The following is a 144,179-nucleotide window of genomic DNA, read 5'->3' as shown; positions in this document are numbered from 1 at the left end:
TTTCCGCGTGATCTCTGATTTTTAAGAAAATCTAGAAATTCCGGCAACTACCGTGAAACGAATTGCGAGATACTGGCAACAAAATCCAGCCAGCGCGTTTCGCGATGCTCTTATCCCGTTACGAAAGAAAAAAGGGAAGAAAGCGCTAGTAGATACGCAAGATCGGATTAGCTTTAAAGATCGACGAAAAGACGAAAGACGATTCAATTTTGTCGAATTCGACTCTCGGTACATCGGATTCTAGATATATATATATATATTTCGCTCTTAACCTTCCCTTTTTACGAAAGCTACTTTACCCTCCAGTATACCCTGAATCGAAACTTCCCTAATTTTCGTTCTCGAGGGTCGATGGCTAAGGATCGTTACGACGGACTAAAGGGTCATTAAATCAAGGTGGATGTGCGCGATGCAAATTAAATACATTATTACACTCGATCAATCGCGAATCGCTGCAAGATATTTTTAAAACTTGAATCACACTCGGATACTTAATCTCTTAGGTACGACGCGCCACTATAGTGGTTCGCTCTACCGACTCGTTCGCTCACCGTTTGAACCCAACGATCTATTTCATTTGTCTTTGTCACGCTTTCTTTGTCCTCGCAATGTTTTGTATCAGCGTTAACAATATACAGGCAGAATATATAGTCTTTGTTTTTCATACACCAGTGTCAGATATCAATTGTTGCTTTCCGTTAAAATATTTAAATGTACCATTATTAGATGCTCCTTTTAACATGCCGATCCGTATCCTTATAATTTTTTAGAATCCTCGACCCGAAAATGTCGCTAGAAAATAGAAAACGAAGAGCAATTTGAGAAACACTATCGCGCTGGAAATTGGAAATTGTGACGCGGGTCTGTGTGTCGTGCCGTGCTTTGAAATATATCACACTCAATTGTATTATTAATTATTAAATTATTAAAGTTCAAGCATATGCGTTGTATCTTCAAGAAAAATTACAATTTAATTATCAGAAATTTCGTTTCAATGTGCTCGCGTAGAGAACATCATTATCCGTCGCATATCGCGACGCTTATTATCGTTTACGCGTAATTCGCGTCAAACTCTGCCCCGCACAAAATTCAATCTAAGATGTTAAAAAGCTTCAGTCGTTACTCGCAGATCAGTTTTCATCGTATTTGAAATCACACTTACACTTGGTTCGAGTTTAAGCTTTGGTTAAGCCAGTTTCGAGAAAACAACGCCACGATAATCGTGTCGTTCCGTAACTGTAATTATACTGTTAATATAGGTGTTGCAATGGTTTCGTCGACGCACGAGACGAAGCAACGATAAACTTTCAAGGGAGCGAAACACGTAACAGGGTATTAAGTAGCAGGATAGTAGCAGATCCGCCTACACGTCTTACCATGCCAACGATCTCCAAAATTGTTGCGGCGTACAAACGAGATATTACGTGTTCGCTGATTGCTACCGTACTCGGTACGCGACTTCCGCCAAAGTACCGACATAGTTGAAACTCTGCATTCACGATCCGTGAAATTTTCTTTCGATAAATAGACACGGATGCACTCCAGATAAAATATACGCAAAGATATCCGACGTACGAACTTTTTCGCTATTCTGAAAATATTTAGATGCGTATGTGTTCGTTACTTCGCCAATGAATTTAAACATCCTCAAACCTGCTATTTTCCGAAAAAGAATTTTTTTCCAAAAATCAGGCGAATTGAGTTGTCTCCACACCGTTCAAACTAGAGCGTATAGTATCGATATTTCTCTTTTTTAATGTTGTAGGTGTTAAACCCAGGAAGATAGAGATCTATCGATCACTCACAGGATAAGAGGCGATAAATGTTCCATTTTACAAATGTAAAAAACGAGCAGAAAGAAGGGAATGTTTAATTTTGCAATTTTTAAATGTCGAATTAATTTTCATGTCGTCGATGAGATCGCGTTGATAAGACTTTTGATAGCAGGCGCACGTAGTCGAAGAAGTTCCGTTACAACAGTTTCTCCGCGGCTGTCGCACAGCGCACAACGCATTGTCAAAGCGTTAGCGAACATGCTTTGACCGGCGAAGCATGTAGCGCGAGTTCAACCATGTTGTACTCGGGTGCTTAGCCACGTGTTGACACGCGTGTTTCCATATCTGCTTGCGGATGACGTTGAGGGATGGTCGTTAATGTACGACGACGTATATTCCTAAATGTTTGATCATGGATTACCGCATGTGTTCGCGTGTATTTAGCGCGTGATAACTCGCGTGCGCGCGCTTCTGCGTCCGATAGCCATCTACGCGTTTGCATAGGAATTCTTACGCGATATTCTTTATATATTTACCGCGTGTCATTTTACCGTGTTACACACACGCATATTTCGTAATAATTCGATTATTTCCAAATTTGTCTAACAGGTTTCGCGTGTGTTTGCTTGTATGTGTGTACGTTCACTTACGTAATATCGCGTGAATTTTCTCTCACGCGATTTCGATGAAATTTTTCAACTATGCACGATCGAATTTTCGTATTATCGAACATCGCGTAGCGATGCACGTACGATAGCGTTCGTGTGGACAGGCCAAGTTTTAACATGGATTTAATCGTTTGCAAAATCGTTGCGAAATATTTGGTACCATTGTGAGATGTATATCCAGGGTGTATTTTGTATCCGTTAGTAACAACTCGAATAAGTATATTACCAACATAATGGAAGATTTTGCGCAGCCACCTCGCCTCGGGGAGAGACCTGGTGATCGTTATCGTGCTCCGGAGGATATTCTTCCGAATGTGATTCCGGGTTAAGTACGCCATCAATTTTTCGGTATAGAATCCGTGACTTATATTAACTGCTACCAAGTATTTAGATTTATCGGTGTCTTCTATTCGTAAAAAGTTATTTTCCGATATTTTGTGACAGGAAATATCAGCTATCAAACACGTCCCATCTTCTTCCGATATCTTGTCCACGAAAACCCGAATATGCCGATGAATTTTTCAACTCGATAAATCGCGAAGCTCGCGTTGCTGTATCTTTAAGATTCACCCCGTGAGACGTTTTATCTTCGATTCGTTTCCAACGATGAAATATACCTGCTTCCTCTAGATCAATTTCTTTCTCTAGTTTTAGCCACCTTCAACGTTTTATAGATAGAATGGCGCGTCATTCGTCTTTGCTAACGTTTACGGTTGAACTAAGAGATAGCGGATCACGTTTCCTATTGTTAAATATCGTCCTGTTCCCCTTCGTTCACCGCTCGAAATATACGCTCGATAATTAAGATTTATAGTCCTTGTTATCGAGTCCGATTCGAGCTTTCCTCGTCTCTTCCATTAGATAGCGTTAATAATCGCAATTATACAAACGTTGGATCTGTTGTTAATTTGTCGGCTAGTTAAGCTTCCGACTTGGTCAAAATTTAATTCGATTCGTTTACGCCTCGATCTCTTTCTCTTTTCTTCTTACCCTTTAATTAGAATATTTCTTCTATTTTAGAGTATATCACCTCGCTGATAACAAACATTGAGAAATTACAAATTCACTCTTCTCCTTTTCTTATTAAACGTTTAATAGTCTCAACAAAAATTGTATCGCTCGATCGATTAATCGATTAATTAATTAATTACCGTACAATTTCCTATTTTTAGGAACTAATATCGTTCGAGTAGAATTGGGACGAGCACGGTAATTAACCTTTCTAAAACTGTAGACAAGTCAAAAATAGTTCCTTCAACCCGTTGTTTCGATTACGAACGAACACAATCAGCGGCACATAGGGGTGGGCTAACGTGGGTGTAGCGATGCTGACGTCACTGCTGCTTCTGTAAATCGTTTACCCCTAATGGAATATGCATGAACCCTTGTTTAAATCCACGTGGCGTGTGAGAAAGTTTGGAAAATTTCACGAGTACAGGAATCGGCTATCTGCGAAATATGTACATACGATTCGCTAAACATTCGATTATCGTTGTTTCGAATCATAAAGCGATCTTCGACGTTCCAAAGTCGTCTAATCCCAATTTGCCGATTAATCTTTTTGCAATTTTTGAAAGCTGATTAGGAGCACAAATTTTACTCTCTTTTCTCTTTCGAATTCTAATTACGAGAAAGTAAAGTATTCGTAGAAAACAAATTTTATACATATGCTAATTCTAATGTAAATCAACGAACGCGATATCGATTCGCACTAACGACGATGGAAATCGTTGTTTCGAATTATAAAGCGATCTTCGACGTTCCAAAGTCGTCTAATCCCAATTTGCCGATTAATCTTTTTGCAATTTTTGAAAGCTGATTAGGAGCACAAATTTTACCCTCCTTTCTCTTTCGAATTCTAATTACGTGAAAGTAAAATATTCATAGAAAACAAATTTTATAAATATGCTGATTCTAATGTAAATCAGCGAACGCGATATCGATCCGCACTAACGACAATGGAAATGGTTGTTTCGAATTATAAAGCGATCTTCGACGTTCCGAAGTCGTCTAATCCCAATTTTCCGATTAATCTTTTTGCAATTTTTGAAAGCTGATTAGGAGCACAAATTTTACTCTCTTTTCTCTTTCGAATTCTAATTACGCGAAAGTAAAATATTCGTAGAAAACAAATTTTATAGATATGCTGATTCTAATGTAAATCAACGAACGCGATATCGATCCGCACTAACGACAATGGAAATGGTTGTTTCGAATTATAAAGCGATCTTCGACGTTCCGAAGTCGTCTAATCCCAATTTGTCGATTAATCCTTTTGCAATTTTTGAAAGCTGATTAGGAGCACAAATTTTACTCTCTTTTCTCTTTCGAATTCTAATTACGTGAAAGTAAAATATTCGTAGAAAACAAACTTTATACATATGCTAATTCTAATGTAAATCAACGAACGCGATATCGATCCGCACTAACGACGATGGAAATCGTTGTTTCGAATTATAAAGCGATCTTCGACGTTCCGAAGTCGTCTAATCCCAATTTGCCGATTAATCCTTTTGCAATGTTTGAAAACTGATTAGGACAAATTTTACTCTCTTTCTCTTTCGAATTCTAATTACGAGAAAGTAAAATATTCGTAGAAAACAAATTTTATAAATATGCTGATTCTAATGTAAATTAACGAACGCGATATCGATCCGCACTAACGATGGTGGAAATCGTTGTTTCGAATTATAAAGCGATCTTCGACGTTCCAAAGTCGTCTAATCCCAATTTTCCGATTAATCTTTTTGCAATGTTTGAAAACTGATTAGGACAAATTTTACTCTCTTTTCTCTTTCGAATTCTAATTACGTGAAAGTAAAATATTCGTAGAAAACAAATTTTATAAATATGCTGATTCTAATGTAAATCAACGAACGCGATATCGATCCGCACTAACGACAATGGAAATCGTTGCTCTCTCAAGCTGTTTCGCGAGGTGCGCCGCGACAATCTACGTTTAAGTAGACTCCTTTGCGACGTTTGTGGCCGCACGTGGCCGAGAAAGACAACTTTCCAGGGTATTCGTTTCGGTTCACGTTTGTCATCCGTTTCACCCTTCCAGTATTCCATCGCCCGGTTCACCCGTTTTATATTCCAAACGCATCGTCACAGGAAACACGATATTTAACTTCTTGCTCTCATTTTTTCCCGTCCGAAGGAACCAACAATTTTCGGCAAACGCGATGAAATTTAAATATCTTGGGGAGAAAGGTCGAAGAATTCATTAGAACGACCTAATAGGAGATGAAAGAGGAAAAGAAAGAACTACCGCGATAAATTATCACGGAACTTGTTATTAGATCGATTTGACGGGGGAAAGCGAGGGAAAGGAAAAAAGATCGAACAAATAGAAAAATCTAATTTCACTACGTAATCCTCGATTGAAAACGTAAAGTCGTTGTAAATCACTGTTTGCGTGCCACCTGCGAGCGGTTCTTGTTGTCGATGGATCGCATTCTTTATTAAAAATTTCCCCGGACGTTAATTACATTCGTTTAATTTTTTGCCTACACCAACGTACTTGATCAAGAAATCGCGATCGCGATAAAATACACGACGAATCGCGCTTTAGCGTACAATACGCGCAACTTATCTTTCAATTACTCGATGATAAGAACGTCGTATTTTTTTTTTTATTCTCACGCTATCTTCCGTAAAAGAGATATATTTGTAGGAATTTTTATGAATTATGACGACGATTAATCATCCCCTATCGTGACATATACGACGTACCATTTTCCAAGAGGCAAAAGTAAATCTGTCCCCTTTCTATTTGTTCACGAAATCGTATAAAGCTGACTTATCCGTGGGTTCGTCGATCGTATTAAAATCGGGACTTCAGTTTCCGAATAAATTGTACCTCTTATCTACGAACTTTCCTTCTATCGCTTCTTCTCCTAAATTGAAAATGAAAAACGATTTCGTTGTATGCGAATCGAAAGCGAGGAGGAACCTTGTCCGATCTTTCCTTCTGTTCGATAACGTTTCGCCGTTTCGAAGTCGTTATTCGAGTATATAATAATAGCCTTCGTAAAATTTGTCTAGAAAATTTCCTAGCAAATAGATGAACGTCGTGAGTGCTCAACGGTATAAATAGTTAAAGAGGAAGGAAGACACGAAGTTAGAGGAAACCTCGCTCAACGTACGAGTTAGAGATTACCTTTAAGAGAGAAATTTCCTTAGGTGACGGAAGAACTTGGGAGAAAAACCGCGATGGAACCGAGAAAAGAAGAGAAAAATACGCTCACGCCGACGAGTTTCCGTCCTTTTTCCATAGCGCGGGCTACGTTCTCGAGGGAACAAAGTACTCCGGTTAAGAGCAATTGCCCGCTTGAAAATCTTTTGTCATCATAAATAAAATATGACTCGAGATATCTCCGTGCGATCCACTGATTTTCGCACAAAGATGTCTACGATGTGTGTAATTTTGTCTGTGGACCAACTGGAACAACGTCGAAGTGCTTCAACCGTGTGCTCTTTTTCTCTGCTCGAGAGATGGAGTCGAGAATGCACGGCTTTATCTTTTAACTTAATCGCGTCAAAGCGACGGTTGTTCGCAATTTTCGATGTAGCTTAAACTTCGTTCCGTACAAGCGACCTCGACGAGTTAATAGGTTTTACCGGTAATTGCAGATGATTAAAACTTCTGTATCTCGATATACGTATTCGGCTAATTCTTCTAATACCACTAACGTAACACGCAAACGAAGATCGATATTTTCGCTACGACCGCCTCTCTCCAATCACGTTGAGTCGATTCTTATTTAAATTAAGACGCAACATCGTTCGAGGAAAAAATATCAATATCGTAATGGATTCGCTTATTGGCATTCGTCCCGTTCGTTTTTATGTGCCGCGAAATTTCCATTTACCGTACTCTTGATCAAGATATCGCGTGAATCTTTTACCTTTCCCTCGATACGATCCCCTCTTTATAAAAGTAACCCTCGGCAGATTCGTGAGAGAATCGAAGATCGTAAAAGGAAGAGCAGTCTAGATGGAAAATAATAAATTCATGTAGTGCTATGAACAAACCTCAATAACAACCATCGTAGAAATTCCATTACGTTATAAATATAATCGTAGCAAAGTACGTTTATTCCTGAGAGTACTTCGCGTCATGAAATAACAATTTCCAAGCATGCTCCGTACCGAAAAACTCGCAGAATTTACGATAGCCAACGCTGGATCAGCAAACTAATTGCGTTTAATGAAAAACTGAATGGCGAAGCTTGCGCGTAAGAATACGTAATAAAAATTGAGTTATAACGCGAACTGCTTAACATTTACTCCGATCTAAGTGTCGTGAGCCGACGCAAATCCGACGACATGCCGATTTTCTTCGACGATACAAGAATTCTCAAGCATCGATCGAACAAAAGCTAAATTTTAATTAATCGAAATACCATTGACTGGGGTACAGCCAATCTTGTGTTTTACACGAGTTCGCTTCTCGTGTATAGCAGCAAACTTTCTCCGGTTAGTCTACATTCTTCCAATAACTGGCCAACTTTTGCAATAAGCATAGAATCGCGTTGTTCCAAATTGCTCGAAAGATCACGATCGTCCAAACTTTCGACATCGTTGATAATCTTCGTGTCTGCTTGCAGCATCTTCCATCGACTAATCATAATCCCTCATATACTAACGCGTCGTACGAAACACAGGTCGAATAATGGAATCACTCGATCGGCTTTACAAATAGATCGATCCGTTATTTCAATTAAATATCACTAATAGTTAATTTCATGGCCAATAAAAGCGGGTTCTTCCGCAAATAGTAATAAATAACTGAAAGAATATTCGACGACCCCGTATCGCTACGATATAAAATCGACCAATTGTCCGACGACCAAGAAACGTAGAAAGGATGTTAAAAGGAAGTTTCGTCGATCAAATTTGAAGATATACCCGAGTAATCTGTAGCAATTTGTTCCACTCGTTCCACTTCTCGTTGGATATCTTTTCTTTCGACGATCGATCGCGAATCGTCCGAAACAACTGTTGTTCTCGTTCAATCTCGCGGACATTCGTAGAAAACTTGGAAATTAAAGAAATATTCTAGTTTAATTCGTGGGAGTGAAAGTTCGTGAGCGCGTACTGTCGACATCGTTTCAACGACTTGTCATTGAACGAAGTATCGCGAAGATCTATAAATCAGTCAGGTATTCTCAACGAGTTCGATGATCCACGAAATGTCTCGCGTCGATAGACGAAACTCACTATCACCGTTTTGTTTCCGATCAAGGAGAAAAGGTGGTCAAGACGAGGAAAATAAACAGCCATGCATGTTTCATGAGGGATAGAACGTTTGAAACTCATGGAGTATTAAGCTTCTGGGTCGGCGTGTACATTACCCTTGTTCTCTTCGAAATTCTTCGTTCAACGGTCTGATCGGAAAAATATGCGAAGCTTGGAATAACAAATTCTTTCGCTCATACGTTGATATTACGATGAATTTCTTTCGATACAGAAAGTCTTGCAGGGCGATAATCGTGGCAGGGAAACGATTTATATCGCCGAAGAAGTTCTCTATCTCTTAGAATATTCACCGATGCGCTATCCATTAATTTTAAGCAAATCTTCCAAAGTAGGTCTCAGAGAGATTTTAAGGCGGTCCATCTTCGTCTCCCAAAACAAATTCGTTCGCGAATCAGTTGCGAAATATAACTCGTAGTTGAAGATTGGTCGCAAATTCAGCGAAGGAAAAAGCGTTTCCGTCTCGTTTCTATTTTCGCTAAAAGGATAACGCTACTTTGTCGATTATTTCTAAATTACCAGAGAAAACAATCTTAGAAGCAGGATAAAATACGATAGTTACGAAAATGTTTTCGAAGAACTATTTAATCGAACAAAAAGGCATTCATCGATGCGAAGAAATCTCGGTCCCTGAGATAATAAATAAATAAATGTAGTTTTGAAACGTTACAGAAAGAATGGACGAGCGATGGGAAAACGATCGAAGAGACTTTCCTCTTCCACCGTTCCAGACATATTGTTAGTAACAAAAAAAGGTCGCGTAACAATACTCACGCACAAGAGGAACGTAAAAAGCAGTCGTGAAAAATCTCTGCAACAATCACGATGACGGCGAAAATCTGAAACTGCTGTCAAGTCCCACGAGTTCTTTCCATAACAAAGGATAAAGGTTCTCTGGAACGCGAGTAAATCCGATTTCCACTTTTTGGAGAAAAAAATACACGCGCAGCTAGTATAGTATTTAGAGAAATTCGGTAGACGGCGGAATAACGTTTGTGTTTTTCGAAAGAGCAACGTACGAATACGTAAACAGCCGAAATCTGGCACGAAGCGATTTACAACGTTAGGTTAACACCGGCACGCAATAAGAGAAATATCGGTGTTTATTTAAATTACATCGCACGCTCGCGAGACAACTTCTTTTCTTAATTCCTCTTCTCAATTTGCACGCTAAAAAGGTCAGCGAATTTAGCGAAGTAAGAAACGAGAATTTAAGATTCCGCGATGATAAAAGTTGCGATGTAAAATTTTCCAGAGGAAAAAAATTTCATTTTCGGTGAAATTAAATCGAACCTCCTCGGTTAAAAAAAATCTTCCCTTTCTATAAAATTCTAACGCAGATGGAAATTGTTTTAGATGGTAAAGTTTCAATAAACTGGTAGGGTGATAACGTTCGTATCGAAAGCGTCTTTGCGTGTATTCGTACCAGCGAATTCATTGAATTTCCGCAGTGTAAGCTTCAAATAATCCGATAATAGAATACCGATATAAATGCACTTCATTGCACATCTCTCAGTGTCTATTGCCTATCGTATTGGCGAAACAATTGTATATTCAAAGGTAGAAAATTGTTTAACAGCGGTAAATCGTTTGGCGCGATATTCGCCTAACATAAAAGTGCGAATGCTTTTGTGCGGCCCATGGTCGTAAAGAAAGTTCCAGGGTTTAAGCGCGTGTATTGCCCGCATGGCCTGCGAAACGACGTTCGAGGCCAGGACATCGTGAAAGAATAAATCCTGGGACTTACAAAAATAAGCAAGGGCCTTCGACAAGAAAAAATCGAAAAACCTATATAAAGGGAAACGAGAAAAAACGAGAGACACAGTTAGAGACAGTCACACCCAGAGTAGCATGTCGCGAGTAATCAACAAAGTCGAGTCGACGGGGAACACGCGAAGAACGGAACAAGTACGACCCAGGTAGCGCGTGCTAACAAGACTGCCAGGTCGTCATCGTACTCGCTCCTGTTAAGGTTATTGCATGTATTTGGATACAAAGAAACGCGTGGATAAATTGTAAGGTAGAAAATATATATATATTGAATATTAAAGTACAAAGCGTGGAATACAATGTGAGCTGGTCCAGATCCGCACGCTGGCAGTGTTACCCTAAGACTAAAAAACCCCGAAGCCAACGTTGCACGTGTACCTCTTATGGTTTGTCTTCGACGCAGTCTTTCGTCTATACGCTGTCGATGGCTCCGGTGCTTGAGAAAACTGAAGACCGGATGTAGAGTTCTCTTAGAAGTGGCGGCCACTTCAACAGCTCCTGTTCGCGGGTCCGTGTAATCTGTTGCGCGGGCACACGCATAGGTCGGTGCCAGTGTCCACGAGGAAGGAAATCCTTGAACTGCTGCCGATCGCGAATATACGGCGGAATACGAAGCCGTCGAAGCTCGCGTTTCCCTGGTTCCAACGACAAGGGAAAGGAATTTCGCGATACCACGTAGAATGCATTTTACCGATATTTAGCTGTGATATCGAGACGGCGATTTTCGGTATTTTGAAAGGAATTTTTTTCATGAAATCACGTAAAAGGATACGATTAAAGAAAACGTCGGCAAGCATCAAACGTTATTTATCGATTCTTATAACTTTAACGTCCTTTATTTCTTTTTTTTTCTTTCTCGAAAAGAAGGAGGGGAAAATGCTATTACGCATACCCAGTAACTGAGTATGTGGGACTCGGCGGATGGAGTCGCCATACCCACTAAATAAAAACCTCTCCTCTATCCGCTCCTCTTATGATACAGGAACCAACCCCGGAACCGTAAAACGTCCTTTATCCCTATCTACCAGTTAACCAAAAAGGAGTCGATATAATAAATTTAAATAAAATCGATAAATTGATTTCGTCTTTCTTATCTTATCGAATATTCTTATCTTATCGAATCAGCAAGAGACAGAGATCGTAATAAGTTTAGTGTTTTATACAAGAGCAATAGAAAGCCGAATGCAGCGGGACGAGTAGGCGAGATTTCATCGGATTGGAAAATTGGTCTGCGCGATTTCGTGATAAGACTAAAAGAGAAACTGATGAATAGCAAACGGTATCCGTGTGTACGCTAATTTTCCGCTAACTTTTGTTCAAGTGGATTGTGTCCTCGTAAAGGCGTAGTTATCGTAGTCGTTTCGCAGCATTCTCCACTGTCTGCAACGTATATCGCTTCTTCTTTCTTACGATAAGCACGAATAACGTTATATAGCGAGCAATAGCAACGTAAACATACAAGGATTTTCATGAAACGAAAACACACTTTGTGTAAAGAGCTTGCCCATTATCGAATGTTGCGAAGGCGGCTTAAAGATGAGTCAAGTCCCTTTCGCGAATCTAAAGCGTATTCTCGAGATAGTTCGACAACGTTCGTTAAATCCTGGAGATACGTACGTAGAAAACGATGTAGTCTCACCAATGCGACGCATTAGTTGAAAAACGAACGACCAAATTGCGTGCGACGTTTTAAATAAAAGGAAACATGCGCGACAATGGACATGAAATAGTTACGAAACAGGCCAACGACGGGAAATATTCTCTCCTTTCATCCCTCCTGCATGTCCCAGAATCCTCGTGTCCCGGTAACCTGAAATTCCCGCGTCTTCCTTCTTCTTTTACAAGGACTCCTTTTTTCCTTATTTACAGGCATTCGATAGAATTTCATACTCGCGATTCGGTCCGTACATTCGATAAAATTCGCAAATTTACGTATCGAAAAATCAAGCGAGCTTATTATTCGCATTATTTCTTGAAAATACCATTTGCTTTCGTTAAATATTCCTGGTGCTCGGTACAGTGGCTTCGTGAAATTTAAAATGTAATCGTAATAAACTTTGTTTTTGTACCGCGCGGACCACCTTAATTACACGTGTCGATTATCAAATAAGCACAGTGCTGGATATATACATATATATAATAAATTATTGTATTCCTGTAGTTGAAAACGTAACGACGAATCGCCAGGAACGCGTTTCCGTTTTATCAGTTTCCTCTCTTTACATTCGCGAACAATAACTTGTAATTAACAATTTATATTTAATAAAATGCTTTTATTCGCGAGACGCGTAATTCAGCGCACGAAGAGAATTTTAAAATTGGTACGGTCTAATTTTATTGCTACGTACACGATAGTCGACAAATTACGAGTCATTATGCTTTCAAACTGCAATTGAAAAAACGCCTTCGCTAAATATAAATGACGTACAACGAAATGAAAATATGACTTTTAAATATTATATTTGGAAAACTTTGGAAAAGACAACTGAGTGCACGTAATAAATACTAAGTATGTATGTATGCACTCCCTTTGAAGCCGCACCGAGGCAAATGTCACGTACAACAGAGTATTTGAATTTCCACAAGCCTAGAGTTATAGCGCTTGTTTCGCGCAGTGAAACGTATAAAGAAATGAAACTATGTAACGTAATGATTAAAATTACATTGAAACTGACGTTGAAATTTATTTAGAAAGAATGAAACGAAGAAGCGTAAAGGTGCGAAAGATATATGAACGTTATTTTTAAACCTGGCAGTACGAGGATTCGAATAATTTCTAGAAATATTTATCGTGATAAATTTCATTATTAAAATTCCATTATTTACCAGGCAAATATCATAACTGAAACGAAACGAGAAAATAATTTGAATTTATGAAAATGAAGTTGTTATGCACGAAAAGCAGACGTTTGTAATACTATTAGGGATATAAAGCTGCCACAGTTTCCTTTCAGGAACGGTTCCATAAGAAATGAAAATAGTCAGAAACTTTTCCTCCGCTCCTCCCAAGATTCTTACGCTCCCTGTTTTGACCTAGCTTTTAAGAAAGTCGGAACAAACGTTCCACTATACACAGAATCCTAATTACGCGACAAGAAATGGAGTTTTTTTAAACTGAACAGAGTTGTTACGTGTAAAATATGTAATTCAAAATGCACGAGCCGTCAACTTTTCTACTAGAATTGAAAATAATTGCAACGAGAAACAAGATACGACGAAACAATCGGGCGAAATAAAAGATCCAAGAACGGATTATGATCGAAGAGAAGGTGAGAAAATCGATGGAAGAATTTACCGCAACGAGAAACGTGGGACGATAGACAGACCGGAGCCACAAGTACCGCAGGATTTCTATTTTTTGTCGTTTCGCGTTGAAAACAATCGGTCGATCTATCTCGCTGATTCAGCGATGCACGCGATGTAATCGTCGTAGATTTTCCCACACGAAGCGCAACGGAAGAAAAATATCCGGTGCAATTTTCGAATTTTTAAAGAACGTTAATGCCAATTTATAAAGCCGAGATTCTCTGGAAACTCTGCTATCTCTCGCTGCTAATCGCGTTTACATAGGCACTTAGGCAGTCGATCGCGCGTAGTATCTTGCATCTTAAACTTCCATGTCGCGTCAACTCGAAACCAAACTCGTCTCTTCGAGAATCATAGCGAACCGGTGACTTGTTTTCGAGTAAAAGAAAACTCCGTTTAATTCAAGCCCGACCCTATTGCGCAAACGTCTCTCGCCTCGGCTTAATTGAATCGTGCTCATCGTAAAGGGTTGCATTCGTGCGATGCATCCAGACGAGTAATTTAAAACCGAGCTATTTCATCGAGCTACGACTCTCGAGAAACATTCCGTACAAGTGTCTCGTGAATAATAAAGTATTCGCGGCGCCTTCGGCGGTTAGTGGCACAACCGCTTCATTGTATCTGTACACAATAATTCCCCGCGCTATTCAACCAAGATGAGTTTCCCTCGAGAAGATTTCACGATTTCCATCGTCGCTTGTTCGAGATGCCTTTACAGAGATATAAAATCAGCGAAACTTTATTCTTTCGTAACAAACTGGGTATTACGCTTTATCGCAAACAACGAAACAATTATATCGTTCAGGATTGATTTATCAGTTAGTTGGTAGAACGATGTACAAATTTATCTGCACAACATTGACAAAAGGTAAATAAACGAACGTTAATTTACATTTACCTTTATATAAACTGCAATGCAATTTAATTAACCGCTTGCATAATCTAAGTAAGTAATCTGAATATCTGAATACCTTGAAACGAATATTTCGCATGATGCAACCTAACGTACTACGAGACTCTAGGAAGAGCTTTTGTTAGCCGTGTAATAACCACAATTTCGCGCGGGCCAAATTACTTTTCACGTCCTTCCCATGAGTGCTTAAACCAAGCAAACCAAGAAACAAAGAGGGCAATAGTACGGGGAAGATGAAAAGCATCGGAGATCTATGCGCGCCGAACAAATTAATTATCGAGTTGCACCGAAGCGAGATTAAAAAGTACTACGAGATCGTACCATCGACATCGTCGAATCCTTGTTTCGTTTTCATTTTTCGTCGTCGGTCGACGCTAATCGATTCTACGATATCAGGAGTTTTATCATCGCTCGATCGAATGGCAGTGAACGAGAGTTCAGTGTCGATGTCGTTCCTGGTTGGCGGAAGAATTCTCGATCCTTAAGAAAACCGTAGTAAATGAACGGCGACGAAGGAGAAACTCTTGGCGAGCTAACTCCGTTTACAGGCATTTTCGTTCGTTACGTAGCTTTCAACAATCGTAAGATTCGCTATTCACGAACGAGACAATGGAATTATCTCGACAACTGCTGCGTTGTCTCCTTAGAAATTCTACGGAGATGATTAAATATTGGGAATAAAATTACACCGTAGTGATGACAATTTTGTACTTTCCTCTACGAAAGCCACGTAATAATCGACGACACGACGAGGAAAATGCGATTCTTCCGAGTTTCTCGAATCGCGCGGGCAGCATGCCAATGGGGTTAAAAGCTGTAAAGGGAATAACGCGCCTGCGAATGACGTAATATCACTGTAACGTCGACTTTACTCTTTCACCGGAGGTATCCTCCAATGCAGTATTCCCAAATGTATTTTTACCCCTATATAGTTGCTTGGAATACGAAACGAAAATTTACCGGTGGAATAGTAATTTTACGCGTAACTTGTTCCCCTTGCTATTATATTAGTTACGATAAAATAAAATCTTTTCAATCTCTGTCTGCAACATCTTCGTTTCAGATTCGCGAAAACGAATCCTCAGGCAGACTACAAACGCGTATAAACGCGTCAAAATCCAATCGAACCAAAGTACGAGCGATCGAATAACTTCGACGAATAAACGAGCCTGGGGTGATCGATGAAAGAGATTGGACTGCGAGTTTTGCGAGCTCTCACGACCACTTAATGGACCTTGAAAATTCTCAAGAGCTCGCGTCGGCATCGCGCCGCAAGAAGGACACCCGCCCGACCATCTCTCACGTGCACGTACCAACTTTAACGTATTAGCTAACGATAAACTTTTACAGATCGATCGTAATATCGCTTTATCATGTCTCTAGAATCTCGACTCGAACGTTCGTTTCCCATCGAATAAGATTTACGGACGGATCTCGTCCTAAAAGATGATACAGCGAAAACCTCTTTTCACGAGCTGCGTTATTATTAATCGATCGTCGTTCCAACCGGATTTATTAACGGATCGACGGGTCACTTGGAATTTCTCGAGGGCCGGATATCGCGAATCTTTCCATGATCAATGATCGTGCGGAGTTATTTCCTTTTATCGCCAATGATATATTTAATACGATAAAAATCTAAAGAAACTCGTTTGAACGAATTCGATCGCCGAATACAAACTGGAACGGACAAACTAGATCGAATACAAACTAGATGCGACAATGGTGACAACCGATTTACTTTCCTAAACGCAGCTTCGCCTAATTCCAGTGTACCTGCCAGCAAGCCGGACTCGTCCTTGATCTATTTCACTGCATTTCAACACGGATCCAGAAAGCTATTCGATTACCAACGTTCGAAAGACCGTTTAAAATGTTTACGAACGAGTATGAAACAACGGAAACAACGGAACTCGATTGACAATTTGGAAACTTCGTTACGATACTATCTGTAAATTTGCGTTGTCGTCCTGTGAATCACTGGTAAAGCCAATATCGATAGAAGAGTTAAAGCAAATGTACGTGCTGAGGCACTCCTGATCTTTCAAGACTGCAGGCTTTATACAGATTTTGGGATCCGGATGTGTTGTTACGATTCTCGTCACGTATCGAAACACATCTTCCATATAGGGGATTGCATTTTGCATTCGGAAGCGGTAAGCGTTTCTTTAAATACCGTAACAACTGTGTATGCATATCGGCAAATCGATTTCTAATACAAAAATATTTGCACACGTTCTGCTCATATTACGCGTACTTCGTTATCGATAACCGATATTTGCATGAACAAAAACCTATGCGAAACTCGTTGCAAGAGGTATAAAGCAAAAAGCCATTGTAACAAGCATCGAATATCGCGTAAATGCACAAAAATTTTCGTAACGGTTGTCAATGGAGAAATTACAATAAAGCCCAGTTACTGACTTTTTTTTCAATCTCGCTACGCGATTTATGGAGAAAAACGACAAGGATGATATTTTGCGATGGAATTACCAACGAAGCGAACTACGATTTAACCAGCGTTCATCGAATACTAACCGCAGTTAACTAAACCAATCGGAGAATTCAATCGCGTATCGATCACGAATTTCTTCCATTTATGCAAAAATAATAGAATCGAACAGAAACGTGAAAAAAGACCTCGTACCGTACGAATGTTATTCGACGACTGTATATAACACGAGTTAATTAAATAGGATTCCTTGGGCTTTACCGTGTTACGGTTTAATTAAAGCCTAATACAACTTCGTTAATTATTATCGAACCGGCACAACATACTGCTGTCGTAGTAAGAACTTGCTTATTCCGTTTCCTCATTGGATTCCATTTCAGTAAAATCCTTTTCGCGAACTGTCAGTGGCAAGTGTTGCCATAGTTTGTCCTCGAATCTCACGTTACACGCAAACTATGGCGTTGATGTATCTCTCGCGTATAACTTTCTCTATAGCCTCGATCGTTTCTGCTTTGTTAACAATTGTTTACTCGCTTTGCCACCATGATATACGAAATATTTCGCGGACTCGTATTCGCAAGAATTTACGAACAAACAGTTTCCTATTAGCCGAGTACGTTCTAATAAAATAATTTTAATAGCTGTCGTTTTATTGCAATTTATTGGCGCTCGATGTCAATGTCCGCTGCAATATTTCTTCGAATCGTGCGAAAATAGAACTTACCCTGATATAAGTTACACGTAAAATGGCATATTTTTTAATTAAATAAAATTTAAAAATTTTAGAAATTTAGAAATATATTAAAAAAATATATATAAGATCCTGATATTTGTATAAGTATCACTTCCAGTCTATTGCACTCAAATTTTCCCTTTTTGCAGAGATTGCAAATATCGGGCGATTCAAACACGTGTTCGCGACGCGCGTCTTTACGGGCGTATAAATTTGAAACGCAAAGATCGTAACGTAATTCTCCGCAATTACGCGTTTGCCTACAAATGGACGTTTCGCGTTAATGCTACCGTCTAACGCCGAATTACAGGTACGTAAGTTCTAATTTAAACAAAGTAGACGACATTAATGGAGAGACCGCTGTTTGAACGCAGTGGCGAACAAAGGTTGAATTCGAAACTAAATCGGAGACAAAAGCCAATAAAGTTAGTCACGGAATAAAAGGAGCTGCGATTACTTATCCAGACTTAACGTCTTCCATAGCCATCGCGATAGTTAATTCCATCTTGGTTTCTAGGTTGAGGACTAATGCAAACTTAAGCCAACGATCGATGGCTGCTCTCGGGCAGATCAATGTTGCAAAGATCCATTCGCGAGACCATCGGACGTTGTCGAGATCGTGCTATTGGGACTTAAGGTTGCTCGAAGATCGTGAAAAGTGCAGAAATCACGCGGTTGGCACTCGATGTTGCTCTAATTTTAAGCACAATTACGCGATTCCATGTATCACGTTCAAAATATTGTTTATGTCAGTAAATGTTCAAAATATACCGTGTACAGAATCAAAAAGCGCATAGGACAAGCGTATGCTGAACAAATTTCGATGCAAAGTCGTAGCGTATTGAATATCGCGAGTAGATCGGCTTCCTATTCCAAGCTCGTCATATTTTTTGCTGGCAATTTCAATATCCCGACCCACGTAGTTCGCCGCACTCGGCCAAATCGACTCGTCTTTTTACCGTGACAGCGTAATATCGGGATATACTACTGTCACGACTCCTGCGTTACTCTACTTTCACGGAACGACCGAATCTACATCGATCTGAAAGTAAAATCAGATTTATTCGCGCTGTCCGCTAGGGAATGATACAGATTCGATAGCCGGAAGGAAGTTCGTGACCCGAGATCCATTGCAATATCGAATCGTAATTGATACCACTTCGCAGCGAACGTAACGCGACTGTTAAACTATCTTTTACTTGCTGCCGTTCGATTCGCTAATGGCAACAACTTCGATTTCATATCTATTCGTCGCGTTTCCCTCCAACGTGCTGTTACGTCCTATCCGCGTGATAATCATCGACAGGTGTAACGTTCGAAGCACTTTCATTCTCTTATACGGGTACTTTTCTCGCTTTCCATGATAATCAATCGTTACACGAAAGACGAGTAGATGCTTTCGTATCTATTATCGTTAGTGGAACATAAAGAGAGGATATCGACGGTAATAAAGAGATAGGAATCTACAAAATGTTGCGTGGGTGAACACCGAGAAACTTCGTGGAAGACATAAAAGGAAAAGGCCACTCCTTTCTTTCGAGGTTAGCGAGAGCGTACGATAACCCGTAGTACTTCGAAAGGACAGGAGCAGGACGAGAAAGACAAGGAGGAAATTTCACGAGCTCGATTTTCTGCATAGTACCGATTCACGCTGCTTCGACGACAGTGTCAGTACTAACTATGCGATAACTTAAAATACCAAGCGCCTTATCACGCGTGACCGTCCGGGTAGCATTCGATCACTCTAGCCGTTCTTAGAAATATATGACGAATACAACCAAAGGGCTCCTCTCACTCCAACGAATAAAGAATATAAATACTCCCTTCAAAATCATCCATGTCAATCTGAATAAATCCGTACTAGCCTGAATATTAAAAAGTCTATTGTATAAATTGAGTGAAAATAAAGAACTCGATCTCCTGTTCGGAAATCGACAAGTTTTTTTTATTTTGTAATCGATCGTTGAATTTTTTACGCGACAATAGCGACGATGCGACCAAAGACGTACTCTGTCGTTTAACGAGACCGAAGGGAAGCTACTAATAAACTTAGTACTTAACGCAAGTCGTAATGTAAGCACGTACACAGAAACAGGATTCACCACTTTTCAAGTAGAAGCTGCAACTTCCATCAGGTTCGAGCAAAGACCGATATCTATCCTTGGATAGGAAATTGAAACGCGACAAAATTATTTAGAATTATTTCAGAGATAAGACGTCGCAAAGCGTTGTTCGAATCTTTTGTAACGTATAGCAAAGCTAATGCCGCTTCCACTCTTTTATCAATTTTCCTCTGCCTTTCAGTCGCGGAAAGCGTAAAACCGTGAGACAGCGTACGGAAAGCGTAAAAAAAAAAAAAGAAATGTGAATGATCATCTAAACTTTAAACTTCCGAGAGACATAAAATACGATGGTTACAAGGTGTTCGCAAACATTTTACGACTACGCAACAATTTTCTCGCGGCTCGCAACAGAGTCGCGAATAGTTCTGGAAATTTACAATCGTATTTTATATATCTACTTCCTTTATCCGGAAGAATCTTGACGTACACGCTACCGAGAATTGTCTACACGCACGTTAAAGAGTAATAGAAGGGTTGCGCCCGTAGATTGAAAAAAAAAAGAAAATGAAAGAAATAAAATAGGAACATCTCATAAGCTTTAGATAAAATTGGAGTGGCAAAAATTAATTTCCAGTGGTTTTGTCTGTCTGTTTACATCCACATCGATATTATCTATTATTATATATATATAACTAATAAACGAATTTTGATGAAGTTTTCTCTGTTGTATAGCTCAGTGCCCAAGATAGAAGATAGGATATTTGTAGAAGCTGAGAAACAACCTGGCATCTAGCAAGTTGTATATGCTTGATCGTTCCCATGTTCGATAGACAAAACAAGCAACGATGGTTATTGTTTACGCGGTGTTCCGAAATCGAACCCTCTGATAATTTCATATTTTTTCAACTTTATTACGGAGAATAACTCGATTGTTAGTATAAAAACATATGTAGGAATTCCACTCGCGAAGAATCATCTGCTTAAAAATTGTTCCGCATATCGGTAGTAGTCGAGGCGAACCAAGTCTACGACCGAACCGCGACGACCTGCGAACGAGAAGTTAGCGTTTCGTAAATAGCGAACAGCGGCATGCAAATAGATAACAAACAGACAACAACAAACTACACGCCAACACCAACGAGGAAGCATCTTAATGGTTGCGGGCTGTTTGATTTGCATTCGAACTTTATTCGTGCGAACGTGAGTCATATACGAATGCCACGAAGAAACGCGAAAGCCACAGGTGATTTACACGGTACGACGAGCTTTTCTATACTGGGTACGCTCCAGCGAAACTCCATTTTGTTGTTCAGTCGTATATCTATTTAAGTCACCGCGATATCGTAGTAATCCTCAAATTTAATACCTTTGGAGTTTATCCCATCGATCTCTTTGTCAGTTGGGTGAACTCGTTGGCGAAATTACGGGAACAGCAGCGAGTTCAGTGTCATGCGAGCAACATAAATCGGAAAAGCACGATCTTGAAGCGATTGGTGTGCTTTGATGGTCGAGCGGGACAGCAGGAGCGATCGACTCCTTTGTAACTATGTATGTTGCACGCCGATGCATACAGAGTTAATGACGATACATCACGGCGAACAGTTATGCTCAGACGCTAACGATATTACGATCGATGCAATTAGAACGGTCTGACCGTGGAAAAGCCACGAGTGTCGATGGACTTCGAAAACCAAACCACAGGGAAAAACGCGACGCGCCAACGAAATTAACTTTCGCTGTTCCAATCTCGTTCCAATTCGTCGCACTATCCGCCGTTGATCGATTGTCCATCGAACAAAAAGCAAGTACGGAGCGGAGGTTGATAGTCCGCACACCCGATAATCATGGAATTATTTTCACCGCAAAATTACCTACGCGTCGCTTGGATTTTTATATAAAAGAATTCCGCGTGATATAGAATATTTTAGAACGAATACAGATTAAAACGAGAAAACCTCGGGAAATGTAAAAAACTGTGACGTCCAGAGTACTGTGCGTAAAGGGTAACGCGCGTCATTCGTTTTCCGCTTCTCCGTTACTTCTTATTACTCCCGCTGGAATACGTAAAGCTTGACGCTAATTCAACCGATGTTATTTATCTGTGCGCCAATTAACACGAACGATGACTCGTTCGTCGACAAAGCGTTGCAGTGTCACGGCACGATTACCTTCAATTTTCTGTTTTTATCGAACAAGTTGGATAACGCGAGTCATCGCACGAATGTGGAATACATTGACGAATGGGAAACGAACGACACAGAGAAGCCGATGGCTTCGTTAGACTCGAAGAAAGATAACAGAGATTCTCTTAAAATGAAACTACTTAACGGAGAACGACGAAACGTCGGTTGGCTCGTGGGCTTTGCGATAAAACGAAAGACAAATATCAAGTTCTTAATACGCATATTAAATTCGTAAGAAGTTTCGCGAATGGAAACGCTTATTTACTGAACGGAAAAGACACGAAACGTTATACAGACGTGAAACTTCCTACGAAACGTTAATACTAATAATAATTAACGTACATGTAAAACTGTTAACGTTTCCTCTGTAAGATTCGCAATCACGATAATCGCGATATTTCATCGAACAAATAACCTTTGCCCGAAATAGATCCGAAATTGCTACGAACACGCGACTTCTTCGTAATAGTTGAATCCTCGAATGCGAGCAACGAGCTTTTGTCGTTAGCACGATTCTTAAAATCGTTAGTTTTCGGAAGAATGTGCGTCATGACTCGCGCGTTCCGAGAAGAAGCTCCACGTTGTCGTTCACGAAACGAGTATTAGACGTCTCGAGTTCACCTAACGCCATCCAATGCCCAGTTTGTATCGTCTAGAGTCTAGAGAGCGGTCTAAAAATACGTGTCACGTTTAATTCCGGTAATTGGGTCGTACGATCTTGGGTCGGCGGTTCGAAACGGTTTTTACGTGCAAGCGAAAGATGGTCGAGCGGCTAGGACGGATGCGAAACATTATTTTAACAACGCTCGACGATATGAACGCTGTCCTTTAAACGGTCCGGACGAAGATGTAAATACATCGAGTGTCGGTGGTACGCGGTTGATCGCCGGCTCAGAGATCGTAAATCACGCGTTGCCCGTGACAGATATCCCTGTGATCTACGGCAAGACCTGCCCGCTCCGCGTCTCCGATGACGATTATAGAATACTGCAAATTGTTCCTCGGTCGGCCAACTCTTTGTCGTCGATAGAAACCAACGAAACCGACGTGTTCGACAAGCCGCTGCTTGTTCAAGCGTTTTCTTGCTTTTTTCTTGAAATGAAATTCCTTCTTCGAGCGGAAATCCCCGAGGGAAGTTAATCGACCCGTACGTGATCCGGATTGCACGAGTACACGAGGAAACGCGATAAGCGTTACAACGTAAGAGTGCAAGGCAAATATCGAAGATAACACAAGTGGAATCGATGAACGATATACCTAACGATAGCTGTCCTTGTTCCTGTCGCTTACGTCGCTAGATAAGACGACATTCAGTTACCTGTTCATTCTCGTCGGTGCGACCTTCGAATACATCCGAGCGTAAGTCGTCCGTTTTATCCGGAAAAATCGTTTTATAAGACTTTTCGTTTTCGGCTATCCACCGCTCGGAGATCTCCCGAGACTTTTTCTTCGGACGATTCTTCCATGGATTCCAGGGGATACGATTCGCTGCTCGAAATCCCGCGGGGAAGACAACTTTCAACGAGCAATTTCTCGCGATAAACGGTTATCTTCGTAGCGAAATTTTGGAACATTGGCAACTTTCGACCAACTCTTCTCTATCTGTCATCGACAGCGCGACCATCATAGATCGAACGAGTTGCTCGGAATCTCGCTGAAACCAAGATCGTGTTTTTGTTATATATTTGAAACGACCGACAGGATTTCTTCGAAACGAAATTCCTGACTGTCCAAACCAAACCAAAATCCAAACGTGAAACGAGTTGAGCTCAGCGATCGTGATTGCCCGTGATACTGTAATTAATCGAGTCGGTTACGCGGTAAAATGCTGCTCGATCGAGGAATCTCCGGTCGTTCGTCTTTGCTCGTATTTCCCGAATGCAACGTAGTCTCGGTAGACGAATATTTATGCAGATCGTGCGGTCGAAAGACGAAAGTCGTTGCGGTCGAGGAAACGCTTACGCTACTACTACGTATTAACGAAAAGAGAAGATTAAGGCGGCAGGGAGGAAAGATCGCGCTTATCGTACGTACCGAGTACTACCTGGATTTCAAGAGACAAAAATAAAAGAGTAGTCTCGGGATAGAAGCAGTCTCGTAATAAGCTTTGCATACTAATCGCTGTATCTTGGCCGCGCGAGCACGCTTTCCACGATGAAATCGGAAGGATCGAAAGGCGGAACGTACAAGATCGGACGAGAGGTAGGATTAACGATCGAAGAACGAATGCCGGTAGGTGAAGCACCGCGTAGATCGATCTTTCGAGCCGGCTCTGACGTCGCGTCGCGATATGAATGAAAGTAAAGATAGAGAAGGACGGACGTGGAACGAGAACGAGACGAATCGAAGTAAAGGGGTGAGAGAGGAAAGGCGGAGAAACGCGCGGCCGAGAGAGTGGGTGGCGAGAAAACAGAGCCAAGAACTAGAAACGAAATCGGAGAGGGGGAGAAGTGGGAGACTGGCAGATCGAACGAGATTAAAGGAAGGAAGAACAGCGAGACAGAGGGTTGATCCTCGTGGGGGGAAAGACGTCGTAAAAAGAGACGACAGAAGGGAAAGGCGAAAAATAAAAAACAGAAGACAATAGGAAAGAATGGAAACGACGCGTAAAAATGAAGCGTCGAAAGAAACAAAGGGTAAAAACAAGGGACGAGGAAGAAGCCGAGGAAAGATGGAAACGAAAAACTATGATGATAGCGAGAAGAACAAAGACGGAGTGACGTAATGTTGGTAGGGGAAAGAGAGAGAGGGAGGAGAAACCGCGCAGGCGGCGTCCACTGCCAGGGTCACTCGTCGTGCGTTCGCGAATGCTCTTGTGCTCGGATCATTCTCTTAGCGGAGCACTCAGTGCGCTGCAAGCGCTCCGAGACTGCGTGTCGACTTTACCACCTCGAATGAAGAAACGAGGGGTTCGCGAAAATTCATCTTTTCAATTACAAGCTACAAATGTGAAAATGAATTTTTCAACGCGGGACCGCTGTACAGAGACTCGAAACGGATCGTAAGAAATTTTCCAGCGAATCGGAAGTCCGCTTCGGGCTGGCGGGATCGAATTTGCGCGATTCACCCGGCTAAAAAAAGAAAACAAACGAGATAGCGGCACTCGAGTAAAATTCTGAACGAAGATTCGGGGCAAAGTGATATATCGACGGGCGTGCGACGATAATTTTAGAACGAAACCTTTCGTCCGGTTCCAGGTGCCAACAAAACGACAGAGAGACGTACGAACGAACGAGTAAGGTGTAAGAGTGATTAAAAATTGCATCGCGTCGAGGAAACGAGGGACACGAAGCGTCTCTCGAATCACCGGTGAACAACAGCGCTTGAAGAATGTCGCAAAGTTCGGAAGTGTAGCCTGTGTTTGAAGATATCGCTGCTGGTGGAACGACGAACCGATATACACGGGATATCAGGAAGAAACTTTTCCGAAGGTGCGATGACAATTTTTACGCAAATAAAATGACACACGGATACGCGGCTGTTTTAAAATGTCAGATCGTCGCGATATCACCACCGCTTTTCCAATCAAAATTTCCTCACGATTAACATTACGCTTAACTATTCCCACGTTCCTACACCCACAGTCATTTCTATTAATCTTCGCTCCCTCCGGCGATGCTATTCGCGATGTGTTTAAGTAGGTATAAGCAGACCCACTGTCGTCGTTCAGGTATCGAGTATCCAAGTATTAAAGCCGTTGGTCCGAAAAGGCGTTTTCCCTCGTTACGCATAGCCGACCCTTTTGGTTCTCCGAATGCTAGCTCGATTATCGAGTCTGCTCGCTATCTAGATCGAAATCGCAGTAGGAATTAATTACCAGCGTCGATGTTTCTCGATATCGTTCCGCTTGACCATCTTTTTCTGCCAGTATTCATTCCGTTAGAATTCGCTAGATTTCATACGATTCCTTCGCTTCTTCGTTCGGACTTTGTTTTGCGATTATGGCGAGTGTAATTTCGGTCGATCGCATAAAAATCGCCGGGTCCCGTAAAAAGTCAATGTTTCTCTCACGGAGACGTTTTAATCGTGGTGGGGTAGCTTATCGAGCCGAATGACAAACTAGCGAGATACCAAGTGTCACTTTTCGAAGAGCTGTGCTATGGAGAAAGAATTGCTTGCAACCACCGGAAGGAAGAAACCGTGTGTTTCCATACGGTATAGCACCGACACGTTAATTACAGTTTTATGAATTTTGTTGGCGACTCGATCTCGGAAACAGGACGGATCCGGATCGGTGATTAATAGAAAAATCGATTTCCGTTGAGGCAACACAATGGCCGAGCAAAGTTTGTTTCAACGAAGGGGCGAATCAAATGTAAATTGCACGGCACTGCGCGACGCGGAACTATTTCACCAGCGAACACGAAATTACATTTTAACGAGAATCATCGTCATCGAAGCTGTACTTTCTCGTTCGTCTCGCCTTTTGGAACGACCGATAAACCGCGAGACAGATACTTCTGACTGATTTTTTCGAATTCTCGAAGAAGTTGATAATTTCGACGTGTCGCGTCGAATTTCAACGAACCCGGGATTGCCATATAGCAGAAGCGTTCGATGAACGAAGAACGAATTCGTGCAAAGTCTGGCGAAATCACGGAAGTAAGCGACAAAGTCGAGGCGTCGGGATGCAAAGAAGAACGATAAAAGGAATTCGGTAATACCGTGATCCCTATGGCGAGTAGTAATCGCAGAGGGATAAACTCGATTATCTCGGCTTCCCGAACAGCGATCATTCTCACGATTTCACACGGAAAAGACAGAAAAAGAGATCGTAGCCTCGAGGACGAATCGATCGCGTTAACGCGAAACGACCGTCGAAAAGAAACTGCTTCGATACCACGATATTGCGATAAGGGACGAACGGACGGCGACCATCTACCCCTTTGGGCTTGCCACTTTTTCTCAAGAGGCAAGCGGAAGAACCCGAGAAAGTCCGGGTTCAACGGGAAAGATCGTAATCGACTTTCGGAACAAGCGATTTCAGATCCCTTAGACGTCGATCGCCAGGGGAATCGCGTTACGCCTATCGAAAGAAATTAAACCTACGATTATCTACGTGGACGAAGAGCGCGTACATCCAACGAAGATTAACCCTCTGCAAAGGGCCAGCGATGATAATTCGTCGCGTGAACAGACGCAACGTGAACGAAGAGTAAGAGTGAAAGGTCCGAGATAGCGGTGATTTTAATTAACGAAGCTAACAAAGTGGAACGATGCAGTTATCAAATACTCGATAGAAACATTGTTTCAGCGATTTCAACGTAAACCGGTAGATCTCCTTTAAGTACGAGATATAGAGAAGCAAAGTTTGCAAGAACTTTTGTACAGAACGGTGTGCAAGTTCTCGTTCGAGCGAACGATTTAACGTACCGTTTTGTTTGTTCCATTGTGATCGAAAGAACTCGACTTGTCCCGTATTGGTTAAGCTTAACAGCAGCACTTTCCCACTAACAAATTTTAATCGCTCTCGTACAGCGAATTGAAATTCGCGGGTCTTGGCACGTCGGAAGCCAGAAGGAAACGCGATGTATGTATCTATACACCGCAAAAATCGATGAAGGGAAGGACACGCTGCAGCATCTGACGATAATCTCCGAGACGCGCGTGATCGCGGACAAGCATCGACTCGCGACTCTCGTTCCTTTTACGTACATTCCCGCGATTCGTACTATGATTCGCTCTCACGCGCGATAGCGACGATTGTTAGTCACCGCGAGAGTCGATTAATTATGTCACGGTTTCACGATATGCAAATAAGCGCATCTGGAAGCGCGGGCTGATACGTCGCCATTCACCCAGGTGAGCACGTCGAATTACCATTAACGATATTGTGCCTATCTTTAAACGTAATCGAGAAATTGCACGATAGATTTAAATGTTAACGAAATGTTCGATGTAATTGAAAGGACGAACGTACTAATTTGTCGTGGCATACTTAACCGTCGAAACATGCGAAAGGGAATTAATATTAATACATACGTTTATTGAGCGCGGCAGATAATTAACCCCGTAGATTAATCCAGCGAAAATAGACAAGTATTTCGGAGATTTCGTAACATTCGGAATTAATTTTGATAAACTGGAATGCGGGTTTTTTCGTATCTACAGGAAATTTGAAAGTGTAAAATTGCACAGGATACGCGTAGTATCGTAAAAATATACAAAGTGTTCAAAGCATGGCGCTTTCTACGATACTCTATACTTGATAGATAACACTACTTCCACTTTCTTCGTTATATTCTGAAAAGCATGAATTTGCGTAAAAATCCGCAGTCTACTAATAACATATTCGATGAACTGTTTCGTGACAGCGCAATAATTAACGGGAATTCGGTGATGGAAACAGGGGGTGCGTTCCGTCGCCCGAATCTATTCGATAGCTGTATCGTCAAACAACGAGAAATACGTTACACCAATATGCATATCGATGCATACCAACGCTGATTAAATATTTTCTGTGATTTCGAATTTCAGCGTGTCCAGCGTATCTATCGTAGAAAATTAATCGACCTTTGGTCCTTCGATATTTCGCCTTCTACCATTTCGATAAATATCCGTCGTAAAGCTTTTTCTTGTCTTTCCCGAGTGTTTCGGCAGCGCTAAAGCCAAGAACATGACAGTTTGATTTGTGGAAACAGTGACGCGTGAGAACACGATGGTCGTCTACGTAATATAAACGAAACACGTAAAGCGGAAGCAACGTCGATCGAAGAATATTTTTTTCGCAGTTTCAAACACACTTCGGTAGTCGTAACAGTAACCAGACCGAGAGACCATTTCGATAACGTGGTGGCAAATAAAACGCGATGTAGGTGGTCCCACGTCGAGGCGAACATGACCGCAACGCTCCTAAATTCGCGATTTACGACTGAGATTTCGGTGTCAATCGGTTTCACTCGGCGAAGTCGACTAGTCCATTAGGGGAAAGATTAAACGTTGATACAGACAGAGGGTACGCGAGGCTGACATTTTCTTTTAACAGGATTTCCTTCTTCAACGACGATCTATTCGTGAAAAGAAGTCTAATTTTTTACATAGCCTTGATACATGTAACTCTGGTCGAAAACAATTTTCACATCTAGGTACGAAAAACGAGCCAAGTATTTCGGTCGGACAAATGCGAATAATTTCTTTGCGTCACAGAGTTTCGGAAAGACTGATAAATCTTGTCAGAAGCGAAAGCTTCGACAAGAGAATAAATCGCATCAGTCTGCGATTAATCATCTTTAGCTCAATCGTACTTCGATATTACGCGTATTAATCGAATTAATTTATCATTTATCACGAAGCAAGCAGCAACGAATAATACGAAACGGCAAACGCAAAAGTGTTTCATTGTGATTTCGGCGTTTAACGGAGCGAAAAATCGCTCTGATTCAATTATATCGAAAGACTGGGAATTAAGACAATTCGTTGGAACGATGAAAATTTAGCTGTGTTTTGTCACAAAATTCGTTAATGCTTATACGCCCGTAATCGACTTGCTTCTCCAAACGAGTATCTTCCACGAAGGGTTGAAACAACCTCTTTGATTAAAGTCCTCGGATACCGTGCAAGTTCCATCAATGATTATCCACAGAGTACATCGAAGAAACGATGAAAGAAGAATCGATATGGTAAAATTCACCTTAAAGGAGAACTACTTTGTTCAAAGTTTTAGCAGCTTAACGATCCTCGTAAAGGGCAATAGGAAGAAAAAATGGCTATCAAACGCAATTTACGTCAGTATGGATATTACGCTTGCATTCTAAAATTTTATTCGCATCGTTCGCATCGTTTCATTAAAGGACGTCGCACGTTTATGGAAAATTTCAGTCAAATTCATGCCATGTAGGATGTTAACCATACCTCTCTCGTATTAATAGAAATTTTGCGATCGTCGCTTCTATCTCGTATGTGAAACGTTTCCCTATCTCGTGCACGTGGTGCGCAGAATCTCGTCAAACTTTAGCTCACACTGATCACTTGCTTCTATGATTTTTTAATTATCGTCGAGCAGGGATTAGCGGGGTTTCCCTTCGATAGAAGACTTTTCCAATTACATTAATACCCGATGATACCGTCGAACAAAATAGTTCTCAAGTGAAAACGGTCGACATTGCTCAATTTAATTCGTGGCCGTAATTATTGAGTAAGTTCGGCTATTTATCCGACTATTGCGAGTAATTTATCCATCGATCGATAATCAATTAAGAATTTGTTAAATGTTTATCGCGTATTCGCTCGATAAAATTTTTTTTACTAGCCACCGTTGCAACTGACGTCGGAAAATTACCTTCGTATAATATAACAATAAACTTGCGACTGGAAAGATCATTTTCATCGAGTTTTCTCGTGGAAGGTAACGTATACGCATTAAAGGTATTTACGTGACGCTACACACCAGGCAATTTTCTTTATCTCGTTTATCGTACCATCACCCGAGGCCAGGATCAAACACGGAATGGAAGGGAACCGATTGCCTCTTCATCGAATTTCGAGAGAAATACTAAGTGGACGGAATTTTATTTTATGCGATTACAGAAAAACGCTTTATTAATTTCCGTTTTATAACAAATAAGCTGTTACAACGAGAAGAATGCATAAGAGATAAAAGAACTTAAATTATCTCTCTAATACCTACGAGCACGAAGAGAAAATTATTAAGCGAACAAACAGTCGATTACGCCCTTTGGTTAATAAAACACCATGGAACGGAAAGAAAACAGAAAGATTCGCGGAAATTTCAACAAACCTAAACTCGTTATACCTAAATTTTAAAGCATATCGATTTTCAATGTTGCTGTTGTTCTTTAATGATCAGAGAGATCTTTTTACCATGGCGAAACGTACGATAAAAGGTAATTTATCGTGTTCCATCAATTTTATCGTGTTTGAGGCGTAAAGTAAGAAGCGAGTAACTGTGAGAAAGTAAAGCAAGCAGAGGTACGAGTCTCCCTAGACGCCCTGTCTGCCTTTCAAACTTCTCTCGCGTTTCTCCTGTAATAAAAAAAAGAAACGCGAGAAGAGGGAAGACAAGCAGAGGCAAGGTCTATGTTCGAATGACAAAGGTGAAGATTAACCAGGTAAATAATCATGTTTGATCTCCCCCGAGAGTCTGACGGTACGCGTCGTGTCTCGAACGAACGATCAAGATAACAGAGACTCTCTTAAGCGCTGCCAAATCCACGTCTTTATAGTCGACAACTTAAACCGTTCCCTTGTAATCGATGTCCCGGCTCGGCTAGAAACAGACGGATGAGAAAAAAGAGCCATTCAATCTGACGAAGAAGATGCGTCATAGGTCGCCCTAAGTGGAGCTTTCAAAGAAGGAACGTTAAGGAATTTTATGATAAATTCTTTCCAGCTATCAGAGATATAAAAAAAACCAACGAGTATTTGGGGCAGAATTGCCTACTATCTCCACTCGCTTACCCAGAAATATTCTTGGAAAATTTGAAATTTATCCGAGACGTATTTAGAAAGAAGAAACACAAAAAGTAGGCTAAACAATGGTAAAGAAAGATAAAAGATCGCTACTTCTCGATTCTGAGATCTCGTTTTAACACCGAGCAACGGTGTAACACGCTCGTGATGCAGGAATTTGTTTTCAATGTAAATAACGCGATGGTTGAGAAAAAATCGTACGTGCGCGATAGACGTAGGCGAAAAGCGGAACGGAAAAAAGAAACGAGACGACGCGATTAATATCGAAAAAGCCTATCGTCGGCTCGATAAAATGGTCAGCTGTCGCTTTCGTTATTGCCAACCCTCTAAAAATACGTGTAGCTTCAGTCTTCGACTCTTCTCGCTTCGACTCTGAGTCAACTATAGGAACTTCTTATCTAATTTTAACGCGAAACACTGTGCACGCGGATAGAATATCGCGAAGTACGAGAGATTGCACGGCCTTGACGATTGTGAAATTTGGATCGGGCCTCGTAAACTCGATCCCAGCATGTTTACGAGAAAATTTGCCGATTAACCGATACGTACGCTGCCTGTAAACGGTTGTATAACTCTGCTATGACATCGCTGCAACACTCTACTTCGCTTTCAATTAATCGCCAGATGTTCGCAGCTTTCTATTTCTCTTTCAAACACCGACACGACGTTTACGATCAACTAATCATTCGCGCTCGTAGTAGCTCCTCCGTTACTCGTTCGTTCGTACGAATAAACATCGACGAAGCTTTTACAAAAATTCCAGCCTGATACTTTTCCACGCTTTCGATGACCAATTTCCGTTTCGTAAACGAAGCAAATATCGTAAACGTTGGCGATCGTGGATCCCAATACTCGTCGAAGAAATATACTCGAAGACAAAAGGAGATACAAAAGCATAAAGGCGAAAAATTTCCCAAAAGCCGTGACATTTACGAAATGGGACGTGCGTAAGAACGACGAGGTTTTCGTAGAACACAGTGACTATAGCGTACCGAAAATAATCCACATGCCATCGTGCCACTTTTGTACGTACGATCGTGTCTGGATCTTTTGAAAAATAAAATTCTGAGTGGCGAGAAACGGTACGCGTCTAAAAATGATACCAGCGATATCTTCTTTCTGTTAATCCGTCCCAACCTAGCGCCAGTTACCTCGTGTTTCAATGCTACCAAGAGAGAGAAAAAGAAAATAACAAGCAGATCCAGTGAATTTAGCTTTGTCGATGTGTGTAAAAGGAGGACGTAACGGAGACCGGAGACACGCCGTCTGATCTTAAACGGCTGTTACCACTTATCGCATTCGCATCTCGTGCCGCGGTTACTCCACTTTCCGTGGCCAATGAAACCGAACGACGATCCAGCAGCAGCTGACTCTTTCGTATTTCTCGCTACACGAACGTGTGTATCGTTATATTTTTGACAATGACGCGAACGCGAAGGCTCGATTCCAGCCATCTGCTTCTAGTTGAACGACAGCAGTCGTAAAAGAAAAAAAATGAAAACAAGCACGCGTATCAAAAAGAACATTACGCGAAAAATAGAAAAAAAGAAGTACGAACGATGAATGAACGTGATATCTTTCAAGTCGAAACTATCTTTCCTACGGTTATCGAGTTTCCTTTTTCAAAGAAAGACCGCGCTAAAACTCGTGACACGATTTCTAGCTTCCTAATAGCTGTGTGTAAGTGAGAAGACACGTTAGATGTTGTTCACACTTGGAGGTTATTACTTATAAGTGACGGTAATACCGTCTCATTTCCTGGCTGCTCCACTTTGCAAGAGCAACGAGATCAGTAGCCTCGACACAATGCGACCGATTTACCAAAGTCGATTTAATGAAACACCACTTTTGTCTCGTTGACTTTATGGTCAGGAATTTACGAAAAACGTAAATTCGAAGAATCGTGTTCGCCGCTGATACGAAACGGTAGAGATACTCGAAACACTTATAAAAGGTCAGCGTGAGATGATATGGAGCAAGAGAAACACCGCTGTTCTACAGTTTGTAAACATATAGTGATTATTTGTCAGCCATTCCACTCTGCTCTATATTGATAGATCCTAGTTGTGCATTTGTACGCGTAGCTGATACGACGATATAAATATCGCCTTTAACCGTGAATTATTCTCTCGACAACTATCATTACGCAAAAGTGGAAACGAAAAGGAGTTAGCAGCTCGAAATACCTCGACGAATAGTATCTAACGTTTTGTAAATGTAACGCCGATATCAAGCTTTCCTTTCGTGCAATAGCAATTTATAAAGTTAATTACAATGATTCGAAGAATATTCGGAATCGAAATAAAAAATATTCATCGAGTTCTTCGATACTGTCGGTGAATCGCGCGGTCGTTTGACGAACCGTAACGAGTACAAGCTCGTAAATAATAATTTAAGGTCGAAGATGTCTTAACGACTTTATTAGTCTTCTTGCCGTAATTACGACTCGGTCATTAATTATGATAATATAATTTGGTTCGCCGTCCCGGTTGAAAACCAATATCGATATCGATCTTATCGTTACAACGAGGTTACCGCATCCATACTTCCAAACATTTCACGCGAGAATTACGTACTTTCCTCTATATCTATTTCGCGAACGATATTACGAAAACTATTCGTACAAGTTCAACGCAATTTGCGTTCCCATAAAAGAGAGAGCTCCATTTCCGCTATTATCGATAAGACAGCATAATTTGGTCGAAGGTTGAATGAAACATTCATAGAGCACTTTACGAAACTCGTATCACAAAACGAAACAACGAGAAAGCATCTGGATACCGTAATACGGATAAAAGAATCAACATCGGAAGATTCATTTTTATGCAACGAGAGACCAACCCGATGAGACGTTTTCATTAAATTGTTAATTCAAGCAACGATGTACGCAGTCGTTAGCCTTAATCGTGATTAAAGCGACGTAACTAATGCAGCGTGTACTCGGTCGCCGAGTATCTCTCCGTGTCATTTGCACGCAATAGGAATTAACTAGAGATATATCCGCAAAAATTAGTTCAAACTTGCGGCCCTTATAAAAGATGCGTAGCTCGTACGCGTAGCTATTATTTGGCTGCTTCGAAGGTGAAGCTCTATGTCTAACGAATATTTATAGAAGATGATGATAATTTCTGCGTAATGTTCTCGCGAGGAACTCGCTATGCGTCACGATAGAACGACGATAGTTACTTAACTTCCTCAAAATCCAATATACCGCGAAAGCTAATTCACGAGTGAATTTCAAGCAATTCCATTACGGACCACCGGCATCGTGAAAAATTTTCAAGATAATTCAGGTTAAACGAGGCAGCGACTATTTCGCACGGGTGAACACGATTTTCCATAAAACAGATAAAACGTGACGACTATGGTCCGAATATATTCTCGTGCTTAGTCACGATGAGTCGATGTATTTATTTACTTACCGAGTTCGAAAAACGATATTTCTAATTGTTTCGATTCAGTCGCGTCTCTATCATCGTCGCGTAATGTCGATTATTATGTTCAACTAAGATACCACCATATAGACGTAATTCTTATTGCTTAAAGAATCCTAAACACTTTCGTTGAATAAGTATTCGAACCACCGAAAACGATCAACTATTTAAGAAATCTGTTTAAAATATTATGACTACGTAATAAGCGATTCGAATAAATCGTGCGGAGGTGATACTCCGATTAGAGCGGAGAATACCAACGAACATGCGACAAATTTGTACCACGAGAGATAATACGATTTACTAAACGCGTTCAAATCCTATTTTTTGAAAATGAAGCCTTAAACGGAAAAATGTTATTCGAGCCACCGAAAACGATCAACTATTTAAGAAATCTGTTTAAAATGTTGTGACTACCTAATAAGCGATTCGAATAAATCGTGCGGAGGTGATACTCCGATTAGAGCGGAGAATACCAACGAACATGCGACAAATTTGTACCACGAGAGATAATACGATTTACTAAACGCGTTCAAATCCTATTTTTTGAAAATGAAGCCTTAAACGGAAAAATGTTATTCGAGCCACCGAAAACGATCAACTATTTAAGAAATCTGTTTAAAATATTATGACTACATAATAAGCGATTCGAATAAATCGTGCGGAGGTGATACTCCGATTAGAGCGGAGAATACCAACGAACATGCGACAAATTTGTACCACGAGAGATAATACGATTTACTAAACGCGTTCAAATCCTATTTTTTTGAAAATGAAGCCTTAAACGGAAAAATGTTATTCTCCATTTTTGACTTATTTGCACAATAAAAATAAAACTTGCTGTCGATTAGCGCCAAAAACACCATTTTCTCGAAAACTAGGCCGAGCGTGTAAACATGTTATTCTATACTTCTTTTCTTGCTTTTCCACAAGGAATCGCGTGGTGTTAGTGCTCTCGCGTGTTATTCGGCCCAATCCTGTAACTAGACGCGAGTACGATCACTTGATCTTTGATATTTTCGAGAGTACAGCTAGAGTTTTCGAAACTATGCGTGTTGATATATTGGTTCCCCATAACAGAGGGTGATATAGCCCCCGGGAAGCATATTGTTCTCCATCAACGTACTAACGTTATTTCATTTTTTATTTATATTATAATTGCACAGACATACCTCGGACAAATATTTATCTGAGATCGAGAAGGTTCTACAGGCTGAAAGAAGGAAATCGAAAAGATATTTTAAAGCGTCGTTAGCTTTTCTCATTACGAGCATATAAGGAATGCACATCGTGCGAAAAAGAGAGTATATGCGTGTGATTTTTGTATATAAGCAGAAGAATTCGCATTATTTATTTTTGATCTTAAAATGTTAGCAAAAAATAATTTGTTATGATTTTTGTTAGGGAGTCGTATTACCCTCATTTTTGTACAAGCTCCAAAAACCACTTCTTTTCATAGAGCATGTGACGTTCAATTAGATTGTTTTTCTTCTACCTTTAATTATTTTTCTTTTTTGCCATTCGTCAAACATAACCTTGTTAGTTTACGAACATTTTACGAGAAACAATTTAAAGCAGTTTAAGTTATCAATCAGATTTTAGGAAGAAATATAAAACTGACCGCCATATTACCACGCTTCGCCACTCTACTCGTGACGATTTATCCAGAACAAGAAACTAGAATTTCGCGAGAACAAAAGTGAACGACGGCACTTGGCTCCTCAAAAGTTTGATTAAAAACGTAAGCGTTGCCAATGAGACTCTCGCTCGTGCACCACATTCGTGAGAGATACGCGATAAAGTTAAATTTCTTAAATGGCCTTGATTCTTGCTTCGAAAACTTTTCTTTCCCGTTCTTTCTTACATTTCTCTTTTCTTTTCCTCTTCTTTTTGGCGACCGAAGATATCGAGTTTAATCGCTTGTCGACGATAAACGCTCGACAGTTTCTACTTTATTTCGTCCACCAAACTGTCTACCGCTGTGAATTTGCGTGCAAACTGTCTAAAACGAATCGGAATCGACGCTTTCAAGTTTAAACGGCGTTTGATAGCTTCTATTGAAAACAACGTCACATCGATGCGTTGAATCAGTGTTGTATCAAAAAGGGAAACTCTCGGACACGGACATTAGGAAAGGACGAATTAGCGATTGGTTGAAACGTACCAATCGATACTCGAAATGGCGGAAATTGTATCGAACTGATCGCTCGATCGATTTAACAGAGATGCCTTGCCCTCTATGTCGTACCAACTTGCTTTACCGATCAATATCATCGACGATTAATCCTTTTATTAAATTTATTAAACTTTTCTGAATAGAATGTTCTCACTATTTTCACAGGTTGATACTTTGCCTCGACAAATGCAGTGACTCGCAAAAATATTCGGATACTTATATTAGTACAGAAAATTGTTCGCTATACATACTGTATGAGTTATACGAAACTTCTCGAAGATGATTCCCAAGAATGTTATGATTAATTAATCGAAAAATCATAAAGTCGATCGAAAAATGTAGAAACCTAAAAGAGACATTTATCGAAAATATAAATAAATATGATAAAGCGAGAATAGTGGTCTTAAATGCATGTATGATCGCAACAGATATCTTTTAATTTCTATATACATTTCCAGATTCGTTTAAAATTTTACCGATATACCATGACGGCCCTGTGCCGTTATGGCGCTAATAGAATTTTAAAAACTATTCGTGCAAAGTTTCTATCAGTGTTCGAACACTTTCGTGCGCCGCTATATATTCTATGCATGCATTATTTATAAAAACTTCTAAGATTTTTGACTTACAGACACTCTAGTGGCGTCGCAACTTCTTAATCCGACCGGCTTTTCCGGTATACAATAGCAGGCATGCGTTCAAACGCTCTCGTTTCGTTGTAAAACACTTCGTTTTTCCCTCTCATTGTACTTTCATAATTCATTCGTTTCGCTTCACCGTTAATACCTAAAGCTTTGTTATCGATTGTACCATTGAAGCTCGAAACTCACGAAATCACTGGATCACGGATAGTGGATGTGGTTCGCGAGTTACGTTCACTCCCTTCTCTCCGTGCTACTGTTTACCGAATAAGGTCGATGTCAATGCCTACAAATACACTTCCGCGGTATAGAAACATATATATTGTTTTTGCGTCGAGGAAGCCGACAAACTTTCGGTCAATTCGATCAACACTTGACGCCCCGTTTTTGAATGTTACGCGATTAAGGACACTGAACATAAGTTACATAAGTTCCAATACGCGTTGTATTGTCTTTTAAAAAGAAACAGGGCGCGACAATCCCGATCTCTGGCGGTGCATATTAGAATTTTATTCCCATTCCACAGGATACATATGTACATTTATATATTATATAGTTTTACATTTATTTATTATCATATCGATACAAGTTATAAGAATTAAATTAAGATGTTTATATTTATATTACGATATTTATGTATATGTATTTATTATATACATATATATACATACATATACGTATATACTTACTTAAATGCGTATTATGTATATTGCAGTCAATAAAAATAAACGAGAAATTACATTTCAGTATACGTTTCATACTTTTCGATTACAGATTCCTGGAAATAGAAAACTGGAAATAGGGAGACGAATATCAAATTGTGAAATTATAATATATCGCAGATGTACACACAAGAAGTTAACGAAACTGTCATGAAGATCAAGCAAATCGAATTAGAATCGATACTGTTTGAGAACACGCGAGAACGATACGAAACTAGATAACACTTTGGGATTTCGATAAAGTATTCGTCATGTTACCAAAACTATTAGTTCTCGGCTCTCACAAAGTCAAAAGGTAGTGAGAGTCGAATTAAAATAATAATAAGACGAACGTATTAAGACTACGTACCGAAGAATTGAATCGAACATAAGCTTAAATCGTTCGAAGCAAAGTAACAAAGACAAATTCATTCCCGAGTGAATCTTCTCCTGAAAAATAAATCCACAGTGAAAAAACGATCTAATTACATAGGTAATGATATGTATATAAGTGATAAAGACAAGAAATATTTTTGAACGGTGAAGCATGAGATTAAAAGGGAAGAAAGAAAAAGACTGATGAAGAATCGGGTGAAAGGAAAAAACGGAGATACTTGAAAACGATGGAAACAAGCCTCAAAATTTTCAACAGTACCAGTTACTACGATGCTGGACAATTATTGGAAGATTTATCGATTGAAGAGACCACGAGAGAACCACTCGAATGTAAACAAGAAATCAATTCGAACGGTCTGTTTGATTTCATTATCTATGGCGTGCTGATGAACGTGATCGGTCTTTTCGGGATATTCGGCAATGCGATTTCGATGATCATTCTCTCAAGGCCGCAAATGAAATCGTCGATCAATTACTTGTTAATTGGTTTAGCCAGATGCGACACCGTCTTAATTATCATTTCGGTAAGTAAGTTTGTTAGTCGGAACGTTTAGAGAGCTGAACGATCGCTGTTAAATTGTGTCGACAAAATATTGTCACGGAAGTTACTAAACGCTCAACTTGAAACATTAAAAAATTTACACCACCACTATCTTCTAAAGACGAGAGAGTAGCTTAAAAGGACTAGGTAAAGGAGAATCTTAAGTTGCAACCACTTACGAAGCAAATGGGAGATACAGAATTCTTTGCACGATAGAATATACGAACGTTCGGTCATCGTGAATTTATGAATACGGGTCAATCTCTGGAATAAAGTTACTTGGATACAGGTTACGACGAACACCTCGTTAATTTATTGCTATTTGTCAAATGCTAGCGAAGACGTAAACAAGTTACAATACATATGCTATATTAATTATTAATAAAAATAATTATTGCTAATTGGAATTTCTAATCTCGGTAAAAATACACGTATCTATAGATCGTCACGTTTCACGAATCGCCTTAATTTCGAAATCAGTATCAAAAAATATTTTAGTTGATAGATAAATAAAGATACCTGTAGATAATTCAAATACAATTTATACGCGCAAAAATGTGACGTTTTTAGAGACTCCGTTCAATTTATTAATCACTCTAAAGTGAGAGAGAGAGAGAGAGATCCGTTTTAATTGTTAATGAAAAATTTGCTTTCATCCAACTCTAAACAGCTTTCGTTATATCGCTAAAATAATAAGCGAAAAAAGAAAAGATAAAGTACTAAGTGAAAAGAAAATTTATGACATTTTCAGATATTAATTTACGGCTTACCTGTTATTTACACGTACACTGGCCAGCTGTTCGACTATAAGTTCATCGTGCACCCGAAGATAGTCCGATTCTTATATCCGTTATCATGCATAGCGCAAATAGCAACGGTGTACTTGACTCTAACTGTGACTCTAGAGAGATATATCGCGGTATGTCATCCTTTACAAGCTAGGTCTTTTTGTACGTACGGACGAGCTCGACTAGCTGTATTGGTTATCGTGCTATTTTCCTTTCTTTACAATCTACCAAAGTGAGTAATTTCACTTCCACCCGATTCAAGCTTCGATTACATCGCTGATATAAGATACATTGTTTTTATCTTTTTTACAGATTTTGGGAGGTAGATTACTATGCGGAAGTTCATTGGAAGTACAATGTTACTATATACTGCATATATCCGGCAGAGTTGAGAAGCAACGACTTGTATGTCACCGTTTACGTCCACTGGATGTATTTCTTTATTTGTTACCTGTTTCCCTTTCTTGCTTTGGTGATATTCAACGCTGCCATCTACCAAAGGGTAAGTAAAATAAATCGTATCGTGTCGTTTAAAAAGAAAGCAAAATTTCAGTAATATCTTAATATCGCGGATTATTATTATTATTTTCAAAACATACAGTACTTCAAATCCATTTATTATTTCTAAGTTATTATACAGAGTATCACCGTAAAAGAGAAGAAACTACAATGCAAACGCGACATTGCAATTCCTAACATGTTACCGTACACACTTACGAGCATACCTATTTGGAGCAAAGTTTATAAATGCATACACTTCAGAATGCAACTACGAATACAGGTTTTATCATGTTCGATTTTCCAACTCGCTCATTTCTCTTGCACATGCAGTCGCTCTTTTATTTACTAAGCTTTGTTTCTCTTCGATCTTCTATATCTATTCAGAATCTTTATGAATGATTGCCGAGCTTATAGGTGAGCGAGTGGAAAATTAATTACATCTCTTTTTTCACAAGCTGATTTATTGTATCTGATTCGTGTAAAATTTATTTCATTTCGAATCAAGCGAAGGTAACACTGCTCTAAAAAATAAGTTACTTCTTACTACAGATAGATATTGAGTATAAAATTATAATGCAATGTTTCAGGTGAGAAAAGCGAACAGAGATTTGCAACAGCTTTCTCGACATCAAAGACGCGAAATCGGGCTAGCGACCATGTTACTTTGCGTGGTGATCGTTTTCCTAATTTGTAACATCCTGCCGCTAGCCTCAAACATTCACGAGACCTTCTTCAGCGATCCGCCACATTGGTTGGTGCAGACAGGCAATCTTCTCGTGACAATTAATAGTAGCATCAATTTCATTATCTACGTGATATTCGGTAGGAAATTCAAAAGGATATTTCTGAAGCTGTTTTGCAATTCAAAGTTGTTCCGACCTGGCAGAGATAGTCCAGAATTTCAAACTTACGACGAATCGATCGTTACCAATATGACCAATATAGAATTAAGGAACTCTATCAGACATTATCACGTAAACAGATCGAGTACTATCAGCAGGAATAACAATGTCTCGAATGGCAGTATGCGACAAAGCGTGAAAATATCAACAAGACCAGCCAGTCCAGGACCTTGTGTGTATTATCCTGCAAGGAGTCCTGTCAGAAGCCCTAGTCAGATGTCCGGAACATCAAGCACACAGAATGGGTGGAGTAAAAAAGATGTAAATTCTTCTTTGTAATAAATCTCAAATATTTAATCTAATCGCAATAAGTCGACGATCATTCGTGAATAACAAAGAATATCTTTTGTGCACCAAATAAGATGAAATAAGAAAATCTTTTTGTACAAAAATCACTCAAATTGAATGTAATCAGATAAGCTCGAAAATATTGGTGTTTATCTATCTTGCTAGTTAATTTTTGGATAAGAAACAGCATCGATATTGTAAATTTATTCTCATATGTTATTAGATATATAATTCAACCTCTCGAATTATTTCAATTTTTATTTAAGTTTTACGTATACTCGTTATCTTTCTTCTCCTTTTTTTTTTACAGTTACCATCGGTAAAATAATTTACACATACTTATTTTTATAAAGACTTTAATATCATATAATAATCACAGAAATTTCAGAAATGCGATGCATTTTGTCACAGATTTCATACAACTGCTTCATAATGTACATATTGTATACGAGACATTTTATCATCGTAATGAATAAACGTTAGTTAAATATGTGTAAAAGGTCATCATTCTCCGAAGTTTGATGCACGAATTAGGAAGAAAATAATAAAATTTGAAAAAATATATTTTTCGACTATTAGACGAACAAAAGATATTCAGTAACAAGAATATTGTTGAAAAAACAAAACATAAATCAGTACGTGTTTACTTGTTACGAAACGTATTAAACGAGTGATTACCTTGTACGAGCATAAAATTATTTCGTATAAGTAACTGATATAAGTAACGCATATATATGTAAAAAGGCATTCTCGCGTTGTTATAATCCACAAAAATTTTAGCAACTTGTAAATATACTCGAACTATTTTGATATGTTTAAATGGAGACTTATAGGTGAGACTTATTTTTGGTGTATAAGTTATATCTATAATGTCCACTATCTTTTCTGAAAACAGGCATTGAAAGAGAAATGACCAAAACAAGATCAACGTTCCCCGTTATTCCTATTCTTATAAAGAAGCTGAATTTATTTTTAGACAAGAATCAAAAATTTACGCAAATACAGTATTATCGATATTTCTCCAGCACTGCTTACAATGTTTGAACGAATGTAAATAATATTCAAATTCGATAGGAATAAAATTTCACTCGATTTTATATCTTGAAAAGGATAAAAAATAAATATATATTTAGATCGCGAAACAATTCGGTTATTTCGAAACGTCATTTATAATAGAATACTTGGATGTGTATAACCGAAACATTGAAACACAAAAATATTGTATTCGTTACGACTCACTTATTATTCTAAGATGCTAATACTGATCAAAAAAATAAAAACATTCATATATGTAATAATTAATATTTATGTTTATCATATAACGGTCTTCCCTCCGTGTAAAAAAGGCACGTTATTCACTTCATTGAAATCTTTCATCTCATAACTAAAAAAGTATGCCTGTATTTTTATTTTTTTAGATCTATACCTTAGTACTTTAGAATGGAATACAAACATGTACCTGAAATTATTTACTATGAGTAGATCGTTTAGATTCTTTTATATTATGTCGCAATAATTCTTCTGTGAACTTCGATATACTTTTGTTAAGAATATTTCATGTAAAAAAGATATACATGTTATCAATATATTTCGTTCTATTATTTCTATCAAGCGTACAAACTTTTATAAGCAACACAAAATGTTACAAATGATATGTATAAATACAGAGAACGAGAACTGATTTGGTTAGAACTTCGTGATGAATTTTGATTGATTTGAATTAAAAAAAAAAAAAAGTTTGGCAACGAAACTACATCATTCTTAAAGTAGTAATATTAAAATTTAGGGTCAAATAGAGGGAAAATAAACGCTCTCATAGCTATATGATAAAAAATAGTACGAATCACATAAATATACATTATATTCTAATCACAAGGTTTCAATTAATAGGTAATTAAATTCGAAATTATTGTGATTACATAAATACATAGATGTATAGGCAATAAAAATATATCATCATAAATTAATTGTAGATATTATTTCCTTGCGATGCTAGCTATTCAGAACCATTCCAGCTTTGTAGATATTTTAATTTATAATTAACTACGTAAACACATTTTTCATACTATTCATTAATAATACCCTATATTAAATGGGATTATGCTACTTCATAGTTGAATAATATTATGAACATTAAAAAATCCATACAAAGATAGTTAGTATAAGTACGGTTAAATTTATTTTTAGACTTACAATATGTTCGATTTACAAAAAATTAAAAATCCTTGTTCTAAAAATTCTGATACATTGCGATATATTAATAAAAATAAATGATGAAGTTTTAATAATTAATAATTCTTTATTCCTAATGAGAATAAAGTAACGCAAAAATTAATATTACATAATGTATCTACTGTATTTAACCTTGTTATTGATTCATTTCTCGTCTGTCTTTTTATTTTTTGGTTTTAAATACAAGTATAGGCCTAGAGCGATCATTCCACCGATTGATGACATAGCTACCTGTAAAAAGAAAAATAGTGCCACTACATATTAAATTGTCATACAACTTTTAAAGTGTTACCTAGAAAATTCTGTATCGTCAATAGAACAAATAGCAGATTTTGAGGTTACTTACATTTGCTCGACCACGTTCGGTGACGCTATTAAAATATTTCGATAAGCCAGTAAGCCCTTGTTCTGCTTCGTTCGAGCTTGCCATTATGTTTCAGTTAAAAAAAATCTACGTGTTTACTTAATACACAATTCAAATTGAAATGTTAATTATCACTTTCATACAGTTCGAATTAGACTGTAATACTTATTTCCTGTCTCCTTAGCAAAGTTTAAGTGAACACCACTAGAGGGCTGCTCAATGCACGTGACATCTAATGATATATGTAAAAGAATCACATACCGTGTACATGATTCTTTTATATACATGTATGTATATTTATTTACATATTTCAAAAGTTTATTTTCACATGTTTCATAACTATGTATATTTTTAAACTTAAACTATTTGACCTTTATATTGAACTAATATCGTAATTAAATCTGATGTTTATCAAGTGCTTTGAAAAGATAGAATATCTAAAGAAAAAAAAAATATGTATATATATATATATATATATATATATATATATATATATATATTTATTTATTTATTTAAATTCTATAATCAAAATAAAAAATCGAGTCGATAATTGAAACTAAAATAAAAAACAAAAAGAAATTAATAGTAGAAAATAACAAAATATCCTTCTTAAATTTATCAGTCCAACTTAATCTTTGCATGTAATTACTGATAATACAAAATGAAAACTACTGTCTTTCTTTTGTTATATTACATTATTTATGCACCAACAACCAATACTGTAAAGATTATATTAATGTAATATGATATACCGCTACAGTTATATTGATAAAATATACATACTTAGTTAATATTACATAACTACTGTCTATTTTCAATATAATATTTAAATTCTCCATAAGCATTGATAATTAACTAAAACAAAATAAAGCCTAGTGTTACATGCAATGTACGAATACAAAATATTACATGTTTTAATATAGTATGATCGTAATATTTACCCAAATCTTATGTTTAGTTGAACCATTTACAAATTGTTCATATGCAAAGATATTATTGATATCTTTATATGATATAATTTCCAATTTGTATAATACCTTTAAGAGTGATTTCAATGGTATTAAGCACAATTTATCACTACCATTTATTATATCATATGTTGCTTTCGACAATATACTAAAAAAGATATTCTCTCTTTGCATTTAATAAATAACAGATATTATCTTTAATACAATATTTATGATAATTACCCGCCACTTTTTATAAATTCTATTGAATTCTTAGTCCTATCAATTTCTTTAAACTGGACATATATATTGAATGCATATAATAATTTTGCCATATCTATAGCGGTCTCTGATTCATTAAGTACTTGAATGAATTCATCTACTAACAACCATCCTTCCTCTTGATAATAAAATATATGTATTATTTGTTTGGGTAGTTCTACAAAAATTATTGTGAGATTATTTTCATCAGTATGAAATTTCCATATTTATATTAATTGTACACAGTAAAACATACCAACTGCTCGAAAGAACATTCTACAATTTACAGACAGACATTTTGGTATGTATATGACTTTTCCAACAGTAAACTCAGTTTTCTTTAAATGTGAGTTCTTTGCTCCTGCATTATATGCATCAACTTCAAAATCTGATGTATCATCTGGAATAAAATTCTGTATTCTATTTTCTTGTTGATCTTTATTGCATATTACTTTTTCTTCATTATTTTCAGAAACCCAGCAAATTTTACTATAATTATGTGATCCAGTAGTATCTTTCAGCGGTTTGCTCCATACGTCTACCGAACTTACTACTGATTTCTGACCATTCTGTGCCTCATTAAGTTCCATTATTGGAGATGAGTTGTATAATGCACGAGAAGTAAGTGAATAACATGTTAAATGTTTCTCATCGATATTTGTATTATTTGCTAAATGAGAATATTCTGAAATATTAACAGGTAATAAGCTAGAAGATCTAGAACTACTGAAATCATAATTTAGAGGAAATATAACATTTTCGTTAATACTTTTACAATTCAAATCTTCTTCTGATACAACAAAATCATTACTTTGTACACACAACGGTTGATTAAGATTGGAGATACCATTTGCCTGAACTGGCTCCTGTTTGTATATTTCTTCAACAAACTGTAAATCATTATCAATAAAAGATTTGTTGGATGGCGAAAAACATCGATTCTCCATTTCTTTCTGGTAAACACTATGCTCTGTAGATTGACCATTGATAATGCTTTTGCATGTTGTGTTAATATCATCATCCACATTCCAGTTATGATTAAAAGGTTTTACATTTTCTGTAAATAAATTATTTTTAACATTGTTTGTGTTTTTTGGAAAGTCAGAATATTGATGATTGAATAATCTATTCTTAAGATCGTCCAAATATCGATTTGTATTGGAGTTATCATCTTCAAAAGTTATCAAATCATGTCCACCATGATTTTTATTTAAAATATATAATAAATCATTAGAATGAGAACATTTTTCCTCTTCTGAATCAAGTATTTGTAATTTACCTGCTAAACTAAGTCTGAAAGGATTTGTTTCTTTGAAACATGTTCCATTATGTATAGAATGTTCTACAGGTGTTAAAAGATCAGTACTTGTAAGACATTTGTTATTAAATTTTCCAAATCCTGGAGAAACACATGACGTTACTGACATCTGTTGATTTAGCAAAGATTGATTTATTACATTAGTATCGTTACTTCCAGACATTAAAGAATTATAATTCACTGTATTCAAATTTCTATCTTCATCCTGAATGTAATTATTTTGAGAAGAGTCAACATGAGTATGAATTCTATCATAAAAATTACTAGTTAATGGCTGCTTATTTATAGCAGCAGGTGCAACATATTCCACGGGGCAGTCAACATTTGTATTTATAGCAGTTTTTTTTTCGGTATGAACATTTCCATTTGAAGAATTTTCATATGCACTCTCAGTGTTTACATGTAAGGGATTTACAAATATTGACATTTGTTTATTAATATTTAAAAGTACGCTTTTTATCATATTTAGTGTACTTTTATCATATGTTGAATTGTTATTCATTAGAGAGCTTTTTATTACTTCATAAAGAAGTAAACGAAGTGTTGCATTTATTTGCATTAAGTGCTGTATTTTCATTTGCAAATTCTCATTCCATAATTGCATAAACTTTTGTGAGCTTCTGTCATTATTAACTTGACCATAAGGAGTTTCAGCTTGTAAAAATGGATTAGTATTGTTTTTATTACAAGTTGAATTGTTCTGAAAAATTTGATCTTGAATGTTTTCTTCTGCTAGCAATATCTTTTGTTCATCAAATAGTGTACATTCTGATGAAGGCTTAAAGAACTTGTCATTTAAGATACTTTGTGGTGATACCAAGGGCACATCAGTAGCATTTTCAGATAATTTTTTGTTATTGCCATTAAATATATTAGTCTCCTTCTCATAACATCGTTCAGGCATAAATATTAAATTCTCTTCCACATAAAGCAACAGATTACTCATATCAACACTATTTTCCTAATTAAAAAAGAATAAAAGACATATCAAATAATATTATATCCTATGTATTTACCTAGTAATATGTGCAATACTCTTTAAATTGATTAGTTTGGGAAAAATTATCACTTTATGAGATTGTTATGTATTATGTAAAAATATTGTAAAACTATTGGTATATAGTAAAATGTACACGGCTGATTTTTTGTCTAAAAGTTTTTATTACATAAGTAACAAATAAACACATGATACAAGACTTGTAATAACATAAAGGTCGTATTTTTCCCAAAAAACAGAAAAGCCAATTTGTTTTGATTACCATGTAAAAATACACTGTAATTAAGCAATTACAGTAAACAAATATATAAAATATAAAAACAATATATTGATTATACATGATATCTAAGAGAAAAGAACAAAGTTAAAAATGAGTATGAATTGTAAAAATCAGAAATTTTAAATTCTTTTGGTCATAAAGCTAAGTACTTGTGTTATTTATATGAACGATCTCTTTGCAATAACTTCGCTTTATTTAACATTTCTATTAATTTTCTCCCTTTACCTTGTGATTCATAATTTAGATTAGACATAAATTTATTACTTCTCTCTGAATTGTTTTCAGAATGTATTACGGGTATATGACTTTCAACTTTGATACTTTTATTTGTCAAGTCTTCCATTTTATCTTCCTGATTACTGATTCTATCTGAATGCATAACTTCATAAGTATCACCTTCTATATTTGTATAAGTTCCTATACAATCTCCATTCTCAATTGAATTTAAATCATTTATTTCTACTGTATTTAAACGTGAGTCAAATTCATTGTCACTGAATTTATTTTGAGTACTCCCATTAAATGTACCTTTCAGAAAATTAGAAAGCTCAGCATATGATATATTTACATCCCATTGTTCTTCTTCTTTGTCGGATTCTATATCAACATCATTAAAAACCGGTATGTCGGACTTTTCAATTACTGTGGTAGATTTTATTAATTCTTCGACTGATACCACTTCTGTTTGTCTAGTTTCTTCATTTAATAATGATTTTTCCATTGATCTTACTGATTCCTTTACTTCTACATTCAACGATGATTCTTCTGAACAATTGATATTTTTTATTAAACCTGATTTTTCTGTTGTTGTTGATTGCTGTGATGATGTTGATACCAGGGTCAGATCTTCTAGGTTATTTGCAGATTTGGATATTTCTTCTTTCTCATATACTTCTGAATTGTTGATCGTAGGTTTAAAGAATTCCTGTGAGTTTGAATTTATTGCTTTTGTTTTAACAGAACTTTCAACATCAGTCTCTGGCCAAGATTCATTTGATGTACTTTCATGAATGTTTGTATTGCTTTCATATTTTTTACATTCAATGTCAATTTCTGACCAAGATCCATTTGATGTACATCCATGAATGTTTGTATCATTTTCATACTTTTTACATTTATTATTTAACATTTCTACTAATGTTCTCGCTTTACCTTGTGATTTATAATTTAGATTAGACATATATTTATTACTTCTCTCTGAATTGTTTTCAGAATGTATTACGGGTATATGACTTTCAAATTTGACACTTTTATTCGTCAAGTCTTCCATTTTATCCTCCTGATTACTGATTCTATCTGAATACATAACTTCATAAGTATTACTTTCTGTATTTTTATAAGTTTCTATACATTTTGCATCCTCAATTGAATTTGAATCAGTTATTTCTACTGTACTTAAATGTGAGTCAAATTCATTGTCACTGAATTTAATTTGAGTGCTCTCATTAAATGTAGTATTAAGAAGATTAGAAAGCTCAGCATATGATATATATGCATCCAATTGTTCCACTCTTTCGTTAGATACTATATCAACATCATTAAAAACTGGTATGTCGGACTTTCCAATTACTGTGTTATATTGTATTAATTCTTCGACTGATACCACTTCTGTTTGTCTAGTTTCTTCATTTAATAATGATTTTTCCATTGATCTTACTGATTCCTTTACTTCTACATTCAACGATGATTCTTCTGAACAATTAATATTTTCTATCAAATCTGATTTTTCTGTTGTTGTTGATTGCTGTGATGATGTTGATACCAGGGTCAGATCTTCTAGGTTATTTGCAGATTTGGATATTTCTTCTTTCTCATATACTTCCGAATTGTTGATCATAGGTCTAAAAACTTCCTGTGTGTTTGAATTTATTGCTTCTGTTTTAACAGAACATTCAACATCAATCTCTGGCCAAGATTCATTTGATGTACTTTCATGAATGTTTGTATTGCTTTCATATTTTTTACATTCAATGTCAATTTCTGACCAAGATCCATTTGATGTACATTCATGGATGCTTGTATCATTTTCATACTTTTTACATTTATTATTATTATTATTACCATTAATATTACAATGAAATGATGTAGATTCTGTTACTGTGCTTAAATCGTCCGAATCTAAACTTGAATTGTCATTTGATATATCTTTTATTGATGATAATTTCTCCAATAATTTTTGCTTAGAAGTAATGGTTTTCATACAAATGTAATCATTTTGTTCATAATTTTCTAAAGCAATTAAACTAGTATCGTTTTCAACACTAGTATTGTTAGTTTTCTGTGATGAATTCATAGGTTGCGTATCTTTTACATTTCTAGATGCATCATATAATTTTTCGTCTGTCAACATCCCTAATATTTTTTGTGATATAGCAATTATTACATTATCTTTTATGCGCTTTTTACGCCTTTCAATATTTTCTAAAATTAATGGAGATACATTTGACATTTTAGCAATATTTCCAGTTGATGACCAGCGTATATCTTTATCATGCAAAGCAGAATAAGAGCTATTATATACTACTTTCAAGAAACAATTTTCAGCTAATGGTACATTGCTTTGTTTCCTAATAGATGTTTCACGAGGTATTTTAGATTCACTTTCTTGAGTTATATTGTTCTTTTCTTGCAATGCATTTTTCAAAATAATAGACCAGTCTATGTTCTCTGTTATATATACTTCATGTGGATCAGTAAAATTTTTCACATCACTAATATATATTTCGTCTTCTGATTCTCGAATATCAAAATGATTAGCATATTGTTTAGGAATATTGGTACGTTCTTTTAAAATATTACATTTATTATCTAACGTTTTACTATTTTTCTTGTTATTAACAGAAAGATCAATAGACAAAGTATCAGATGTAGTGTTATGTTCCATATCATTATGACATGATATTACAGACTTTTCGTATGACTTTTGTTCAATGAGTTGATTTAATACAGAACTTGAACCTAAACATTTTTTATTTGCTATAGTCTCACAAATTTGATTATTACTATTATCATTATTATCATTATTAATTTTGGTAGAATCAATAGATTTTAATTTAAGATGTAATAACATTTTGTATAAAGATTCTGTTTTTCTTGGATGTTTCTTTCCAGGATTTGTAACAGAACCATATTGTTTAGGAATATTGGTACGTTCTTTTAAAATATTACATTTATTATCTAACGTTTTACTATTTTTCTTGTTATTAACAGAAAGATCAATAGACAAAGTATCAGATGTAGTGTTATGTTCCATATCATTATGACATGATATTACAGACTTTTCGTATGACTTTTGTTCAATGAGTTGATTTAATACAGAACTTGAACCTAAACATTTTTTATTTGCTATAGTCTCACAAATTTGATTATTACTATTATCATTATTATCATTATTAATTTTGGTAGAATCAATAGATTTTAATTTAAGATGTAATAACATTTTGTATAAAGATTCTGTTTTTCTTGGATGTTTCTTTTCAGGATTTGTAACAGAACCATATTGTTTAGGAATATTGGTACGCTCTTTTAAAATATTACATTTATTATCTAACGTTTTACTATTTTTTCTGTTATTAGTAGAAAGATCAGTAGACGAAGTATCAGATATAGTGTTATTATGTTCTACATTATTATGACATGACATGACAGACTTTTCGTACGATTTTTGTTCAATGGGTTGATTTAATACAGAACTTGAACCTAAACATTTTTTATTTGCTATAATCTCACAAATTTGATTATTACTATTATCATTATTATCATTATTAATTTTGGTAGAATTAATAGATTTTAATTTAAGATGTAATAACATTTTGTATAAAGATTCTGTTTTTCTTGGATGTTTCTTTTCAGAATTTGTGACAGAACCATGCATTTTTTCAATTAAAAAATCATTTTTAGAGGAATTAGTCGATTGAAAATATTCTGATCTTTTGCTCTTTCCTCTATGTGAAATCAATTTATTATAGGAATCTTCTTTATTACTATTTACTTCATTAAAATTACTACTGTGAGGTAAACCTATGTCAGAATTTAGATTATGTACTATTTTATTTCCAGAATTTTTGGACAATTTTTCCTTTAGTCTATAAATGTCGCTAGGTTTTTGTCGTTTAAAACATTCTTGACGCTCTAAGTAATGACAAATTGGAAAATTCCGTTTTTTAATACAAACCATTTTTCCATATTCTGCTAGCTTTTGCTCCACTAACCAATCGTTAATGTGTACATCTTCATCTTCTAATGTGTCAGTCAAATTTACCATCATTGAATTATCCTGTAATAAAAAGTCCCATGATATTTATAATTATTTTAAAACAAATTTAATTAAAATGTAAATCACAAAAAATAAATATTACTTGAATTTTTTAAATATTTTTACCTCCTTATTAATTGTTGCAATTGTTGCAACTAAAGGTATATCAGATGTTCTTAGTGCAAAATGATGAGTAGCACTACGGGACCATTTAGATCCTGTACATGGCCTAGTATTAATTAAACCACATGGTATTGCCTGTGCTGGCAGGATGGAAAACTTCTTATGTAAGTAATATACTGCATTGGGAGAATATGTTTTCAGTGTTCCATAATCATAAAACATTACCTGTAATAAATTGGTATAAATAATAGTTATTACATTAAATACAAATAATATGTCAATAAATCATAGGAATAATAGAGAAACAACAGTAGGTATATGTTTAAACTGAACATACTACGTATACTTACAGTCACTTGAAAATCTGGTTTCACAGCCTTAATTATACCCCTATGCCATATTCCATTGTATACACATGCACAATTCAAACCTTTTTCTAGTACAAGTAGTGGAATTGCATATTGTTCATATTGCATTGTATAAAACTTACTGTGGGACACGATTATTAATATAAATATTATGAATTATAATTGTCTAATTATAGTTATAATAATTGTTCAGTGTAATTATACATACTGTAAATCATCCATGAACATTTTAAATATCTTTTGTTTTTTACGAAGTTGTATCCAAAAGAATGAAGGTGTGAAGACTTCTACAACAATAACTTCTATAAAAGGTTCTTCATTCTGTTCTAAATCTGCAACGTTTATGCAACCTACATAGTCTCCAATACTCATTACATTATCTGGTATTAGCTTCTTACATGTATCGAGCGACTAAGAATAAAATGTTACGAAATTAATGTTATTGAATTTTTGTATATATTTTGTATATATATTTTGTATAAATAATTAATAAAATTCTTAAATCATTGAAACAAAGAATCTTTACCACTGATGCTGGGACTGCTTCTTCATTACTTGGTTCATAAATATTATACCACTGTGCAATATTATTAGCTTCATGTTTCTTTGTTAGTTTATTTGAAGGTATTTCCCTCTTTGCATAATAAAGCATGAAATCTCCTGTGTCACGAGGTTGAATGCAATGAAAGATTTCAGGTAACTGTGATGCAAATTCTCTAACGCTATTAAAACCAAGTTCTGCATAATTCAAAGGAACTTTATATTCTTCTAAATATTTTTCTGGTAGATCAGCACACCAAATCCCATCAGAGTGGTTTTGAATAAGCTTTTCCAAACGAAATTTAATTCTTTCATTTATAAGTATTTCAATATCTTTCTGATCTAAAACGTTTTCTTTATCTTTCATTATATCATCTTCAAATTTCGTTTTAATATTATCACTATGTTGGGTTTCTTGATCTTGACAGTTAGTTTCCTTCATGCAACTAAATGTTGATTTGGACTTTGTATCTAACTTTGTGTAATCAGATATAGATGTATGATTGAGTTGTGTAACCTCAAGGACATCTTCGCAATCTAACATATCATCTGAATCTTCATTTCCAGCAGCAGTGATAATTGGCAATTTGGATTTAGAATGAGACATATCATTACGGTCTTTTAAATTATTAAATTTCTTAACTTTAGATCGGTTTGGATAAATCTTATTGTTTGTTTGAAAAATTCTATGTGATAATTCTTGTAACTGTTCTTCCATTTCTTTCATAGTAATTTTCACAAAAGGCATGCGTGAATGAATTTCTTGAAGTATATAATCCTTATTTAAACCATTAGGTTTATCTTTAACTAAACTGATTACTTTGCTTAATATCTCAGCTGGTATACGAATTCTATTAGGAGCAGTTGTAGGAAAATAGTGATTTGGTCTATGTGTTTTTCTTCCAACTGAAGGTTTCTGAGCTTTTTGGCCAGCTATTAATCTACTAACGTGTTTGGATTTCTCTGATGCAATACCATGTATAATAATTGTATTATCTCTATGTTCTATTTGTACTGTTTTTGACATACTATGTAGAAAACTTAATAAAGAGTTGTATCCTAAATCTTTCCATGGTATATGTTCACCCTCTAACTCATAATAATCATGACTTAGCTGCTTTACAGTACATCCTCCTTTACGTGTAATTAATAATGCTAATATTGTAGTTTGAGTGTTTTCACGCTTTTGTAAATCCACTTGCATTTTGCTATCAAATATTAATTTATAGATATTATTCTCTACAAATAAGTTAAATAATTAATTGGAATATCTAACAATTTTAATTTTTTAATGCAAACCGAAGAGTTGTAAGCAAACTGAACATTAAATGATTTCTTTTAGTTATAATATCTGCTTAATACAATAATTGTTTTAGACTTAAATATTTATATCATACCAAGTTCCTTTACTATGATCTCGAAGTATAAATTTGAATTATATCGTAAAAAATTTTAAATTCACTCGGCCTAACGGTAATTGGTATAATCTTAAACGTAAGCAACGAACAAATAACCTATCTATAACACATGTATATAATTAGGAGGTGTAGTAGAAAAATTTAAAACTTTATGTTTTCTTTATTTGCCGCGCGAACTATCGAACTACCTGCTACTCCTAGAGATACGGTATCATAATCAAAATTTTAAATTAATTTTAACTTAAATAATAATAATTTTAATCCCAAATTTACAACCTAATATATATCTTTAATTTTTAAATTAATAGAAATATGTCATGAAATTATATATTATAAGTATTCTGATATCATATATGTATATATGATGTATATTATTTGGAAACTGGCTTGCAAGATCAAATCTGAGTTATATTATTAAATGTCATAAATATAATATCATTCAAGTAAGATAATTTTAAATTATCAAAATAATACGATATAACAAGGTATACTTATATAATATGTAAATTATTTTACATAAATTTACATGAAAAGCACATACTGGTTTTCTATTGCTATTCAAAGTTTACGTCGCTACGTAATTTATGTAAGTGATTTCAGGATAATCATAATGATAACATAGTTATGAAACGTTCAATTAATAATATAGAAAGTAATTTCATTAGGTATCAATTAATACTTGACAAAACTTATAATCGAAAACCGCACACAACAACCTCGCACATAAAGTCCAGAAACATAATATAATTCACTAAATGTTCTTATAAAACATATTCATAAAATGTTGAGTCAGACAAATAATACATAATACACGTTTACACATGTATATATAGATTTAATAAAATAATTCGTAAATTGATATTTGAAACCTAGATAAATTATTTATAAATGATGAGAAAGGATATTGAATAGAATAATGAAAAAGAAACAATTATATAAAAAATTATGAAAGTTAGATTGAGGTTATGGAGTGCAAAAAGCTCTTCAAAAACATATAAATTGTGATAAGTGAAAAAATCTGAAATCATATTTATAAATCCAGCATAATGATTGGCTGTTACCGAAAGTGTCCTCTCTTCTATTTATAAATAAAACACCTATATCACTCAAATATTTCAACTATAGGAACTATAAGTTTATTGTATAATCATCGAATGACATGAAAATAAAAAACAATGCTTTTTTGTTTGGGTTTGAGTATTAAATGTAAATTCATTACATTAATATTAATGAGTCATATAAGTAACTATTATTCGACTGTATATAGTATTTTATTGCTTGTTTTTTTAGAATTTCAACAAGTACATAATTATTTAACATCTGAGAACTGAACTCTGATATATGCTTTAAATATTGAGAACAAAGTTTGTTCATAGCTGCGAGGCACATGTTTTGATCTCATCAAAAAGTCGACAATCGCTAGCCCGCGGTTGGCCCCGAGTCAATTTCGGCAGTAGGCAGCCTCGTGCTCGTGGCCACTCGTAGGTCTGCCTTGTATTTTTGCAATCTGTAGATAGTACATAGCTAAAAGATTAGCTTTATATAAAATAAGTTATGTGTTTGTGATTAAATGTATAAAAGGCGAGGGTTTCTAATAATATCCTACAGTAGTTGAAGATCCTTAGAACTGCGTAAGATAGTGCAGAAAAGTGTAATACTGATTTCGCTGGTGTAGTATAAAGAAAATATTAGGTATAGTATTCGCCCTTTCTCGCCATAAAAGATGGCACCTTCGTGTTTCGAAGTGATCCTAGTCGGTCTCTTTCTTCTGATACCTGTATTATATGAAGTGAGCAGGACCTTTCGTTATTATCTCAAGTTTTTTCTCTATTATGGAATTGCAATGCTGAATTCATTAATTCTCCTCCCGATTGTGCTTTTACGACCGAAGAACGTGAAAAACTATTTGTTAGTAATTACATCAATTTTGAAAATATGAACGTTGTCTATCTTGTTACATTTCTATGTTCCATTCTCTTATTTTTCAATTAATTATGTTCTATTGCTTATATTTTCATTCTGATTAATTTTGTTCAAACTAATAGGACAAATTTATTGAACGATGGTGATATAGCATATGGATAACAATCCCGATACAGCGATGACGTTTTTTTAAATAACTTGGAATTCTCACCCCAGAAATGCCACATAAATGCGTAAATTTAGATTGGAAAATAATTTGAATTGTAAAATTAATTTTTTTAAGTAATATATAATAATATCGTTTGTAAACGTAAAATAAAATTTTTATTTTTATTGTTAAATTTGCTAAAGTATGTGTCTAATGAAATGTAAAGTAATTACATATAAATGTTACCGTGGAATAAAAATTAAAAAAGATTTTTATTTGTAAAATTTATTTATTGAAATGTATTCTTTAATAAAATAACATGTAAACATTTTAATTAACATTGTATTGAAGTTTTAGTTTTATTATAATCACTCATTTATTCTGTACATAATTATTATTATATTTGTATTTGAATCTTTAACATATATTTATATAATATTATATAGTAACAATGAACAATGTAATAAAAAAAGATAATTAGAATGATTTATAAAAATGATGTATATATATATATATACACACACACACACGTATGTATGTATGTATGTGTATATTTTATATATTTATATATATACATATACAAATACAAATATATATGCTACATTTTTTACAAATTAAAAACTAATCCACCATTTGTCAATAATTTTGTTACTAACATAATAGACCTTACATTAATTATACAAATTATTAATATTTTTATATTCAAAAAAATATATAAAATATAATTTTAGATTAGGATCGGCTGTGTTTTCTATTTGTACTCACCTTATCGGACTACGTTGGGAATTAAGGGGGACAGAACATTTAGAAAAAGAAAGGGCATGTATAATAGTATCAAATCATCAAAGTTCTTTAGATATACTGGGAATGTACCAAGTATGGCCAATAATGCAAAAGTGCACAGTTATAGCAAAAAAACAGATTTTTTATGCATGGCCATTTGGTTTAGTTGCTTGGCTTTGTGGATTGATATTTATAGATAAAATGCAGTCAGATAAAGCCCGTTCAATTTTAAATAGTGCCGCGGTCTATCTCAAGGAAGACAAGGTAATTTGATTTATATAATATAGAATATTCTCCAAAAGGTAATATTCAGTTTCCTAGATACTTATTTTTCCATGCTTTTTATGTAGATTAAGTTATGGATATTTCCTGAGGGCACTAGGCGCAACACTGGACAAATTCACACATTTAAAAAAGGTGCCTTTCATGTTGCAATCAATGCTCAGTTACCTATATTACCAGTTGTATTTTCTTCTTATTATTTTCTATCTTTTAAAGAAAAAAGATTCGATGCCGGTAAGACCTTTTTATGTATAAATATTTATACTTATTTGAATACAAAACATTATGCGATAATCTAATTGATGATATGAAGGTCGAGTTATTATAACAACGTTACCACCGATATCTACAGAAGGATTAACTTCAGCTGATGTTGAAGATTTAATAGAAAAGACACGAAATGAAATGATGGAAGTTTTTCATGCCACTAGTCATGAAGTGCAATCAAATATTTCTTCCTAGAGTACAGTAATTATTTCATGGTAAATTAATAGAGTTCTTATTATTCATATCTTGATTACAATTTAATCTTTACTTGTAAACCAAAGACTTGTTTTTAATATTTTTATCAAGGATTTCATCAAGAATTTATTGGACATAGCAAATGTGTGCTACAGTTAGATAGGGGATAGATAATATTAATTATTAATTTAAATTCATATTTTACTTGCCTGTTTTAAAGTTCTTTACAAATCCAAGATTTTATTTCTAATCGTGTATGTATATATATATATTTCATTTATAAATTTATATTTATAGTAATTTTATATTATTAACTTTCTTATTTTTAATGAATCACCTAACCATTTATATAATGGTCTTTGATATAATAAATACATGTAAATCGTAATGCGTTCTTGAACAAGATTTTATACATGTATAAAACAGATGTTAATTTCTTTTGCTTGAAAAAAATAATAGAACAGTTTCTATAGAGATGGAAATGTTTGGGTAGAAAATATAATTTTAATTTTATAAATGATCCGGATAGTTCAACTAGATAGAGAAGTTATTTACGAAATAAAAAAAAACTAAATTAAAATTTTACGTGCGTTTTATAAAATTACATGAAATATATTTTATTCATAAAATTTTATAGAAATTTTTAAGTATCTATTTCATATTTTCATCCATTCATGTACAATGCTGCAAACGGTTCAATGTGCGTGTGTGTGTGTGTATGAATAAGTAAAATTATTTATTTATACTTCTATATCCTTTTTAAATAAAATTTTGTAAAACACTGTTTTGTTCATTGTAAAAGCAGATGATAATCATGGAAGCACGCAATATCACAAATATGACACTGGAAAAGCGTTTCCTGTTAGTATGTTAAAAATATTCATGCTATGTGATATTCATTTTATTTGTAATTAAATATACTCATGAATGTTAGTTAACACTGATAAAAAAAATTCAAACTATTAATGTTAGCTGTATAACTTTTTCTTAAAACTACTATGTATTCCTATAATTTATAAGTAATTAAGTCCAATATTCCAATATTACATAACATGAATTTTTTAACATGAATTATATTGAATTCTTGTAATTTTAGATTGAAGATATTACATAATAATCTTGTTTATAAGTTTCTGACCTTTTACTGTTAGAAATATAAATGTATAAAAGGTAACAAAAATATTATTTCAAAATATAAATAAATAAAGGGCGCATGTGGTATTTTATTTGTTGACAGTATTATAATTTACATGTTAAAAAAGCATTAATATTTACGAATTTTATTTTAGAAAAAAATTATACACATATGTGCTATGTACAAATCAACATGTTGCATATAACTTATGTATTTCATATAATATATGTGTTTTTTTTTACTTAATGTATGTACTTTTTTTTTACGTGGGGAAATCCTCATGGTCATTCCGCCGCTGTTCAAGGAGAAACAGCGGCGTAGTGTCGGACGTTTACCGACTAAAACCCCACAGTGGCCTACCTAACGTTTAACAGGAGTGCCCCGGGACACCTTTCGAATTGCTGCCAGAGCACTCTTGTGTCCTCTCCCAAGCTGAGGGAGCCACTCCTCATTAGGCGCTAAGAGGGACCACACCTTTTAACGCCACCTTCTAGACACTTAATGTATATACTAATCACTCATTATCCTCGTGAATCTTTATTCCTACAGTATTATTGTGTATAATTTGAAAAATGCGACATTAACATAATTGAATTTTAAAATTATTTTCAGGTGTACAGTTATGTTTGCAAAAAGCATCAGTTACAATATTTGTAGAAAATGGAAACTTCTAAATACATTACTACATAAATTTATCATCATTACTGTAAAAGGAATTAGTGAAACCATTTACAACATTCTTTTTTTATAATCCTTCTTTATTGAATTAATGATATATAGAAGTAAATTGGCTTATGGTGCGTAAATAAGGAATAGAAATATTTCGAAAATGTATAATATATACTATTACCATTGTTGTAAGAAAACAAAATACGTGAATTCTTAATAATCCATATAATTAAACTTTTTATTTGATTCTAAATACATTATTTTGAAAATTTATGAAATATTTATGCATTTATACAATAGGCTTAAAAATTTTCCTCGTGAAACCAATGAATATGTGAACTCACAATACATAACAATGAAAAAACATACAGTTCTTATAGCACTTGTACATTTTAATGTTTTACATAATATAAGTTAATTTTGTACATTAACCTAAAAAAATAATAAACCTAAGTATTTATAGACATGAAATTAAGAATAGTCTGACAATCCTGCTGCTTTCTTCTCTTGAGTTTCTGTCCACGCTTTGGCTATTGTCTTTTTTATTTCGTCATCCCCTTCTTGATACATCTTCTTCATTAAATTCATCAAACTAGTACCAGGGTCACCATCTTCACTTATATCTGGAGCTGAAGATGTCTTTGATTCCTTGATTCTTTTTTCTACGCTTGTTACATGTGACCAATGTTTCGCAACCTTTTTGACAAGGGATATTATCACCATATCAGCCTTGGTTCTAACACTACTCTTATCTGTATCAATATCTTCACATAAATTATTAATTGTTAAACTATAATTTTTGTTGTTCAATCCAAGAATATGGAGATCAAAAGATTTCTCAGTAAAGTTACAAGTCACAGCGTCTTTAGCCAACTGATGCACATCTTTCAATGTAACGTATAATTTTACTGTCGTATTTGTTTGATCCCAACCATAGTTATTAAGTTTAACTTCATAACACTTTTGAGAAGAGTTAGACACTGCAACAGCAGGCTTTGTCTGAGATATTTGATTTTCTTCTATCAACCTTGCTAACTCTGTTTGCAACTTCCTAATTTCAAGACTGAGAACATCTTTAGTCTTTTGACGACTAGCTTTTTGAAGTAAACTGTTAAATTCTTCAATGTCCAATTTTAACTGTAAAACAAAATACAGTTGTTCCATGTATTGATTATGTTCAATAAAATTTCCTTTCAACAATTCTATTTAGAACAATCACTTTAATTTCGTAAAAAATTCACATGATTAACTTTAACTGTAATTTCGATGTACATACATGCATACATACGGATAGCACGCTCTAATATTTTACTATATCGGAATTGTATTTCTCTATAGTCACATATACGATAATTGTTTTGTTGTACAAAAAGCGCTATATTTTTCTTATCATTGATGATATAAAAAGTAATTTGAAAAATTGAAAAGTTGCTTACCTCGTCAGCCTTTGTCGACATTTCTTCCTTCAAAATTAGCGACAAATAGAATTTCTAAACGTTTAATGGTAAGAAAAAAGGAAGTCAACACTCACTCGATTATCCTATTGATAATGACGTTAAAATCGTATAATTCAATGTTTCTTGACTGTAACACCTCGTTCGTTACAAATTTGTCTCGACTGTTGAGAATCGACGAATCGACTGCACACTACACACTGTGCACTCAGTAGAAATTTCTGGAGAGTTCAAAACTTTTCTATAATATGTAGGAAAATTTCTCTTTACCTTGAATAATATTATAGGTATTTTTTAAAGAAAAACACATGTTTTTAAGCAAGATCGTTAAACTCTTTTAGATCCTTTTAGTAAAATTGAAAATTCTTTCATTAATAAAACATTGATTCGATGTTAAGTAAAATTTATAATTAGTATAATGTGTAATATATCTAATATTCAGAATTTTTGAAAAAGTATAGGATATTTGTTTCTATTTGTTTTTTAATATATAAGCATAAATTAAATCGATTTAGTTTATCAATAGATGAATAATAATCGATTAATATTCTTCTTCTAACCTTTAACCTAAAATCTGTATTTGAAATATTATAATTCTTGCATTACGAAGGGGATACTTTTAAATTTCACGAAGAGATCATATGAAAATATTTTGATAGAATTTTGCAATAATAGAACGAGAAATTATAAGTTTATACTATTTCTTGTACGGTTTACTAAATGTATCTTTAATACTGCGTTGTGATTGGTTCATTTGAAATTCAACTGAATCTTTGTCGGGGTAGCAAACTATTTTTCTATAGGAATTATATTTAATTGATAAAATGGATCATTTTCATTCAGTAGATACATCACATTCAGAGAAGAACTCAGAATGTACGAAAACTGTTCATAAACGGCGATCTTCTGTTTTTCAAAGTCGTACAATAACATTTAACGAATATGAAGGTTAGTTAATTTATTCTATTTTTTTTCTACGAAACTTTATAATATTTAAAAAATATTAATAACATATCATTTCAGTAAGATTTCATACAATAATAAATTATCAGGAAAATTAATTTTTAATCGGCATTTAATAAATGATATTTTACAATTGAAGGTATACAGTGTGTAGAAGATGAAAAAACTGTTGATGCTGAAGATGTAATAAAATGCGTATCTAAAATATCGCCAGAAAAACCTATAGATTTAGAAGAATATATAATTAATTTAAGAAATGAAAGAAAAGAATGGATAGAGACATTAAAGCAAAGGAAAGCACAACGAAAAAATCTTGCAAAGCAAAAATTATATTCAGAGAATCGAGGACAACTTTTAGATTTGAATGTTTTAGCAGAATATGAGAAAGCCTTTGTTACAGCCCGGCCAAATTATCAACATATCTACAGAAATTATAAGAAACTGTCAGATATAGTTGCAAAGACATCGGTATTGTATAATCTAACTTACAAATTAAATCAAAGATTTGTTCGGCAAATGGAAAGAAGACTGTGTAAGGTTAATGACAAAATTATTGAGATAATAGGCTCATGACATTAGAAATACCATTTTATATTGTAAATAATTTTTAACACAATATTAATTATGGACATAATGGGAATGTATAATTTTTTTACCTCTGTAGATATTAAAATAAATATAACGATACATAAAATAAATAAATAAATAAATGTATATATATTCAACAAGAATAAATTCTAAACAAGAATAAATAACTGGACAAATAAGAATATCGTTTACTACTTAAATACTCAGTGTAAAAATTTTATCTTGATACGAGAGATTTATGGTGCAACCATTAAAATGACAATAGGATTGTATGTGTATTGAAGTAAACATTTGTTTTATCATATTGACATAGTTAATGTTTTAAATAATTTAAAATAGAATATAGAAACCAATAGAGCTGTCATCTATGCAAATGAAAACTTTTCCGTCTTGCCGCTTTTCTTTCTTTCTGAGATAGATATTCTTTTCTTGATATGCTATTGTGTAATTCCAATATATGATTTATTTTTCTGACAATTTCTTCAGCTGTCATCGAATCCGCTTCAAATTCATGGTTTTTGAACGATGCTGATTGATGCAGAGAATGCAACTGTCCAGAGGGTACTGTGAAAAGACGATACTTCTTAGCATTATGTCCGTTTCTTGGGAAATTTGTTTATGTTACATAAAATGTTTAAACTAGACCAACCTAAAATATTTTCCGAAGTAGACGAGTGTGGTGTATAAACTAATGTAAAAATTGTTTTCGTTCCCTTTGTTTCTGTCACTTCGCACCAGGCAATATTGTCTATTTGATAACTAACAGCTCTTTGTCTATTCCAAAAGCGTCCTGCACCTTTCCCTGTTATTATTGGATTGATTTCAATTTTCTCACCAGAGATTCCTAGATATATTTCAGTCTTTGTCCTGACTTTATTAATTATGTATACCCTATATAAAATGTTACATATTAATTGCAAGTTATTTTATGATTCTAATGAATAAAAAATACCTGTACGACTGATACAACGGAGCTTCCATAGCAGTCGTATGTCCTTCCATTTTTGCTAAATCTTCAGCAACTTCTTCTTCTTCGTTTTGACCTTCTAGAAAATCTTCCTCGTTCGTTAATTCAACCCAATTAAACATGTTGTGTCGCGCCCTATCGCTGGGTTTCATTTCGGCAAGACCTAACGTTGTGAATTCAAATTTAGATATCGTTTCTCTAGGATCCAAGCACGGCAAATCCCAGTCAACTTCTCCATCGTCTTCAGTAAAATATAAGCCATATCTTGTGATATCATCCCTGAAAACATCAAAGAATCAGCATAGCATTTTGTATTGGTTAAATATAAATTGAACGATACAAACTATTGCAGAATTCTTTAGAGTAATTACTTTAAAGGGTGATCTGGATGTTCATTTGCATATTTGTAGCAAATTAATCCAATGAATTCTAACACTTTTGCCGTAGCAAGTACAAGTATATGAATGGGATACGTTCTTTGGTGTTTAGGTAACATACACATAAATATCCTATACTTTCTTATAGGAATATCTACTTGTGCCTGCAATAAAATTCATATAAGCGGTATCGTCAAGCAGAAATTTCATTAACATTTGCAAAATTTATTAACACGTACACTGCCATCGAACTTGGCGTATTCTATAAATGGATTTTGCGGTAAGTTTGGACACTTTTCAAGTTGTTCAGACAAAAGAGAATATCTTTTAGTTTGGCCGGTCTTTTTACGAAAATCCTTCCTTTGAAATAATTCTGTTTGTTGAGTAACAGGTATAACAGAATCATTTCTCCACTTTACACTGACTTTAGCAGCCTTTTCCCTTTCAAGATCCATTTTCTCTAATCTTTGCGCGGTATTAGTGCGTTCTCTGTGACTGTATTCCATATCTATATCAATATTAAAATCATAGATCTAGAGAATATATATTTATCTCGAACAAATTTCAGATATTTTTGCTTCCTGGCTATAAAATCAAGTAACGTCGTCCTTTATAGAAAAAATACTTTTTATTTTTTCTCTTTTTAAATTTACCCATTTGTATGTCATAGGATTCTGCGAGAGCATCTAGATCTTCGTCGTCGCTTTCTTCCATGCCAGGATAACATTGTAACATTCCATTAGATCTTAGTTGTTTAGGTATATCTTCTCCAAGCATCACCATTTCACATTGACCTTTGAGAAACATCACAGAAGGAAGTTTACAGTTCATTTTTAACCTAAATAGAATCTGCTATGTACCTGTGTTGTCGGTTGATAAAAAACTATCTCTAATATGTGATAAAAGCCAATGTTCGTTATCGTAGAACGCCATTTGTTTATTTTAGATATCTCTGAAGCATGAAAAGATTATTTCCAAAATTTCGTTTTACCGTTGCCCAAATTATTTCTTCTTCCATTACTTTGTATGTGTAAACAGCCTGTTTAAGGAATCGCCGACAGGTGGCAGCACATTTTTTTTATAAATAAGGATAAGAGTATAAAGATTGCCACGAAAATATTTGAAAATAACTTTGAATAGAATAGATACTGCAATAAAATATTAGTTACCGCGTGGTTTATCCAATTAAATTTGTAAATGTTGTACAAACTTAACTGCCAACGATACGGTATTCGATATTCTTTAAAAACTTTATATATTATCTTATTCATCTTACTTTTCTCTTTCTACTATATTATTTTCGTTTACATTTCGCGACGAGTAGTCACATCGGAGTAAGAAAAAAAAGCGGTAGGAAATAGAAGAAGAGAAAGACTGCGAGACACTCTTAATTTCGAACTCGAAACCAGAATAGAACGTTTAGCCCGAGGACAGAGAAGGAAATATTCGGAATATCAGATGGAAGAAAGGGTACGATTAGAAAAAGTATAAAGGGAAGTGTGCCAAAGGAAAAATGACAAAAAAGAAGAGGCAAGGAGATGAACCCGCGAATTAAACGACCCGCTGGTGACTTTTCATCCACGAAATGTTCGATTACTTGAAAATCTTGAAAAGCTGGACAAAAAATGGATGTAGTCGATAACGCCACAAGTGTTTCTAAGATGACGAAACATTTCCAACCATCATCGTCTGTATCGTCGATCGAATATTATATTATCTACGAAGAAACAATCCACGCATATTCCATTGGTAGTCTTTCAGTTTTCTCTTCCTTCGTTTAATATACAAAATTTGTAAATTAATCCACATCAAAAAAGAACGTTCTTTCGCGATAGATGTCTACGTAGAGTAGCATGAATGTATCGAACGTTGAACTATACGTATGTGAAGGCGTCAACGGTCGTTTCTAGCCATCGACTACGTAAGTAAGTAAATACATACGTTTGTTTTTTTTTTTTTTTTTTTTTTTGGTTATTTTACAATTTGTCCTTATGGACATTTGGTAAAGTGTTATATCTTATTGGTGAAGAGAAAAAAAAAAATAAAATAAAAATAAATATAGCATGTGGGTGGCTACCCCCAGCGGGGTGCCAGCTTCGTTTTTTCTAAGTTATATCTTTTATGATACGTTTAAGTGGCGCGGTTTTAGGAGCAGCGGTATCTATGCGGTACAAGTCCTAAAGTAATGCGAAGAACTGTTGTCCTCGTCGTGGCGATTCTCGCCTGCATCCTGCACATCGCGAGCGTAGAAACTGCAGTGTGTACGTAATAACCATGTTGCAGTACAAAGCCGACAATTAACCGTACTGGCAGCGAGCGTCATTTGTCATCCTCTACGTTACTGCCACGGAAAATATCACCGAGATTTTCCAGTAAAATATTACTCGAGGATTAACGCGATAACTCTCCGAGGGATGGTGGTCAGTCGCGTTAAATACTAGAAATACGATTCCGGGTGCCAGACGTCGGTAATTATTGGCTGAAAAAGTGCGTTATATTCATAAAGAAAACGAATCGATTATTTGTTCCATACTTGCTATGAGAGTTGCGTAATTGAAAGTGAGAGTTAATACGTACGTTTGTCGTTTGGAATTATTTCGATTATGCGATAAAGAGTAGTCGTTGACGCGGATAAAATGCAAACAGAAGTATAAAATTAATATCGGTAATGTTGCTTTCTCTGCGTTTCGTTGGATGTTTCTCTATCTTGTATTCTGTATTCTGTATCGCTGTATACGCATTCACTCGTAATAACGACGATTTTAAGGCTAACCGACGAAAGACCCGCTTACGGGAAAGCGTTTCTCGTTGATCGCGATCAGCGATGAAACGCGAACAAGCATCGTTCCTTTTAATCGTTGTTGTATCTCGAGAAAAACGGAGAGGGAGAATTGCCTCGAAGTAACAGGGAAAATTGTCCGAACGCAACGAGGATGATAACAGATAAGACGATTTAATCGATACAAGATTTCAGAATTTCTCTTCTTAAACCGAAAAACTATACAAGATTCGGCTCCCTTTCCACGCGAGTAATATTAAAGTGGCGGAAAAGCTAGGAAATGCGACATTGCTGCGAATACTTGAACACGTTTCATGGAAGGAAACGAACCGGTGCAAAAGGAGGAGTCACGCGTACCTAGTCGTCTGATGACGTGCGCAGAAGAAAACGGGCCGTGTTACATTATGTATATATAGATACGACGCGTACGAACGTCGCAATCTTGATATTACGATTTTCGAGTGTCGTGTCGTACGACTATTGCGCGATGCTTTTATAAATATCTATGTAACTCGTGGATATCGATATATACGTTCTATTTTATTAGACGAATATAGTATAAAAGACAACCTACACGAAAAATCGTCGTTGGCGTTGAAACGAAGACCATAGCTTTTTGATAAAATAACGATGATCATTTTTTAATTCGAAAAGTTTCGAGTCGGATTTGTTCGTGATGCGCGTGAAAGAAAACGCGGCGAATGCAAATGCGCGTTACGATGGATGGCAAAACGTATTCGAGAATAACGAAAAATGATTATCGTATAAGGCACGATCGCTGGAAGGAAGAAGCGAGAGGAAGCAACGGAGATAAATTATATACGATATACATAGATTCTGGCATATAAGTACAACGAAAAAATGAGAAACGAGAAGAGCAATAGGAAGGAAAGAGAAGGGGGCGGGGGGTGGGAAAGGAGAGGAAGGAGGAGAAAAGCTGGAAAAAGCCAGAGGCTGCAAAACGGTTGAATAGGAAACAATATGCAACGCTACCAACTTAGCAGGAGAAACCAGCCAGCTACGAGCACCACCCCGTTTACTACGCCTCGGGGCTATTTGCAATTGTTCTTTCTCTTTCTCTATCCTTCCCGGTCCGTCTTCGTCTACCTTTTGCCACCTGATCTTCTTCTTCGTTTCGGAGAGAGAATCATTCTCTGTTTCCACTCTTTTTACTTGTACCTTCTCCTACGGATCTCTGTTTATCAATCCTTCTTGCTCTCTGTAAGTCTCATCTCCTTTCCTCGTGTCTGGCGTGTGCTCTCTTTGTCGTCGCGTTCCGCGCTTCTACGTCCTGCTCTTTCTGTCTTCACCGTTTGTTCCTGTTCCTGTCCCTCTGGCTCACTCCATAATAACGGCACTCCCATTCAAAGTACAATAGCTGGTCATAAATTATCCTCGAAAACGGTAGCGTTAGATCCTACTGGATTCACCCTTTATACAAACCGGGGGCACGCTCGCTTAATCGAGCATCCTCGATAACGCGATACGATTTCGTATATCCCTGCTAAATTTTCAACGTGCACTTGGGAAATTACCGGAACGCCAGCAATGGCCGAGCGCGGTACGACGATAGGCCTGTCGATTTTCCAAAGTAAATTTCTTTCTCCGCGCTCGCACTCGTTTCTACTCGTTGATATTCTTCTCTATCGTTAGCCCAGACTCAGCCGCGTGCCGCAGTGTTTTGGTCGTTTCACGAAAAAAGCAGCAGAAAGTAAAAGAAAAAGAATGGAGAATTTGCACGAATCGAGGAAAGTTTAACCGAACAGAACCTCAGGGAAGAAGGATAAGGACAAGCTTGGACCGATTTCGAAGGATCAGCAGCCGGTGATACATAGGAGATTAAAGCGCGCATCGAATTTCTAGGTAATTACAAACACCGATTCTAATTGCTTCGACCATAGTTCGATGATACGAGTAAAACCGATAAGTCGCAGCGAATGAGACATCGATTTTCTCGTTTCCGATCTGACGGTACAAGCGTTACGTGAAATTAACGCAACGGTGCGTCGCGTCGTTCAATGTTAAAGCATCGGCAGCGTGCCTATTCTGTTCGAACCGTTAAGCGGCGATTTTTCCGATCGTTCCGGCAAAATGTGTCGAGCGAGGCTTTTCGGAGTACCGCTCCTTTAAAACGGATTTCAATCGGTTTTTGATTTGTTCGAATAGAAACGACGCTGCAGGTGTATATCATTTTTCAATCAATTTCATAACGGTTCTTCTTTACCGCGACCACTGTTCGTCCTTGCTTTTGTTTAATTTTATTTCTGATTTTAATCAATTTTCGAAACGTAAAAACGCTACCACTCTCTTTACCCTCGTCTAACGACATCATTACTTTTATTACGGAACTGTGCTCGGAACGGTGTCGCGTTTATCGGTGCTGTCTTGTGGCAAATCTCGTTTTTCACTCCGGTTTTCAAGTTTCAGTGGCAACGAACGCATTCGTCGATCTATTATTCCGCGTTGAAACGACAAGCCACCAGTCGCGGCCGGACGAAAGAAACGTAAATGACATTCGTGTTTGCGCGGAAACTTTCCGATCGAATACCAGTTAAATTCTTACGAAGGAATCGTCCGAACAGACTGTTTTCCGTTCTTCTTCTTTGCGAATCACTCGCTCTCCAACCGGCCCTTTCTATCTCGAATCCTGCGCTCTTTATCCTTAACAAATGCTTGTCGATGAGAATCGACTTTAATCGTTAGCATCCTGATGTTTGTTAGCGAAAACCAGAGATCTTCGATGTCGAAACACCGCAGACAGAGGACAATAGCAAAAGGAGAGAGCAGAGAAGTCGAAAGACTGTGATCGATAGAAAAGGAAAAGTAGAGGAAAAACAGAGAAAGGGAAGGAAATGTGTCTTCGAACGATGTGTAAGCGATCTTCTTTCCTGTCACGATCGTCTCTGACAGGCAATTTAATGTTCCAAGAGTAATCTCAATCTTGTTTAATATTTTGTCACATTGAACCAGACACCATACTGTTTCGCGAGATTGGAAGCAACGCTCTCCTCTCGAATATCAACTACTTACGATAGGGCGAAAGATCGTTGGTGCGAGAAAGAGGAAAGTTAAGGCAGATACGAACCATCTCCTTAAAAAGTTTATCCACCAACGGCAAATCTCCGGTAAGTTTACCGAGGAACTTTGAACCGAGCGCTCCTCCACCGGCCGGCTAGCGTTTCCTGGAAAGTGTTTTCGGGTAGACAGCCAAATCGCTCGCAATCAGAGTCCCCTACTGTTTTCGATTACTTCTTATTATCTCGCACCTCCTTGGCTTCTGACCGTGCGATCTCGAGGCCGAGAAGCTGCCTTTTGTTCGCATGCTTCATAACGCTAATTCGCTCCATGTACTATCGTAAATTTCAGCACGGCCAAGAAACTGGGGACGCGGACTATCACCGAGATCTCGTTAACCGTTTCTTCGAGCTCACGGTTCTCTCCTTTCAGAAAAAAAAAGCATAATTCCACGTTTCTCGCTCGCAAAGCCGGTCACGTTTAAGTCGTACGTCAAACGAAATACCCTTTGATCCTCTCGTTAACTCGGTAGATGAGTTTGCCCGATCCTGAAAGGATAACAAAAAAGAAAGTGCCTAGAAGAGGAAGCTTTTACATGCGCCTGTCGTACTTCTTTGCTAAGCTAATAGAAGTTTTATAACGATCTCGATATCGTCATTAAGATCGCGCGGAAGCCACTCGAAAATATGCGACGTTCAACGGTATCGTGCCGTCGGAATTAAACATTGTAAGAACTTTGCAAATCTTTCCAACGAGGTCCCATTCGTCGATCGCTTTCGCGTATGCGATTGCAAGAGAAGGAGCTAGTTTTTCTTCTCGAATATTCGTCTTGTAAGCCTATGCTCGTTCTTTCGAACTTCATCTTCGTTCCATCAGGTTGCAACATTACGACGCAGTCTCTTCCTAAACTCCGTCTTGTCCTCGTGTTTCTCGTCGAGTCTCTGTTTCCCGAAACACCGAAAAAACACTTTAAATAGGTTATCTTGCACTTTTAAAAAGATCTGAACGGAAGAAGAAGAGGAAGGAGAAGATAAGGAAATAAAAGCGCGTCGATTTGTCGTATAGCTCGATAAAGCGAAGCAAGGTAAAAGAAATCGATTTCTGTGATTTATTCGTTCCTCTAGTAAGCGTATGCCAAGCAGGAGCTTAGGATTCACCGGTTACCGGTTAATAAATTGGGGCCGACTGTCACGAAGGATAGGTGCAGGAGAAATCAAGAGGATAAGCGAGCCACGACTTAATTCGCTGCTAACACGCCGTTAAATCTTAACGACTCGAAGCAAGAGCCAAGATTTTGTCCCTCCTAAACTCTCTCTGACGCAGTCTGCGTCTGAAAGTACCGCTTTACCGCTTCCCATACTCCCTACCTCGCATTTTCCTATCCTGTATTTCCCTCTACCCCCTTCGAATTCACCTAATCTCGTCAGCCTCCGAAACAGTTACCGCGTTACCCTTCCATTTCTCTTCCTTGCCATCGTTCTCGTTTCGCTTCGCTTTTCCCTGTAAGTGGATTAGGAATCAAACACTTGGACACGATCGTTCTTTATGTGTTTTCATCCTACCAAAGCGAAAATTTATACGTTCATATCGTACTTTGCTATTCCTCGATTCTATCTTTCCAAAGCTCGTTAAAGTTAAATTAAAGTACGAAATAAATAAAAGAAGATAAAATAATTTTTAAAAAAAGAAAAAGATAGTTAAGTATCGTTAATCCGTTGTAGCGTCGATTTTCCGGTAATGGCTGATAATTTTCCGGCTGATTCCGGGCGTCGTAACCCGACCAATCGATAAAACTCGTTTCTTTACGAAAAATAGTATTTTTCAGATCATGCTGGAATAAAGATAAAAAATTCTTTTAGGATTTGCAGAGAGTATCGAGAGGAAAATTCGTCCGAGTATGTAAATGACACGTAAAAGACATTATACTCTATTTACGATCGAGATCTTGGACCTTTCGATCGATGTCCTTTGCCTGGTGCTTACGTTCGATAGCCCGCAACGCAGTTACGCGAACCGTTTCGTCTCGATCGACGGTGGATGCAAAGAACTGTATGGAAAGAGATTGCCCAGGGGGAATTAACGAAGGGACTGGACCGTTGAAAAACACGAAAGCGCCTTTAACTCATGCTGCCTGTGTTCCTTTCACCGATCCGACGCCATTACACGACAAATTGGAAATCAAGTATTCGATTCTGCCGGTAAGCAAATTTCTATCGCGGAACAAAGTGTTCCTGCTTGTTGTTCGCGACGGCGCGGCGCGAGAAAAAAGAGCTGCCTCGCTTAGGGGAAACGTTCGACCGCCATATTCAATGGAGGCGTGCGATTAAAATGCGCATAACGAATCCGCGTTAATTACGCGTTACGTGGAAAAGCCGGGCCATTATTATTGGCCCCTTTTTACGCATTTTTATCTCTGCCAGTTTTCATTTACATTTGTCACAAAGCAACTATATGATCGTTTGTTGAAGCGATCGTCACTTCTGAGAAAACTCTACATCTGGTCTTCGGTTTCTCAAGCGCTAAGGTCATCGATAGCGCGTAGACAAAAGAATGCGTCGAGGAAAGACCATAAGCGGTACACGTGCGACGTTGGTTTCAGTCTCAGGGTAACGTTGCTAGCGAGAGGATCTGGATCGGTTTACATTGTATTTCACATTTTGTACTTTATTATTCACAATATATATACTTTAAATACCTTGCAATTTGCCCACGCATTTCTTTAATTCCATCCACTGAATAACCTTAACATCGTTGAATCAAGTTATCGCGTAACGCGTGTTTCCAGACTGTTGAAGCGATCGCCACTTCTAAGAAAACTCTACGTCCGGTCTTTGGTTTTCTCAAGCGCCGAGGCCATCGATAGCGCATAGACAAAAGAATGAGTCGAGGACAGACCGTAAGCGGTACACGCGCGACGTTGGCTTCGGGGTTCTTTTAGTCTCAGGGTAACGTTGCTGGTGTCACGTAAAATAATAATGAATTTAAGGAGAAAAGAAACTTTTATTTTTCTCTTTTGTTTACAATACACTTCCGAGCTCTAGACGTGACCGTTCAAAACTATCTGACTGCTCTACTGCTCTTACTGAGGAAAACTCGGTGTGGGTGTTCCCTTTGGAATTCAGAACGCGGATTCGTTGTCCACACTTTTTGGTGGAAAAGTGAGAGTAATGATCCGCGATGCCCATTGGTAAATGAATTAGGTAGTAAAGACAAGGAGAGCTAGATATGGCTCGTGGGCATCCTTGTTCATGGGAAAACTCTTATCTTGCCAGACACCCGCTTTCTCCGTATTAGGTAAGAGCGTGCAACAAACATAAACCGAAAATGTTTACGTGAAGGAAACTGAAACTGAACAGATTCGGTTTATGTCGTCTTCCTAGGCCTGTTGCGAGTTAATAGAACAATAGATAGGTCTTGGCGTCCGGACTACGGGGAATCTCGCAAGGACCGTCACATCTGGCGTGCCACATGGTAAAAAGGAAAATTGATTCGTGACACTGGCGTGCGGATTTGAACCAGCTTACATTGTATTCCACACTTTGTACTTTAATATTCACAATATATATATTTACTTGCAATACCTTACAATTTAGCCACGCGTTCCTTCGATTCCACATACATCAAATAATCGTAACAGAGACGTTGCTGGAACTTTTCATTAAGTAACGTCTTTTTATGCTCAGCGACGATATTCAAGGAATCTTTAGAGCGAATATGAAAAATATTTCTGAAATCGTGGGCCGAGTCGAGCGGTTCGGACGATTTATTTTATAGCGGCAAAGGAGAAAGAAACAAAGAAACCAATGAAAAGGAACAGAACGAACCTCGAAAGCAGATGCGTTACGCGCTTTTCTTTTTTTGCTTCTGTCACCCTCCCTCCCGCTCTCTTTTGTTTGTCCGCTTTCACGCGTTTTCATTCCTGCTCCTTTCTCTAAGTTTCATTCCCCTATCGCTCCGCTTTTAAAATAATGGCTCGCGGTGTCTCCTTCGACCGAGCTAATAAAATATAAAGGTTTTCTTTGTACGTTTTAGCGCGCAAAAGATTTTTGACCTCCGCTGGAAGAGACAATCGCGTTCCTTTCCATCTTTTCGCGTTGCTCAGCCCTCTCTACAGTCGCTGTTTGCATATCCCTTCTCCTCGTACATTATTCTTTTGATTCGTGGACACGCTAGCAGCAACGCACAGCATTTTAAACGTTCACAGAGCAACTTGACACTGGGAATATTATCTTCGTCCAACGGTTCGTTACTTTTGTCGCCTTTTCTCTTGTATTCGTATTTCTCTCGCGAACGATGCTTCCTCGACGGTCATCCCAGCGCCGTTTCTATTCGCGCGTTCCGTAATAATAGCCTTTGTCGTCACATACGATCGTTCGATCTTTTCACATACCTTTTAATTGGATATCGATCGTATTTCGAAGCGAGGGATAAAACGCGTAGGGATTTATATCATTAGCGAATTGTCGTTACGGGTCAGGTCTACGAGCGCGTCATAGAGCAGAGAATACGAAAGAGGAAAAAGGAATAAATCGAGGTTAAATGGCGAGCGAAGATTTATTTGGGCGCGTACGCCGAGCCGAAAAGAGGCGGTCCGTACGGAAATAACGAATGGGATAATAATTGAAATTAGGAGGCGGCGGGGAGGCTAATACACCGACAAGTCCGACGAGCTGGCAATTAAATCCTGACGTATCGCTATCGTGGTCTCCGCCTTAAGCCAATTTTCCAATGATGGAACGCGATTCTTCCGTCCGCGCGTCGCTTTGTTAACCCTGCCTACTCGCTAAATTGCCATCAGCAGTCGCGTGACTCTAGAATCGTATATCTTCCTCTTCGTTGGCGATTCTAGGCAGTGCGACAACTGGCAGACGAAGAAATTCGTGGCCGCGAAGTTTGAAAGATATCGCGAAAAGTTGTTTCGAACAGGTTAACAACGTTGGAAAATATCGAGCGAGTTCGTGCTTTCGATTAGCCGCTGTTTCGTAAGTAGCGCTATCGAATCTAATTTCACCTGGTCCCGGAGAAACGCTTGTAAAGCGTATCGTTATCTTGGAAATTTCGGTTATGCATCGGGGCAGCCAGCAACTTTGAAAAAGCTATTATCCTTGACGGTGTTTAACGACGCCGATACCGAGCTCACCGTCGAGCCGATCGGCTACGCGGGTTTAAACGTTAAATATGTGGCCGATAAAACGCAACGCGTTCGATAACACCGGCTGCACGGCGCGACGCGTCGTAGCCTCGATTAACCAACACCGATCCGTGTCGTTGGAAGAAGTTTCGCGCAAATGGAATACGAGCCGTGGTATTAACGCGGTGGACTCGAGGCGAGGATGTTCGCGTTAGAAAATTACAAATCGTTGGTGGCGAGAAGGCGTTTAAACGTTTTTCAGAATGATAAATGCGCCCGTACGACAACGAACTGTCCCGCAGGTTTTCCAGCGTGCAGTCGCTTCAGGTGATTCAGCCTCGTCTAGGAGGTATAAAGAGCGAGTTTGCGCCCATGGGGAGATTCGCGATGTCCTGACAAACGACCATGGTATTCGGATGTCGATCTCTGTCGAGATTCTCGTCCGGACCGCGTTTTCTCCGTTTCACTTTCGTCGCGGTAAAACTTTTAATCGCGGCGCACTTACGCTGCCAGCAATGTCACCGTTAAACTCTCCGTCGCTTCTTTGTTTTCCCTTTTCATCAGTTTTTCCAGGTCAGCGACGCTTCGTTAATTACGGCTTCTCCACACGATCGTTATCCCCGCTTCGGTTTTAACTAGCCGACCGAATTCTTCGTATCGAAACATTCACGCTCTCGCGCCTCCTGTTTTCGATAATCCCTCGTTTTTTTCTTTTTTTTATTCTCACCTGTATTCTCCCCTACACCGCCGTGTGACCAACGTTACGTTCTGAAATTTGTCTCGCCTCTATCGAAAATCGAAGGCCAACCTCGCCTTCTATACTCGTCGGCCTTCGATACCCGATCCCCTTCTACCAGATTTCCGCGACTTAACTCAATACCCGTGTGTATGGTCCACGGAGAATTCGCACGTCGATATCTAGATTTGCCTTATTGCCTCTACCCTTTTGCCGCTTGATACGCTACTATCGTCCCGTTCTTCTCTCGTTCTGGCTGAGAAGCTCGATCCCATGTACCGTATCTTATTCCATTTTCCTCCTTCGACAAAATATTCCATTGAAAAGCAACTTTTTCAACGGTCGACGATTCCCAACTCGATTCCCACTCGCAGAACGGACTGTCTCGATTTTATCAAACGGATACATTGTTCGTTTCAATTCTGAAATTTCAGCCGCGTGATTCTCCTTCTCTCTATTCCCATTCAAACGATTCATACGTACAGGAAATTTCAATGTATTCGCGTTTTTCCCGTCAAGCTTCCGAGGATAGGACGTACCAAAGGATTACTCGGCGTATTAATTTGCCAGTGCGTTTATCAACGTTACTGGCGCGTGTTGCTTGGACCGTTGCCTCGAACTCGCTTACTACCAAACTGAACTACCAAACTCCTCGCAAATCGACTCACGACTAACGATCGATCGAGGTACCGAAAGCGTATCGGAGTTTCTCGACCCTTTCCGCACTTACGCTTTATAGCAACGATGTATATATTTCGTCGGTCTTTCCGCGACGCTACGACAAGGACCGAAGAAGCCGCTGGAAAGAGAATCGTTGCGTCAGGGCCGAGAAACGCGTCGCGTTCGTCGTTAGTTGTAGTTTCGGCAAGATGACGGTTCCTTAGGATTATCGCGGATCCCGGGACGTAACAACGGCCTTGTACCGCTACACACAGCGAACGACCGATCTTTGAACTCTTAAAACTTTGCGTACCAACTAATTCGTTTCTTCGAATGCTCCGTCTCGTTCTTCAAGAATTTCCTTTTATTCGCCGTGTTTCATTCCGATTTTCCACGCTTGATATTCGAACGAAATATTCCTTTATTTTCCTTTCCTTTCCACCTTGCTCCCCTCTCTACGAGCCAGTTTAAGTTTCTTATCTAGTACGGATAAATGGTACCGTTCGTTTATTTGTCACCTCGTGTTCTCCGCTTGTTTCTTTGCTACATAGCGTTCGAGTTTGTCGGGATGGAAAATTTCGTCCGTTAATTAACAATCTCGTTATCTTCGCGGACGATTGCACAGACCGAAGCACTCGACATTAATTTGGCGTAACGCGTCGCTTCTACGGAGAACCATTTTCCTCCTGTTTGATTTCTACTACTTACCGCCGCGATTGCCCCTCTTCAAGGGGCCGAAGAAAAATAATTGTAGCCGCTGAGTGAACCGGAAGGAACGATAACGACACCGGCTAACGACTTGGCAAAGTGTCGCTGCCAACGTAAATTCCTCGCGAGAATGAAAATTAACCCCGCTTTGTCATTCGTTTCTTTCATAGAAGTACATTTGTCCCTCCGTTAATTTATTTTTTTTTTTCTTTCCTTTCTAACGATTCGTGCACAAACTCGAACGAAAATGCATATCGACTGGACGAGATTTCTCGGAGAATATTTGCGTCTTTTGTTATCGATGCCATTAAAGCTCTCTTAAATTCTACGAGCTAATTGCTTTCCTTAATTTTCTTTGGTTCCAGCGACAGGTCTTTTAATCTTATTAACTGTCATCGATTTCCCGTCAAGCTCCTGAAGGAATTTCGAATAAACGTTCACGGAACGGAAGACGGGTGAAAACGACGCGCGGCCAGCGGAAACATTTCGAACGTATTGCCGCTCATTCTGCGTTTGAACGAGCAAGTCGCCCATCCGTAAACGGATCGAACGTAAATTCGGATCAGCGACGTTGCAACGGAACCGTGCAAAATCCTCCGCGTACAAGACAAGGCTTCCCTCTCGTCTCTTCCTAAAATACTAAAGCGTATTTTCGCGAAATTTAACCAAGTTCGCCTTTACAACAACTTTCAAACGTTACCTCTAACTCTTCTCGTTCTTTTATTCGCGACGACACGCCGCGTCGTTTCGACAACGCCTACCACGCTTTTCCAACGCTCGAATCGTCCCCGCCTTCCTCGTTCCTCGTCTCCTCGAACGCGTAAACGTTTAAACTTGCCGCTGTCCGGAGCGAGAAAAACGCGTCTCGTTGCACGCGATCGCTGAAAGTTAAATTCATAAAGTTAGCGTCCTTTCGCTGATAAGAGCAACATTGGCAGTTTTACAGATTTTTAAACGATTATCTGACAATTTGCACGGACACACCTGTGCTTAATGACATCCGACTCGGTGGAATTTCGTGGCTCGAGCTGGCGCGCTACGACCAGGCGGAACTTTGACTCCAGCATAGTACGTAAATATTCGTCAGCAACAGGTCTCTATAATACGAATCGAAAGAACGAGGGCGAAAGCACGGCAAAGCGCTTTCCGCGTGTGCGATATCCGAGTAAGTTGAACCGGAGAAATCAAAAGGTGTCTCGTTATTTTCGCGCCGTAATTGGACGAACAGCGAAATCAGCCGACCGTGTTCAGACACACATTCGCGCGGTAAAAGCATTCCTTTCACGCGATTTCTATGCCATGCGTTTCAATTTCCTCGCGTTTAAGGACCACGGCGAAACGAACCTAACGTTGGAATTTGTAATTCCCGAGTTACGTCTGTCGGCGATTTCTCGTTCGTCTTCGCCTCTAGCGTGTCCTAATATTATCGGAATATTATGGCGGGGCGCGACGATGTTAAAAATTCCTGCTGATAGATAAACATCGACGAAACAGAAGGGTGAACGTGACCGAGCATAAAACGAGATGGCGGGATGGTCCTGGCATCGGAATCAAACGATCAGGGGGTGTAAATTACTTTTTCATCGTTTGCCGGTGATAAAGAAGGAAGGAGCGGCTGAGAACGTACCGCGTCTCCGGGTTGTTAACCGACGCACACTCCTTACCACTGTCACTTTCTGACCGAACGACCGACTTTCCGTCTTTGTCGGATCTTCTTCCTTCCGATCGGCCAATCTGCTTCGATCTTTAAGGCTGTTCTTCCGTCGGAGCCCGTCGAGGTCGGTCCGCAGCATGAAAGCGCAGTGGAACGACCGCGAATCGTGCATGCGCGACTACCGACAGCGCACGCGCCACCCTCCTGTCTTATATCTATAAGGGCAGCTACCCTCGACGAGGCCAGTCAGTTCTTGCCCGTTTTCGCTCGGGTTACGATCGATCGTTCGCTTTGCGACCTTGTTTCCGTGTTTCCTTTCGTTCCACACGATTTCCATAAGATCAAAGCGACTAGCGTGCCACGAAATCGCCTCCACACCGAACCAAAACGAACGATTTTTGTGATCGGTTTTCTGTGAAGTGCCATCGGCTGTGTTGCGCGCCACTCGTCGTTTCTACCATCGAGAGGTAAAAGTGTCGCTAAGAGAGGCGGTACGAGTTCAGAGTTCGAGGACGAACGATCCCGTTATTACGCGAACGATTCCTTAGACACGCGACAACCTATCTCGCCTCCGCAACGTCTCGTGACCTACTCCTCGACTAGGTTTGCGGGCATCAGCCTCTTGGGAGTTTTGCTACCGATTACAGAACGTGCCCCTCCACGCTCTCTCAAGATCATCCCGTCGCTTTGTCCACGGAACGTGAATCGCAATACCAAAGGTAAGTCGCTAAGACGCTTACTTCTCATCCCGATCGATCTTTGATATTTCTTTTTCCTTTTTGCTTTTGCTCTCTTTTCTTTTTTATCTATTACTCGGCTAAACGCGCGTATATCGCAACGACCACGAAGAAGATCGTCCCCGATGTTTCAGTGACAACTTGCAAATAAATGGCAAATATTAGACGCGTACTTGAAAATAGATCGATCCGTTCTATCGATCGTGTGCCACTCGAAACGCAGCGTGTAAAATTAGGGACGCGATCAACGAATAACACGGAGCTGAACGGAAGAACAGGCCCGCCGATTTAATGATAAAATATCGAGCTTTATGCGACACGACGTAAAACGCAAATGTTATTTTGCGTTCGAGTCGCAGACGCGCGATTAAACGCCGCGCTCGAAAGCAAAAGACGTTTCGTGCGTGTTTTACTCACGATCGTCTAATCTTTATACGCCTATATTCCCTATTTATACACGTCTATTCTTCATCCACATAATGGGAAAACAACGTCGACTCGTAGATTAATGTTTCTCCGGTCGACTAAATTAAAGCGGATTCGAGGCTCGATTCATCCTAACGGATGTGTAGTTTACGCGAAGCATGACGAACAGCCGGAAGGAGAATCTCACGAGTAGAATGGGTTAGGAGAATCTGTGTCGTTGAAAATTAATTCAAGTTCGATTAGACGGCGAGCCAACGGGCAACCCTTTTACCTGTTAAGCGCCTATTAAGAACCTGCGATTTATTTCACCGATCGTTGAAAATCCAACGGATCGATGGAACGGAGAGACAGACCCTCTTGCAGCGTGCAGAAATCTCTGCATCTAGCAGGAAATTCTGATCGGTATAATTTCGATTGTACGTGCGTGTTAGAGGCAGAGGAGGGGAAAAAGCATGGATATGGGAGAAAGAATGGGAGAAAGAATGGGAGAAAAGGAAAAATCTTGACGGAGAAGGCAGCTCTCACGGTGTTGCGGTTCGTTGGCGCGGCTTGATCGAAAGGGTATTTCCTCGGCATACAAGGGAAAAGTTCTTCCGGTAAGATAAACTGCTCTTCCCCCTCGGTGTTCTTCGCTGGAAACTTGGTCGGGCGCGGAAACTTTCGTGAAAGATTCACAAAAGATTTTTTTCTTCTGGATGTTGAAATATAATTCAGAGAAGGGCGGGTAAAGTTTCTACGGAGGAAATTTTAAGCCGTACATGTACACGGCCGACACACAGCGGCAATTTTCAAGGTATTGTCCGGAAAATTAATTATTGCTTGGCAGCTTCTAAAGCAACGAAAACCAAAGTCGGACAGAATTAGCTGCCGCTAGGTGTTCCGCGCGAATGGAATATCAAATGTAACCGCGCGCGTGCTCGCCGCTAGCAACACGGACATGATTAGCGCAACGAAATTTGTTAGCCGTAAAGTTTGGAAACAGACATCGAAGAACGATATTTTTCCTCGAGAATAATATCGTCGTTCGCGCACGTTTTCGCCTTTCATCGTATCCGACGAGTATTCGCGGCTCCGCGAGTTATCTCGAGTTCCTTTTTTCTTTTCGCGATTTACACCAACGATCGACCCAGTGCTTGGTCCCAAGAGGGAAAATTAAGATCCGCGACGTCGAACGACCCTCGAACGGACAACACGAACGAAATAATTTTATAAAAAGGCAAAAATCGTTTTTTCGATGACGAGACGTTCTCGCGCGACTCACCGTTCCCGCTGAAACATCGAGTCGTCGGACGTTGGTACGATCGACTCGGTCGAATAACGAACGCATCGGTCCCGTTTTATCGATACGTCGATAATTAAAAATCCGACTGCCGAACTCAGCGGAGAATAATTAGTCGGCGCGAAACGTTACCGCGTCTGTCGCGCGAACGAACCTTTTGTAATCCCAGCCCCTTCCGGAAAGTAGGTCGAACTTTCGCGGGCTTTCTCTCTTTCTCCTTTCCCCGGCTCTTTCTCCCTCGCGCTGCATCGTTGTGCTGTCGGTGGATCGATCCTGGAATTATTAGGTAATTACCGTGGTGCGCTGGGAATAATTTCAGAATCGATTAGAGAAGAGGAAGGGGTGGCAAAGGGGGTGGCAACGTTAGGATCGCTAGTGCGAACTTCCTCGGCTGAAATTAAATGCCGACTCGTTTTGCGTCGAATCGCCTAACCTCGATTCCATCTCGCTTCCGTTCAGCCGCCTGTTCTTAAGTCGCTACCGCCAATTCTCCACACGTGTAATTGGACGTTATCGACGACAGTTCCAGTCGCAAAATTACAAACTGCAAAGCAATTTTAAAAAACTGATCGACCATGATCTCGCGTTCACTGCCAGTTCTCGTAAAATATTCCTTTGCCTTTATTCTTATAAAAAATTCATTATACCTTCTTCGTGGCTGCGAATCGATCAATCGCGGGATCTCAAAATCTTTGGTCGCACCACGATGATCTTCGGTCTGTCGAATTGTAGCCGATTCCCAAAGCCATCCGCGAGAGATACGCGGCTAGCCGGTACAGTTTCAAGGGCGCGCTGAAAGAATTTAAGGTAGAAGGGAAATTAGGGAGGAAGCGAATACGGAATGAAATTTTGCAGGACGTCGACGCTGCGGCCGTTACTACGAGGATGAACCTGTACGAGACGCGTTTGCAGCCGTACTTTTCTTAACGTCTCCATCCTGAATCGTGTCACCGAGGGAGGGTACCATCCTGCGAGGTCAAAGCTCGAAGCGCGGATCGACGAACAGGGTGGTGGCGCGATAAACATAAAGAAAATGGGGGTGCCGGATGTAGAGCAGGCTAAGAGACGACTCCAGGATATTCTTAGGAAAGCGCAGAAGCTCGAGATCCCTCCGCAAGAAGTGATCTCGACGCGGACCGCCCAGAAGCTTCTTGCCAGAACGAGGAACGTCCTGGCATGGACGATCTGGATCACCGTTTTTGTCCTGATGCTCAGCGGCGTGGTCTATGCCCGTTGGCCGACGAGACAAGAAGTCGAGACCATTAGGACTGTCCTTAGGCGAACGGTGAGTCACGCAAATTATTTTCACCCTTCTAATTACGTAGGCTTGTTTGCATTAGGAACTACGATACGTTCCATAATGGCTGCCGTATAAATTTTGTACATTTCACGTCCTGGTAGCCGCAGTTAATCGATATATATATATAGTATATCGTAACGTTCAACTCTTAAAAAATATCATATCGTATTTGCACACTGTTTTCCGACCATGTTACCCGAGCGAGCGATTCGCGTCTAGCTGAACATCTCCTAGAATTTATCTTATTTTAGCGGTTCTAAAAAATCGACAAGTTAGTAACGTCGGTATGTACAAGGTTCTTGTCACCGTGGAATTTTGGAGAATCGATAATCGTTATTTCGACAAAGTCTGGTTAAACCGAGCAATTATAAAACGCGCGTATTCGTGACAATTTGGAGTTTCGGTGGAGCCGAGTTTTTCCAATACGAAAGTAGCTTGTCGGAATGTTGCGTGTATCGAGGACAAACGTAGGCGCGTTGGAAACGAGAGATGAAATTGCATCGGAAAATGAATCGAATTGGTAAGCAATTGGCCCAAGTGAACTCGACGAGGTACGGCGACTCGCGTCTAAAATAAAACGCTCGCCTCGACGAACGTAATCGTTGATATGTTCAGAAATAATAAAAAGAACCTCTCTGCCAATCGTCTGGCAATCGTACTCGTAAAATCGTTGGTTAGACAATCGAACGAGTATCGCGAACGATGATCGCGCACAGATCGATCGATCGGTTTTTATCCCCGAATACCGGTTCGACGAGGATGATTACTCGATAACGCTATTGTTTCTTGCTTTCTATTCGCGAATCGAAACTTTGCATACCGTCGACTTGGCTCGCCAGCCAACGGTAATCGGTTTCGATCTCGTCCAACAAGCTACAACCGTGTTACGCTTTACGCGCGTTAGTTGCTTATCGCGGTCAATTGTTAATCGGATTAACCGCGTCCAACGAAAACGTTATAAATATTTTTCAATAGCCACGTTAGCCAGATAGATCGGTTGTATCATCGGACGTATAAGCCTGATGGCTCCGTTTGGCATTTCGCTGGCAAATGTACGAGCGAGCGCGACGAATAAGCAAGGGTCGTGTTATTAAGCGAACTTCAAAGTTCACAGGTTGTACCAGCTTCGAAATTAAAACGGAGCGAGTCCAGGGACTAATAAGCGCGCTTGGCGTCCGTCCAAAAACACGGAACAACGGAGCTCGCTTTTTTCGCGACACCTTATTAATCCGCGACGCGGATTATTTCGTCAAGTTGGTTGTCCCGTGGCGCGGTGGATTTGTAATTCCGTGCCGGAATACTCTGCCTAATAGCGTAACGTCGAATAATCCTTGCGCACCGTGGCTCGAGGGTCAACATCATCGACGGACGACGCTGTCGATGGAGTCGCTACCGCAACGCGTTTCTCCTGTTCTACCTGCTCGACGTTCCACCTCCTGCTCCCGACGTTCTCTCAGATTCTTCGATTTCTCCCTCGACTTCCCTCGCGCGAATTCGCATTAAAAAGTTGGAAAGTTCTTTGTTTTATCGGAGAAGGTTCTCGTTTTACCAGAGAGCGTTCTCTTGCTTTATCGGACAACCATTCCGGTTACTCTAGCGACGTCTGTCGTTTTCGAAATTGACACGCGTGACAACGTTTTTAGAGATCGAACGATGTTCTTCCGTAGATTCTCGCTTAATCTAGATTTCAACTACGACGGATAAACATTGCGCACGAGCGAAAGTAAAAGATCGATCTACCTCGAGTTTCTGTGTTGCGCGAATATTTTTGCCAATTCGCGTAAAAAAAAAAAGTCAGCTGATCGAGATAGAAGAGCGTCGATATCCAACACCCCATCGAGTACACGTAACATTGAAATCGAAATTCAATTTCTTCTTCACCAGCAGTGGCGAAGAAAAAGGTTCGTTACATAGTTGAATAATCGGTATAGCGGAGCCCGGGTCAGTAGTAATTATCGCAAATCGAAGATGTAAAAGCGAGCCGGTTACTCGTATTCGCGACACGTGGTTCGAATGCGAAAGTAATCTTTTCCACGGACGGAAATCCTGTTGCGTTCTCGATGAAAGCGGTGTTCGTGTATTTCGACCGAAGGAGACGTTAATCGACGATGACGAAACGAAGGTTCCTTTTCCAGTGGCACGAGAAGCGATTTCGACGGATCAACCGTGCTACCATAAAAAACAATTTGCTGGGTCGATTTGTTTGAAAACGTACTATAACGCAGTTACCGTTCCTATTTATTCGACATCGCTATGGATTATTAAACGCCTGGAGCGTCGAGGGACGAAAAACGTTTTGCATTGTCACGGTAGTCCGCGATAGGATCGAATCGGCGAAACCTCTCGCTTTCCGCGTTTCATTTCATTTACCTTGGATCAAACAGGTGTCGTGTCGCGTCGTGGCGTGGCTAATTTTTCGTCGAATCTAATCGCACGATTAATTTGCCAGTAGGCAAATTAATTTATACGTATATCGCGACATCGTCCGATACGAAGAAACGGAAACTTTAAAGCTTGTTCGGGAAAACGAAAATCGTCCGGGCGAACCAAGTGGAATCTTCAAGAGGTAATTGGCGAAAGAACGAGTTGCGAGATAAAAACCATCGAAATATTTTCGTCGAGGAACGATCGCCGTCACGACGGCGCTTCGAACATCGTAACGATGCAAAAACTCTGTTACGCTACCAGCGTGCTTGAAATTAACCGCGAAATTTCTCCTTTCCGAGTACCTTTGGCGAAGCATTTTTTAAACGCGCACGTTTAATTCGTTCGAATTAGACACGACAGAGACGCGAGGGAAATTCTCGCGGCTGATAGAAGAGATAGGGGGGTGGGAGGCGGAGGGTGTGGCCGGTGGTTGGGCATTTTGCATTCGGTCGAGCCGAAAATTTACACGGAGCGAACATTATTCGTAAATTTGGCGAGCCGAGACGGGGGTTACTTCAAAAGTAGCTAACGAACCGGGTTCCGACTTACGGACGCTGCGGCTGCCTGCATGGTAATTGCGTTAACTTACTTAATTAGGATCCCGCTCGCTAATCAACTCGAAGTCTCTTTCGAAAGGTTGTTCAGCTTCCGCCCCATAGCCTGCCGCGTTACACCTTTATTTTCGGCGGACCTTTGAAAGGTTAATTTACCATGGTGTCATTTATCAGCCTCTTGTTCTCGCTATTCCGTGTTATTACGCGCTATACCGATATACGTACGTTGAAACTTTGTAATTTAAACGAATACCACCGGCTCTGGACAGCCTCTATTAATTCATTTTATACGACTCGTGATTCATCGTTATCCTTTCGTTTCTCCGACATTTGTTACGAACCAGATACTCGTCTCGTCTATCTGGTCTATCCGTTTCTTCCGACTCGCAACGATCGCGATCGAATATCTATCCGAGAGACCGGTAAGCCGAAAGCGACGTTCCCCGGCACGATGATATCTCGAGAGGAAATTTATGTTTTCAGTCGCAGAGTAATAACGTTACACTCTGCCGTGTTGCAGTTTTCTCCAAGAATAATCTTCCTGTCTAGGAATTTCTTGCCAGCGTTTCGCTGATATCGTATCGTGTATATGTATTTTCCCGTTAAACCGTACCTACCTGTTCCATATGTTCCCCGCTTCCCATTTTTCCCCTTCGATCATCGATTCGTCGTTGCGTTCCGTCATCTCGCTTCTTCGACTTTTACGCGTCTAACTTTCGAATTTTCTCTCTTATCGATTCGTCTTCTATCACGTTCCAATCGGAATCGAATGCTTTCTATCGCAGAACCACGAGTATAAGAATTCTCGTTTACAATGTTACCACCGTTACAATAACGCGTAATCCGGCAAAAGCTGTTTTCTCGATATTCAACGCGAATAAATTAGTAGATCGTATTTATTTAAATGGCGTAAATCTGTATGATCGTCGAAAGCCGAACGATTCATCGCATACGTCGCAACGTCAACGAAGCTTCGAACCTAAGCTTCGCTGCGATCGCGATCGGAAAGATCGACAGACAGAACGTCTAGGACGGACACAAGGAGCGACAAAAGTCTACGTAGGTCTGACAAGAAGCGGTAAAGGTGCCATTCGACGCGATAGAGATTTCCGATCAACCGGTTAATTAATTCGCTTGTTTCCGGCCGTGCGCGGAACGTCGGTCTCATTATCTGCGAACGCGGATGCTAAATTAATTGTTGCTCGTTCTCGAGGAGTTTGGTCGTGAGGTAAATTCGTGTTTGCGAGTTCCAATCAGCCACTATTCCTCGTATCGTTTTGTTTCTCGTCGCTCGCTCACGCCCGCCGAGGCAACGCTCCGACTCCGACTCCGAATTCAGACGGAGTAGATTTGCCCCAGTTTTTGAGAGTATAATATTCCGATTCTGCGGGGACAGAACGTAGTAGAATGACTTTGAACGCGAACTTTCAAAGACTCGTCTGCGCGACGACGGATCGCGCGTGCGGAGTAAGCAGTCTTCGTAAAGTTTTATCGCGCCGTGTTTTTTCTAACGCTTAGGAACTACGCTGATATTCCTTTCGGTGCAACTGTCCACTCTGGAAATACTTTGGCGGCAATTGGATTACGTCGTGGAAGGACCAACTTTGCTTTTCGTAGAGCCCGAGCCAAACTATGGCGCGGTCTTCCGATTCGATTTTGCGTTAACGTTGAAATTAATAGAATTCGTTAAAAGCCGTTGAAAGCTTTTCGATATAGGACAACAAACCGGGCACCGTCGAGTTACGTTAGTATTATCGTCTTTGGGGAAGTTTTTACGGAAGAGAGAGGAGCCGATAAAAGCTCGGGTCGCGAACGATCCATCTCCTCGCCACCTCGAAATCGCTATCGATTATGCCGCTACGTAATTATTTTCGAACGTCGACGATTCTCCACTCTCCTTTGGTTTCTTTTTTTTCGAAATCTTCGCGTCCGGATTCAAACTAGCCCGTCACGAGTAAAACGCGGGTCGAGTTGTCGAGTAACTCGAAGCTAGCTGGAGAGGCTGCCAGCTCTCGAAGTGCTCAATTTTCATGGAAATGGCAGGGAAACAGCAGCATCCTCCCTCCCCTTTCGCATTTTTTCCCTTCTTTTTGCCTTTTTTCGCCCCTTTTTTTTTGGCTTTGCTTTCCCCTTCCCCTTCGCCCGTTGAAACGCGCGCGATGCGACGAACGCGATCGAATATCCACTCGGGCTGTCCCGCTTCCGTCCCCCGTCGTTTCTTCCGTTCGCTCGGCGAGTTTTCATTTGCTCGATTACCATGTGTTGTTTTGTCCGCGAAAAAAGCACAGTCCGAGGACAATTTTCAGGTGGAAAACAGAACGTTCCACGTGTTTTTATCGAAGAAACAGCCGTGTTCGGAGCGACGCGCACAAATACTCGCACGACTCGTTAAATCGCTGTTTTGCGCTTTACCAGTGTTTCGATCGATCTAGAATCTACAGGGAAATTTCATTCGTACGAGAAATCCAGTCGACCGGATTCGCGTCCGATCGAGTTGCCTCGAGTCGAGCGAACTTGGTCGAGACGAAATAACCAGACGAAAGAGGATGATACGATCACGCGTGTTACGGTCTTATTAAGCATCTGCGATCTCCGTGCACATTTTACTCTCCCACCGATAGTTTTTCCTTTCGTTCCGTTTCCCTTAGTTCTACGCTCCGTCTCCGTCGCGTTTGTTCGATTTTCTTCGGTCGTGTATCACTCGGATGGAAAAACTGTCGCGCGACGGCAACGTTTTCCAAACGAGAAACGGAGAGTTCTTTGTTGGAGCGATCGAGTTAAACGGAGACGTGGCAAGAACGACGTGGATCGCGCTCGCTTTGTTGCCTGCGCGTCCAATTCCAACGACTAGTATATCGATTCCAAGTCGACGAACGTTTCGATCGAAGGATGCTCCGGTTAAATGGAAAATTTAGCGACAATTAGTTTCGAACCTTTTCGCGAAAGAACTCTTTTATCTGATCGCCTCTGTTCCATCTATCCAACACGGATCTGTTAACCATAGTTGGTGGTATTGCGTTTACGTCGCGCTTTCAACTTTAATCGAACTTTCTCGCGTGAACCAGAGTCATCTGAGAAGCAGATAAAAGCAGAACGAACCGTTGTATTTTATATAACGTTATTTACTCGCGATCTCTCGGTTGATTTCGCTTTTTCTCTTTCTATAGAGCACTTTGAATAAGAGAAGTTTTTCCTGTACAGTGGCGAGATACGGAGAGACACAGCCAGGTTACACAATCAGGTTTCTATTGTGTAAGGTCACGGACGAGACCCGTGATCGCGTAACGCTCGCTCGTAAATTTCCTGCAGGAACAGCTTCCTAGCGGAGAAAATCTCTGTCCTAAGAAAATGTTCCTCTAACCAGAGAGTACGATGGCAACGTTGCTCTCTCCACGCGCGTTCGTTCCGGACCACCCGCTTTATTATCCGGTGCGAACGTTTCTTTCGATTAGGTAATTCGGTTAACGACAGGCCTGTCGCGTGAATTTTCTTTTTCCATCCGCCGAACGTGCGATATTTTTCCCTCCCGAAAATTCCTCACTTTGGAAAATCACGGGAAAAAACCGCACGACCACCGATCCTCACCAAGGAATCGCTACTGGCGACAAAAATATCGCATCGCGTGGAATTCTTTTTGCCGGTGGTTGTGCAGTTACGCAGTTGCGCAACTATCGTGGCCGACCACGAGCGAAACATTTTTCAACGCGCTTCGTTAATTCTCCGATTACACAAAGCAGTTTTGAACTTTGACCAACGCGCGAATGTACAACGAACGCGGTGCTTTGTTCGCTTTCTTCTGCTCCTTTTCCTCTTCCTTTTTTCCATCTTTTCATTCGCCGAATACGATGGGAACCAAAAATGGTCCATCGTCACGGAAGGAGAGGAAACATCGCTACAGCGACCGCTCGTTTTTCATCGTTCCTCCCGCCGCGTTCATCGTCGCAAGATGTTATTCTTCCGTTTCGCCGCGTATTCCCGGTAATTGTTACATTTGCGTTGCTGTGATAAATCGCAGCTGTCGCCAACTCCGGCCAACAACAGCGCCGCCCTAGGGATTTTATCTCTCGCGCAACGCACACGGAAAACGTAAACGTTGCACGATGCTCGGCGAATATTCTTCCTCCGCACAGTTTCTATACTCGTCTAGTCGCGTTCCTTTGTTCGCTTCGATCCCGCGGCCAACGATCTGGCAAATCCAGGCGAATTAGAATTAACGGTCATCCGAGGACAGCGAAAACGACCACGACGTACGAATCGATTTCTTAGAGAAGAGTCGGTCGAGTCGCGATGTTCGGAACGAGGGAAGCGGAAAATTACAAACCAGTGGACAACGACAGCGCTTGGATCGAAAGGACGACCAATTATAAGGATGGAAAAGGAGGAGGAAGCGGTTAAAATATGGACGTGAAGGCGAAACTGTCGTAAATCGTTAGAGAACGTGGTCGAGTAGAGTGGAGCGGAGTCGGAAGAGAAGACGGAGAAGAAGAGGCGAAAGAACATACTCGGAGCAGTTTAGTTGATTCTCTGATCACGAATTCAATTCTCGCTCGAGTTTTTGCTCCTTCTCGCATTACGTTTCAATTAAACGCGAAACGAAGCCGACTGTCCCGGGCGGAGCGTTGCCGTGGCGCGACTGGCGAAATTAGGTTTTCGCTGGAAGCGACGGTTTCGCGTCCCACCAATCGCGGTTATCGCGCCGAGCAATGCCGAGCACCGCGTCACGTTTCTACGCGTCGAGCAGCATCTGCGATTATTTACGTCGCGTGACGTATCGCTGGAGAGAAAGCCCGTGCATTTGCCGCGAGTTCCGTGATTGCGCACAATGCGCACAATACGCCACGGACGCCGTTATCGCGTTGCAGTTTATAGTTGCTACCGTTACTGTTGCTGGTTGCTAGTCGCCACGCGGCCCCTTCGACCGGCCGATGATCCTTTCCCCTTGCGCCGTTTAATTTTCTCCATTACTCGTTCCCTTCTTTTCATTTTATCTTTATCAACGCGGATCGAATGGAAATCGAGTCTCTACACGGTCAATTTCGCCGGCTTATATTCGATAATTTAGCCGCGGAATCTTAACCGGAAGGATCTTAAAGTCCAACGTTCGTATTAGATGGCTCTTTTACCCCAATATATTCCTATTATACGAACCTGTTAAGGTTATTTGATGTATGTGGAATCAAAGAAACGCGTAAGGTATTGTAAGTATATATATATATATAAAGTACAAAGCTGGTCCAGATCCGCACGCCAGCAACGTTACCCTGAGACTAAAAGAAACCCCGAAGCCAACGTCGCGCGTGTACCGCTTATGGTCTGTCATCGACGCATTCTTTTGTCTATGCGCTATCGATGACCTCGATGTTTGAGAAAACCGAAGACCAGATGCAGAGTTTTCTTAAAAGTGGCGATCGCTTCGACAGAAACGTTTTGAAATTTTATTAGCACCGTTGCGCGACACTCGTCTGTCATCGTTATAGTGGACGAGTTTGAAACGAATTTGACAAATGTATATAGAAATTACAAGTATTAGCTATCCGTATAGGCGTATTATATATGGCGTATTTTGCGACACTCTGTTTACGACAGCTGGACGAGGAATCTTAAAGCCACAGTAGTAGCTACATAGTGGGACGGTGGTGAAAGGCAAACTCGGCGCGCAGACAATTTTTGAGCGAACAAGCGACGTTTCATTTTCATTTTCAGCGTTTCGCGAAATTTCAGCGCTGCCTCTCGTCGACCAAGCGCCGCTCGGCTAATTTTCTCATTAGGAAGTTCCCTTTGCATTTAAATAAGACACCGTGCCTCTCCTCCGGTTCGAACAGAAAACGCGCGGGGCTACGTGTTTCGGGGAAATATTTATGCACGACGGTGTGAATAGTTGGCCGTTTCAAGGAAAACTTGTAAATTTACGTCTACAATTTCGCCGGCTCGCGGAAATTAACGCGTACCGCGCGCCGAATTAGCTTTTTACTCGATTACGCTGGGAAACGTCAAATCTACGCCCCGAAGAAGAAAATCCAACGAACCTCGCGTGCAATAACGGATAACCGGATAAACCTGTAAATCGCTTTTAACCGGAATCTTGGCCAAGGAGCAGCCAGCGGTTTCGTGAATCTCCGTCGCGATTGAAATAGGTTAGCGAGCCCGGAGTTAGAGACAAGACTCTAGGAGGAATACGACTGATTAACGGGGGCGAATAGCCAGAAATTTCAATTAGGACCGTCCAAGCTTTACCCGATTGTCGTTCAAACCGGGAAACTTTGCCACGTCGATAAAGTCCGTACGTTGGCCGAAACGACGGGCAAACGGTGAAAAGCTACACCGGCCAACGTATTATTCATATACAGCCAAAACCGTTTTACCCGTGAATCGCAGGTTGGTTTCTCGCGTAACTGGAAATCGGCCGATCGATCGATCGAGACCGAGTCGATCGATCGGAATAACAAACGCTTTGGACGCCGATGTACAAACGACCGCAGTGTCGGGATGTACTTGGGCAGTTTGAAAAAGCGTCGAGGCGACAAAGCTTGCAAACGCGACCTCGAATTAATTACCGGTACGTCCAAGTTGACAGTTAGATGGGTCAAAGTTACCGAATATCGATGCAACCTATAAAGCAATCGTCGAATGGTTTTGCCGCGGCGCAACGATTGGAATTCATAGGTGTGCAGCGGTATTGGATCGTTTAATGGACAGACGGCGAGAGCACGGGCAGACCAGCGATTTTCGAACGAACGGGTAACCGCCGGAAACGAAAGAAATTGATAAACTTAACCGGCAACCGTGAAACGCGGTGAAACAACCGCAAGGACGACGGGCCTCGGATCTCTGTCGAACGAACGTCGATGCTAGAGGCCAGATACGCAAAAATCGCCTACGTCGGATCATCGGTCGACGAAACGCTGCCCGTTTGCCAAGCCTACTCGTTCCGTTCGTTTGTTTCTGGTTTGCGGTTCAACATTCGGATAACCCTGATTACCGAGTCACTGGCAATCATTCCGAGCTGTTTGCTCGGCAGTTTTCCCCTCCGCGAATAGCTTCGCCAAACCGAATCGAGCCAAACGAAACCAAACTAAAACCATCGTTGGTTGCCCCGGAAAACGAGGTCAATGCGACACGAGCACGCCTATGAAATCGCACGACGTCGGCCCGCTTCCCATATCTCCCCCGTATCACCTCTAGCATCTTTACAACGAACCCGTCAAGTTAGGCTATAGTTGGGCTGCTTTACGACACGGACGCGACGATCCGTCCTTCTTCTCAATTTTTAATTTTTACTAATAGCTATACCTTCTCGTCGAAGCTAGAAATCGAGAAATCTAGAAATTACTTTGTTACTGTCATCGAATTCTACTAGCTTTTCCTAAAACCCTTAACTCGATATATCGGTATGTCGATAATGGACACTGAATTTTCCCTCGGGGCTGACGCTTACTTTCGCCGCATTTCGAGGCAATTTGACGGCTAGATGCTCGTGAATTAAGAAACCGTCCAGGGGGATACGACTGCCACCGTTTCGATATTTCTTCCAAAGGCGTCAAAATTTTTTAACCAATTTAATTCGCAGCCAATGTCACTTATTTTCCTCGACTAAGCCGAAAAGCAGAGTGGTTTTTTTTAGAATGGAAGAAGCGACGTTGGAGAAGCTCGAGCGTCGAGCATCGTTTGAGAGGCTCGAACGGCTCGGGAGAAACGCGCGCGGTTCTTTCCACCTGGTTAACTTTCGCCCCTCGTATCACGGCTTTTCGCTCGCCAAAACTTCACGCTCGTCTCCTCCTCGTCGCTCTTTTTTTTCTTGCCGGTTCTCGAATCGGTCGACCAGTCCCTCGTAAAATCGAAATGCGTGAAACGACTGGAAAACGTCTGCTCGTGTTGTTCGAACGTCGAACGGTTTATGATACCGCCGCGTCTCGCGCTTACCTACTCCACTTCGCACCGACTGTACATGACACGGGCTGACCCACTGACGAAGACGACTCCCGTCAATTTCCTTCGGCCGATCCTTACCGCTATAGACTGCGGATATCGATGCAAATTCGTATTTTTACAAAGTAAAAGAATCTTTACGTTCTTAATTTCTCGCGAATACATAAAAATGGACGTAAGTTACTCAGCTATAATCGGTATTTATGCGATCGACCGTATTGCGTTTTTCGGCCGAATAAATCTGCGCTGCTCGCGGGATATTATTTGACCGAGGGCAGATCGGAAGGTGCGGGGAATGGCCGCGTAAACACGGAGAACGCATTGTCGAGAAACTCGACGTAACGACGTTGGCGGAACGCTCTACGCTAAACTACAATTTGTCGGAGCGTTTAATCGCGACTGCCTTCCACGTTCCTGTTTCTACGATTCGTTTTCGCAGCTAAGGTGCAACGTCGAACGAAAGACGGACGTAAAGCGATTAATTAGCGGACGTCGCGTACGAAATCGCACGGCACAGGTACACACGGTTGCACATTTGCGAACGTACGCGAAGTTATCGGTCACTATACCGCGTGATTTCGACACGAGCACGCTCCTGTTCCGCTTCGCTCCGCTTCGTTTCACTTCGCGCATGCACCGACGCGTTAACTCACGAAGCATTCCTCCGCAACCGTCTTAATTGCTTCAAGATTCTTGCGCGGCGCGCAACTATGAGAGGAATCCACGATAAGGACGGCAGACCGATAATCAGCTGTATACCCTTGGCGCTGCCACGACTCTCGCCATTTCAATTCTCGTATTCACCGCACGCCTATAATTTGTATTTCGTCTTCGAGTTCGGATCATCGATCCGAGTTCCTCACAGACGACGAAGAATCACGAAATAATTTCAGCTGGAACGCAACGACAGGACCGAAACTTTGAACAAGAGCGTGAAGCGCGTCTGACGCGTTTTGGGAGAGGGCGACGTTCAAGTTACACGTCGCGTTGCTTTCAAACCAGAATGTTAGGCGTTTTATCGCGTAAACGAAGGATAAGTTGATCTCGATGGAGACGTCGACGAGCGATTTTCATCGCAAACAGCGGCAACCGTCGCTTGGAACGCTCAAACGTTATTTTAAATACTAATTGACAGAGGCGTGAGAGGGAACAGCGGGCCGATCAACAGGCTAAGTGGCAGGCAGGTTCGTAACGAAGCCGACCACGATTATGCATGTAAATTACACACGCGAGTCCGCCGTCCTGTGGCGTGGTCTCGGAAAATGTCCCCCTCCGATTCACGTTCCTGCCTTTTGTTCGCGAGCTCTCCACCTTTTCCCACGATTCTACGGAGAGAGGGTGGCTTTTGCTTTTCACCACCGGGTCAAAGACGTCGCGAGACCGCGCGATTCCGTAAACCGCGCCGAGTTACGACGTCGCAACGGAAACGTTCGTTCCATGGTAATCACAGATCGTATCTTAAACCATGGATTGGAATTTAAATCGCAGCGCTTTCGCCGTCTCGAAAGTTTACCGGAAATACAAAGAAACGCGCGAGTTACGCGTTATAGCGTTGCCAGAACCGTTTCGGTAGCGCGTCTCCCCGGAGAAAATGGAGAGCACGAAGAACCAAGTGGAATGGAGTTTACGGGAGTCGGGCGATTTATGGTCACGCGTCGTACGTTCGCGTACGCGTGTATCGCGTTTCCCGTAAAAACGAGGTTGACACGTTTCTCCCACCCCTCTTTTATCGCGTCTCCTCGCTGCTCGCTACTAAATAATCCAGTTTAGTTACCGCCGTGGTATTTTTCTTTTCCGCGACCGTGACGCGCAATGTCCCTCGAAGCCGCCTTCCGCCGCCGCTCGCGTAACCCGTGGGCCGCGAGTTGTTTCTCGAGGTTGCCGCAACAAATTACCTTGTCACGATAGAAAAAGGTAATTTAAAGTCGCGATAATACGAAACGTACGAGCGATTACACGGTGGCAATTAGTTGGTTCACGGCAGCGGTAATCGGCCGGCCGTTAGCCGTCGCCGACTCGATTAATTCGAGAAAAAGCACGATCGATCTGGTTTTTGCTTACCGGCATTCTTTCGGGTCGTTCGGCTGATATTTCTCTCCGGGGAAAGCGAAAACTGTACGGACGGTAACGCGCATGATAAACGACGAGTTAGACCTTTATGGGACACGGAGGGATTTACGCGGACGTTAGAGACGGATACGTCCGACTACCGTCGCACCGTTTCCTAGCGCGTTACTTTTACGCGCGTCCAGGAAGCCTTGGCGCCTATATTTACATTAACGTTTCACGTTTGCTCGATATAGATCGGGTTATCTCTCGGTCGAACAGCTCCATCGATCGCGGCTACTCGAAACGATTCGTACAGCCAACCCAATGACATTTTCGAGCGTCGAGCGTGACGATCGAGGCTCGGCAAATAATTTATCTCTGCTCGTTCGACGACACGATCGATTTACTTTTTCGCTTCTGGCGAGAGGAGATTGTGTTCGCGCGTGTATCGACATCGAAGTGAGAAGCGAGGGGAGTTTGTCACGAATACGAACGAATTGGTCACGGGGGTGTAGCAGGCCCGACGAATACACCGTCGTCGACAAATAATCCGCAATGGTTGCTCCGCCACCCGGCAATGCTAACTGCCGGACAGCGGTAACCGACGAGGCTGCGTACTTCGATTCCTCTGCGTTCTCTGCCACTTCGTGTAACCAATGTACATCGGTTGACGTATAGATACGCTCGCCAGAAGCGATAACGCCGACATTCGGCTCTTCGCGATAGTCCATATTTCGCCTTAGACGTATATATACGCGCGTCAAGTGCCTTTACCACTGTAACGATAAAGGTTACTTAACGTTTATTCGCGTTACCGTTGCCTGTACCAAGTTTCTCCGACGTCTCGTTATCGTGACGTTCGCACGGTAGTGACGATAAAATACAGCTCGGTAGAGAGATAACGATCCACGGGCCGTTTGGATGTTTGGATAAAATATGAGGATCGGATAGCGCCAAGTCGATGCAATTTAGGGGTATGGATGCGTAGTTTGCCCGAGCAACGCCAGTCGAACACGCGCGTGTATATATGATAAACAACTGGAACGCGTGACGCACGCGAAATTCAAAATTCATTTAGCTCGTGAAGCGCGTCGGTATGTCGATACGCGAGGCGTGGAGTTTCTCGCGTGCATCGCTGCACATTTATGCAGAGCGTGCAACGAGACAAACTGAGCTCCCTCGGTTGCCTGCCTCTCTGCCTGCCTCTCTGCCTGCCTGCCTGCCACCCTGCCACCCTGCCACCCTGCCGTTGGCTACATGCCGTCACTATATATACGAATGCGTACCGACGTTCATTCGATTTCAGCCTCCTAAACGGGCAAGTCGCTTCGTACGCGTCCTTCCGACATTTATACAACCTAACAAGCTCTACTTCCGATACTTTCCTCTTTCAGCTTCTATCGATTGCACTTTTATTCCGGCTTTTCTTTTTGGCACAGTTCCCACACACCGTCGAGTATACGCTCGTCGTCTTATATTTCTCGCAAACGGTCCATGAAGCGCTCGTAAAGCGCGTAAATAACTTGCGACTGTAGAGCAGATGCAGAAAATGCGTGAAAGTAGAAATATACCGAATACGGTTACGATTACGGTTCGTTCGAAGCGCGTTAGCGTTCGAGATGTACGAGTTTGAAGTACATCGTTTGAAGTACGCGTGTTTCGTAGGCGAGGCATACTTCACCCGTACAAGGATATTCCATTTTGCCACTGATCGAAATTACAAGAAATTTCTCGTTGCGTTTCAAGAGTGTTATTTGTCTACCTGAAACGACTTTTATAAAGCGATTTGTCGCGCGAGTCGTCAAGAGTGTAAGCAACGTGGCCGCTTAATCTTCTTCTCTCTCGAGCGATTCGACAAACCGAGCAACGTTTTGTTATAATCGCGTGGCAAGCGGACGAGAAGCAGAGGGATTATTAAACGGCGGCGCATTAGAGGCAGGCAAAGTGACCACGAGCACGCAACGGTCAAAGCAACGTTCGTTAGTGCTCACACCTGTTCGCGCGCTATCGAGTCATTTTCATCGAAGCAACGACCAACTCGGAGCGATCGATCGTCGACAGGAAATTGTAGTTTCTTTTCTTTACCACGTGTCTGATGCGATAGTCTCGTCGAGAGGCGGATAAGGCGCTGCTGACATCGTCAGAGAATATCGATTCAGATCGCGCTGTTTCACGATGATTCGCGAGTTCCGCGTACTTTGCTCGAAACCGACGAAGCTTTATCGAGCACCTGGATAGGAAACGAAAGCGCCGACCACGACGGCGAAAGAATCGATGGATCGTCGGATCTGTCGATGTATAAAAACGGAATTGCGGCTGTCGCGCCGTATTTCGAGAGCGTTGTCACGGTCGAATAAAACTTTGAATCGGTAGGCGTAGATTAGATATTTCGAGATTTACGTGGATCGCGCGTCCGTGTGTGTATTCATGTCCATAGTGCATGGTTGTGCGACGAATCGTCGCGCGATTGGTAACCAATTTAACCAGCGCCAGCGAAATGGCAGAGCACTCGTGTCGGCTTTGATGCTATTGCGCCACTGGCTCGTTAGAAGTGGTTGCGGTCACGCGATAGTCGGACCATCTAAATCTCTCGCCTTCTACGTTCCATCCTACGCTGCTACGTATTTTACGCGCGAAAGGATTAAGCTTGTAACGAGTGGAGCGCAGAGTCGCGAGACCGATCGAATCGAGCGGATTTTGTTCGATGGAACGTGAAACACAAACTCGCGATGCGTACGCGCGCTAGGTTAAGGAATGCCTTTGCGAGTAGACGTTTCGAATGCGACGATGCAAAGTCGCACGGTCGAACGGCGTCGTGAAAGCAAAGTGTCGTGCAACGCTTTAACACAGGAGGATGCAATCGGTGTTTACCGACGGGCGTAAAAGCCGAGCGAAGCTTACCGTGGAAAAAGAACGAGCGGACCGCTCGATCGGCTTTCATTCCGTGCGAGAAAACTTTCCCTGGAATCTTTCCTTTTATCCGCCATTTATCTCGTTCACCCGAGTATACTCGCCGTCCGCCATGCCAGCCAATCTCGCGAATTTAACGCTCCTCGTCGTTACGAACGCCACACTCTTTTTCCTTCTTTCGCAGCTTCTCGAATGGAAAACTCGCGCTTCGTTCGTTACGCTAGACGCCGGCTTGCCCCGTACAAAAACCGGAATCGTCCTCTCGTCCACCGCCTACTCCGACACGTAATAAACGAATTTTCTCGCTCGCTGAGAGGGTATTATTAAAACGATGTCCGTATTTTTCAACTTCTTGCGTAACACGGTCTAACCATTAAGTGGAAAATGTCTCGTTCGTAACCGTCTCTGACTGGGCTCGGGGTCACCGTAAACTTTCCTCCACTTAGCAGTCGCTTCTCCACCAACTCTTTTTCCCCTCGCTTTTTTCCCTTTCTTTCCCCCTTTGACAGTCGAAAGCTACCGTTCGCGCGTCTCAACGTCTCGCAGTCCTACGAAACACACCGTCTCGAACGATTAGAGGTCGCGTTAACGGACGATATCGCTCGCGCGAAATTCAACGAAGAACCAAAGCGGAATAATCAACGACGTCCTTTACGGAACTCGCTCGACCAGCGTCTCTCGCTTTTGTCGCCGCTTCGTTTTCCTTTTTTCGCCCGACGCGAAAACCGTTTGCAGGATACGCGACTCGCTTTATAACGCGTTAGGTTTATCGCGAGAGAAGTCGTTGCCTCGGAACAAAAACCTTTGTCCCAGTTTTGCCGTGGATACGACCGTACGCGTACGTACGACTGCTGGAGGACCGCTAACGATTTCCTTCGCAAACTCACCGGATAGCCAGCTTTGCCGCGTATCTAGAGGACTGCAAGTTTCAGGAATTAAGCGGGCAAGCTACCGTGCCTTTTATCCTTTAAAAGTCGTTAAAGCGAAACGGTTAGCAAGGGATAAAATTTCATCGGGAAGAGAAAGAAAAAGAAAGTTAAGCGGAGCGATACAAACGCGAAGGATCGTTGTTTCCTCTTAGCCGTTGCGCTCGACCAATCCCAAAGGCAACGACGTCGCTTCGCTGGACCAACGAAACGTTGCAAACTGCCTAGAATAACCGTTCGAAAGCCAGATTAACATCGAGTTTCGTCTTTTCGAAGACTGGCACGGTACGTTGGTCGCTGGTGCAGAAAGCCACATCTATCCATACTCTCGATACAGCCACTCGACGTTGATGGACGAGACGGTGAACGCGATTGAAAAAGTGCTTGGAAAATGACTGGAACGCGCCATACGTCTTTCTTTTTTCCGCTCCAAGCGTTCGTTTTCATCGGCCGGACAAGAAGCAAATTACGCACATTTCCTTTTCCTTTTTTCTTTTCTATTTTTTCTTCCCCCAGCTTCGTCCGACCGAATGCAAACACGTTTCGACGTCTTTTTCGTCCGTTTTTTATTCTCCGGGCATTTTCGAAGAAAATTCCACGCCAGCACGTTTAATTTCTGAGCCGGACACGCGTTGCGCGTACTACGAACGACAGAATCTTTTTGTCCATCGATTTTCTTTTCTCGCCGTTACTCACGGCGAAACGTTATCTCGGTGTACGACCTTTGCCGCGGCCGTGCGTTTCCAGACACCTTCCGCATTCGCGGTACCACTTTCAAAACATAATACGATAGCGGCGTGTCGAGTACGCTTCGCTTTGCTTTTCTCCCTATCTCGTATTCGGAGACAAAAATTCGACGAAATTTCTATCTACGACTCCAAGCTAGGAATTCTCGAGAAAGAGAGGCCGGGAAAAACTTCGATCAAACAACTTCAGATCGGCGAAGCTGGCGAGATTTTTAGGTTTCTCCGAGCGTCTTTGATACCCGCCGACGTCGAGTTTTGTAAATGGCGAACGTTCTTTCGAAAGGCAAAAGAGAGAGAGAGAGAGAGAGAGAAAGGAGGAAAGTAGATCAGGCTAACGCGAGCCCTTCTTTTAACGAGTGGAACGCCGTTTTTCGACGTTATATCTTTTTCCAGCCTACCGTGGCAGACGAGAGCTTTCAGTCAAGTGGAAATTGCGATAGCGCGGATTTCGCGGTCGCTTTACCGTCCACCTTGCCATCGTCCCGATCTCGGGAAACCTACGAAAACCTAGGTAGATCGGATCGCGATGGTAAAATTGTGCTTCGGATTTCTTCGTCTCGGAGAACGTCGTTTTCGAAGATCGATAAACGATGCAATGATAAACTGCAACCGATGCGATTGCTATTGCGATCGATCAGCGTTATAAAGTTGCGATATAAAGTTTCAAAGCATCGACGAACCGTCATTTTTCTGCCTCGCGGCCACGTTCGAGGCTTTCCTCTCAAAATATGTAACGCAATTTTTCCTCTTTCCTCCGAGCGGATGAAAGGGGACTCGAGAAAGCTTCTTAACCTGAAACTGTTTTTCTTTGCTGATAAAACGTCGGTGATTTTTTCCGAAACTATATCTCTCGAATACCGTGAGAGATAGAGTTTCTATTTACGGTAAAAACGGCTGCTTGGTATTATATGTGTATCGGACAGATCGTCCAGCTACCGGTCGTTTCCTTCGAAACGTCGAAATCTAAGCCAACGTGGAAATTTGCGTCGAAAGACGAGCGGGCAGTGGTTCTTGGTTCGTTGGAAATTTCTACGATTTTGCGCGAGGCGCCAAGTCGGACGGAGGTGTGCGCGCGAGAAGTAATCGCGGCAGGCAAGGCCACTCGAAAATATCGCGGCGAAAGAAAGCGAAGTAGGTAATTAAAGAAGAACCGGTGGATTCCTGGATGGGCGCTCTCGCGGCTGTAACGTTTGCTCGCCGTGACATTTGCATTTCGCGGAGGAACGAGGCGCGGGAACGCGAACGAAAAGTACTCGAGCCCGATGGCGAACGCCCGCCTCTAGAACGTAACGCGCTCGAACGCCGGGAAAGGGAGAAAATCTTCGGCGAGTTCTCGACGCTTTGGCTTCCGTAGACGAGCCGGAAGACAAATATGCTCGAGGACGAGCTCGACGAACTCTTCGGAGAAGACGAGTCGCTTTAAATTCAAAAGTAACTATTTGCGCTCTCGCTTGTTTGCGCTTAAATTAATTTGCGTTAACGGCTCGAATTTGGCGGGTCAAGCGCTGCTTTTCGCTCTGCTGCTTTTACGCGGTCAAACGTTTTATCGCCATTTTCCTTCTCCATCGAACCGTTTACGAGCTTGTCTCTGCGCGGTGGACGCGCGATCGCGTACCGTAAGAGGCGGCGATGAAACAGATTTACTCTTACTTACGAGCAGCGAAGGCATTCCCCTCTCGGTTGGAACGGCGCCAGGTTTAGGTAGAAACAGCCGTTCGAGGTCGGACGAATTCCAGCGATCGGTCTTCGCCGTCCCCTTTAAATTACCTTAGCGCGTCCTTCGTGGATCGCGCGCTTATCGTTCGTTCCCTATCTCCGGAATTAATCTGATCGGCTTCGGAGACTTTGCCCGGGAAAAAGCGCTCGCAAGAAACGGACGCAGACGGAGAATAGGAACGGGCCGCGCGACGCGTTAAACCTTCTCTTCTACCTCTTTCGTCGCGGAATATTTCCGAGGGAAGCATCAGCCGCGTCTTTCGTTCCCGATGATTCGATATCGGGCTACGTGCCGAACGTTGGGCCCTTCGCTTTCTTGTTTCCCGTTTCCGGACTCGGACACGAGCAACCAATCCCGATCGGGCTTATCGATCTCGAGTGCCGTCTCGTTCCGTTTACGGGATAGCGATCGAATTCGTGAAACGATTTTTCACGACCAGGGGATGGGCGAACATCGGCCATAAGAGCGGATAATTAACGAAATCACTCGCGCACGAAAGCGTCGATATCGAACGGTGCCGCGCGACAATTTCGTTGCGCGAAAATATACCGGCGAACAATGAAGAAGAACGAGAGAGAGTAAGAGAGAGAGAGAATGAAAGAGACGGCCATGGCATGGGCGAGGCGCGGCAAGGATCGAAGAGACTAGGGCGGAGAAAACAATGTCCAGTCTCTCTGTTGTCGCATAACGATTGCGTTAATTCGTTGGCTCGGCCGCGACTATCTAGAGAGGCAGAAACGAGCGTCGCGTGCAGCCTTCCTCTTATTCCGCAGCGGTGCATTGTGAACGATGCACGAGCGACAAACGCGAGCACGACAAAAGCGCCGTTGCCGTCGGAGAGAAAGAGAGCCGGCGCAGTCGTGGAAAAAGGGTAGCGGGACTGTCGTCTAAAACTCGTAGCGGTGCCGCGAAATAAAAGAGAAGTCGCGAAAAACGAAGGACGGAGGTCGGAGGTCGGAGGCCGGAAGACGCCACGAGGCTAGGCCGTATTGCTACTGCCATTTCCGGTAAAAGGAGTACCAGAAGTTGCGAGCACGAAACCTTTCCATCGCAACGCCCGTTCACGGTTCGACGGCCAACCCCGCGCCACTACCTGTTCACTACTCGTTCGACTCTCAGACTCAGATTTCTCTTCCACGATGCTCGCGTCTACCGATACCGCTTACCAAACACGGATAACGGGCACTTTGGTGTCGTAGAGAAGCGACGCGATCACCGCAGACTCGGATATCGAGGCCAGTTGCTCGATTTTCAGCACGATCGAACCGGTATTAAACGATCTCTGGCGATCGAGTCGAGGCCTGGATCAAAGTTTAACATCGAACCCGATAGCTGTCTCTCGTACTCCGCAGTGTCCGGTTTACGCGATCGTTACACCAAGGCTGCTGCATAATGTATGCACTTTCGCGCGCCGCGATCGCTAATTCGCGCTTAATCGAGTAGCGTGCGTCGCTCGCGCGATTCTCTCGGCTCGCTGTCGCACGCTTCTCGTCGTCTCGTTTAAATTTTCTCGTTTTCCGATCGGAGGAGCGGTCGCTCGAATTTGTAATTGATTCACGTGCACGTGTAACACGATAACGTCGCACGGATACCTTTATATCGAATTCAAGGAACACCGTCGTTTTAAAAATGTAAAAGAAAAGTGGAAAATATAGGACGATCGCCGGCTGTAACTCGGCGCGTCAAGAGTATCGTTTTGTTTATACATTTTACATGCGTGTCGGACGAACGAAAAATATCGCCGTTATTCGCGAAACGCAGACACGTGACAAACAACGACGCTAGAATTTATCAACAATAGCGAAATCTTTTGGAAAAAATAAATGTTTCCGCCCGGGATCGAACCGAGGACCTTCCGCGTGTTAGGCGGATGTGATAACCACTACACCACGGAAACTGGTTGAGAGCGGAAGAAATCTTTGCGAATCTCTGGTTGAATTTAACCCGATGCTTCCTTTCGTTGATCGCGGAACGTTGCTTTAACGAAGCGGATAATAAGAGCGAAACGCGCGCCTATGCCGTCTATCCGTGTAGGAGTCGCTGTACGAGTGGGTGTAAGCAGTAAATGCGGTCGCGGGGGTATTTTATGTCGCATGAAATTGAAATGTCACGAGCGTCGTTTCCGTATCTGATAACAAAGCGCAATAACACACACGACCGCGCAATAATGCACACGCGTGTATGGCCCACCTACGTGCTTACCCGACACGCACGAACCGGATAATATCTAATTTCGGATAGAAAATAAAGCAAAGAGAGAGAGAGAGAGAGAGAGAGAGAGCAAAGCCATCCGATCTCTGGCCACGCTTTCAGAAAGTGTCGAAAAATGTTCAACGAAACAGAGAACTGGTACGTATCGCGGGATAGAGGTTAATGGGAGTCGATAGCATGGCTCGTTTAATTCATTCCGCGACCATTGCTCGGTGCCGTATACCTTTTCTGTAAACGTTGCGTAATTACCGCAAAAAGTAATCTAACCCGAGACCTCTCGTATAATTAAACCAACATTACGGAATTTTACAAGTCGCATAGCATAGCATAGTTGTATAGCTCGGCTTGATTTGGCCAGATTCGACGTTAGTCGGCGGCTGTGCTTCGATACACACACGCGCTCCTCTCTCCGCTTCTCTTCTTTGCCTTTAAATATTCACGGTTTAATCGAAACTTTCGTCTTATCGTTAGGAGCCGGGCTCGTGGATTGGCTGTCAGTCGATCGTCGATTCGATCCACCGAAGCTGTTCGCTCGGATGACGGGGCTGCGAACTCGTAGCCCGAGCGCTACCCCGAGGACTCGTTCGGCCAAGTAACGTTCCAACGATCGCGAAAAATCTTCGTGCCAGAAAATCGATTTTTCACGATCGCAGCGAACATTCGCGATGTTTCGAAATTGAGATTCGATCGATAATCTTGTTCCTTTTCGGAACGAAGAGGTGGGTCGCATCGACCGTCGCGAAGGGTAATAGAAACGAAAAGATCCAGAGCAAAGCTTATTACGTAAAGATTATTACGTTCCTTCGAGAACGGCTGACAGGGGATGGCCGAGATGAGAACTTTTGAAAAATGACGATGACCCGGTTACGAAAGGACGCTTGCCACTCGCCAGAATTTATTACAGCTTCAAAATTTATCATTCCGCTGGAACGAAAGCATTCTCAAGTTTTTGTTTGTTTAACGAAGTTAAATCGGTCGGCGAGTCAACGTTCCTTGGAAATATCCATCACGGACCAACGCGAACCTCTTCGCCTTTCTGCTAATTACGCTTAACGAAAAGATCCTCCGTTCGATGTTATTCCACGCGATAACCGTTCGTTCAAAGTTCCTTTCAACCGGACGTTCAGATAGCGCGATACCGAGTCGATTCGTTTATCGACAACTTTCGGTACTCGCTCTGTTTCGCTCGCGCTGGTTTTCCTCGCGGAGATCGATTCAAGCGGAAACATGGAAATAAAAAATAAACGAGAAGTCATGGAGACAGGGTTTCGCAGAGAAGACCGGCTATCGTACGGCTGGTCTCGCGTCGATAACAAAGTGGCGGTAAAAACGAACGGCGCGACGATTTACACGCGAATTTGTTACTCCGCGTTCTCTCTGTTCGCCGAGCGGCAAATAATTTAGACGCGTGAAATTATCGCACGATGTTCTCTGGCCAAAGTGGGTGTCGCGAGAGCGAACGAACGCGAGTTCCAACGAGCCGGCTGGCCGTGGCCGTTTTGTCGTTTTACGAGTGCGGTATCGGCCCGGTTTCTAATAGAAGGGCGGCCGAGGAAGGGCGAAACTGGTGCGCGGCAATCAACGGCAAATTTATAACGTAAATCGGCTTCGGTTACGACATAATTCTCTCCGACTGGCGATGCATTAAAACGGACGCATATTTGCGGCGACTGTTTCCTCGTAGCTGCATTAAAATATTGATTAACGCAACGCTGCGGCAACCGAGCGCACGCGGGTCAATGCAAACGGTTTTGCTTAATTAATTAATCGGTCGCGCCACTTTCCCTAATGAATTTGTCGCGCAACCAGGAATTTCCTAGAATCGTTCGATGTTGCCTCGCGGCTTTCTACCAAACAATTTCCACCCCACCGTCGATCGATCGTGTTTTATATTCTCTCCCGTTTATTCTTCTTTTTTCTTCTTTCTTTTTCTCCTCTTTTTTGTTGGGACACGCCGATATACCGATGGAACCGTAGCGCGACTCGTTAAAAGTAAGCACGGTTTCTGACCCGCAAACCCGACGAGGATGTTGCAGTGTCACCGATAATACGCACGCGCCCTTACTACAGCCAGGTTACTACAGCGAGATCTAGGAAATTTTAGACTACGGACTCGAGCGGTTAAAGGTCGAGATGAAATTTCGGTCAACGATGAACGAACGAACGCGTCTGCGATTCGCCAAGATCATTCGAGATTCTGACGTCAACGAACGAAAGAAGCGACCGAAAAGGAATCGGGTCAGCACAGAAATAGACGTATGTGCGTGGTTACAATGCACGTACGTCGCGACAAAACTGTCTCGCGGATGTACTTTCGCGTTCGCTCGCTTCGAATCTCTTCGTTCGTGCGCGTACCGATGAACAAGAAACGGTTCCCGCCAGACGTATCCCGATGAATCAACGAATTCGTTGAAACTGCACGAAACGAAGCTTTCGAACCGAAATAAGCGACTGGTTTTTTCTGTTTTATTTTATTTTGGTTATTTTACAATTTGTCCTTATGGACATTTGGTAAAGTGTTATATATCCATCCGTCCATGTCGGCCGCTCGCAACCACAAAGGCGTAACGAGGAAATTTATGCCGTATTTACAGCCCACGATTACTCTACGGGTTAATAGAGGGGACTGACCGATTCGGAGAAACAGGAACGGCCGATCGTATGGTAACGCTCGTTTCGTTATCGCGATTCAAGTTGGCGTCGACGATTTTGTCGCGTGATCTTCGAGTTTCGTTGGAGAAAGAGGATCGATCGGACGATCGTAGAGACAAAAAGATCGCGTACGGATATTTGCCGTTTCGAATCGCTCCTACTTCGACGCTGTGAAAAACGCAACGATCGTTCCAAGTTCGTAAGCCAGCGTTCAAATACCGGTTTAACGAACAGTTTCGACGAACCGAATCTGCGTTCGGATTGCGCGCTTACGAGCTGCGAGTTACGTACTTGTCGCGTGCTGGAGCAATTTTCACGGCAGTTTGCGAAGGCGATACAGCTGGACGTTTCATCGTACAGCGGGTAGACAGGATGGGAACCGATCGCGCATAAAATTTCATCGTAAATGAAATGCTCTTTTCTCGGCAGAATAGCCGTCGCTGGGTCGTAACGAGGATTTTATCGTGGACACGGTACGTTTATAGAGGCAATTATCGTCATTGCCATTAATTTCCACTCGATCGACACGAGCATAATGGCGGGCAGGAAGGCAGAAAGGCAGGCCGAGGGCGATTCTGTCAGGCTTTCGCTTTATTCGCTGCCAGTCGCCGCGGCCGAGCGGAATTATCATTGTTCCCCTGTCGAACAATCATTTTCCTCGAGTGCCTGCCGCTCGTCAATAAACGCATTTCCGTTTTCGCCTCGATCACCTCGCGGTAACGCGACGCTCGTTCATCGTTCGCCGTTCATTGCAATCTCGCACGACGTTCCAATCTATTGGCCACCGGCCGCATTATGCACGCGCTCCATCCTCTCGTCGTACCCCCGCGACTCGCCACGCTCCGTAACGCTAAGGACGCTTTACCGTCGATAAAGCTGTTGCGATAATCGCGTTATCACGCATTTCCGAGAACCACCTATCCATCGCTTTTATCGCTTCATCGTCGCGACTCTCGCCCCATCGAAGAAAAGGAGAAGAACGTGCGCGTTCGACCGAGCCTACGCGTCTTTCGCGCCGTTCTATTCCCATCCTTCGTCTATTTCGAAGCTGGACCGATTTAACGCCGAGATCGCCAGCTTTCGCGAAAAACGATCGCGTTTCGGGTCGCGCTTTTTCCCCGCGATCCCTTCGACCGCGAATTTCCATGCAAGCTCGTACTTGTCGCTCCTCGCGTTTTATCTTTTCCCGGAGGAAAGATGCAGCCGCGTTGACGACGTTTCTTAGGTAGCGGAACCGCAAGGTGCCGCGTCGAGCCGTAAAAACCAACGGTTTACGACCACTTTTACGATTACGAACGTACGCGTGTCTGCGTTTACGAGGGCCTCGTATTTGAATTTCGTGGCTTGTCCGCGACATAATGAACGCGCGCTGAAAATCTTCTCTAACGTCTTTATATCGCTTTTCGCGTGTAGGCGAATTTAAGAGGATACCGACGCTGTCACGCGAGCTTCGCCCGGTAATCTCGTTAGAGACGAAGCACGTAATCTAACCACCGTCCGCCATATTTTCCCACGATATAACGTAAATAGGGATAAAACCGTGATATCCTTAATTCGAGTTTCATCGAGACCGAGCTTCGTCGCTTTTCCCGCCAGGGAATCTTCTTCTTCGTATATCGTCGACCGGACCATGTACGCACTGCGAACAAGGTTCGTACGATTTGGCGAAAGAAAGCGTAGCCGCATCTGGCTGGTAAAAGGAAAAATAGAAGACTCGCTTATGCTTCGTTGTCTCGCTGGATCTGCCACTGTGGCACACGGTGAATAAACGAATACGCCTGGTGTACGTGGAACGACGAGACGAGTTCTCTCTCTGTCTCTTTATACCGGTCCTCGACGCATTGTCGACTAAATGGCAGTTCGCTAGGTTACATCGACTTGCAGGCAAGAAGAGGAACGCCAATTACGGATATTTTTATTTTATGTCTACTTTTATTATATTTTATAACTAACAAAGTTGTTGTTCTGTTGTTAAATTCGGAACGATATTCAGCAAGATATAGAAGGTATTTGTTTCAGGGATACGCGTGCGTGTTGATTTATAGGAAACTGCGAAGAAGAGCAGTATCCCTCGAAAGGTGACTAAACATACGGCGAAATTTCTAGCTTCGTAGCTTCGGAGTGGTAAATCGCGGAAGAAGGAATCTGAAAGTCGCAACGAAACGCCTTTAAAGACACGGTTCGTTGTCTAGGAAGAGCGTGGCGTCCGTAAGAGGGACGAAGAAGCGGCAGTCCGGTTGGAGTAATTAGGAAAGTTACAGCCACGGCTTGGCCCGTTATTAAAAGCGGCCAGACCGCGTCCCTTAAATCGAAATTTATATCCGAGTCCTCTTTCGGGCATACGCTCTAGGAAGCACGAATTTATCATCGGAAATTTCAGACAGATTTTAATTAACCCGTTTCGCTTCGTCTAGCCATGGTCTCGCGTTTCCTTCGTTCCTCCTAATTTTACTTCGTTTCGAGCAAAGTCGCGCCAAACACCGTTCTCCCGTCTTCCTCTCTCTTTTTCTTTCCTTTCGTTCAATTTGGCGGTCAACTTTACCGACGTTTAAAGCGTGTGACGAACGTTTCGCGAATCTTTGCGTTGTAAACATTCCCTTCGTTCCGCGGATTTTAGAAAACTTTAGATTCTTGCGACGAACGATCTCGAGAAACGCGGCCGGTCGTTACCGTCGACGAATTTCAACGCCTGGCGGAACAGCTCCGTGTTGAGACGGCCGTCGAACTGTACGCGTATAGGCAGAGGGAACAACAGATCGCGATTCCACGAGAGAAAGATAGTTCGATCCTTTTTGCCCGCAGAACGCTGTATTCGTGCGGCGTCTTTGTCGGTCGTAGGTATCGGGGCACCTCGATACAATTATTGGAAAACTCTAAGGAATTTTACACGTTGGTTAAAAGGATTATACTTTACGTAATCATAGGCCGTATCGTAATTGGCTTCGTCTTGCAAGCGAACAAACCTCGTATACGCGCGATTAGCCGACCAGTTGCAAAGTTGTCTCCAAGTTGGCGCGAGAATCAAGGCAATCGCGAACATCGTGTCCGAGTATAAACCGTTGCTATTCTTAGAAGACCGGTGTACCTATCGTCCGTGTTCTATAGATAGCGACTGGGAGTTGGCCAGAATTGCCCAGCAATGAAATTTTGACCAAATAAGGTCGGTTTATCGACTCCGGTAAATACCCAGAGTGCTCTCGAACGCGGTCCAGTCTATATCGTGGTCTGCATCGCGAACGACATCGTTTCACAGTCTCGTTAACGTGTACATCATTTTTTCTCTCGTTTTCCTTTTTTCTGGTTTTCCTCCTTCCTTTTTCAAATATTCGTACGAACTAGACTCGTCTCTATGGATGCCAAACGCAGACCCATTATAATCCCCGACACGCGCCGAGCATTCGTTGTCATTTATCTCTGACACCGTGCACAATACGCGTAATCCTCTTGCGCTTTCATCCCGCTCCCTTTAATATCGCGGCTATTTGACACAAGCTGATATATCTCTTCTTACGAGTGTCCGCGAAATCGGCGTTTATTCGCAATTTTAATATCGCCAGGCTCCGAAAAAACGTGAATCGTTGCACCTCCTTGTCAAAGTTCGAGCGTAGATCGGCGCAACTCGACAGGCGGTTACCGTTCGAGAATCTGCGTCCTTTACGACCGAGATCTACCCCGAATTCGTGCGATTTCCACGAAACGATTCGCGGAAACAAGGGCGAAGGCACGAAAACGAACGTTCCATCGAAGAGCAACGACGGAGAAAGCGCGAAACTTTCGCCAAGTTTCGTCGGTACGGTCGAATCGCGGGGACGAGGGGAGATCTCTGGCTGGTTGAAAAGCGCTCGTCTAATGCGCGAAATACTTGCCGCAGAAGTTCGATCGAGTCCCGCGACGAGCGAGTTAAACAAGAAGCTGTCGCTTCGACGAACCGACTCGTCGTTCCTTTCGCTCCAAAGCTTACCTGTGATTATTCGAGGATCGAACGAACGATGCGTTGCGCAAACGCGGACAGAACTTAACTCTCTCTCTCTCTCTCTCTCTCTCTCTCTCTCTCTGAAGAACGGAATCGTTGCGGAATTATACCAGAAATGTTATACCACTGTTCAGCAACAGTTGGTGAAGCGGAAGTTTGCCGGTGACACGGCTAAAGCTGACTACCGCGAGAAGCGTTACGCGGATCAACGTATTCCTATTTCGCTGTGTCGTCGAATCGACCAAGAAAGGATAACTTTCCCCTTTCCCCCTCTTCCTCCCGAATTATCCTCCTTCGCTCCGTTCCGTTGCCTCTTTTTCCTGCGTTATCTTCAGCGTCTGGATCCTCGAACGATCTCCCGTTTCTTCTCTCCGGCGATTCGTCCAGCATCTCGGTTTCTCGAGGGCAACGCGCGACCCAAGTGGCCATGAACTATGCGCGATTCCCTTCCTTCGAGATACGTTAACGAATCCGACGAATATATCGAAATCGTTATCCGTCTTTCGTCTGGATTCGCCGGTCAACGTCTAACTTCTCTTTGTCTAAGGGTTAATGCTCTCATCGATTAGGACGGTCCTTTCTCTTGGTCGAGCGAAGCGTTATACCGGCTCACGAGCGTTTCTTCATAATTGAAAGTAACGACGCCTCTTGGCCTTAATCGACCATCTCGGTCAGAAGCAACGACTAATTGCTATCCGATTCCTCGTCGAATCTTATAGCACGCTGTTGTCCGTCGTTCGAATTAGTTCGGATTAGTCGACCGTGTCAAACTTGCTATAGGAAGGTATTCGCGATGTACGCTATCGTCTATAAGCGATCTATAAGCGATCTATAAGCGATCTATAAGCGTCTAAGCGCGATTTCAAAATTTACTCGAAACGAAACCCTTCGAACCGATTTTCCTCTTCGACCTTATCTCGAACAACCAACGACGGAATACGCGCGAGTATACACATTTTGGATGTACTGTTGAGATACAGTGCTGGACAAAAGTATTGGCACAGCAAGATTGTTATGATACAAATGCTTATAACTATTAAACAAATTGATTTAAACAAAAAACTTTTTGACGTATTTATTTATTATCTATCCTAGTTTATTACATAACAAGAGCAACAATATAAATAAAATAATACGCAAAATAATAACAAAAATATATTTTTTGAACATTTTATGGGTGGACAAAAGTATTGGCACAGCATGGAACAAACAATGTATCGTCGCCGTTTTCAACGATTTCCGATCGTCATTTGGAAGTAGCGAAGGGAAATCCCCCGTTAGTCTTTTATTATAACACTCGATCAGTGAAACTGGAGACTTCAGTTATTAAACAACAAAAAACCAAGAAAGAGTAATAATGTCTAGAAAAACGAAAGAAACCACAATTGAAGAAAGAAAAATAATATTAAATTTATATAAGATGAATAAATCTTACAACGAAATTGCACAAATCATAAACAGAAGTCGTTTTACTGTGCGTTCAGTCATAAAACGCTTTAAAAGTGAAGAAAATCTAGAGAATCAAATTAGGAGTGGTCGCCCTTCTAAGGTAACAATTCGAGAAAAAAGGAAAATCGTAAATATTGTAAAGAAGGATCCAAAAACTAATTCGACTGAAATTGCTTCGATGTTAAAAGCTGAGTGTGAAAAAGAAGTAAGTACCAAAACTGTACGTAGGGTATTGAAGGATGCCGGTTATTCTGCCCGTGCAGCACGAAGAAAGCCCTACATCAGTAAAATAAACCAAAAGAAAAGAGTGGAATTCGCGAAAGAGTTTGTTACGAAAGATACTGATTTTTGGGAAAAGATCATGTTTTCAGATGAAAGTAAGTTTAATATTTTTAAATCTGACGGCAGAATATTAGTATGGCGAAAACCCAACACAGAGATGGACGAACTGAATCTGCAAGCCACCATGAAACATGGGGGTGGTGGTTTAATGGTGTGGGGATGTATGGCATCATCGGGTGTAGGAGAACTTATATTCATTGATGAGATAATGGATAAATATGTATATTTAAATATACTCAAGCAAAATCTTTTGAAAAGTACTCAAAAATTAAACCTCCCCAGGGATTTCTATTTTCAGCAGGATCGAGATCCTAAACATATGGCGTATATTGTTCGTCAGTGGATAATATATAATACTGCCCACACATTAAACACACCACCTCAAAGTCCCGATATGAATCCCATTGAGCACGTGTGGAACGAATTGGAAAAAAGAATTAGGAAACATAATATCACAAGCAAGTCTGAACTGAAGAAAGTTCTTCTGCAGGAATGGAGCAATATTGTACCTGAATTCACTAAAAAATTAGTCCACTCGATGCCCAGAAGATTAAAGGAAGTCCTTAAAAGAAAAGGACTGCCAACAAAATATTAGAAGTTTATTATGTAATTAGTTATAAGCGTAAATATTCTACTGTGCCAATACTTTTGTCCACCCATAAAATGTTCAAAAAATATATTTTTGTTATTATTTTGCGTATTATTTTATTTATATTGTTGCTCTTGTTATGTAATAAACTAGAATAGATAATAAATAAATACGTCAAAAAGTTTTTTGTTTAAATCAATTTGTTTAGTAGTTATAAGCATTTCTATCATAACAATCATGCTGTGCCAATACTTTTGTCCAGCACTGTATGTATAATCTTTCGTGCTGGACCTGGTTAAATGCGTGTTAGAGTTACTTGTATGTGAGTATCAGTGTGCGGATACATGTGTGTAAGCGTCGATGAGCGTCCAGGCTTTTGTCAGGACAAATGACGATCGGCGGGAGTTTGGAAGCATCTGGAAAAAGAGTCGGTTAGCAGTCGAGTGTAGAGAAAGTGAGGAGACACGTGCAAGTGTGAATCGAAGAATATGTGAGAGATCCTTCTTGTAATAAATGTATTATTATTTAAATATTACATGCCAGTGTATAGTCAATGTTCCTTCAACATTATTTCGGCACCAAAGATCCACAATTCTTAACATATACCTAGGCGAGTACGAAGAGTTGGAAACGTAAGAGATCGTTACCGCGCTCACCGTATCGCTGATTACCTTTGCGTAAAAGTGCGTTCGCGTGCAGTTGCGATTAACCAAGTCCACCAGCCGAACGCGAAGCGAGCGTTAATTAGGTATCCCGTTTCAAGAATCAGCGCGTTTGTACGCAACGAATTAACGAAACTTTGGCCGTGGATCGAGCCGCTCGACCGATCAACTTCGATCCGGCTTTATTTCCATCCGGGTTGCTCGCTTTCGATTCGTCGACGATGGAATTTCCTTTTCCGTACGAGCGAACAAAACGATTTCTGACGATGCATTTCCACGCGGAGCGCATTGAACGGCGACGTAATTGCGTGTACGCGACGTAACGTGGCGCGAGAACGCCCCAGGAAAAGCGGAAGGTCGACGATAACGCGAACTGTAACGAGAAAAGTCGCGCAGTCACGGCGAATGCGATAGCGCAGTCTCCGCTAATGGCCAAGGTAAGCAGGAGACTGCTAATTGCGACAGATTGCGCATTGGCAAAAATACCGAAAGACGGAATAGCGCGTCGCGGATGTTACAACTGTGTTACGGATTGAAATTGTCTCCGCAAATTGATCCGGACAAGTTGGAAAATCGCTCCAAGGGTCGATAAATCCGTCCTTGTATCGGTCGAGAAACGCCGATACGATGGAACTTGGTTCGTCGGAACCAAATTTCGGTTAACGTCCAGTCACCTGATTAACGAATAAACGTAACGAAGGAAAGGAGAGGAAGGACGGATGGAACGAGAGAAATTGGAATCGAGTTACGAAGCGCTCAACGGATTCGAAGACTCGTGCGAACGTTCGGCCGTACGAAAGACGATCACGGTTCGTTCTCCGGTTAACGTTGCGGCGGGGTTTACCGCCATCGAACGATGGTCATCGCGTCGAGAGAAGCGTACATTTTAATCCTGTTACAAAGCACTTAACGCCTTTAACGGCCGTTTCTTACTTTCGCCTTGCGTTTGAACGGGATCGAAGTGGCGTCGAGCGGAAATTGCGCAAGTTTCCTACGAGAAACTATCGTAAAACTTGGACGCCACGGACTAATCGAGAGCATGGCCGGCTGCTTAAATCGAAGCTCGGTTAATCGAGATCCAGACATTTTCAGTTAACGCCTGCTCGAACAGTTTTCTCGGTTAGGCGAGTCTTCGGCAAAGTTCGATCGTTAAGGATTCTTTCTTTTTTGCGGCGCCGCGATCGTATAACTCGTTTAACGGGATCTTTGCGTCGAACGCGTGGAAGGAAGCGCAACGATAACGCGGAACGTTTACACGTAGGAACATTCAATTTCCACAGGATTTAGTCGCAGCAAGTGCTCGGCGTAACGTATCCGCGAAACCGTATCTCCCTCGAATTGTCCGTGGTTTGATGGCGGATCGTTAAAAGCTCCGCAATAATCTTAAGCGATGACCTCTCACCGGCTGCGCTGCTCCTTCGTCTTTCGCTTCACCGTGAAAGATTTACGACCGGAACGTAAACCGACGGTTACGCGATCCGACCAAAGACCCTACGACTGTCACGTTCTCGCCGATAGTCTTTGCCGAGCAACGGCTGCAAATTTATCGATAATTCGCCGAACCAGCCGCTATTCGTTATTCGCGCGTCCGATTTATCGTTTCGAATGCGCGCGGTCGATCGTCAGACCTCGAATAAATTCCGGGAAATTAGTCGGGGAAATTTCTTGATCGCGCACGATTATAACGGACGTGTGAATTTTTCCTGACGTCCGCGCAAACAGCGCTGGCGTCGGCAATTTGCCGCGTCTGACCAGTGAATGGACTATTCTGCTAATTTATTCCACTTGTTCGCGTTCGCGTTAACTCGGTATTCCACGTATAGCAGCGTTAATCGTACGCGCTGTAGATTTCTACCGGACGAACACAGACAGCCACTCGACGCGTCATTTTTCCATTAAATCAAATCTCCACCGAGCAAGATAGATATGATTTTAATTAAATCTCGCAGAGGTATCTTTTTCAAAGAAATTACTATCTCGGCTACGGTTAAATATTTCATCCATTAAGGCAGCTTTTTTCCGGAATTTCAGAATCCACGAGGAATACGAGGGAACGTAACGGGTAGATTACGCGTTCATCGGGGCAGAATATTTGCCGTACTTATGCGCGCCATTTGATAAAAATATCTCGTTTCCCCTCTGTTTCGAACGTTACGCAACGCTGCGAAAATCGTAACAACGCTGTACCGAAATAAATCGACGCGCCACTGATACGCGTCGATCGACGCTTTGTACGTAACAACGATACGTGGCAACGCTTTTTACCTTCTCCGTTATTCCACGTTAAACGTATCTATAACGATAATCGATAAAGAAATAAAACAGATACCAACGAGAAGGAAACCGGTAATCGCATCGGCGTATCGCGCCACTACGGAAAAATCGAAACGCCGAATTTCAGGATATTCGATGTCGGCGCGAGTGCAACGATTCGTCGCGCCACGGACGGCTGTCGGCAGGTTGTGACGGGCAAAGGCGACGAGCCGATGACGACGCGAAAGCTGGCCTCTTCGCAAGACTTGGCTCGGTACTCGGCCACGAGTACGCGCCAACATGCTGTCCGACCACCGCACGCTCTCGTCGATAGCTTTGTAAATTATGCATGACACGATTTCGCGCGAACCGACCTCCCGATTCCTCGGCTGCCGTTCCTCGGGGAAAAATGCCGAAGCTAAGAGGACTGGGTCAAAGAACAGGTAGGAGCTTGGCGTTCCGAGCTCCTATCCGAAACAACATCTTCGAGCAAGTAGAGACGCTGTTTTAAAATTCAGGCGAACGTCGTTCGGTACGGATTTCGGGCAGTGGGGGGCGGCGAGCTATAAACTGTTCGCTACCAAGCATGTAATTTAAAAACACAGCGACTGTATGGCTGGAGGGTGGAAGCGACTGCTTCTTGTAAGAGAAAGCATCGAGCTGGAAATCTGGATCGTCGCGCGAGAAGGGTGGCGAGGCGAGGCGTCTTTAGTGGTCTCGGCATCGTTAATGGCTCGTATATTTCGACCTGGATGACCAGTCGGATAAGCTCTCTGGTTACTCGTAACCGAAGGGGCAAGCGATTGGCGAAAAGGCGTTTCATATTTTGACAGGTTGTTCGATAAACGACGGTGAAAAGTTGGGCGACGCGGAGCAACAAACAAGGGGCCATTTCGATCGATGACGACTCCATTTAAAACGGTTTTCGCGTACGGGTGGGTGTCGGTGGGACGAATTGTTTTGACAATGGGTGGGAAATCGATCGATTTCAGAGCTAATTTAGCAGGCGAGCAAGTGCACTCGTATTTTTTCAGTCGCGCGACTCTTCTGACGCTCTGGTTTTGTGTATCTTGGCTGGAAAATAAATACGCGATGAAAGGTAGCCCCTGTTTTTTTAGCAGCACTGAATTCGCGAAATATCGATTTCTTCCGTGAACGCAACGCTCCGAACGAGCACGCGTACTTTTAAACGAACGAAATTTGCATGGTGTTTTGGTGGACGAGACGCGGGCAAACGTTGGAAAGTTTGAAAGCGACGCGAAGCTCGATACTGCAACCGATCGAACCGGTGCGAAGCGAAGTGGTCGTTCGGTCGCGTCGGCATTGTCAAGGCGCGCAAACGGTATATTTCCCAAAGTTGGAATAAACGTGCGAACGAAGTTTGCCTCTGCAGCTTCTTCTTCGAGCCGTGGATGCACGTACGCGCCAGCTGAAATCCGCTCGACGATCCGTCTAAAACCAGACGCGGCAGACCCTAATCAAGCTCATTGTGTCGAAGCTGGCGGTAATTAAACATACGCGCCACCATGAATACGTATCGTCGTGTCCTCGAAACTCGATGAAACTTACTTCGAAGTCGTTGCGAGGCGAACGTCGCGCAGAATAACCTTTCGTCCACTTTGGACCGGGCAAGCAAACCTTGGTCCAAATCGAATCGATCGACGATCGCGGCCCAACGACGGTTTACGGTTCGTTAATATAGAAACAATAGTTCGCGATACCGGCGTATAAATTCGTTAGGACGGGAAAGTTTATCGGCGGCAGTCGAGTCGTCGAATTCGTCGCGCGCAAACTTGCTCCTCCACCGTTCCGTTCCGCGAGATACGCAAAAGTCCGGTCAACCTAACGTTTTGGTTCGACGAATACGATTCTCGTTTCGAGAAAAGGCAGATTTTTTTTTTTTTTTTTAGACAACAGTGCGTAAAATATGAGCGCAACGGCAAACAGACGTTGAAAGATATGGAAGAACGGTAAAACGCGGGCATTTCTAACGGTGGCGTTAAACCAGAGGAGAAGCGCGGCAAAGTTGGCGAAGGAAACGTCGAAATAAATCGTGTCTTTAGCCGTGACGAGGTTCGCTATAAACGCTCGTCGTGTTTCCCTCTCCTTAAGTGCCCTTCAACGTTTAATTCCACTAGATTTAACAGAATCCAGCCTATATCTGGCGGATATATATTTCCTCGGAAAGCTCGCGATCCTCCGTCTTCCCTCTTTCCTGCCTGTTCCGCGAGCTCCATTCACGATCCTGCAAAGATTTCCCCTTTCTTCGTCGTGCCGGGAAAATAAATGCGTGATTCCTCTTTTCGCTCTCTTTCTCCGCCGCTTCTCGTCTTTCTCTGGCCCGCGCCCAACGCGGCTCGTTCCCTCCAACCTCTTCCGCGGAAACGCTTGCTCGTATATCAGTTGACTATTCGCTTGTCTGGCTCAGATACGCGGTTGACGCCACGACGACCCGCGGAAAATTCTCTTAAACTTTAAGATTCCATTAAGCCGCGTACACAGAAGCTGTCGCCGCCAGACTCTGGCGCGTTATCGAATTTATGAAACCAATAAGCGGCTAACTGACGTCCCCGCGACTCTCGTCTCGTCACCGGCATAATTTGCCTCAATAAAAAATTTCAAATTGCCAATGTCGTTCTTCTCTTTCGCCCCTTTTCGCCCCTTTTCGCCCTCTCTGTCCACGCACAACTCGGATAAATTCGCGCGAAAGAGTACGCGGCCGATCTTCTCGCCGTAAGAAGAACGCGAGCTTTCGTATCGAACGACGACGTTCCTACGATTTCTCTCGGCCGTTTTAATCGAATCGTCGTACCGCGGGTCGTCGAGTTTCGCCGAGTTTCGTCGACTTGGGAGCCAACGAACGAGGAGAAACAATAACGCGCGTAAGACGGTGATAAATAGCGGCGGGCCGCGTCGGTGATTCGTAATTAGATTTTAATCAGAACGAATCACCGGACACTGGAGTCGAGACTCACGGTATCGCCGATCCACTAATTCACGACGCATTAGCTCCGCCGCATTCTCCGTTGGCTTTAATGGCTTCTGCCGGTCGCTTCCTGCAGAGAAAAAGACCCTCGACCGCGTCCGACCGTTCTCGACCATCCGCTTCCTCCGCACTTTCCTACACCCATTCCGAAAGGACAATTTCCACCGCGATCCTTCTCTCTCGTGTCAATTTCGTCGTCCACCGAACCCATCCCTTCTACCTTCTGAATCGCTCGATTATCGGTCATTTCCTCGGCATATCCGCGCTTCGATCTCTCGTACGAGAGACTCGAAACGTACGTACGTACGGACGGAAAGTACGATCGAAGACAAATCGTCCCGTTAAATTTCTTCGTTGCAAGAACTCTCGACCCACGCTGCTCCCCTAGGATACCAAACTGCGCGTTTATTCGTCCTAAGTCTGTTCCACCATCGCGCGTTTCCTGTATTTACAGCCGCGTTCTCCTCTGCCCCTGTTACGCTTATATGGATGTATTTCTCAAGTAGTCGTAGCGGAATTCATTTGAATATTTAAGGGCGAACGAAGACCGTTGAATTTCAGATCTGAACGCGCTAGACGGTCACGAAGTTAAAGTCCCTTCTCTTGTTTTACGAGCCTGCTCACCAGTCGCGTCTCTCTCTCTCTCTCTCTCTCTCTCTCGCTCGCGTACGCGCGCGTGCGTTATCTTTCTCTCCGATATACATAATCGCATGCAAACTGCATACGCAGGCGAGTTAATTCGCATCGCGATAATGCGTTCTATATCCTGGCGTTGCATCGCGCGACTGTTTACGTAGTAGTCGGCGGGTCGCGGGTCGACTTTGCGCCTGAAACGCTATCTCGATATCGGAGCGCTAGCCTTGAGTGCTAATAGAGGCGGTTTCGTAGTTTAGACCACTTACAGCCCTTCGACCCTCCTGATCCTTTCCAGGGTTCTCGTGGCTTACCGCTTATACTCTCATCTCCCTTATCGCTAATTTCGTCTGCTCCTTAAGGAACCCGTTAGATCCTTCACCCCTCCCTCTTCGATTATTAGCTTCTCCATTAAGCTACCCTTGCAGCGCGAGAAGGCTAAACGAAGAAAAATGAAGCGAGCGTCGATCTGCTCCGGGGAAACTTTGCTATATCGCGCGAGCGCGTTTAAGAAATCAAACGCGAATAGAAAGCAACGACCCGTGGAAGAAAGTTTGAAAATTTATTAAGGAAACTTGGTCTCCAGTTAAGTCGCATGGAACCTATAAATGCAAGAGTACGATTCACCGCGACGCAAACGTAAGGCGAAGCGCGTTAAAGCCGAAGCTATCGAATCGTCGTGCTGCTTCTTTTGGAACGCCGATAACGGAAACGGCTGACTAAATTTAAACCGCAAAGCTTCGGGATACCACGGAATACCGTAGAAACGACAAAGAAAGACAGGAATTTGTCGTTGAAGCGTTCTTTATGCTTCATCCGTTGATAAACGAACGAATCGTCGAAACGCGTTGAATCGGTATCGAAAAATTATCGTTTTATTATCGCGCGTCTCGGTAAACTTTGACTACGTTATATTCGCGATCCATCGGTGAAGCAACGGGACGAACGAACGAACGAGAGGCAATGGAGAGCCGAAAGAGTACGGACGCTCGCGAGGTTGCGCGGAAGAGACGACGGTTAGATCCGGGCGAGATTCGCCGTCGTAAAAAAAGGCGTAAAGTCGCGATACAAACGGCGGATAAATAAATATACGCCCGCGATACGGTCTCTGGCGCCGTTTCTTTACGATACTCGCGTACCATTTCCCGTAGGACGGTAGTCGCGCGAGACGAGCGAGTATTCTTTGTTCTCATAATTCGTAGCCAACGTGGAAACACATCCGTGCGGGAAACGCAACGACGTCGTCACCTCGCGAACCTCTGACAAACGCGCAACGTCCGATTCACCCCGTGAGGGCAGAGATCTCGCGAATAACTATTCCTATAGCGATTATAGCGATGCTCGCCGTTTCTCCTAGATGCCTAGAGAACGATCCTCGACGGAAAAACGCAAAGTGCATCGTTCGACAAGTGTCTTTTCCCTCCTTTTTTCACGTCACAGTGCTGAAAGAGATTTCGCGTTACACCAGGAATTTCACGGGACAGTTTTGGCTAACCACGAGCTTCGCCACGCTTCCCCGAGTAGATTTGACTTGCTCGATGGCGCGTCGAGGGATCTAAATCGGAGCGAACTTTAATTACGAACCTGACCGGCATATCAGCGAAAATTTAGACAATACCGACGTTCCTCTCTCCAACATTCGTCCGCACCACTTTTGTAAACTTTGACTGTTTATCGAAACTTTGCCGGAAGACTTTGCCTCGGTGGCCGATAAAAGTTGCAAAACCAGCTTCGTTCAACGTTACGTTCGAAAGTAGTACGAGCGCAAAGTTTAACCGGAGGCCTAAAGATCTTAGCGCGAGGTATTTTCTTTGTTCGTGGAACAGCTACTGCGGGGAAAAGGCTGGCAGAAGGTCGCGAGAAGAGAGTCGAAAACATGTAAAACGGGTGCAACGATTCGGCACCAAACGGGTAGATTGACGGGCAGACGGGCGGAAAGTAACAGGCAGCGATACCTGTTTTCCTGCTGAAAGTAGTCTTTCGAGCAACAGGATCTAAGAACCGTAAGTGCTCGAGAAAAGTAACAACGTAATTGTGTTTCATTCGTCCGTTTACCGAGAGTACGTTGCAACCGCTACAACCAGCGATTCGCTATAACCCCTGTATGTGAAAATTTTGTTCGTTTCAAGGAAAGGAAACAAAAGTACGATCTTTGTCCGTGTATCTTGGAAAAGGGAATTAACGAACGAAAAAATTAATGTTTATAAATTATAATTGATAAATAGAAATTAACGTTTCGTTTCGCGTTTCATATCGAAATCTGTGTGACACCGTGCGCGTTGTCTCTTATCCCGTCGTTTGAATCGGAAACCGAAAGAGAACTCGTAGTTTGCTCGAAATCTTTTCTTTCTTAATTAGCGGTTAAGTTTATCGAGCGAAAACGCGTTATGACACGAAAGATGGTAGGATCTTCTTACGGTGGGCTTAGTTTCTCGAGAGGCGGGCAACCTATTTTCGCGGAAACTTGTTTAATAAAAAAGTTTCACGCCGAGGTACGCCGGCGTAGTCGTTCGACCGGGAAAGGCCGCGTAGACTCGTAATCTGCCATGTCCGGTCGTAATTACGCGAATGTAGATTTCGATATCGAAGAGGCGAAAGAACCGCGGAAAGAGATACTAATATTTTTCTAGAGATAATACGAGCGACTGGACCGATCCAATTCTCGGTACGACCCTCCCGTAACCAATGTAATTTCAAATTAGTAATCTCCCTCGGCAACGGAACCATCCGCTTCTCGTCTGATTCTCGTGGAAATGCGCCGGTATAAATATTCAAATTGTCCCCCTGAATGTGACTGGTGTCGATAGGTAAGAATCTCGAGCGAACGAGTCAATAATGGAAACGTCGAATTCGAGCATCACTCGGTTCCAGGAATCATTTACACCGAGGGAGAAGCAAAGGGCGATGAAGTTTCAGGATGTACATCGAGGACATCGAATGCCTCTTGTTCTCGCTATCCGTGCTCTCTTCGCTTCTCCATTCAGCTCTCTCTCTCTTTCTCTCTCGTCTCCTTTCGCTGCAGGCCTCCTTTCTCTTCACCGAGGACAATGCGATGCTTCTCCTTTCAGACTGGTTCCGTGACTGTACATTCGTTATCCACGGTACAATGCTCATTCAGTTGCGTCGTTTTATCGCAGACAAGCTACGAGACGGGTTCCATATTCCGAAATATCGGGCGAAAAAATCAGAGATTTCGTTTGACAGATCTATTAAAAGTTACACAGTTTGTCCAACAACAGGATAACCTATGGATAACCTACGGCGAACGTATCGTCTTTTGGTAGTGCGATCGAACTATCAGGCCGCAGTAATATCCAAGACTTTACCCGACCTTTGGTTATCCGAGACGGAGCATGTTCGTTGAATTTAGTATCCGTCGTCGCCTTTGCTCCCTATCCGTGGAAAAATGTACGAGAGGACAAGTTGCTCGGGGCATCGTGACGAGCCAAAGATTAGTTTCGGAAAATTGTGTCATCCGCGTTATCGAGAATTCTGTTAGTTATCGAATCCCGCGCTTTTTTCTCTCCTATTATCGCTTATTTCTTTATCGTGTTAAAAATTGGCACTCGTCATTTGGTCGGTGTAGTCGATAAAACGACGCGTTAACGATCACGTGTCTTTAGGCTTTAACGAGGGGAATCGATAAATTGCGATCTTCTGTTACAAGTATAGTCCATTTTCAATCAACGTGGGGGGAATTGCGTATGGCGAATGTTGGAGATTCTCGTGGAACGTAAAATTACAAAAACACGAACAGACGACGGACGTCCCGTGTCGTCCGTTAACCGTCCTCCGCGCGAAATTGTCGGAAAAATGGAGAAGCAACGAAATTAACGAATTTGGATTTCCGCTTCGTCGCCTTCTGCGAATATACACCGTGCTTTCGAAACGGAAGCAACCTTTTTCGGTCGTGGTATTTCGTGGCGAAATTCCAACAACCTTTTCAGGGCGAGTGAAACTTTTGTCAGCAGTCACATACATAATTCAGTGGGTCCTTTGGCAGTGGCGAAGAAAACGGCGGGAACGGTGGAGCGAACAGGACGATAAGAGAGGCAGGGAAAAGGAAATACGCGGACTGGCGCGAAGCGAGCTAAAAGCTGCAACGACTAGCTAGAATCCTGTATCATTTTGACACGACGAACAGGTCCAGCGGCGCGAACCAGAACGTATCGACTCGGAGCGCTTTTATCCCGAAGCCTCTTTCGACGAAATCTTTCGAGGAAATCTTTCTGGAGCGAGACGCGAGAGAAAAGTTCCCGACGTCCTCTCACGGGCGAAGAATCCGTCGAAGAACAAGATAAGATAAGAACGAGAAAATATCCAAGAAATTTTACGAGGCGATCGCGAACCACCATCTAAGACAACTTTAAAAGCGATCGACGCGGCGATGTTTAACGCGATCGCTTCGAATCGAGCGAAATAAGAATTACAGGCAACCTTACGCATCGACGTTTCATCGGTGCGGACCAAGGAAGGAAATATCGTTGCTCTATCGTTCAACCTGGAAACCTAAATTCTCCGTGGAAGAGATATCGCATCGATCTCGAGATATCTGACGCGTCGACTTCTCTTTGGTATCCGAAGGGAGATAGCTCGTTTTGTCTCGACATTTGCAGGGACGAGCCGACGATGGAAGCGTGGAAGACGGGAAAGGGAACGGAAAACGATCGAGAAGCCCACGAGGAGCGAGGCTAACTTAATTCGTGTAATACGTATCGGAGGTAGGCGATATTCCGTCGACGTTTTATCGCGATAGGTTTTTCGCTTCGCTGTTCGAACGTAGATATAATCCTTTGTCGGGGTTGATCCCGCGGGGACGTTTTTTCCGGTGTCCTCGAAGCGTGGCTGCGACTTTACGCGCCGTACGAGCAAGCTAGCAGGAAGAAACTTCCGGACGGTAAGGAGCCACCGGTGGCCTCGTAATTTTCGTTTAGCTTCCCAGCAACGCTTTTGATCGTCTTCCATTGTCTTCCTTCCGCCCTCTTTCCTTACCTTACCACCCGCCCGCGCTATTTTTCCTTCACCCTTTCTCCGGCCAACACGAACCAAAACTATTATCCCACAGGAAGGAAACGTCGAGTCGCCGGAAAGTCGTTCCACCGCCTCGACATCGCGCAACCTTTCGCGCTGACCTTATTCGATTTTAATGCGACTCGATGCGTTCACGAGCACCGGCCGTTGCTCGAATTTGCAAAGTCCACTCGAACGAACCGGATGTTTGACGCGATGAATCATCGAGCCGAACGATCCTAGGATATTCAAAAATTTCGTTAACATAGCGGCTCGTAAACGCCGTCGTTGAACATCCGCCGCAGGAACCTTTTATATCTCGTACATCGTGTTGATACGTCCAAGTATCTTTACGCAACGTTTGGAAATTTCGCCGATACCGTAACGATCATCGTCGTCGCTAATCGGCACGATAAATTTTTTTCTTCCATTTCGATCGGCATCGAAACGCACGATCGGTGTTTAGTTCTCTTCGCGAGCCAAACTGTCGATCTTAATAAAGTGGATCGGTGCGATCCGATCGGTTCGCTGCGATTGGTATGAATTAACGACTCTCCCAACATCGATTAAACTCCTCTGGTTGACGTTTCGACGTTTTATCGAAAACTGTACGTGCTCCGTCAATGTCGGCGTCGGCGATACAAAGTTTCGCGAGTTCAGCGAGAAGAAACGAAGCGCGACTTTTAACAATAGCGACTAGTCTCCCCGATAGAAATCTCCCATTGGAAAGTTGCGACCAAGGGCGGCGAGCATTAATGGTTCATTAACCACGGCTCTCGAAACTATTACCGCTTTTCAGAAATAACAGCGATACGCTCTTCTCTCGCTACGGCGACGAAATATTTACGACGCGCTCGAGAACGGGGCGGCAAGTTGGCCGGTCGTCGGTTCCCTACGCGGCGGCCGCGATTTACTGCTGTCGTTTGCGCCCAGGGAATCGCCTTTCGCACCTTCCTACCAACGCGCAAGAAACCGAACGACCCCGTCGAAACCGAAATAGCCTCGCGTTTTCCGCGATAATTCCGTCGAAACGCAAAAACAAAGCCGTTTCCGCGAAACGTCGCTGCGTCGAATTAACTTTCCTATCGAACCATCGTTTAGCTCGATCAGCGGAAATTCGAGAAAGTAACTGGCGTTACGCGGAACGCCTTCGACTCTCACCGACGGTATTTCCACGGAATTTCGAAGGAACGTGCGCGATAAAAGAACGTAATTAAATGACGGGAAACGATGCCGCGCTCTTAGCGAAGATTAAATCCTTTGCTTCAACGGTGGCTGTCTCGGTTCCCTTTTACCCTACCGATAATACTTGCTTCCTCGGCTCTGCCGCGCGATAATTTACCAACTGGTAATACCGGTAAATTCAACTTACAAGCTGTACGTTGTAAACGTCTAGGTTACGATTTTACGCGTGCGACGTAAAAGTTCGCGTTTCTCCAAAGTGATTTTACGCGGTGTTGGCGACGTTCGTGTCCGAGCACTCTGCCAAAAGTCCGTTTCCTTGATTCGGACTTTTACGCCGTCGTTTAATGCCGGTCCTCTTGGCAAAATTAATTCCACGAGCACGACCATCGAACGCCGTTGTACAACGCAAATCAGCAGATTTTTCAGATTTCTTTGATTTCTGTGTTTTTAGGCCGACTTTCGACAAACAGGCTAACCGATATCGACGTTCGTTACAAGCTGGTCGAACTCGCGTAGATTCGCGGATTCCACGGGCACGTTCGCACGTGATATTTCTTGTACACGGTTCTTCGATCAGGCATCGGGCATCGAGAAACCAATCAAGCTCAACGACCAGATAAAACGGTGGAAAGGGAGCTTTGTAATAATCGTTAGCAGTCTTCTTGTTACTGGAATTAATTCAATTGGCCGAACCCGTTGCTCGTTGCATCAGCGGATTTTCGACCGATTGGAATAACAGGGCTTATCTTTGCACGGTAGTTGTAAACTCGCTGATTGCTGCGTGCCAAATTACATCAACCGTTTCTGCTCGGTGTTATCTCGCGGAAAAATAGCTCGCCTAGACGTCTCGCTGAATATAGGCTGAAAGAGAGGCTGAAAGAGAGTTTGAACGAGAATCGACGAAATTTCCGCGAGAAAGATCCGAGTATCTACGATTTAGAAAGAAGACGCGATAAAAATGTTCGACCATTTTCGACACGCTAATTAACCGGGCGATCGTTCTTTCCAGCGGAATCGATGAATTTTGGCAATTGGTTCGTTCGAATTCCAATTACACACCACAGATGGTACTTTCCACTGCGGATCGATGGACGCGAACAGATTCTTTTTTTCTTCCTGCTGGTAATTAAATTGGCCACGCTTTACTTTGCTCGATCTGGCGAGTTAATAATTCTTGTTCGACAACGATCGGTAAATCGCCCTGAACTTAATGAAATTAAATTTCCCGAGATCGCCGCTCAAGGTTTTCTGAATTCGTCCGCTTTACTCGCCGTGCGTTGCGGAAAAATGAGAAAGGCGACGAAAAGAGAGAAGACCGGAGGGAGAGAGGGAGGGAACGTTTTACAGAAAATCCAATTTAGTTTTTGTCGTTGCACTCGAGGACGCAGCCATGGCTCGTCTTTTTTTTTTCTTTTTTTTATTCTTTCTACCAAATAACAGTTTAATAATTCGTTCGTTAATTCGGTACTTCGTTTAGCGGGTTAAACGAAAAAAAAAAAAAGAAACGTAAATACATAAATAAATAAATAAATAAAAGAAAAGGAACGTTTGCTCATTTCGTTCGTCGAATAATTTCCGAACAACTAGCGAAAAACGATTATCGGTATCGAGGAAAAATTCTGAAGAGTCGTTGGTCGAACGTCGCTGCTATCCACGAGTAAATAACACAAAAGCGGGGAAAAATAGAAGGGAAAAAAACTACAAGTAAAAATCATATACGATCCACTGCAGGCTGTTACAAACGTTTCGTTTATTTGTTAGCTAAACCGTTTCAGAGTGCTTCGATTCGAAAACGATTCGATAAACGTAAAGTGCGCTCGAATTACCATGGCGAGTTCGTAACATTGAAAATTTCATGGCGAACTAGGTACGAGAAATATCGAGTTCTGGCCGCAGGGAAAAAAGTGTTTGGCGACGAAGAAAACGAAGGGGACGATACGAAAGTTGGAGAGACTGTTCAAAGACCGTCGTTGGTCACGACGTCGTTGGAAAACACGGAACTCGAATTGGCCCGTGCGGTTGCCAGCACGAACGACGAGAAGAAGATCTCGCTTGCGCATTCTGTTCGTGTCCGTCCGCGTCTCGATCGAGAAATCGAATTCTGGTTAGGTGGTCGACCCTGGAGGGCGACATCTCCGTCTGCGACGTCGGAAAAGGCTTCGTTGAAAAGCCCATCAACCGGTACCGCGTCGCTTTCACGATCATCTCGCAGTCCTTGCTACTTTGTCGAATAGACCGGAGGGAAGTCCATCGTGCTGATTCGCGGCGCATATTGATTCGAAAGGTTTCTTCTTCGTGTGTAGCCTCCTTACCGCCTCGCCCTCTCCATTCTCCGAATCCATCCTCCCCTCCTTTTATTCCTTCTCCTCTATCTACTTAGCTCGCGCCTCGATACCTTCGACTTCCGTTTCGGCTAAATCGTGATTAGATTGCGGATGCCTCTTCTTTCGTTATCCCTCGCCCTGCCCACTGACTCTCTACGCGTCCCGATCTCTCTTACGAATCCCGCTTCGGTAACCTTTCCATCAACGATACGATACACCATAGATACACCATAGAGAGATATTACGTAAACTTGTAATCGCAGCGCGAATATTTCCGCCTTTGTGCGAAATTTATAAGTACAAAACGTATTTAGCAAACGGAAGAACAAATCTATAATATAAAATTGCATTTCTTTAGTTACGTTCGTAGAGTTACGTAAAGATTCGCAGAATTATCTATGATTTATCGATGCGAACTATGTCGTTAGAGGCTATGTATAGCTAATGATATTTGGATCGTGGATACCGACGTTTCTCTAATGCTCTAGGTAGCGTCGTCGAAATTGACGGGCCATCCAGATCCAGACATTTCACTTTGTTGGTATCTCCGTTATAGTAGATTGTCCGGTTAATCGATGCCACCGATGATATTCGAAGATAAATCGTGATTAAATCGATATTTAGGAATATCGAAATATGAAGAATGCGTTTAAGGGGGCGAGAATAGGGCGAAGAACGTCTAAACGGCATCGACTTTAAAAGCGATTAACGTTAGGTTGTTGGGCTTCTTTGCGAATTATTCTTTTTCTCCCCTTGGTGGAAAAATTTGGCGTTATCCTCGTTCCTTTGTCGTTCGTGTAACACGCTGGTGGAAGATCGAGGCTATTCGGGCGGGGATAACCGAGACCCTTTCAGGCTCTAGTTTAAATGATAATGGGCAAGGCACACCGGGGACACTTAAATCCTCCCTTCTGCTTTCCATAAATAATTGAAGGTGGAAATGGAGCGGATTCCCCGGTGTATTAGCCGACGCTCCGCCACCCAGAATAGAGTTTCGTTTTCCGATTGCGATCCGATAGAGACTGCTTGGCTTCTTCACAGCCTCCTTTGAATAATTAAGAACCTACCCAGAAGCTTTTTGAATTATGCAACACGTTCGATCACCGATTCGACGATCGAGACCTTTGCCCCGTCGATTCCAAGACCAATCGTCCAACGTTTTCCATTTCCACGATTCTAGAAATCTGTTGTAAGAAAGCGGAGAGTGTCGATTTGTATTTTTCTTTTGCGTTATCCATCGCGTTTAACGGTGAACGAGATACTTCGAATAACGATCCTTATCCAGAGTCTCTCGCGTTTTTCCGCGATATACCGTGAAACGAATTTAACGCCGGTTGCCGCGTATTTTTCAAAAATATATCTGGTCAAGTAGAAGGAAAAACGTGGGTCGAAAGATTGGAAAACTAGAAACGTGGATTCGCGTCTCAACGAGACGTACGATCGCGTATCGATACGTAACGACGAGCTGCGCGCACAGATTCGTTGGGTGCACGACTTTCCCCTACTCCTTGGAACGAGTCTCGGATCAGAGCGTGTTTTCAAGTCGGATGGTTCGGGGTTTTGGCTCGACGTTGTCGATGCTGATGCCGACGTTGTTGTTCCTGTTGTAGTTGTCGCGGATATGCTCGAGGCTCGTCCGTCTCGTGTTACAAGCACAGGATACACTCTGGTCGATCCTCCCAAGCACATAAGGTACACACCGGGCCAACCTCGTGCTCATTCGGGATTTAATTGGTATCAGTTACGCCTTAACCATGTTGCGGATACCGGCATACGTTGCATTTCCTACCCCCTTATTAGACGTTCGAATTAATTGCCTTTGAGAACGGCTCTAACCGCTTACGGCCACGTCGCTCGACAACGAATCGCGCCCACCCCTTTTATCAAACTTTTCCACTCGCCTTGGCAAATCGAGTTAAAACATCTTGCTCGGTATTCGAGAGAAAAACTACGCTTATAAACTATCTCCTAGAGATTCTTGGCCGAGGTAGAAAAACGTTGCGAAGCTCGGGATGAAACGCGAAAGAAGTAACGATGTAAAAGCTATCGTTGACGAAGCACGCTCCAACGATGGAAGAATACAATGGTAGGTGGTTTTTTCGCTGGTTCTTCTCGCAATCTCCTCGGGTTCGGGCTGGAACGAGCCGAGAGACCGCGAAAACCGTTCCTCTTAACAGCGTAACTCGTATTATGTTTCGGTAAATATTTGGCAACCAGCCGAAAATTGATTCCAGCTTTTCTCCCTCCTACTTTTATCGTTTCTTTATCGTTGCCGGCTTTCGTTCGCTGGCATCGAGCACGAATCTCATTTGCCGAGAGTCTTAGAGACGCGGCCGGTTCTCCTCTTTATCGCTTGTTTGCCCGCTTTGATTCTCCCACCGATCCGTAGATCGTGCACGCCGTCGCGGCTTCGATCCTGTAGTCCCTCCTCTCCTTTCCTCCAAGCACGCGATAAAAAAAGTTTCTACGAATAGAGACTGCGTGGTTGTCGAGGACGGGTACTCGTTGTCCACAGCTTTCGGTTCGAATTTGCAAAGTTGCGTAACTCGTGGCCACGCGTTTGCCCGCGTTGGTCGAGATGGAGCGTCGCCGAGGTCGATGGCGCGGCCGATACGAGGAGAACCGGTTGGTCGATTTAGTCGCGCGCGATGACCGCTGACATCACTGTCTGCCTATCCGGCGGTAATCGTTCGTCGATGGTACGAGATCTCGAACGCCTCTTTTCCTCTCGACTCGTGCCCTCCGCCAAGTCGGTGAATAACGAATTCCCAAGATCGATGGCAACAACTTTGCCTTTCTTTCCTCGCGGGCATCCTGGCGTGTAGCACGCCATCCACGCCGATATTACCGTTCCCAGTGAGATTACTGTTCCGTGGGAGATATACGACGTCACGGAGAAAGCTATCAAATCGACAAAGTTCGCGCATTCGAAAGAAGATGGTGAGATCGAGCGGTTTTAATTGGCCTCCTCTCGCAACGTCGCGCGTTTTCGGTCGCTCCGAGTCGTTGCGCCGCCAATGGTCGAGGAACCTGTTCCTCTTCCACGATCGAGAAATTTTGAACGAGAAATTTTTCCGATGAAAAGAATCCGACGAATTTTTCAGCGTCTGTTTCTCGTATTTACCGTGGAACGATAAACGTTCGATGATACTCGAACTGGCGTGCTCTCTCGGTCGAGGGCGGCTCCTCGTGAAGAAGTAAAAAGCCGCTTTCATCGTCCCCGTTTCTAGTTCCGGAGAGTGCTCGGAGAACGATACTCCAAAGAAACGCGTTGTATAATTTTAATTGATAATTCTTTCTTTACTACCTCCGTAATACCTATGGCGTTTCCTTTCGCCTCGCTTCTTTCCTCCTTTCTTCCTTCTCTCTCCGTCTTTCCGACCGAGTTCTCTCTTTCCTCTCGCCACCCTCTAACCTCTAACCTCGGTCCACTACCGAGTAACGAATCTTCGCGCTTCCACGGATACTGTAACGCGAAACAGCTATTTATACGTCTTCCATCCGCGCATAGGATCGGCTAATGTAATTAAACGGTTCGTTTCAGAACAGATTCTTATTCTTAGATAATTCGCCGCTCTGCAGTCGCCGACCCTACGACGATTGCTTCCAGTCTCCAAGATTTATATCTTTTCTTGGATCGAACGATACGCAAGGATTTCTTAGATTCGAAACTACCACGATGATTAGACGACGTAGCTGCGGTTCCTCGGCTTTCCATCGTAACACGAAGTGCAGAATATCGCAAGGTTTCGATATACCGGATATTCCAAAGGTAATATACAACGGTTGTTTTTCGGATTATCCGGAGCCGTGGCAACAGGATTCGCCTTCGGATACAAACATCCTACTTATGTACATACATCCGAAGGGGATTTCGAGAAAATGTTATCGAACCGTTCGCTGTTCCTCGACCACGCGATATAGCCGCGTGATCTTCGCGTTTCAAGAGCTGTTCGTCGCTGGTGTAAGAGGCTTTCTTCGGATTAAGAATCTTAAGAGAACTCGACTTTAAACGTTCTCTATAACGCCGACCGAGACATCGATAGCGAGATATTCGTATCCCAGTCGAAAGTTACTATACATTTACGAAACAGAATTGCTCGTTAATAAGCGATTAAATTCAACGATCTCGAATATTAGCTGATTTTAAAGGAAATCGTCCAGAAGATGATGGTGTGCGTTGATCGTTGAAAGTAACGAGTCTGAATGTCGCTGAAATTTTGTTCGCTCTGAAAATCTCCGAACAACCGCTGTTCGAGTCTCGTAGACCAAACGTACGATACAGGAGCCAAACGTAATGTCACGCTGGTAGGATTCACGCGGGAACAGCGTCATACAACGGCGTACGTACACGATCGCGAGTGAATCGAAAGAGCCACGAGGGAACGAAAGTGTCACCGAGAAAGAGAACGAAGAAGTTGACAGGCTGAAAACCGAACGAACGGGGCAAGTCTTCTTCCTCGCTTCCTTCCCTCGCGTTATTCGCTCTGCTTTATTCGAAATTCCCTATCTGGCAATGACGAACGAGGTTTTTGCCCCGGTTAATAAACACCAACAATCCTGTTCCTATAGAAATGGTTTTCAACGCTTCTACGAACTCTCGTTACGCTACATCACGACCGATAATGAAGGAACACGTTACATCGTACGCGAAATTCCAAGTAAATAAATTAGCGATAAAGGATTAACAACCGGTGAGCGGTGAGTCCCCGTACGCGCGTCGGTTATTTGTTCGAACCCGAAACGAAATCCATCGAAACGGCTTTCGGAAGGTACGGTGGCTGAATAAACCGTAACGTACGTACCGATAATCGTGGTTAAAGCAAACGTTGAAACGCTCGAAACGTTCCATCGAGATCGTTGACGTTTAATTCGGTCGCGATACGCGGATAACGCGTCCCTGAAAATGCCGAGAGCCTGGCGTTTCTTTCTGTTCGCGATATCCTCCGAAGAACAGAGATCGGTTCCAAGATTTCTCGAGGGACGAAACGTTCATTTTGACGATGGACTCGCGCTCGCTCGCGATCGAGCAGACGCACGCGACGAACAAAGTTGCCGAAAATTTCCGCTCGAACGGTTTCTTTCGCCACGAGCGACGAAGAGTCGTCGGCCGTCGACGTAATCGTGCTAGAATAGTAATTTCGCTGGTCTACGAGCGTCGTGACTAAGAGCTAACGCTCGAGTGATTCGTTCAAAGGACATACATACTTAAATAAAAAGCGAGCAAACTATATAAAGTATGTTACGAGGTAGAAGGTACACAGCAAGAGCCTGGTGTTCTGGCGAAGAGCGATACAAAGGCAACGATCGGAAATCCTCGTATGTGTAATTCTCGTTACGTGGAATAGCGGTTTCGATGCAAAGGGATATTTGAAAATCGGTGTGGCAAACACGGGGGAACACGGGAGGACACGAGTGAACGCGAACATTTACGTCACGCGCTATCATACCGTACGCATTATCGTTTAACCGGTATTATTCGTGTTGTAATAAAACTCGATGCGGTTTGAATAACAATTGTACGAATATGAACTAAAGCCGATACCGTTTGACTATTGTTTGGCCGGCCTCGTAACCGCGTTTACTATAGGTAATGATTGCCTAACGAAACGGTTGCTCGGTACACGGTACGCGCAGTTAGATCAAATTTACCGAGCAGCGCGAATGGAATTGCCCGGTGTGCAGGACGAACCGTTTACGCCTTGCTTTTCAGTTTTCGTTCGCATCGGGTGTTACGTAAACAAGCAGAAGCGTACAAAGCATAGCGCGCAGCGACGAAGGAAGGAAGCGACTCGCGAACGATCGACCGGTTCTCTCGAGACACGCCGGGGGTAGGAACGCGAACAACGTTTAAATTTTCATTCGAGACGCCGAGACGAAGACAATTCCGAGGTTGAAAATTTCACACGACCGGAACAAGCGGCAAAGCATTTATTGCGTTTACTTACTCGGTTCAGCGACATTTGCATTTGTTTTGGCTTCGAGTTACCGCTGCTGGCTCTTCCTACCGAACTCCCAGTCCTGAAAGATGAGAATGGCGAAAGCATTAGCGTAATTGTCCTCGAAACGAGAAAGCGAAGGTGGGCGAAAATAAAGAAGAGGATGAAGAGGACGCGGCAGAGGGTGGGAGGGGACAGGCAACGGACAGCGAACTGCGAAAATAGAGCTCTTACGAGAGTCCACGTTCCGCCACGCTTTTTGCTCGCAATTTTTCTTCCTACGTTTCCATCGTTTCGCCATACTCCCGGCAGCCCCCGCTCGGTTTATTTCGCTCGATCCTCCTTGCCACCGACGTCTCTCCCCTTCGAGAAAATTGAATCGAGCTTTACCTTCCGCGAGCTGTTTTATTAGCGAGTAAATTTTTTGCGTTGACGGTTTTGCAAAACCGGCTGAATAAATATTTGACATGCTTTCCGTTCGCAGTCGGATAAAAGACAGTTTTACCGTTCAATTTAATTTCGCTAATTTCTTTCCACGGCTACCCGATAAACCGTAAATCGGGCAAATTGCAGCCAGACGAACGCAAACCACGCGTACGTAGCGTGTCGTTTTTTCGAAATTTCTTCTCCTTCGAAATTTTCCCGAGATACTCGGCCTCGTCGCGCGTTTCTACCGCCGCTGTTTCCCCGGCATCGTTTTTCTCCTTTTACATTAATACGCTCGCGTTAGCCGGATAGTTAATTGCACCCCAGTGGATGAAGGCAAACGCGGATGTAAAATCGCAGCTTGCCTCGTGTTTCAGGATCATCCGCGTCCCTCGAAAAAACCCTCAGATTACGACCAGAAGTAATCCTGAAAAATTACGTCTGCAAAAATTACCTAATTTATATTACCGTGCTTTTGTTTTTCTTGTCCGTACAGGATGGAATTAACGGTGTAAAACCCAACTAGAAATTTTACGGTTTCACCTTCGCCACCCCTCCCCTCCCCTCCCCTCCTCTCCCACCAATTTTCTTCAAACTTGGAATTTCCGTTCTTGAAAATGTGCGCGCGATAGACGACAAAGCGACGACAAAGAAAATACGCACGACACGGGGCCTAAGTGGCAGACGGAGTCGGAGGTTTCGAGCGATTCGAGGGTAGCACGAACTGCGAACCAGTAAACGACGGTTTGCAAAAGCGATTCTCTCTCGAGGAAATTATCGTCAACGCCGATGCTTAAACAAATATCCCCAAGCTCTGGAATAGTTGGAGACCGTGGTAACCCTGAGCGGGCTGCGAAAAGTCGCGGAGTCAAGGAAAAGAGCTTAAAAAGCTGAAAGTTTGGTCTCGTTCCACGGTCCAACTTTTCCACCGCCTCTCTATAACCAATCTCCCGTCCCTTTAGTACCATCTTTTCCCCCTTCGTCGCTATTGCTCGCTCTGTCTTCGCGCTGTCTTCTCTGTCCTCTCGGTTCTCTTACTATCGTTACGCGGTAAAATTCGTCGTAATTTTTCCGCGAGCCAGATAAACCCGCGGTAGTTACCCGACCAGATGCGCGAATCGTCATCGCGATAGCTAACCGAGATGTTACTGGTACACTTGGGGGATAAAAGAGAACTGCGAAAAACACGTTTGCCCTATGGCAGAGGTTGGGAGGTGGTATTTCGCGGAAATTTTAGCGCAAATACCAATGTAAATTCGAACGCAAACGCAAACGCGAATAGGTTCCTTTGTCCGACTATCGGCGTATGTCGAGGCGGGGAACGCGTTGCGGTCCAACTTCGATTAAATGGACCGCAACTTGTCATTTTTCGATCGTCGATTAGCCCGGACCTTCGTTGTTCGCGATTTCAATTACACGCTGCATTAGCCCCGCCATCGCGCACGCGTGTTTCGGAAAATCCGCCAGCCAAACGCCATGGAAAGAAGTTAATTAAAAAACCTTAACATTTTCACGCGACTACTTATGCTCGCTCGTTCAATTTCGCGCAACATTTTTCTCAAGCACGTACCGCCGACCGAAGGTGCACCGTTCCCGTACGATAGAATAACGATGAGAAAAGCTGAAACCGTCGCTCGCCTCTTTTTGCTCCTAACTCGTCGCGTCCTCGTCGCATCTCTCCGAGGCTACATATTTCGTTAACCCATAAATTTTTGCTCGTTCGTTAGCGTTTCTCTGGGACAAAAAGCCAACGTCCTCGTTTCTAAAATTCGAAACGCGATCTATCTAGGACGCGTTTACGACGCGTTTATCGGTCGACCGCAGGACAAACGGAGTAAATTCTGGACGAGTGGATAGGCTGTGAGTCGCGGACTAATCCTTGTTTTCGCGGTTTGCCGAACGAGGCCGGAAGAAATAAAGTTGCGCGGGATAAAAGTTTGCTTTCGGGGGGTGCCAGGGAGAAAAGGTGCGCGGCGAAGGGCAGGAACGGGAGGGGGGAAGGGGAAGGTAGAAAAGAGGATAGAAACGGGTTAGGGGCGGGTGCAGTGTCGAGGGTGAGTCGAATGAAAAATACAGGGTGGCGCAGTTGAGCTACGCGTGCACACACACAGCCGAGCCAGTGCTCCGACTAAACAACCTCAGGGTATAGATTTATAGATGGACGATACCCGCTGGGAAATCAGCATCGTCTGCGCTTTCAGCGATGCCGAGCCGTTGCTGAAAATGAAAAAGCACGAACTTTTCAAGTTTTCATTGCCGGCCCGAAGGGTTCCTCCACTCGTTGCTTTATGGTGTCAGGGATTTTTCCGAACCGACGGATCGTTTAAACAATGTAAGCCTGTGTGTAACGCCCCGACGTTCGATAAACCGTCGCCGCCGTCCCCTTCTCGACCTTTCCTCGTCGATATACCATCTTCCTTTCTGTCCTCGGAGATTCGTTTAACTTTTTTCGTTCGGATCTTTCGGATGATCGCCTATGGACCGACGAATCGAAAACTTTCGCGATGCCAAACTCGCGGCTGGCTACCTTCGCGAATTAACGCCGTCTATCGGACAACAGCCAACCAAGCCGGCCAAGTAGGACGATCTCGCTGTGGAAATCTCAAAGTAAAATATTTTGCGCGATCGGATATACCCGCGAACCTTGCGTTTCGAGCGAACGCTGCTTTTAACTCGGACGAATAAAACGCGAAATTCACGACATTTTGCGAAAACGTCGAAGATAAAGCGACGTTCGATGTTTTAACGGTTCGTAAACCGTTTCTGTTACAGTGTTCCGGAGCAGCTTCGGGAGACTTCTCGGAGCGTGTGGCAGCGCTTTTACACTCCTCTTCCACTCAAGACGACTGCTAGTCCTCGTCGAGATTCCTCCGAGCTGTTCTACTTTCCTCGCACGAAGAAACCGATGGAAACGCCGAAGAAAACCGTAGCGCGTCGCACCGCTCGCAGGGCGTTCACGATTTTCGAGCTAACTCGTAAGCTTTAACGCGGCTCGAGCTAATGATCGCGACGATCATGAAACGATTCCTCGTTAACGCTTACACGCGTAAACCGTTTGTAATTAGTCAGGGATTCTTTCATCCGGAACGTTCAACCGATCGCTCTCGTTCGATGCGAGAATTTTCCTATTTCAACTCGCTTCGCTTCAACCGTGAAATCCGTGCTCATTCGCGAAGGCCCCTTTCTCGCGGCAAAAACCTTGAACGTGTCGCACTTATCGCGGAAAATCCGTATACCGGCTAATACGGCTACACGAGCTCTTTGAAGCGCGACAACTTTGTTCCTGCTTTTGTCTCTTAATTATCTCTCGATGTGGAAGATCGATGCCGCAAGCCTGAATGAAACAAAGGCGCTCCGCCCGTCTCCTACATAATCGACCTCGGATTACTTTTTCGCCGTGTTAGTTACGTTTCGAGTGCTCCGATTTCGACGTCTCTCCGACAACTTTCGACGAGTCTTTCCCTTCATCGCTCGAATATGGCGCGTGAACTCGTTTACATTCGCTGAACCAGGCCCGGTCGAATCGCGCCGCGCGAAAAACACCGTTGGCCAATTAAGCGAGAGAAGAGCGCGTTTTCGTCGGAAACAATGGAATTTTCTGGAAAATACGCCGGCATCTCCGACGCTGCGGATCGCCCGCTGAAGAAAGAAAACGTGTACGCGTTTTGCTCTTTTACGAAAGCGTTTAAAAATGTAACGCTGAAACTCGACAGGGAACGCGATCGTGTCCGCTGGAGAAAAGAATAAACGAAGAAGGAAAATGAGCGGGCTTGCGAGTAGAAAAAAACGAGTGGTAGGATCGCGGCGAACGGATAAAAAGAGAGAGAGGGGGGAGGGTTGGGAGAGAGAAGATGAAACGGAAAGAGGAGAGAATTTGGAAGGACGACACTGGACGGGTGTAGCTGTGAAGAGCTGGAGCGAACGAGTGGCAGACGGGTAAGCTTGGGAAGCTGTCGCACTCGAGGACGAAAGAAAGCAATGGAAATAAAACTGGCTGGAAGGGAAAAAGTTGGTGGGAAGACGGAACACGGGAAAAAGGAGAAAAATACTTGCACCGTAGCTTAGCGTGGAGATGGCACGGACAGACTCGAGATCGTCGCGAAACGCTCGGAAACTGCAGATCGATCGTGACGAACCGCTTCGTCGTGACGGGCTTTCGTGGAAAAAGCGAACGAAACCGAAACGCTTCGGAGGCCAATCGGCGTCGCATAGGAAAATCAGCTTGGAAAGAATTAGTAAAACGCGTAGGAGGGAAAGTGAGAATACGTTGGAATATACCGTACGATACACGGGTCTGTGAAAACAGCTGGCACGGTGATTCGTCATAATTAATCATGTTGCAGTCAAGCTGTATCGTTTTATTGGTCGCGTTACGCACGACACCTGTCCTTTAACGGCATTTCGAATTTCCATTCCGCGAGAAATGGCACGCTATCAAGCCTGGAAACAAGCCTGCAAACTCAACGTACCCGCCGTGTTTAATTGCGCAAATTAATCGTTACGTTTCATCGAGCTCCTTTTTTATTCTATCCACCGTTCGTCCAATTCACTGGCAGAAAAACTCGTTTCTCGAGTCTTTCATCCAATCGCATTTTCATAGTGCTTCGGGTGTCCGTCGACGATCACATGTTCGAAGAACATGGCGCGTTACGAAAGGAGAATTTCCTATAGCCGTCGTTGCTTTGAACGCGATAACGGAGCACGCAAGGAAAATTGCGTTGGTCGTTGATAATAATTTACGATACGAGGCGCGATCGCTACGGAAAAATATCGAAACCGCGATTCACACGGAGCTGTAAACGCCCGGTCTGTTTTAAACTTTCGAACGTAAAATTAAAATACGAGAAAATGGCGCGATACGTGCGAGGATGAAACGACACGCCGAAAGCATCGACCTTTACGCGAAACCCAAGATATTCGCAGTGATAATATTGCCGAGGTTCGAGAGCAAGAGCGTCCGAGTACGGCGAACGCGTTCGTTTCGTCGATGGGGAAGAGGATCCGAGGAACAATTTAACGAACGTTAAAAGGGAAAGCGATTAACCGAAGGCGATAACAAGAGAAAAAAGAAGAAACGTCGAGAGAATCGGAGAGTTACGTTCGATATTTACCGCGATTCTTTCGAGACGAGAGTATAAAGAAAGGAATAATTCATACATCTTGGATAGAACGAGACGTAAGTGGGCACGATAATGAGAAGCGTTTTGTTTTCTGCCCTTCGGTTCTCATGAAACATTGAATAGCTGGAACAAAAGCTACCTGCGAGACAACGATCTCTCCTCTGCCGATCGACGAACACGCCTCTCCAGCTTCAAATAGCAGCCAACTATATAGCCTCGCGAGAAAAATGAAACGAAAGACAGAGTAAAGGAAGGGAAAAGGAGAAACTTTATCGCTGTTCTCCAGGATGGTTATTCCGCTTTCCAAGATTTTCGGAAGCTCGAGTATTGTTTCGGACCGGGTAAAGGACCGAGAGGGCCTGTTGGCATCTGGAATCAAGACGAAACACGAGCTACGTTCCACGTTCCTCCGCTCCTTTCTCTCCTTTTCACCTCTCACTCTCGCGTTCTTGCCTCGCTTCTTTTCTTTAACCCGCATCTTTTCTCAACCGTGACTCTGTTTCCCTCCGCGTCCTGCATCTTGTCGTGTTTCTTTTCATCTTCCCTTCTATTCGCTCCTATCTGCCTTCGTCTCAAGCTACACCTCTTCCAACGCCACGCGTCTTTGCTCAGTTTTTAGTTTCACGTTGCGACAAACATCTTCGCTCTTTCCCATTCCAGGCAACTCTAACTTTGCGAAATTCGTTAAGGTCGCACCGTAAAAGTTCATTTCCCTTCAAAATCCGTACCGTCGTCGAATCTCTCCGCATATTATCGATATCTCGCTCTCTCGACGGACCGAGCGGAGCTGATTCTTCGGTTAAATTCCTTTGTACTCCGCGAAGGTCCAACAAAATTCCGAATCCGACGATCGTCGAAGAAAGCTACTTCCGCAACGTTGTTCGTTCGTTCGACGCGTTCAACTTCGAATTCCACTATTTCGTTAAAGTTATCTTCGCCGGATCTCGCAAAGGTAATTAAAGCGCGTACGGTATTTTTCGAATGTAGCGAGTCGACTGGCCGTCCATGCGTCTGTTATTACGACGAGAGCGAGATCGCTTTGGACTAGAAAACACGGTCACGCAAATGCATGCATCGTTTGTACGCGTACAGGTACAGACGCGGGTGTACAAAGCTCGCATAGATGGCGCGTAACCAACGTACTTGATCGTACATACATAGACGCATTACGTAAAAGCGACCGCGAGATCACGTAAATGTAAGCGTTACTCCGCCAAGACGGATCGATCGATCGATCGTTCCTCTCCCATTCGTTCAGTCCTCTCGTTCGCTCGTCCAATTCTTTTCACAAGAAATCGAGATAACGTATCTATCAACGTCCGACGAAAATTTACGTTTCCGCCAACAACAAGAATCCCTGTAACGAGTTCGATCGGAGTAACGCGAAAAGATTTCGCAAGAATCACGCGTACTCTTCGTCGTTCGGATCAAGGTACTTGGGGGAAACGTCGTTGTAAACTTTGATGCGTTTATTTCAAGCAAGAATATGCATAAAATACGCAAAATTTGACGAATTATTTACGTCCGCAAGATACGAATCCGCATAAGTATCCACGGTCTAACCGTACGTTATGAAACGTCTGAAATGCCATCTCCTAAGCGACGAACAACAAATACGTACGCAAGTACGATGTTCGTCGATCGACTCGTTTACCGAACGATTCGTAGACTAACCGACCTTACCGATTACATCGTGTACCAGCGACCAAGTTCTACGATCGACGATTATTCTTAACGTTAAGAACAATTAATAAAAGTTAACGTACAGAGTCACGGTGAGGAGAAAAGTTTGCTCACGGAACCCAGCTGGTTTCTTCTACTTTTACCTCGTCTCTGCACGAATTGGCGAGCGAACCGAGCGCGAGCGCAGCTGGGTTAAGGATCAGAAGCATCCGATTAAATTGCTCCTGTAAAATGGGGATCCGCAGGTGCGACGCCGGTTAGATGCTTCACCGGGATATGCATATTCCGAAATGGACGATTTTTTATGGCAGCTTAACCCGGCCGAGAAATTGTATTTTTCAAATTCGCTTCCGAGAGCAACGCGCGTCCGACTGCTCGAAATTAATCGGCCAACTCGAGCGGAATCGTTGAGTTTGCTCGTTAAATAACGCGCTTTTCTTCCCCGGTTTCGCCATAGCTCGCGTCCACTTTATTTCACATCGACAACGACGAAAACAAGCGAAAGAGTAACAATTATCGAACGGCGATTCGATTTCGAGATCGAAGAAGAAGGTGATTGCCGCGAGAATTGTCCCGCGATAGACGAATATACTAGTCCTTGGAAAGTTTTCCAAGGTAACCTGGAAAATTGTGATCGCCCCTTGCGAACGATCGTTCCATCTCCGCATTTAAACGTACAATTTCGCGTTGTTTAAACGGTACGCGTGGCTCTCGTACCCGCCGACCTATCAGGAGACTCGATTTTTTAACATTCCTATCGACGGTCCTCGGAAACTGTAGCGTGAAAGTGCATAATCGGAAAGGGTCGACCGAATCGAGTGGAACGTTTCAAGGATTGATATTTGTCCGCGTGTGAATCGCGAATCGATTCGGCCGATGCTTTCGTCTCTCGGATTTATCTAGATAATTATATTCGACGATTTCTAGAGAAACGCGGAAGAACGGTGAAAACGATAGTAGAAATTATCCCAACGACGAGATTATGCGTGTCAAACGCATATTTATATACATATATCGTATACGCGGTCGCGTAACGTGTATACATATACGATGTATACATACACGTAGCTCGATAAGAACATTTGAACGGCAAAGTATTATAAATATAGATTATATATATATATATATATATATATATATTATAAATAACATATTATAAGTTACTATCCGTTGGTACATATCGCACTTACAACCGGTAGAGGTAAAGAACGGATGTCGATGGAAATGGAAATGGAAAAATCGCCCCGAAAGAAAGATCGAAAATATTTCGCGGCGAAACGAGAAACATGCCGATACTATGAGACGTGTTTGAAACGAAACTCGTATTCCGAGATGATTCGTCATGAAGGAATTACCGTGAGAGGAATCTATCGAACGTAACTATAGAACAACGAGAAGAAGAGATTGGATTCTCGCGTCAACCGGGATCGGTAAGAAGAGATTTCGTTTAACATGGATCTCGTTGCATCGATCACGGTCACTGCCATTGGTCGCGGACTAGCTAATTCACGCACGATTGCTCGAGATCGTCTTTTGTAAATTTTATACCTTTGAAACGAAAACCCTTTCGATCTTCTTTTCCGCGGGCTGTTTCGCAAGCGATCCAAATCGACGCGAACTTTCGTCGGCTTTCGGTAAAAGAAAAAGACGTGGTCGAGTGAGAATCGTAGGGAATAAAGCGCATGGAGAAATAAAAAGGAAGCATACGTGCGTGCGTGCGTGCGTGAGAGAATAAGGAAGAAAAAGAAGAGAGTGCGATATACATGTGCGAAGGAGTAAGAAAAAGATCGAATCGAATGGATGGCTTGTGACACGATTTGTAAATGCAGACACGACGACATCGCCAAGTCTCGCGACACAACGAACATAATAAAAAAAAGTTCTTCGTTTTCTACATATTCAACGTGATAGTCATTAACCTTCCCGTTACACGATGTCCCACAAACTCGACCTTCTTTGACAATTTACGTTAAATTCATCCTCCGATATTTTCATTTCATTTGCCCGGTTTAACTTCCTGGTTGATTCAAAGGGATAGATTTGACTCGCTTCGCGTATAATCTGTTTAACATGGAATATCAACGTGTAAACACGGTTTGTTTGTCGTGATAAAATTACCGTCTAAAACAATTTCATTGTCCACCATTGTTGTCACAGCGGTACGCGTTTCAAAATATAAATTTCAACGAGAACACTCCGATTAAAATTAATCGCACCGTAAACCATTAACTTAACATCGACGTATTTTCTACCGTCGAATATATTTTCCGTTTATTTAAAGGAAAAT

The 144,179-nt window shown here is 41.9% G+C and overlaps 8 protein-coding genes, 2 long non-coding RNA genes and 1 other non-coding gene across 15 annotated transcripts; 5 read left to right on the top strand and 6 right to left on the bottom strand.

Moving 5' to 3' along the window:
- The first annotated feature begins 24,924 nt into the window (after window positions 1-24,924).
- LOC132905216 (FMRFamide receptor) lies at window positions 24,925-43,884 on the top strand. Of its 2 annotated transcripts, XM_060956294.1 has the most exons (6): window positions 25,958-27,198; window positions 27,231-27,926; window positions 38,579-39,425; window positions 40,194-40,462; window positions 40,543-40,732; window positions 41,319-43,884. In XM_060956294.1, the coding sequence occupies exons 3-6, from the start codon at window positions 39,129-39,131 to the stop codon at window positions 41,910-41,912; spliced, it is 1,350 nt and encodes a 449-aa protein (XP_060812277.1). In that variant the 5' UTR covers window positions 25,958-27,198; window positions 27,231-27,926; window positions 38,579-39,128; the 3' UTR covers window positions 41,913-43,884. The 2 variants fall into 2 exon arrangements, with proteins under 2 accessions (XP_060812275.1, XP_060812277.1); XM_060956292.1 differs by lacking the exons at window positions 25,958-27,198; window positions 27,231-27,926 and adding an exon at window positions 24,925-25,555.
- A 197-nt stretch (window positions 43,885-44,081) lies between these two features.
- Window positions 44,082-48,380, bottom strand: LOC132905212 (uncharacterized). The gene is made up of 7 exons (XM_060956286.1): window positions 48,303-48,380; window positions 47,005-48,004; window positions 45,982-46,782; window positions 45,708-45,903; window positions 45,459-45,633; window positions 44,500-45,372; window positions 44,082-44,384 (listed from the first exon to the last, which is right to left on the bottom strand). The coding sequence occupies exons 1-6, from the start codon at window positions 48,378-48,380 to the stop codon at window positions 45,319-45,321; spliced, it is 2,304 nt and encodes a 767-aa protein (XP_060812269.1). The 3' UTR covers window positions 44,082-44,384; window positions 44,500-45,318.
- Window positions 48,381-48,474: 94 nt separating this feature from the next.
- Window positions 48,475-55,278, bottom strand: LOC132905205 (uncharacterized protein MAL13P1.304-like). 2 transcript variants are annotated; one of them, XM_060956250.1, is made up of 6 exons: window positions 55,004-55,278; window positions 53,593-54,814; window positions 53,275-53,477; window positions 53,049-53,187; window positions 52,702-52,923; window positions 48,475-52,596 (listed from the first exon to the last, which is right to left on the bottom strand). In XM_060956250.1, exons 2-6 carry the CDS (start codon window positions 54,808-54,810, stop codon window positions 48,475-48,477), a joined length of 5,904 nt encoding a protein of 1,967 aa, XP_060812233.1. In that variant the 5' UTR covers window positions 54,811-54,814; window positions 55,004-55,278. The 2 variants fall into 2 exon arrangements, with proteins under 2 accessions (XP_060812233.1, XP_060812234.1); XM_060956251.1 differs by lacking the exon at window positions 55,004-55,278 and having other exon boundaries at window positions 53,593-54,915.
- A 1,136-nt stretch (window positions 55,279-56,414) lies between these two features.
- On the top strand, window positions 56,415-59,833 carry LOC132905221 (1-acyl-sn-glycerol-3-phosphate acyltransferase alpha). Of its 3 annotated transcripts, XM_060956303.1 has the most exons (5): window positions 56,415-56,932; window positions 57,827-58,142; window positions 58,229-58,394; window positions 58,474-58,642; window positions 58,734-59,833. In XM_060956303.1, the coding sequence occupies exons 1-4, from the start codon at window positions 56,748-56,750 to the stop codon at window positions 58,620-58,622; spliced, it is 816 nt and encodes a 271-aa protein (XP_060812286.1). In that variant the 5' UTR covers window positions 56,415-56,747; the 3' UTR covers window positions 58,623-58,642; window positions 58,734-59,833. The 3 variants fall into 3 exon arrangements, with proteins under 3 accessions (XP_060812286.1, XP_060812285.1, XP_060812287.1); XM_060956302.1 differs by having other exon boundaries at window positions 58,474-59,833; XM_060956304.1 differs by having other exon boundaries at window positions 56,433-56,505; window positions 58,474-59,833.
- A 53-nt stretch (window positions 59,834-59,886) lies between these two features.
- LOC132905234 (uncharacterized) lies at window positions 59,887-60,342 on the bottom strand. The gene is made up of 2 exons (XR_009657759.1): window positions 60,230-60,342; window positions 59,887-60,147 (listed from the first exon to the last, which is right to left on the bottom strand). It is a non-coding gene; the product is annotated as an uncharacterized LOC132905234 (long non-coding RNA).
- A 455-nt stretch (window positions 60,343-60,797) lies between these two features.
- On the bottom strand, window positions 60,798-62,241 carry LOC132905225 (calcyclin-binding protein). Its single transcript, XM_060956308.1, has 2 exons — window positions 61,863-62,241; window positions 60,798-61,563 (listed from the first exon to the last, which is right to left on the bottom strand). Exons 1-2 carry the CDS (start codon window positions 61,881-61,883, stop codon window positions 60,898-60,900), a joined length of 687 nt encoding a protein of 228 aa, XP_060812291.1. The 5' UTR covers window positions 61,884-62,241; the 3' UTR covers window positions 60,798-60,897.
- A 210-nt stretch (window positions 62,242-62,451) lies between these two features.
- Window positions 62,452-63,613, top strand: LOC132905227 (uncharacterized). Its single transcript, XM_060956311.1, has 2 exons — window positions 62,452-62,828; window positions 62,983-63,613. The coding sequence occupies exons 1-2, from the start codon at window positions 62,705-62,707 to the stop codon at window positions 63,414-63,416; spliced, it is 558 nt and encodes a 185-aa protein (XP_060812294.1). The 5' UTR covers window positions 62,452-62,704; the 3' UTR covers window positions 63,417-63,613.
- On the bottom strand, window positions 63,596-65,823 carry LOC132905215 (target of rapamycin complex 2 subunit MAPKAP1). The gene is made up of 7 exons (XM_060956291.1): window positions 65,636-65,823; window positions 65,429-65,569; window positions 65,015-65,283; window positions 64,770-64,939; window positions 64,384-64,677; window positions 64,081-64,322; window positions 63,596-63,995 (listed from the first exon to the last, which is right to left on the bottom strand). The coding sequence occupies exons 1-7, from the start codon at window positions 65,706-65,708 to the stop codon at window positions 63,793-63,795; spliced, it is 1,392 nt and encodes a 463-aa protein (XP_060812274.1). The 5' UTR covers window positions 65,709-65,823; the 3' UTR covers window positions 63,596-63,792.
- A 14,146-nt stretch (window positions 65,824-79,969) lies between these two features.
- Window positions 79,970-138,273, top strand: LOC132905231 (uncharacterized). The gene is made up of 3 exons (XM_060956318.1): window positions 79,970-80,177; window positions 82,756-83,185; window positions 137,862-138,273. Exons 2-3 carry the CDS (start codon window positions 82,934-82,936, stop codon window positions 137,940-137,942), a joined length of 333 nt encoding a protein of 110 aa, XP_060812301.1. The 5' UTR covers window positions 79,970-80,177; window positions 82,756-82,933; the 3' UTR covers window positions 137,943-138,273.
- On the bottom strand, window positions 104,280-104,352 carry Trnav-aac (transfer RNA valine (anticodon AAC)). The gene has a single exon. It is a non-coding gene; the product is annotated as a tRNA-Val (tRNA).
- Window positions 138,274-140,094: 1,821 nt separating the features above from the next.
- LOC132905235 (uncharacterized) lies at window positions 140,095-143,790 on the top strand. Its single transcript, XR_009657760.1, has 2 exons — window positions 140,095-141,033; window positions 141,073-143,790. It is a non-coding gene; the product is annotated as an uncharacterized LOC132905235 (long non-coding RNA).
- Window positions 143,791-144,179: the final 389 nt, after the last annotated feature.

The sequence above is a fragment of the Bombus pascuorum genome, chromosome 3 (genome assembly GCF_905332965.1).
Source record: "Bombus pascuorum chromosome 3, iyBomPasc1.1, whole genome shotgun sequence".
NCBI classification, from domain to species: Eukaryota; Metazoa; Arthropoda; class Insecta; order Hymenoptera; family Apidae; genus Bombus; species Bombus pascuorum.
Note: the sequence above shows the minus strand (reverse complement) of the source record. Positions and strands in the feature narration are given on the sequence as shown.

Excerpts from the sequence above, each read along its gene's own strand:
- LOC132905205 (XM_060956250.1), bottom strand. The coding sequence starts at position 54,810 with ATGCAAGTGGATTTACAAAAGCGTGAAAACACTCAAACTACAATATTA. Across the intron at positions 52,924-53,048 it reads AACCAGATTTTCAAGTGACT|GTAATGTTTTATGATTATGG; the intron begins GTAAGTATACGT and ends AATTTATTACAG. Across the intron at positions 52,597-52,701 it reads TTGCAACAATTAATAAGGAG|GATAATTCAATGATGGTAAA; the intron begins GTAAAAATATTT and ends TTTTTATTACAG.
- LOC132905212 (XM_060956286.1), bottom strand. The coding sequence starts at position 48,380 with ATGTATAATCAATATATTGTTTTTATATTTTATATATTTGTTTACTGT. Across the intron at positions 46,783-47,004 it reads TTTCAGACTTAGTTTAGCAG|AAAATGTAAAACCTTTTAAT; the intron begins GTAAATTACAAA and ends ATTTATTTACAG. Across the intron at positions 45,373-45,458 it reads CAACTAAACATAAGATTTGG|TTAATTATCAATGCTTATGG; the intron begins GTAAATATTACG and ends ATTTTGTTTTAG.
- LOC132905227 (XM_060956311.1), top strand. The coding sequence starts at position 62,705 with ATGGATCATTTTCATTCAGTAGATACATCACATTCAGAGAAGAACTCA. Across the intron at positions 62,829-62,982 it reads AACATTTAACGAATATGAAG|GTATACAGTGTGTAGAAGAT; the intron begins GTTAGTTAATTT and ends TTACAATTGAAG.
- LOC132905225 (XM_060956308.1), bottom strand. The coding sequence starts at position 61,883 with ATGTCGACAAAGGCTGACGAG. Across the intron at positions 61,564-61,862 it reads TGTCGACAAAGGCTGACGAG|TTAAAATTGGACATTGAAGA; the intron begins GTAAGCAACTTT and ends TTTGTTTTACAG.
- LOC132905231 (XM_060956318.1), top strand. The coding sequence starts at position 82,934 with ATGGGGGTGCCGGATGTAGAGCAGGCTAAGAGACGACTCCAGGATATT. Across the intron at positions 83,186-137,861 it reads GGACTGTCCTTAGGCGAACG|TGTTCCGGAGCAGCTTCGGG; the intron begins GTGAGTCACGCA and ends TTTCTGTTACAG.
- LOC132905215 (XM_060956291.1), bottom strand. The coding sequence starts at position 65,708 with ATGGCGTTCTACGATAACGAACATTGGCTTTTATCACATATTAGAGAT. Across the intron at positions 65,284-65,428 it reads ATCCTATGACATACAAATGG|ATATGGAATACAGTCACAGA; the intron begins GTAAATTTAAAA and ends ATATTGATATAG. Across the intron at positions 64,678-64,769 it reads CATCCAGATCACCCTTTAAA|GGATGATATCACAAGATATG; the intron begins GTAATTACTCTA and ends TGATGTTTTCAG.
- LOC132905216 (XM_060956292.1), top strand. The coding sequence starts at position 39,129 with ATGGAAACAAGCCTCAAAATTTTCAACAGTACCAGTTACTACGATGCT. Across the intron at positions 39,426-40,193 it reads CCGTCTTAATTATCATTTCG|ATATTAATTTACGGCTTACC; the intron begins GTAAGTAAGTTT and ends TGACATTTTCAG. Across the intron at positions 40,463-40,542 it reads TTTCTTTACAATCTACCAAA|ATTTTGGGAGGTAGATTACT; the intron begins GTGAGTAATTTC and ends TCTTTTTTACAG.
- LOC132905221 (XM_060956303.1), top strand. The coding sequence starts at position 56,748 with ATGGCACCTTCGTGTTTCGAAGTGATCCTAGTCGGTCTCTTTCTTCTG. Across the intron at positions 58,143-58,228 it reads TCTATCTCAAGGAAGACAAG|ATTAAGTTATGGATATTTCC; the intron begins GTAATTTGATTT and ends CTTTTTATGTAG. Across the intron at positions 58,395-58,473 it reads AGAAAAAAGATTCGATGCCG|GTCGAGTTATTATAACAACG; the intron begins GTAAGACCTTTT and ends GATGATATGAAG.